The 144,179-nt window shown below is 45.3% G+C and overlaps 1 protein-coding gene across 1 annotated transcript; it reads right to left on the bottom strand.

Moving 5' to 3' along the window:
* Positions 1–50,370: 50,370 nt before the first annotated feature.
* Positions 50,371–127,442, bottom strand: TRMT9B (tRNA methyltransferase 9B (putative)). The gene is made up of 4 exons (XM_075334339.1): positions 126,951–127,442; positions 78,230–78,384; positions 69,038–69,211; positions 50,371–53,663 (listed from the first exon to the last, which is right to left on the bottom strand). The coding sequence occupies exons 2-4, from the start codon at positions 78,381–78,383 to the stop codon at positions 52,669–52,671; spliced, it is 1,323 nt and encodes a 440-aa protein (XP_075190454.1). The 5' UTR covers position 78,384; positions 126,951–127,442; the 3' UTR covers positions 50,371–52,668.
* Between the last annotated feature and the right edge of the window lie 16,737 nt (positions 127,443–144,179).

Here is a 144,179-nt window from a genome sequence, read left to right as displayed (position 1 = left end):
AAAAAAAAAAAGGAATTCTTGAAGCCCGGTGGTAGGTATGGGCATCTGGGTAAGGGTTTTGCTTAGGGAGTCGTGGTGCTCCGGTCTCACGGCACGAAGGTATTTGGTTTGAAGGTGCAGTTGTGCGTTACGGGAAAATAGTGGTACGCCCCTCGGTGGTCGGCTTTGAGCGGATACTATGGTGTGGCCAAGGTTTTAATTTATCTTGTGGTGTAATATGAGAGCTCAAAGGGGGTTGCGTGTCACAAGGTTTTTCCTTGAGATCGAAAGGCCCGGACATGGTGTTTGGTAAAGTTGTGTCTCCTGATGCCAATAGTTGCATATGGAGTCAATCGGGCCAGTGGTGTGGCTGCAATTTTCCGGTGGGCATTGTAGTACAGGGAGCTTGTCATGGTCCGGTTTGTGGAGGCAAACGGACTATGCATTATGGTTGGAGGTGTTGTTGGGGACCTTGGGATCGAAGGTAATGCTTCAATATCTTCGCCTCAGTAAGGGGTACAGGGCGATGATTGCGGTTGTTTTGTTTTTTGAGGCCGTATTAATTTTGGGGTAGAGCATAGTTCCGTTAGGCCGTGTGGGCCTCGTTGAAATTAAGTGGGCCTGATTTCGGATGAAGAAGGTGCATTAGTGTGGTAGTTGAGTATGTGGGAAGATTTTGGGATTTTCTGGGGAAGACAGCTCGAGCCTCTGTTGTTGTCAGAGGGTGTGATGGCGGAATAAATTGGTTAGGGGAGACCGGTAGTGATATTTGGCTCTGGGAAAGCTGCAAGGTCAGCTGTAGGGGAAATTTCAAGGCTATGGATTGCAGTTGTTTTACAGCGGGGTTTCACTTTAGCGGTTTCCTGGGAGAACTAGGTTTGGGGTGCGAAGTGACCCAGTAGCATAAGCAGTGTGAGTGTCATCCTGTTGTTGTATTTCAACCCCAGTGGTGGTTTAATTCGGCTGGAGACAGGAGGAGGACTGACTGTACAGGGTGACTGTACAGTGGTTCTTTGGTCGGTACTGGGGAGGACGATGGTACAGTCGGTACTGCATTTAATTGGTTATAATAAGGCCAGCGCGGCATGGTGTGGATTCCGGTATAGTTTGGGAGCTTGTGGCATGGTGGGCCTGAGTGGCCGTCAGAGGGACCCGGTGGCTCCTGCCACTAAGGATCAGGGGAGTGCGGTGAAGTAGGGTGGACTGGGTACGCTGGCTGGTGCATATATTGGATGCTCAGAGTTTAAGTGATGGATGGAAAGGTTTTAATGGTTGGTTTGGCTTGCAAGTTGGGGGAGCAAGCGTTGGGTGTGTGGGGGTCCAGGCCACGCAAGGTGTCACGTGGCCTGTTCTGTGGCGGGGGTAGGTCTGGTCCAGAGGCGGTTTAACGGATAATGTTGTTTGATTGGAGAGTCACTTGTAGGATATAGTGGCTCCGGTTACAAGGATCTTGCAGGCATGGGTCCTGCAAGGTGGGGGGTATTGATCCGTAGGTGATTCATACCTCATCTCCGGCCCGGTGTGTGTTGCGGCCAGGGATCATGTTTTGGTGGTGGAAGGTGGTTTCTGGACCGGGCCTACCCAGGGTTACGTATTGTATTACGTACTGTATGATTATTATTATTATGGTATTACCTATTGTTAAATGTTGGGGACGCCCGTTGGACGGCGCCCCCTTGTGTTAGTGTGTAAACAATAGGCAATAAAGGGCTGCTGTGGCCATATTTTACCAAGTCACAAGCAGTGTCCGTGTATTATTGATACCGGGTAAGGGTAATTTGGGAATAATATAGGACTCAACGACCGGAAAATCCCTCCTGGAAATGTCATGTGTATACTATACGATCAATGGTATTGGGTGCGGTTGGACTACTTAGCTGCAGGTTTACTAGTCTTCTAATCATAATTTCCTGCTGACGAAACATTGATTTTATTAAAACTACAGAAAGCAGACCAGTAAGGGATACATCGCTAGAATCAAGGTCTCCGTCCCTAAATCATGATGTCAGAATAATGGCAAAAACCTGGTGACAGATTCCATTTAAGCTCTGCTTTAGTGGCTATTACCATTTTCAGTGGTCCTCAATACTCCGGGGTCTGTGCCTCCTTCCCTCTTTATTCCTCTTACCTTTGTCCACTTTTGGGTCCCAACGGCTACTCTAGCCCACCAGGTGAGGCCCTGGACCTCCAGAGGTCACCTCACTAGCCCTAGCACCGAGGCTACATCCTCTCACTTTTGAAACCACTTCTAGACTCCTCTTCTTCTGGAGCTCCCTCTCCTAGCTATCCGCCCTTCCACCTGTCACTCCTCCCTTTCACTACCTTAACCCTATCTTATCTAACATCTCTTCTACAACTTGCTCTACCGCCGGCTAAAGTGACCAAAAGATGGCAGCATTTGGTAACTTGATAAACCTGATAGACAGCCCCAACTCTGCTACATAGGGAACCTGTTCTTCTCTAAAAACTTCAACAGTATACTCTTCAACAGTATACATATAAAGGGTATGCTCACATGAGCGTGAAAATCGGACGAGTGCAATGCGAGAAAATCTCGCATTGCACTCAGATCTATGTTAGTCAATGAGGGAGAGCAGTTAGTCAGCTTCTCCAGATTCTGGATGCGGGAAAAGCGGCAGCATGCTGCGATTTTCTGCTACAGCCGTATCACTCGTACCCATTCAAGTCAATGGGTGCGAGAGATACATCGGACTGCACTCGGATGTTATCCCAGTGCAGTGCAACACGCACAGGCTGACAATGGAGGAGATGGTGGGATTAACCCCTACCTCTCCTCCATAGCGCCCGCCTTCAGCTCCACAGCTGGGACCCGATTGCAGGATCGGGTCACAGTCGCATGACACTCGGCTCACGCTCGCAGCAGAACCTGAGTTGGGGGTCATTAGCATGTCGCATCGGATGCCATACCTTTGTCTGAGTCCAGCCTAAGACATAGCATATTTACATTATTGGGCACTGCCCACCTATTACCCAGAAACAGTTGAAATTGATACTGCCAATCCACCAGGACAACGGGAGTCCGGGAAAGTCTCTCTGGATCCAAGACTGTTGGCTATTCATACTAAAAGGCATTGCTCATAGGAGCCGATTTAGCAATAGCTTAATAGTGCAAGCTCGGGTTATGCCAGTCTTTAGAGAGAACATGGTGCCAAATTCATTAAGAGGTGCTGCCACTTAATGAATTCGGCATCTTTAGTAGTGGAGTAGCATTTCTGGCACAGAAAGCACCAGATTTGATAAATTCGGTGGGTAACATAGCCACTCCCTGATTCTATTTCTTCTTATCGACACCAATTTTGGCAAACCAGATACAATGTGGTGAGAAAACACCAAAGTTGCCAAATTTTTTGTGCAACTCATGCCATTTTTGTGGTGTAAAAGCTTTGATGAATTGAATCCATGGACTCTATCCATAGATTGGGGCTTCCAAGCCGGCTTCATATGGCACCTCACTAGCAAACCTTGATGATGCCTGGGAATCACCCGCTGTCATGCCAGATGGAGACATATGGCGTACCATCAGTGACAATCTGGAGTACCATCTGTGCCGTCAGCATTAATCATTGTGCTCCTACAAAGTCTCTAATCACCTTTTCTGCTTCAAGGAGGAAATGAACTTGTAACATGTCGTTCTTGTGCCGATCTGCATTGAATGTTTTCCTGGATGAATCAGTCTGTGAAAGATCATTTAAGTATATGAGGCCTGTCTGATGTGCAGAGAAGTCATCACGGCACCATTCCTCCTCCTGGATCATTGTGCTGTACAGTACGGAGGATATATGCCGGTATGGTCAGGAGGACGGTGAGCATTAGTGCAGTACAATACCACAGACGACATTCCACATTGATTTTTGTTTGAACTAACTGAATCATATCGATGTCCTGTTCACGTTGTATTGATTACTGAAAATTGCTCATCCATTAGATCTTTTATTGTATTCCCCTTCCTGCTCCTTTAGGATGAGTGAGCTTGCAGTCTCGAATGTCCAGCATCAGACCAGACCCTTTCATCGCCTGTGTGTCCTGATCTCTTCTATCATATACATTTCATCATCCTGATCCATATCTCTTCTCAAGGGATAAATCACAGGTGTGGATCAGGGTTCACTTAACGAACACCATGTACATAATTCTTGCTAAATACCAAGCTGGAATAATAACAAGCATCTCTAATTCAATGGGAAAAAAATTACTGAATCCTCTATGAAATGTGGATTATATTAGGGTGAATTCATACACCGCAGAAACTTTGTAATCCATCTGAATGCGGCTCCTGCCGTTATTCGTAGGTTGCTGTTCATTCATTCATTCATTCTGATCAGAACTGATTTTTAGTCTTAAACATTTCTGTGTGTGTGTGTGTATGTGTGTGTGCGTGTATGTGTGTGTGTGTATGTGTATGTGTGTGTGTGTATGTGTGTGTGTGCGTGTGTGCGTGTGTATGTGTGTGTGTGCGTATGCGTGTGTGTGTATGTGTGTGTGCGTGTATGTGTGTGTGTGTGCGTGTATGTGTGTGTGTATGTGTGTGCGTGTGTGTGTGCGCGTGTGTGTGTGTATGTGTGTGTGTGCGTGTATGTGTATGTGTGTGTGCGTGTGTATGTGTGTGTGTATGTGTGTGTATGTGTGTGCGTGTGCGTGTGTGCGCGTGTGTGCGTGTGTGCGTGTGCGCGTGTGTGTGTATCTTTATATTGTCTTTTTTGCTTGCCCCAAAACAAATACCAACTAGGGAAGGGCAAAATGTGCAAAGGAGTATCACAGCAATGCCGGTCAGGAAAAGTACTCACTTTACAGTCATTCCGCAAGAATATATTCTCATTATGGGCCAATAGACCAGAAATATCTGAACCTCCCATCTGGTGACATCTGCAGCTCTTCTGAGTAGTAGGCTCGACGTTAAGTGATGATGTAGCACCAGCCGGGACTACTAATCGGAAGAGGTGTCGGAGATACTAGAAGGTTTGTAGAGGTCTGGCCCAGTGGCCATGGACTATGTATATGGCCTATGCACTGGGGTCCTCTAATTTTTGGTTATACCGCCATTTTTTTAGCCCATTTATTATACTCTGTAGGCAGAGTAAAGGAGGAATCATCCATATATGCCATAAAGGACAGAATGTTTATTCCAGTTATAGTTTTATTAACAGTATAAGTAAGATGACTATGTGATATATCTTATTAAGTATATCCGCTTCTATCTCCTAGCTTACTGATTAACAAAATTCTAAATTCACGGGTAAAATCTACTTTTAGTCAATACAGACTTTCACATTGCTGTGATAGGTAATAACAGTTGGTGTTCATAAAGTTCTACGGAGAACTGTAACTGGTTTCAGGAGAACTTGCAGAGGAGTGTCTTAATCTGCCTCCAGCTCCTCCTTCCATAGAATTTAGGAGCACCAACTGCCATCTCCTGTCTTAGTAATGGGAAAATCTCTTTTCACTGAATACACATGTTAAAAATGTAACCCATGAATTGAGAATGAATGATCAGTCCAGGAGGAGAAAGAAGCCAATTTCTCTATATAGATATATTATAAAGATGGTTATTTTCACATATATTATTGATTTATTAAATAAAAATTAGAAAAACGGTTACTGTTTAAGATAAACTTAAAAGGAACCTGGCAGGTCCCCCATGGCCTCCAAACACTGAGTATGTGATTATTCCTATTGATTATTATTATTATTATTATTATTATTATCATCATTCCTATGTTATTATTTTTTTTCCTAACAAGCCCGGTCGACTGAATATCAGTGTATGTCAAAAAATAATTTTCAAAATCCATGTGCAATATGCTAATTAGGTTCAGACTAGTCGATGGGGTGTTGGCTTGTCCAGACTAGTCGTCCCACTCACCGCCGTCTCTCTGCAAATCTTGTGTATTCACTACATTTGTCTTTTTATGTCTCTGGAATTGGGTGTATGTTCCCTGGCTTCAGAAGCACACTGTGCATGTCCGGAAACCATGAAGAAATTTTTCATCCATGGAGGAGCCAAAGACCAGTAGCCAAACGGAGAACATTGTGAACACGTCTGTCCTTAAAGGCCAACTCTACCACTACTGAATCCCACACCCCTACCAATAATCACACTTTGTTTCATAGTAACATAATCTAAAAGATTCAACTTTTTCTCGGCATCAATTTAAATGGACTTTTCTGTCTAAGTGTATATACATTTTTACGTGTGTATATATGTATGTATATGAAAACATGGGGAGTGGAACATCTAGTCTGTCAAAACCAAAGCCCCATTGACTAGGCTGAACCTAATTAGTATATTGCAAACAGATTTTAAAAATTGCTTTTTTTACCATACCCTGGAATCAGATATAAAGTAGAAAGGGCTTTTTTGGAAGGGTATTAAAGGGGTTGTCCACTACTGAGACAACCCCTTCTCATTCACCATTTTTGCCTCCATTAAAATAAAAACACATATAGTTGAAACCAGAAGTGTACATACACTATCTAAAAAGACTCATATGCATGTTTATATTATTATCTGGCATGAAACCAGAATAAACCTTTCACCTTTTAGGTCCATTAGGAACCATAATTATGTGGCAATACTGAAGCAACATCTCAAGACATCAGACAGAAACTTAAAGCTTGGGTGGAAATGGGTCTTCCAAATGGACATTGACCAGAAGCATACTGCCAAACTGGTTTAAGGATAACAAAGCCAATATTTTGGAGTGGCCATCACAAACCCCTGATCTTAAACCTATTGAAAATTCATTATGAGCAAAGCTGAAAAGGCCGGTGTGAGCAAGGCAACCTACAAACATGGGTCAGTTACACCAATTCTGTCAGCAACAGTGGGCCCAAATTCTTTCCAACTATTGTCAGAAGCTTGTGAAGGATATCCAAAATGTTTGACCCAAGTCATACAGTTCAAGGTCATTGGTACCAAATACTAATGAAATGTATGCAAACTTTTAGCTTTGCAGAAAGTAATAAAAATGCTTAAAACATTCTCTCTCTCATTATTCAGGGATTTGACAAATATAAATAATTTTGGTTCCTAATTGACCTAAATGGGAAAGGTTTATTCTGATTTCATGTCAGATAGTGAGAAAAACCTGCAGATGTGTCTTTTTAGAGAGCGGAGGGAAACAGCACCATGGTATCAATGGTGCTTTTTAAATAAATATTATTATTATTATTATTATTATTAATAATAACTTCTGGTTTCAACTGTACATCAGTTGCTCTCCAGGAGCTCACGTGATGTCGTTACGTCATGTGAGACCTGTGTACAATCAGCGCAAGCTTCCTTCTCCTCACCTTCAGGCATATCAAAAATCAATAAAAAGTGAGCAGCCAGCCTCAGCTCTGATTTCCTCTTGATGTTCGATTCATCTAAAGGGGGGGAGCATTAAGCCTATGCTGTGTGCAGGACTCGTGTCACCTAACAATGTTATAGGAACCCAGGGAGAGCGAGTGCCCACACTGCTGGAATGGCACGGGACATGAGTGTAAGGGTACGCTCACACAAGTGTATGACACGCATGAGTGCAATGTGAGAAAATCTCACATTGCACTCGGACTAATGTTAGTCAATGAGTTTGAGCAGACAATCAGTTTTTTCTCATCCAGATTCTGGATGAGAAAAAGTTGCAGCATGCTGTGAGTTGATGCTGAAATCGTGCGAGACTCACCAATACAAGTCAATGGGTGCGAGAAAAAAACGGACACCACACAGAAAGCACACGGACCATCCTAGTGGCGTCCGTTTTTATGGATACAAAACTATTTTGTAGCAGAGAACACTATAAATGGTCCTGTAAATGACTGTTAATGAATGATGGTTTCTGATAAAAAAAATGGATTGCACACTGAAAGCACACGGACAGCACACGGACAGCACACTGACAGCACACTGACAGCACATGGACCGCACATGGACAGCACACAGACAGCACGTGGACAGCACACTGATAGCACGCGGACAGCACGCGGACAGCACACTGAAAGCACACTGAAAGCACACTGACTGCACATGGACAGCACGTGGATGACAAGTGAGAAAAAAATCATCCTCTCCTGGATGAGAATGAGGCTGTTTTTTTATACGCTCGTGTGACTCCAGCCTATGCGTTTTTATTTTAACAAGGGCAAACATGGGGAATGAGAAGGGGATTGTCCAAATAGTGGAGAACCCCGTAAACATAAGAATAAACACATGCTGGCGGCTGGGGACATTGGGGAGCTGTCAGGTTCCCTTTGAGAAATCTTCCAAGTTTTGTTACTCCATCTGCTCCTAATACATACCCCAGTCACAATTCTTCATAAATATAAATGACTTTCATGTGATTGGAATGAGAACAATTTATGGAAGTTAGTCTATTTTTGGAGAGCCTCAGCAGGTCAAATATTTTAGCGAGCATTGTAACCATAGTCATAACATGTTATTTCAAGCTGTGATGAAATGTCTATAATGAGGAGCTGTCATATTGTGCACATCACCGCAACTATTCTCCACTAGATCCATTATTATTAGAAATGAGTAAAATGCATTTTAGGTCTTTGCCTTAGGGCTATTAAACAGCAGTTTTTGGTCCATTATTTTTACAGATTGATTAGTGCTCTAATACAATCAGTCTGTATTTTCCTGTGCTCACTTTTTGGGGGACAGATTGTCGACCCCAAAAAATTGAGACTTGTCATATTTTTATGTATGTTACAGATTAGACTCCCCAACGCAAGTCAAAGGTCAAGTGAAAAATAATGTCCTTCTTATGATCTCCGTATTTTACTGAGAAGCCGAGAATTTTTTTTCTTTCTAGAACTATTTTTCTTTTTACGTTAAAACTGATATATGGAAAAATGGGTTCAGTGCACTGAAAACACACATGGACCGTTTTGCTTGCACAAGAAAAAAAAACAACTTAAGAATAAAACCGGCCTTAAAGGGAATCTGTCACCAGGGCTTTGCTATCTCACCTGAGAGCAGCATAATGTAGGAAAAGAGGCTCTGATTGCAGCGATGTATCACGTAGTTTACTTTCTGAACCAATCTGAGTTTTTAGATGTAGCATGAAGTAGAGCTCACTAACCCCACCAACAACACAGCTCTCTGTATACATTGTCTATTGACAGTGAGCTGTTTATCAGAGGAGGGGGTGTGGTTAGACAACTTGGCATGAGGCAGCTAGTCCAAACAATGATAATGTCCTTGTGATAAAACCTTCACTGTATGTATACAACGGCACAAAATTCTGTTTCAGCCCCTATATCCTGCTGGATCTAGATTACATAGCAAAACCTGGTGTGACAGGTTCCCTTTAAGGAGGTATTCCCATTTTTCACCTATGCACCAGATAATGTGAGATCAGTAACTGCTTGAAGCTGACCAACTGGAAAGTCAGGCCCTGGTGATCTTTGTCCAGAAGTTTGCTAACTTGATTTTCATATTTTCTGAACAATTTCAGTATATTCTGAGAAACATAAAACAATGAAAGTACCTAGGAAAGAGATCACAGTAAGCTTCACCCAAAAAAATATCAATGTATTTATTATTTTTTGTTAAAGATAATTTTTGCAGACTATAAAAAAAAATGTACAGATGCCCCATCCATATTATCACGGGCAAATCAATCGAGTTCTAATGGAGCTACAGTCAAGCTTCAGTTCAAATCAATGGAGGTGACAGGAACGTGGGCTGTAATGAGTCGTCCATTCTATCAGGCAGTGGAGTTACCAGACATCCCCAATCTAATATTTATCCACTACCTGACGGAAAGGTGATAAATGTACAGTACGTGGTTGGAATAGCCCCTTAATAACTGATGGCATAATCTTTAGAATTAATAAGGGGCATGCATAGAAATCATGTAGCCCTATAGCAGAAGTTCTAATTTGGCCCCTCCCCCCCAAAAAAATATATTATTCGGCTGGGTCACATAAAAGCATACAAATTAATTTCCCAGCTATTGAAGCCCCTAAATTCCCCTTTCATTGCACCCATAAAATAACACATAATAACTAGAGATGAGCGATATTCGAGGTTCACCAATTTCATGTTCGAGTGATTTTGGGGTGTGTTCGAGTCGTTCGACGAACTCGAGCGATTTGGTAAAAGTTCGGCAGTTCAAGTTACGTTCGAGAACGGTTCGAGCACCAAAAGCGTGGCTTTTCACAGTAAGTATGTGCGCACCTTTCGTATCTGCATGCGTCCTGTGTCCCCAGCACAATCCCTCTCTCTTTCCTACTCACCGATCACTGGCGTCTCGCTGCACGGCTGTCACAAATCTCAAGCGGCATTTCCTCTATTGAAAATGGCTGCCGCTTCATTATTCAATTAGTTATTCCGTGCTTTCCCCACACACCGGCGCCCATGATTGGTTGCAGTCAGACACGCCCCCACGCTGAGTGACAGCTGTCTCACTGCAAGCAATCACAGTTGCCGGTGGGTGGATCTATATCGTGCAGTAAAATAAATAAATAAAATAAAAAAAATAAAAAAAATGTGGTTCCCCCTATATTTGATACCAGCAACGATAAAGCCACATGGCTGGAGGCTGGTATTGTCAGGATGGGGAGCGTCACATTATGCGGAGCCCACCACCCTAACAATATCACCCAGCAGCCGCCCGGAATTGCCGCATCCATTAGATGTGACAGTCCCGGGACTCTACCCAGCTCATCCCGAATTGCCATGGTGTGGTGGCAATCGGTGTAATAAGGAGTTAATCATGCCATACCTTCCATGATTAAACTGTAAGTGAAAGTAAAGAAATACACACAACGAAAAATCCTTTATTTAGAATAAAAGACAAAAAAAACTCATTTACCTTTTTATTAATCCCCAAACAACAATCCAGGTCGAAAGTAATCCACACGACACCATCAGTTCTGCTACATGAAGATTACAGGGAGCGCTCTGTGTCCTCTCCATGTAGCACCTGAAGTGAGCCGCACTGTCACCAGACTTCACTCTGCAATGTAGATGTCAAGATTACCAAATCTGCCTCAATGGATAGAGCTCCCGTCTAAGAAGCAATATTTCATGAGTTCGAGTCCCGGCCGTTCCAGTAAAAAATGTAATTTATTTTTAATTTGAAATTATAATTATTTATTTATAATTATAATTTAATTATGCACTGAGGAGAGGAGCCAGACATCAGCTGTGAGCCGCGGGACACACCTCTAAAATCAGAGCAGTTCACGGAATGAGGCTGCATATCTCTCTCTCTCTTTCTCTCTCTCTTCTCTATCTCTCTTTTTCTCTTTTCCCCCTCTCTCTCTCTTCTCTCTCTCAATCTCTCTCTCTTTTTCTATCTCTTTCTCTCTCTCCCCCTCTCTCTCTCTCGCCTCTCTCTTTTTCTCTCTCTCTTTTTCTCTCTCTCTCTCTTCTCAGTCTCTTTTTCTTTTTCCCTCTCTTTTTTTCTCTTTCTCTCTCTCTCCTCTCTCTTTTCTTTCTCTCTCTTTTTCTCAGTCTCTCTTTTTCTCTTTTTCCTTCTCTCTCTCCCTCTCTCTCTTTTTCTCTCTCTCTTTTTCTCAGTCTTTTTTCTCTTTTTACCTCTCTCTTTCTCTCTCTCTTTTTCTCTCTCTTTTTCTCAGTCTCTCTTTTTCTCTTTTTCCCTCTCTCTCTCCTCTTTCTTCTCTCTCAATCTCTCTCTTTTTATCTCTCTCTTTCTCTCTCTCTCTCTCTCTCTCAGACCTGGCGATGATCAGCTGATGCGGTCACCTGACGGAATCAGCTCACACTATAAGTCGAGCGGTGAGGCAGGCTTTTTACTACCCAGCCCACGTCATTTTTTTTAGGGGGGGGCAAAAAAACTCCTGCATGCAGTCCTGGATGGAGTATGCTGAGCCTTCTAGTTCTGAAGCTGCTGTCTGCTGTCTGTCTGTATGGAGGAGAGCAGACAGCAGCTGCAGAATGACAAGGCTCAGCATGCTCCATTCACTAGTGTATGCAGGAGAGAAGACAGCAGCTGCAGAACTACAAGGCTCAGCATACTCCATCCAGGACTGTATGCAGGAGTTTTTTGCCCCCCAAAAAAATAACGTGGGCTTTGCCATATTTTTGTATGCTAGCCAGGTACAGCTGGCATGTACGGGCTGTCCCCAACAGACAGCTGCCTATTTGTACCCGGCTGGGAACCAAAAATATAGGGAAGCCCTTTTTTTAAGTATTTCATGAATTTCTTGAAATAATTAAAAAACAAATGACGTGGCCTTTGCCATATTTTTGTGTCCAGCCAGGTACAACTAGGCAGCTGGGGATTGGAATCCACAGCACAGGTTGGCCGGAGCTTTATGGGCCCCTCTGCTGCGAATTGCAGTCCGCAGCCGCCCCAGAAAATGGCGCTTTCATAGAAGCGCCATCATCTGGCGCTGTATCCAACTCTTCCAGCAGCCCTGAAGCCGGGTGGCTTGCTGGGTAATAATGAGTTAATACTAGCTTTGCTTTACTAGCTAGTATTAAGCCAGAGATTCTTAATGTCAGGCAAGTTTGACCCGGCCATTAAGAATCTCCAATAAAGGGTTAAAAAAAAGACACCACAGAGAGAAAATATACTTTAATAGAAAGAAATGCACAGACACACTTAGAGACTCCATGTTTAGTACTCCCTGTCAGCCCTCCACATTCCTGCTCTTCTGTCTTCTTTCTCCTTCAACCCATGCAGCTTTGCTACATCAGAAAGCACTGCATGGGAGGAAGACGCTGCTGCTTCCCGTGCAGTCTAATCACTCAGTGAGTGAGCAGAAGCTGTGGGCTGTAAGCGGTGACGTCACCGCTGAAAGGCGGGTTACCATAGCAACGGTGCTCCGATCACGTGATTCCCGGTGCCGCAATTCACCGGCTGTGGCATCTAGTCCTTGAATGTGGGCTGACTCTGTAAAGAGTGCCCACATGCATGGACAGGGAAAGAGATGCTGGAACGAACACCGCGTACCGAAGAGATGCACTGACAGGACCTAGCATGACGTCTAGCCATGTGACCAGTCTGTAGCCAATGAGATAATAGACACGTGACTGGTCACATGCTATTTTGATGTCACGATAGGTCCTATCATCAGTGCTGGTTACCGGGAGGATGCAGTGATTATCGGAAGAAAAAGCGGCGGAAGACAGAGTGCAGGACGCGTCACGGGGACTTGTAAGTGTTATGGCAATGTTTATTAACTGTATGTGTACATGTATAATGTGTTTTTATGTGTTTGTGTTTGCCTCCCATTGTTTTCAATGGTGTTCGAGTGGTTCGTCGAACGTTCCCTCACAAACTCACAGTGAATTCCTTTACTGTACCCTCAACACTCACTGTATGATAACTCTACTGTCCCCCCTTCCCCGCCAACAACCCAAGCAAAGTATGGTGACCCCAACATGGTATGGTCAACAACTGTGAAGCCTACACAACCCTCCATGCAGTATAATGGGCCTACATACAGTATAATGGCTGCAACACCTCTTCACACTGTATAATGGTCCCCATTAGCTCTCCAAACAGCGTACTAGCCCCCATACAGACCTCCGCTCAGTAAGATGGAACCCACACAAACCTTCACACTGTATAATTGCTTGCATACAGTATACTGGCCCTCAAATAGCCCTCCATAAAGTGTAAAGGCTCCCTCATAGCTCTCCAAATATTATAATGGCCCCCACATAGCCTTCCAAATAGTATAATGGCTTCAACAAAAGCCCTCCAAATACTATAATGGTCCCCGCATAGGCTTCCATGTAGTAATATGTTCCCCACATAGTCCTCCACATAGTATAATTCACCCCCTATAGTATAATGAGCCCAAATAGTCCTTTATATAGTATGATACACCCATCATAGTCCTCCATATAGTATAATGGGCCCCACATTACCTCCCATATAATACAGTATAATGCACCCCATTAGTCCTCCATATAGTATAATGGGCCCCATATTGACTTACATATAGCATAATGCATCCTCCATAATCCTCCATATAGTATAATGGACCTACATAGTCCTCCATATAGTATAATGCACACCCCATAGTCCTCTATATAGTATAATACACCCACCCATTGTCCTCTATATAGTATAATACACCTTCCACAGTCCTCCATATAGTATAATGCACACCCCATAGTCCTCCATATAGTATAATAGTATAATGCACCTCATAGTGCTCTATCTAGTCTAATGCACCCCATAGTCCTCCATGTAGAATTCACCCTCCATAGTCCTCCATACATTGATGAGCAAAAAGTTAACAATGCTTTAAACTTTTGACTTTCAGGCTCCATATATCACCATCCACTACAGCATTGTTACCATTTTGCTCCTGGAGGTGGAAAAATCTTTTTCTTCCTGAATACTACAAATTACAATTTGTTTTCACATTCCCTAATAGCTCATTGTGTTATTAGGTTTATTCCCAAGTGAAAAGTCACTGGTTCAAATCAGGAAGGAGGGCAGTATGTTGGTTCATTAGTTAGCACTGCAATCTTGCAGCGCTGGGGTTCTGGGTTCAAATCCCCCCAAGAACAATATCTACAAAATTTGTATGTTCTCCCTGTGTTTGCGTGGGAGTTCTGTGGTTTACTTCCACACTCCAAAGACATACTGATAGGGATCTTAGATTGTGAGCCCCAATGGAGACAGTGATGATCACATCTGTCAAGCCTCGTGGAAGGGATTAATAGTGTATATAAGAGTGTGTAAAATAAATAAATAAGAAGCAGCCATGATGATTTCATAAAAAAAGAAGAAAAGCATCATCCAAGGCAACCATAGTTGTCTCTCGTCTAAGAAAATTGCCATATTGCATAGTCCTATACATAGTATAATGCACCCCATAGTTCTCTATAAAGTATAATGAACCCCATAGTCCTTCATATAGCATAATGTCCTCCCTATATCAAAATGCACCCTCCATATATTTTAATGCACCACCCATACTCCTCCATACAGTATAATGAACACCACATAGTCATCCACATAATTTTGCCACCAGTATACTCACTGATTGATAAAATAAAATAAATACTCCCCTCACCTTGTTCCTCCGGCCTCCATGGTGAGCTTTCTGCAGCTCTTCACATCTCTGCACAGCGGGCACATAGTTGTGACGTTATTGATATCAGATCTCAGATGCTGAGGTGGAATGATGTAGGAGGGAGCAAACAACTGTATCATCAACCACGATTTCGATACAGTTGAAAGTGTGATATCAGGCAGGGTGAGGGCCTGGTGCTGACGCTAAAAACTGGGCCCCTCTGATTCACGGGCTCCATAGCGGCCACATACAGTCATGGCCAAAAGTTTTGAGAATGCTACAAATATTAATTTTTACAAAGTCTACTGCTTAAGTTTTTCTAATGGCAATTTGCATATACTCCAGAATGTCATAAAGAGTGATCAGCATAACAGCAATTACTTGCAAAGTCAATATTGGCTAAGAAAATGAACTTTAACCCCCAAAATACATTTCAACATCATTGCATTCCTGCCTTAAAAGGAGCACCTAACATTGTTTTAGTGATTGTTCCATTAACACAGGTGTGGGTGTTGATGAGGACAGGGCTGGCGATCAATCAGTCATGATTAAGTAAGAATGACACCAGTGGACACTTTAAAAGGAGGCTGGTGCTTGGTATCATTGTTTCTCTTCAGTTAACCATGGTTATCTCTAAAGAAACATGTGCAGCCATCATTGCTCTGCACAAAAATGGCCTAACAGGGAAGAGTATCGCAGCTACAAAGATTGCACCTCAGTCAACAATCTATCGCATCATCAAGAACTTCAAGGAGAGAGCTTCCATTGTTGCCAAAAAGGCTCCAGGGCGCCCAAGAAGGACCAGCAAATGCCAGGACCGTATCTTAAAACTGTTTCAGCTGCGGGATCGGACTACCAGCAGTGCCGAGCTAGCTCAGCAATGGCAGCAGGCTGGTATGAGTGCTTCTGCACGCACTTTGAGGCGGGGACTGCTTGAGCAAGGCCTGGTTTCAAGGAGGGCAGCAAAGAAGCCACTTCTCTCCAGAAAAAACATCAGGGACCGACTGATATTCTGCAAAAGGTACAGGGAGTGGACTGCTGAGGACTGGGGTAAAGTCATTTTCTCAGATGAATCCCCTTTTCGATTGTTTGGGACATCTGGAAAACAGCTTATTAGGAGAAGAAGAGGTGAGCGCTACCACCAGTCTTGTCTCATGCCAACTGTTAAGCATCCTGAAACGATTCATGTGTGGGGTTGCTTCTCAGCCAAGGGAATCGGCTCACTCACAGTCTTGCCTAAAAACACAGCCATGAATAAAGAATGGTACCAGAATGTCCTCCAAGAGCAACTTCTCCCAACTGTCCAAGAGCAGTTTGGCGCCCAACAATGCCTTTTCCAGCATGATGGAGCACCTTGCCATAAAGCAAAGGTGATCACTAAATGGCTCATGGAACAAAACATAGAGATTTTGGGTCCATGGCCTGGAAACTCCCCAGATCTTAATCCCATTGAGAACTTGTGGGCAATCATCAAGAGACGGGTGGACAAACAAAAACCAACAAATTCTGGCAAAATGCAAGCATTGCTTATGCAAGAATGGACAGCTATCAGTCAGGATTTGGTCCAGAAGTTGATTGAGAGCATGCCAGGGAGAATTGCAGAGGTCCTGAAGAAGAAGGGTCAACACTGCAAATATTGACTTGCTGCATTAACTCATTCTAACTGTCAATATAACCTTTTGACTCTTCAAGGGGGACTCTCCTGTCACTTCCTATGTCCCTGATCTTTTTATTAACTAAACTCCTCACTTCAACTCTCCCTTACCCGAGAGCAGGGGCGTAATGACCGCAGCCACAAAGATCGCGACTGCAACCGGGCCCAGCAGGGCTAGGTGCCCAGCACCTGCCCTGCAGAGAAGCAGTTGGCTCCTCCCTGAGAGAAGAGCGGCGCTGTTCAGTGGTAGACCACATGGCCGCTATGGGACCTGTGAGTCAGAGGGGCCCAATGCCAGCAGTGGCACTGGGCCCTCCTCAACCACAGGCCCTCGCCCATCATTGCACACAGCAATGATGAAGGATGGCGTGGTGCGCTGCACTCCAACCTTCATCATTCTCACCCTGTGCCTGAGCTCGACTGTTGTGAATGTTAGTTATGTTTTGGCTGCTGGGAGGCTCCCTCTGGTGGCCAGGAATGGTTTGGACTTGGACCAGGTGTGTTGTGCAGTGGGTGTTTCCTTTGCTAACTCTCTGCTTATTTAAATCCTGGTCTGATTGCAGGCTGTTACCGGATGTCAGTTGTTCTTTGTATCTCCAGCCTGCTTAATCCTGCTCTACACCACATCTTCCCCAGATAAGTGCTTGTTCTTTATTTATTGTCTGGTTCTTTTGTTTATCTGGGTTTGTCATTTGCTGTGGTTGGTTTCAGGTTATTTGCTTGCAGGGATTTTCCCCCTTAGTGGATTGTTGAGGAACTCCCTGCAGTTCTGTGTGGAGTATAGCTCCTTTGGGTCCATGTGTTTGTGGCTTGTTGACTTTGTTATGATTCTTGTTTTCTGTTCATTACTATGACAAGGGCACCTGATATAGGACGGAGTTCAGATCGTGCGATCTGAGAGCCTTTTTGTACTATCAGGAAGTTGGTATTTTGCAGGGTTTTTCTCTGGCCACCATCAGTCCCTTTCCTATTTTAGTCAGCGGGGGCCTCACCTTTTGCTAATCCTGTCATCTACCTGTGTATTGTGTTTTTCCTATATCACCGCAGTCTTTGAATGTGGGAGGCTTGCTATTCTTGTCTATTTTCTGAGGCAGAGAGTTATTCATCTTTCCTACCTTTAGGATAGTTAGTTCTCCGGCTGGGTTCACGGTGCACAGGATGTTAGTTCACCCCTCGGCTACTTCTAGTTGTGATGGTTAGTAAGGGGATGGCGGCCAGATCAGTTGCCAATGCTCTTGTCACCTTTTGCCAATGATTTGTGGTGGTCTTCCATGGTTACGGATCATAACAGTACATCCGGCCAACAAATTTAAAAGGTACCCTTAAGAAGAAAAAAAAAAAAAAGCTGCTGAGAAAACATTTTTTTTTTGGTATTTTTCCTTTTCTTCTTTGGGTTCTGTGGAAGATTTCTTTTTCTAGCATGGATGAATTGGGTGAGCGTGTTGCTCATCTTGATGCTAAGGTTCGTCGTATAGAGTCTTATCTTGCACAGACTCCCCTTGCAGAGCCTAAGATTCCTGTTCCTGAATTTTTTTCGGGAGATAGGTCGAGATTTTTGAGCTTCAAAAATAATTGTAAATTATTTTTTGACCTGCGCCCTAAGTCCTCAGGGAATCCCGTACAGCAGGTTAAGATTGTCATCTCCTTGCTGCGTGGTGACCCTCAGGACTGGGCTTTCTCTTTAGCGTCTGATGATCCGATTCTCAGTGATGTGGACTCCTTTTTTCAGGCCTTGGGTTTATTATATGACAAACCCAATATTGTGGACCAAGCAGAAAAGGTCTTGTTCTCCTTAACTCAGGGTTTGGATTCTGCAGAAACGTTTTGTCAGAAATTTCGAAAGTGGGCGGTCCTTACCAAATGGAATGATGATGCGCTTGCGGCTCTTTTTCGGAAGGGTATTGCTGATGCTGTGAAGGATGTAATGGTAGAATTTCCCGTCCCTTCTGGTCTTGATGCCTCTATGACCTTGGCCATTCAGATTGATAGGCGTTTACGTGAGCGCAGGAAGATACCTGCTGGTTTTGTGCCTGTGAAACAGCCTTTGGAGCCTATGGAGTGTGATAGGATCCTTTCTAATGCTAGTCGGCAGGGGTTCAGATGGAAGAATTGACTGTGCTTCTATTGTAGAGACGCTTCTCATAACATCTCTGTCTGCCCTAAACGTGAAAGGAGATTGGCTACTCCTGTTACTGTGGGTTCTTTGCAACCAAAGTTTCTTTTGTCTGTCACATTGATTTGCTCATTGTCTTCCTTTTCTGCATTTGCCTTTGTGGACTCAGGGGCAGCGCTCAATTTGATGGAATTTGGGTTTGCTAGGGATTGTGGTTTTCCCATGCTTCCTTTGCAAACTCCTATTCCTTTAAGGGGCATTGATGCTACCCCTTTGGCAGAACATAAACCCCAATTTTGGACCCAGGTGCCTATGAGAGTTGCACCAGCGCATCAGGAAACTTGTACATTTTTAGTATTGCATAATCTACAGGATACCTTGGTACTGGGATTTCCGTGGTTGCAGACCCATAATCCGGTTCTTGACTGGAGATCCTTGTCGGTAGCTAGTTGGGGTTGTCAAGGTGTGTATCAGGACCTTTCAGTGTCCTCCACGTCTTCTCAGGCAGTTGATGTTACGGCCTTCTTGTCTGATTTCCGTGATGTATTTAATGACCAGGAATCTGATTCTCTGCCCCCACACCGGGACTGTGACTGTGCCATTGAGTTGGTGCCCGGTTGTAAATTTCCCAAGGGGCGGATTTTCAACTTGTCTGTGCCCGAACATGATGCCATGCGGTCATACATCAGGGAATCATTGGAGAAGGGGCACATTCGGCCCTCATCTTCTCCTTTGGGTGCCGGCTTCTTCTTTGTTGCTAAGAAAGATGGTTCGTTGAGGCCTTGTATTGATTATCGTCTTCTTAATAAAATTACGGTCAAATATCAGTACCCTTTGCCTCTGATGTCTGATCTGTTCTCTAGAGTGAAGAGTGCCAAATGGTTTACGAAACTGGATCTCAAGGGTGCGTATAATCTCATCCGTATTAAGGAGGGTGATGAATGGAAGACGGCTTTTAATACTCCTGGGTGTACATTATAATACATGGAGGCCTATGGAGTGCATTAAATGGTATGGGGGCTGCATACTACAATTTGAAGGACTGTATTAATTGGGGCTGTATTATAAAACATTTAGTATGACGCCCTAGACCCCCAGGGGTCACAGTTCAGTAACACCACACACACACACCCCTTCCCCTGGGTAGGTGACACCAGTCAAACAAAATCCTTGTTGCCAGCCTCCAGGCTTGATGTGCACACCAGGTGGGGCGGAGCAAGGCGGTTGACCTCACCCACCGAGGAGTTCACAGGCCTGGAGGCGGGAAAAGTCAGTTAGTGGAGTGGAGGAGTTGAGAGTGGAAGTGAGAAGAGTAAAAACTGTGTGTGTCTGGGTTGGAGCCCAGGCACGATCAGCAAGGTCGGCAGACGGTGGTGGCCGTCTGCAGGAGTTGGTGGAAGTCTGCAGAACCGTAGGACCGCGGTCTGGCGGTGGCCCGCCGGTACCGAACCGGGGAGCAGATTGAAGACAAGCACCAAGACAGGGTACTCAGACCCCGACCAGGCTCGGAGCCGCCGTAAAGGTCAAATTCTCTGATTGCGGTCTGGACCTCAGGGGTTCATTCCCACCTAAGTCCCGTCAGAAGGCAACAGCCCAACCCGTCCAGATAAGTGCCACCGCCAAGGGCCAGAGATCCAAGGGCCAGCGCCTGCAGGCAAACGGGCTCTCCCGACACGTACACGCTGGGGAGCGAACTACCCGTGGGAAGCCATAGGAGTCAAATACACAGGTGCAGGAAAACGACAGCCACCATCAACCCGTCCGGGGAGAGTGAGAACACCGCAGCCGGCTGTGGGCCCCGTCCATCCAGCCGTTTGGTTTACCAGAGACTCTGTCCTTCTGTGTCTGAGTGAGTACAACAGTGCCATCCGGCACCGCGCTGCACCGCAATGTTGCACCCGCGCCCACGCTGCCTCCCCGCCTCGGCACCTGCACCTATACCTCCTCCCTACTCCCCAACCGGGGCCCCGGGACCAACAGCCCCTACCCATGGAGGGGTCAATACCTTAGCTGTTCTCCGCCATCGCTCCAGGGATTCCCCGTCACCAGCAGCAGTGGTGCTCACCATCACCACAACCCGTGGGTGGCGTCACGACCGACATCCCAAATACTCACCAAAAACCTCCCCCTTTTCACTCGTGGGCGAGGAGCCGCTGCTCGAGCCCCGGGTCCAGCCCCATGCTCGAGCCACCGAGGAGCAGAAGCACCGGACCCGAGCGCCAGCGATTCCAGTCGACCGGCGTTCCCACCCCTCCGCCCGCGACAACTTGGCGTCATGAACAGGATCCTACCCGTCTACTTACCAGTAGAAGTGCGCCTCGCAGTCCCCGTCGGCGGTGTCCGGCTGAAAAATTTGAAAGTCCGCCATCTTGGGCACGAAAAGTTCCCGCTCGAGTCGTCTTCCCCGAGCAGGGAAGGCGCGAAAGTGAAGTCTCATCCCCGAGAAAAGGAGGTGCGAGAGAGAACCAAGGGGGGAGGCAGATGGAAAAACGTCGGCATTCCCGGACGGGAGCGCAGGGGCGCCCGCCGCTGGAGCGGCGGGGCTTGGAAGAAGCAGAGGAGGAGTAGCCTTTGAAGTCTGCGGCCCGGGCGAGCTCCCTGTCGGGACCGCTGCTTGGTTGGAGCGGGAGCTAGGCTGGTCCTGTATGAAGGTGAGGGCACAGAGCCTGCAGGAGCTGCTGGATTGGAAAGCAAAGGTATGCAGGATGGTTGCCGTGGTGTGGGCCCGGCCCTGCAGTGCCGCGATCAAGCCACGCAGGCCCCCGAGCCGGCCCTGATAGAGTGGGAGCCTGGACCCAGCCGCGCCGCAGCAGGTGAGGTCGAGATGGTGCAGCTGATGGAGGAAGGGATCCCGAGTACGCTGCCCCAGCCACCGTTCCCGGTAACAGCCTACAGCCCCAGAACCCGCTGCACCTGGATGGGGAATCCGATTGATTGTCTGACCATCGACCAGTCCGGGTCGCAGCGGTGGTAGCCGCGTTTTCACCTGATTTGCAGCAGAACTGTTGTCCCCGTTGGGACCCTAAGTTATGTGTTTTTCTTAAAAGCCCCTTTTCACATGAGAAATCATGAGCATGGCCGAGAACTCGCAGGCCACCCACGCACTTGTGGGCTTGTAAATAATTCCAGGCTGGAGTTCCGTTAACCACCTCCGGAGAGGCAAGTTGGAGGAAGGACCCGCAGCAGAGCAGGCTAGGGTCCGGTCACCACCAGGACCGGTGACCATCCTCCGGGGTCAGGGGTCCCCCTGGACGTGGGGCCCCCTGAATGACAGCCGGGTGCGAGACACCGTACCCATTCCCGCTTGGGCGACCTGAACCAGGTTCTGTTTTCCGGACTGGGGAAAAGGGATGCTGCCCGCGTCTTAGGGGTAGCATCAAGGTTTAGGTTGTTTGGGTGGGAAAGCGGAAGAACTGGGACCCGTCCGTTGTTATTAAAAATGTTTTTATTACCGTTGGTAACGTTTAAAGTAACAAGCCTCCCGTAAGGGAAGATTTAAAATATGCATACCGTTTGTTTGTTTTTATATTTTTCAGAAAATAAAACCGGTGATGGACGGGCAGCCCATGGACGGTCTGCATTTTACCAAGGGGGAGTGTGATGCCCTGGACCCCCAGGGGTCTCAGTACAGTAACACCACACACACACACCCTTTCCCCTGGGTAGGTGACGCCAGTCAAACAAAATCCTTGTTGCCAGCCTCTAGGCTTGATGTCCAAACCAGGTGGGGCAGAGCCAGGCAGTTGAACCCACCCACTGAGGAGTTCACAGGCCTGGAGGCGGGAAAAGTCAGTTAGTGGAGTGGAGGAGTTGAGAGTGGAAGTGAGGAGTAAAAACTGTGTGTATCTGGGTTGGAGCCCAGGCACGATCAGCAAGGTCGGCAGACGGTGGTGGCCGTCTGCAGGAGTTGATGGACGTCAGTGGAACCGTAGGACCAGGGTCGGGCAGTGGCCCGCCGGTACCGAACCGAGGAGCAGATTGAAGCCAAGCACCAAGGCAGGGTACTCAGACTCCGACCAGGCTCGGAGCCGCCGTAAAGGTCAAATTATCTGATTGCGGTCTGGACCTCAGGGGTTCATTCCCACCTAAGTCCCGTCAGAAGGCAACAGTCCAACCCGTCCGGATAAGTGCCACTGCCAAGGGCCAGAGATCCAAGGGCCAGCGCCTGCAAGCAAGCAGGCTCTCCCGACACGTACACGCCGGGGAGCGGACTACCCGTGGGAAGCCATAGGAGTCAAATACACATACACAGGTGCAGGAAAACGACAACCACCATCAACCCGTCCGGGGAGAGTGAGAACACCGCAGCCGGCTGTGGGCCCCGTCCATCCAGCCGTTTGGTTTACCAGAGACTCTGTCCTTCTGTGTCTGAGTGAGTACAACAGTGCTATCCGACACCGCGCTGCACCGCAACGTTGCACCCGCGCCCACGCTGCCTCCCCACCTCGGCACCTGCACCTATACCTTTTACCTCCTCCCTACTCCCCAACCGGGGCCCCGAGACCAACAGCCCCTACCCACGGAGGGGTCAACACCTTAGCTGCTCTCCGCCATTGCTCCCGGGATTCCCCGTCACCAGCAGCGGTGGTGCTCACCATCACCACAACCCGTGGGTGGCGTCACGACCGACATCCCAAATACCCACCAAAAACCTCCCCCTTTTCACTCGTGGGCGAGGAGGCGCTGCTCGAGCCCCGGGTCCGGCTCCGTGCTCGAGCCACCGAGGAGCAGAAGCACCGGACCCGAGCGCCAGCGATTCCAGGCGAGCGGCGTTCCCACCCCTCCGTCCGCGACATTAGCATTACGGGTTGCATTATAATACATTCAGGACTATAGGGTGCATTATAAAATATGGAGGACTATGGTGGCTGCATCTAGTGGCCGTATGGACACATTACACCGTTATATCAATTTCAAACATGGCACAGTTACATAAGCAAATGGTGGATTGCAGGTCAAGGGCGGCCGAGCCTTACACCCCATTACATACCAGCACTGCAGAACATATAAAAGATTACAATACAGTTACATACAGGGACTTGCATGTGATGCTTGTTCTGTGTGGGGTTTTCACTGTTCCCTTTTTTCCATTTGGTCTGGACATGAGAACTTCTTCCAGACATATTTGAATGCAGAGCTTACAGCAAAAGTACATTTGGCTTTACACATTTCCAGCACTTTCCTTATCTATTCCAAACTTGCACAAACGCCTCCTACTGTTACCACAATGCTGAGCAGCTTCTGCCTTAGGTGTCCTTATTATTGCACCTGCTGTGTGGCACAAAAACAAAATTCCAAGTGCAGTGAAATTGCAAAAAAAGTGCGATTGCACGATTGATTTGGGGGTATTTTATTCACGATGTTCACTATATGGTAAAACTGATGTATTGGCGTGATGCCTCAGGTGGGTATGAGTTTTTAGAAATATGAAATATGAATAGGTTTATGTGACGCCCCTGGACTATTCAGGTCGTCACAGGGTACTGCACAAACTGCCCTCCCCGTGCAGTATTCAAATCCCTCATGGTCCCCATCTTGCAGTACTGCCTCCAACAGCAAATCAAATCCTAGATAGACCCTGCACCACACCCACCTGCACACCAGTGGTCGTCTTAAGTGGAATAGGGCCGCCCACCTAGGGGTCAGGCAGGGAGGTGGAAGGTGTTAGAGAAGTCGAGTAGAGAGAGTCGAGTGGTAGCCCTGAGCTGAGAGGAGCTCAGAGGAAGCTGGGAGTAATGGCTCCCAGGGGAAGCTGACTAGGTTGCAGACGGTCGTCTGGACCTAGAGTAGTCAGAGCCCCGGTCGCAGGGGATTGAGGCTAGGTGCCTGGGACCTGTCAAAGAGGACGGTCAGCAGCCTGGTCCTATCACCGGTCTGGGACCGAATGCACGATGGGGTACACGGACCCTAGGTCGGGGAGAAGCTTCAGGCAACCTGGCAATTAACCTGAGGAGGACAGGGCTTTTATGGACTGTTCCCACCAGCTCAGAGTGCGGGGGAACTAGCGCAACGAGGGGGATAGGGCTTTCCACACAAGCGGCCGACTGAAATCCCAAGCGTGAGCCCCTGAGAGCAGGCTCCCTCACTTAGCCACAGTGGGGAGCGGGGCCTGGCAAGTTTCAAGCTACCAAGCCACTACGGAGAATCTAAACTTTGTGCCAGGAGGCAGGTCATGGATCACCAGGCAGTGCTGCAGGGGACGGAACCCGGACGAGCTCCCCTCTGAGAGACAATGGCAGACAGAGACTTGGTTTACCCGGTTGTCAGCATCTGCTTATTTGCTGATTGAGTACCAGAGTGACCCCTGCACAGCATCCCCTTATCACCCATCCAGTACCCGGGGCCTTCCCCTACCCATGGTGGGGAACGACACCTTGCTGCCCCACTCCATCACCCCGGGGACTCCCAACGACAGCGGCGGTATTCCCTAGTTACCATACACCACAGGTGGCGTCACAAACTATAACTTCCATGGAAATATTCCCCCCTTTTTACATTTGGAGTGTGGCCCCTGGCCCCCGGGTCCGGAGACCCTCGAGCCACGAATAATCAACCCCACGGACCCGAGCGGTTCGATCCGCTGTTGGGGCGGCACACCTCTTTTTATCTAAGGGGTTAAAAATAATAATTCTGAAGTTTATCCAAAAAAAGAATTGTGGTTTTGGTGACATTTTCTGCGACCCATAGTGTTCTCATTTTTCGGGTTTTGGGGCTCAGTGATAGCTTATTTTTGGCGTCTTGAGCTGACATTTTTAATTATTCCATTTTTGTGCAGATGCTACGTTTTGATCTCCTGTTATTGCATTTTTTTTTAAATTGTGACGACCAAAAATAAGTAATTTTGGCATTTGGAGTTTTTTCTCGCCATGCCGTGTACCGATCAGATTAATTGATTTTTTGAATTTGCTAGATTGGGCATTTCTGAAAGCAGTGATCCCAAATATGTGTAAAAAAATATTTATTAACTGTTTTATTTTCAATGGGGCATGATTTTAGGTTTTTTTACTTTATCATTTTTAAGAACTTTATTTTTTTTTATTTTACTATTCCCACTAAGGGACTTTATGGATTAGCTACACAGTTCTGATCAGCAAACTGACATGGGAACGAAGCCAGTATGGATAGACATGGGGCCAGGATGGAGAGGCATGGGGCCAGTATAAAGAGGCATGGGAATGGAGAGACATGGGGCCAGTGTCACAATACTGTTTGCACTCTGCTGTCACAGAGTTGTATTGGTCACCTGATTCTGTTGTCGGCATTTCCCCGTGGGAGGAGCCTATTCTTCTATGCCTCGTTTCCACACCAAAGTTATCAGGACGTTCCTTCCATCATCACGGTGCCAGTTATAGTCCTGCTCTGCAGCGTGCTTGCTCGGTCCCTGTAAGTGCTCTAGATTCTGTTCGTTACATCCCCCGACCATTCCTGACGTCCATTCTGCCCGACCTCGCTGTCTCCTATCTCCTCCATCTTGTCTTACCTTCCGTGCTTTCCTCCCCTGTTTGTTGTCTCATCCCTGTGCCTCCTCTTTCGGATTGTTCTCCCAGTTACCAACTTCTGGCTTGTCTGTGACCCTGACTCCGCCTCCTCACTTGTACTGCGCTCCCTCTCGGCTCTGACCCGGCTAGTACGACTCCCCTTAGCAACCACTTAGTTACCTGGGACGCCATGTGCCTTGGCTCCTTCTAGTGGTTGTTCTCGTTACAGATTGCTATGGTTCCCTCTTGTGGTTGATCTCGTTACACACACTGTGTGCTGACTCCCCCTAGTGGTGACATCACAGACAGGAGAAAGAGACATGGGGCCAGAATGGAGAGACATGGGATCATGATGGATAGAAATTGGTTCAGGATGGCGACACATGGGGCCAGGATGGAGAGAAATGGGGTGAGGATGTGGGACATTATTACAGAAAGAGGCCAGGAAGTATGTACAGAGCTCCTGTGTTTTATGGCACTTATAGTAATATTAGTACTGTATTCTTTTTATTAATGATCATTATTGTATTATTTGGTCACTATGTGGTGATAATATGTGGTCCGGCCATTGTGTAACGTTATTTGTCCCTTGTATGTGGTATTATTGATCATTTTATCTTATTATTATTATTTATCTTATTATTTTATCAAATGTATCTGACACATTTACCTTAAAGAAAAATAAATAAAAATATACCTAAAAAAAGTATTTGCTATTTTATGAAATTTATAAATAGATTAGAGTAGAGTAGGGCCCTACCAAAGGAGTCTACCTTTTCATAGTGGCAGGCTTAAAAAAATTTCTTCGCCAAAACAAAAGCTGATGGCTATGTACTGTATGTGACATGGTGTTCGATGGGAACTTTTAATATCTGATTGGTGCAGAAGTGGAGTTTTTCCAAGAGTGGTTTGTGGGACTGTGAAAGGTTTGAGGGGTGGAGGCAGAGCTGGAGTGGAGCATGTACCTGGTGATGTGGTCAAGACCCATGCAGATCATCTGGAACGCAGACCACACTGATGTAAACTGTTTTGAATGGTCTGATGTGACACTTAAGTGCCTCTTACCTCCGTTAAATGTGCCTGGTGTGTATGGCATTCATCATCCGGTTCTGAAAGGCATTGTTCACAATGAAGCGGTTATTAGTGTGGGATGTGGTCAAAGGACGTCCACTTTTATGCCTTTCTGTGCTTTCCAGTCTCTCTGTATCTCTGTTACAACTTGCTGATGACACTCTGTGACACTTTAAGGTCAGTGGTCACTTCTGTCTGAGAACAACCTGTTTGAAGCCTCACAATGATGAGGTATTGTTGATCAATTTTTAGTCTCATAATGTCAAAATGTGAACAGCATGATGAGGAGGACTGTTTAAATACCAATTCTAATTGAACCCACAAGTTTAGTGGGCGATTTGAGGATCAAACACTTTTTGTGAATGTCACCATTTAGCTCATTCAAAAGTTTAGGGAAGGTCACATTAAGTGCACCTGAAAAGGTTAGAGTGCATTTTAGGATCATCCTGAACTTTCACCCAAAAGCTAAATATCCCAAACTACAGGAAGCAGTCTCACTCGCGCAGTTTGAGAGAGAGGAGTGATATTGCAGCCCGATGTGTCTGTGTGAGAGCGGAGTGATACCGCGATTGTGTGTATGTGAGAGCGGAGTGATACTGCGATTTGATGTATGTGTGTGTCAGAGCGAAGTGATACAGCGATCAAATGTGTGTATAAGAGTGGGGTGATACTGGGACCTGATCTGTGTGTGTGAGAACTGCGAAGTACCTCACAAGGATGCAGATCTCTGTGGGAGAGCCCATACACTGTTGACACTTGCTCACTGGAGCTGTTGGGGTCTGGTGAGTGCATTTTTTGGGGGGGTTGTCTGATTTATTTTGTGGCTGTCTTTTGGGGGTGTCTGCTTTTTTAATAAAGAGTCTTGCTGTATTTAACTTTTTCGCTGCCTGTGCACTTCATCATTGAACAGAACCTAGGGCTTATTTTTGGAGTAGGGCTTATATTTTAAGTATACTCCAAAAAGGCCGAAAATTGCTCTGGAGATAGAAGCCTCTGTGCTCCTGGTGTATCCAGTTTTAGATCTGGAAGACATGGACTGTTGTGTGAGCAGGCTCTTTTTACTTCAGCACCCCTGGTATTTCCAGTATAAAATCAGAAAAACAGGGTGGACCACAGTGTGGGTTGACTTATCTTTCCTCAGCACACCTAGTATTTTCAGTATTAGGGTAAGTTCACACAGTGCGTTTTTCGCGGCATTTTTGCACGTTTTTCGGGTGCGTTTTTGGCCTCAAAACTGCATGACTTTGCTTCCCCAGCAAAGTCTGAGTTTTCATTTTTGCTGTCCGCACACAACTTTTTTTTTAAGCTGCGTTTTTGAGCTTAAAAAAAAAATGGACATGTCAATTCTTTCCTGCGTTTTTCTGCATTTTCCCCCCATGCAATGCATTGGAAAACCGCAGAAAAACGCAGAGATCAAAAACGCAGCAAAACGCAGCCAAAAACGCACCAAATCGTGGTAAAAACGCATGCGTTTTTTGCCGCGGGTGCGTTTTTGTGCGTTTTTAGCGGCCAAAAACGCACAAAAACGCAGCGTCAAAAAAACGCAGTGTGAACTTAGCCTTAGATTAAAACAGTAGGGTGGACAGTAGTGTGAACAGCTAACAGCTTTTCAGCTTTTTCTTATCTCTGCACTCCTAGTATCCTCAGTTTTTGATCAGGAACACATGCACAGTAGTGGTAGCATCCTCTCTGTACCTCAGCACCACTGGTATTTGCAATGTTAAATCAGAGAGACTGGATGGATTGCACTTTGAGTTTACTTTTTTCCTCAACACCCCTAGTAATTTCAGCATTAGATGAAATTAGTAGGGCAGACAATAGTGGAAGCAGCCTTTTCTTACTTCTTCACCCCTGGTATCTCAAGTATTGCATCAGGAAGACAAGACATGGACAGGAGTGTGAGCAGCCTCTTCTTACATCTGTGCTCCTGGCAACACTGCTGTTCATCCAGCTGCTTTGATCCAAGATATAACGGGTGCTGAGATAAGAATAGTTAGATCACTATGTGGTTCACCTTGTCTTTTGGATCTAATACTGAAGATAACAGGGATGCAGAGGTAAGATGAGGCAGTGAACACTACTGTCCACCATGTCTTCTGGATATAATACTGGAGGTACCAGAGGTGCCGAGAAGATAAATGCTAGGATCAAGTGTCTCACAATGCTGTCCATTGAATCTCTTTGATTTAACACAGAAAATACCAATGGTGCTGAAGTATAGAGAGGATGCCATCACTGCTTGCCATGTTTTCCTGATCAAAAACTAGGGACACTAGGAGTGCAAAGATAGGAAGAGGCTGTTCACATTACTGTCCACCCTGCTTTTTTGCTCAAATGCTGAAGATATTAGGGGTGCTGATGAATGATAAGTCAACTGACAATGTGGTCCACCCTGTCTTTATTATTTAATACTGGAAATACCACAGATGCTGAAGTAAAAAGAGACTGCTCATATTGCTATCCATGTCTTCCTGATCTAATACTGGAAATACCAGGAATGCAAAAGGTGAGAAGAGGCTGCTGATGCTTGTTTGCACCCTGTCTTCCTGATTTAATACTGGAATACTGGAGATGGCAGGGGTGCTGAGGTAAGAATAGTCAGCTCCCATTGCTGCCCACCCTGCATATCCAATCTAATTTCTGATTTCAAAATTAGGAGAGCATGTACGCACAGTTGCCAATGTAGCACCCCTGACGTATCAGGTGCCACAAAATGTAACCTGTGGAAACCCAAACCCCGGAATATCTGTGCCAGTCAACACACCAGCACCCTCAGGCCACATACATAACCCCAATTCCAGACTGGGAGACAGCCTAGCAGCAAGTAAAAGGGATGGGCACTTATTGGCTAATTGTCACCCAATCTGTAAAGAGAGAGGCCAGTGGTCAGTTGGGAAGTTGGCGGGAGGAAGTGGAGAGTTAAGAGTTGAGAGTTGGAAGTGAAAGAGTTAGGAGTGAGGAGTGAAGTAAAGGAGGAAAGGTGTAAAGACCTAAAGTAAGAACTGGACACTGTAAAGGAGAAAAGGACTGTGGAGTAAGGAACCGGGACTCCAGGAACCGTGGGTTACCTGTGGAAGTATAATACTCCAGGAACCGCGGAGCGACTGTGGAAGTCTGGAACCAAGGCTCACAGGACTCAGCACAATGCGGGGTGCAGACCCTCGGACAGCGGGACACTTTATGGTCAACTGTTAAATCTGCCAGGTGAGAGGATCTCCAGGGTTCCTCACCACCCAAAGAGTCTGAAGCATCAGCAGCAAAGAGAGGACCTGGGACAAGGGACAGAAGTCAACCCATGAAATAGTCCAGGCTACCTGCAATAGGACCAAGACTGAAACGGAGGGGCTCCCCCAGAAGCTCTAAGCCACAGGAGCCCAATACCAGCAAGTGAAGGATAGCTACCTCAGGTCACAGCTGGCACGGAGAACAAGGGGAGCAGGAACACCTGAAACCGGCACCAGTGGGTCCACGTACCAAGGCAAAGTAAAAAGGTGTGTTGAAACAGCAATACTGGTGTGGACTGTTTCCTTCTTGCCTCCGTACACATACACTGACTGTCCCCTACTATAGCCCCCTCATCATCCACTGCTGGGGCCTAGCCCTGCTTGCAGAGGGCCCAAAACACCTAAGCTGCATTACCCCACCAGCCCCAGCAGGACCCTGCAGCGGGGGCTTCAATAACCTGGCCGCACACCGCAAGTGGCGTAGTCGAAAACTCTTATTTTTTCCCATTTTTCATCTCTTTTTATCGGAGCGACCCCCAGGGTCACGGATACGGGCATCGGCCGCGACCACGACTGTTCCTGCCTGTGCGCCACACACCCAGGACCGAGTACCCCACAGCCCTTGGGCGTCATACCCACCATCTTCCTGATCTAATACTGGGCATAAAAGGAGTGCATTGGTAAGAAGAGGCTGCTCACCCTGCTGTTTTGATCTAATGCTGAAGATATCAGGGGTGTTGAGATAAGAATAGTCAACTCACACTGTTTTTCTGATAGAATACTGGAAATACTAGGACTGCTGATGTACAAATAGGCTGCTCAGACTGCTGTCCATGTGTTGTGTTCCTGATGTAATACTGGACATGCATGTAGTGCAGAGGCAAGAAGAGATTTCTTTATTGCTGTACACCTTGTCTATCTTATCTAACACAGGAGATACCAGGTGTCCTGAGATAAAAAGAGGCTGATCACACTACTGTCCTCCTTAGGCTGCTTTCACACATCCGGCTTGAGCTGTGCGGCTCAATCCGGCTGTGCAAGCTATGCAACGGATGCGGTGAAAACACCGCATCCTTTGCATAAGTTTTTCCTTTGCGGCCAGTCCGGTTTTTGCCGCTTGCGGCATGCTACTGAGCATGCGCAGTGGCAAAAACCGCATGCGGCGGCCGTATGCGGTTATTGCCGCATCGCGCCGCATCCAGCCGCCATAGGCATGCATTGAAAAATGCGCCGCATCGGTCGAATGCGGCGCGATGCGTTTTTTTTTTGCCGCACGAAAAAACGTGCCAGGCAACGTTCCATCCAGCCGCCACATCGGCTAAATCTGCCGCATGCGGCAAAAACTGGACGGAACGCAAGGTCATGCGGCACAATGCGGCACTAATTAAAGTCTATGCAGGAAAATCGCAACCGGCAGCAAAAAAAAACGGTTGCGATTTTCCTGCAAAGTGCCGGATTGTACCGCATTGCAGAAACCAGAGGTGTGAAAGCAGCCTTACTCTCCCTTCTTAAGCACCTCAAGAAGGTGTGGCCTTTGTTGGTAGGAAACACAGATTAGAATGCCTAGGACATCCTTCTATACATGGTTGACAGGACAAGGTTCTGGCCTACAGGTGTAAGCAGGGTAACACTGGATTTCAAATAGGTAAATGACTGCCAGATCCAGATCAGTATTGGCAACCAAAGTCAGGAGGTTAAATACACAATGGATCAGTACAAGGATAGTTGGGTCTATCAAAGTCAACAAGCCAAGCCAAACACTAGAACTAATTAAAAAATGCCACCAGGACAATATCCAGGAAACTCCCCACCGTCCAGGTCTTAAGGTCCAGTCACACACGACTTACCAGCGATCCCGAAAATGATGCGACCTGATAGGGATCGCTGGTAAGTCACTGGGAGGTCGCTGGTGAGATGTCACACAGTCAGATCTTACCAGCGATGCAGGAACAATACAGGTCGCAGTAGCGACCTGTATAACGATCTCAGCAGTCACTGTGACCCTGTCACACAGTGTCAAACACAGCGATGCGTCCTGCCCAGAAGGACATTGCCTTTGAAGAAAATGGTCCAGGACATTCGGCAACAACTAGAGATCTCACAGCAGGGGCCTGATCGCTGGTAGGTGTCACACATAACGAGATCGCTAACGGGATCGCTACTGCGTCACAGAAACCGTGCCTCAGCTGCGATCTCGTTATGTGTGAAGGTACCTTTAGAGAAGTAATGTAAATTGTGCAAAGTTCCGATCCTATGTTTAGATTCAATGCAACATACAGATCTGAGTTAGCAGAGATTCACAACATCCTTTTGTCATAGTGATTCTACAGCTTGTGTTACCCGTGGCAGCTTTTATTAAGCTATGTTTGAAAATTTCAGTCCACAAATAAGTCTGAATCAGATATTAGCAATATTTTGCAGAAAAGTCTGCACTGGTATTGGTAACTAATTATCATGCCTCTTTCAAATCTAGAAATCAATTTTTGTTTGCTGTAACAGTAAACACTGCTGATTTCATGAATAAAACCCCCATGGCGATTAGCATGGGGTTTGCATGGTCGCACAGGCATCTCATTCGTGGAGCTGAGTATTTTGTCTTAACTGCAAGAGTTAACTTTGTTGAATTTTGTCTGTCAAGGTTGGTAACGCGGACAGCTGGATGATCCAGTTTTATCCAGCTGTTGCACGCCTTTTTGACAGCTGTTTCATTGATCCGTTGAAAAAAATGCGGGTAGAGGACTATTTAAATGTGGGGTTCGTGGGTCAGCTGTCAGTTCCAGCTGATCAAGTTTGAAGAAGCATGGAAGGTTTGCTTCAACAGCTATTGCAGAGGACTGGAGAAGAAGACTGGCTGAGATCCTGCTTGTCTGCTGCCTCTAGGGGGAGAGACAAATGACGTAGTGCCGTTGCAAGAAGTCTGCTTGAATGAAGATGTCACCTTCATCGCTGATTCTGCTGCTATTAAGAATCTGTGGAGAAAGAGAAGACGTGAAGCATACTCACTGCCGATGACCTCGTCTCGGAAGAATGCAGTTGGCCAGAAGGTAACGTCGGAGTCAAGTGGAGCAGAGAACCCATCGCGAGAGTGGTGTCATCATCTGAAGGAGACTGACATTGTGACAACAGGAAGTGGCTTCGCATCATCAGAGGGCAGCGTCCAGAAGAAGATGACAGTGGCCAGCGAACGTGGCCATAGCAGACAGCGAGTGTTATGCCGCTGCCTATACAAAAGAGAAATTCTAGGGCATTGCCTTAAGCCTGCTTTACACGGTACGACCGATTGTGCGATTTCACAATCGATCGTACCCGCCCCCGTCCCTTTTGAGTCACGGGCAAATCGCTGCCCGTGTCGCACAAAGTTACTAAACCCCGTCACACATACTTACCTCTCGTGCGACCTCGCTGTGGGCGGCGAACGTCCACTTCCTGGAGTGGGAGGGACGTTCGGCGTCACAGCGACGTCACACGGCCGCCGGCCAATAGAAGCGGAGGGGCGGAGATGAGCAGGATGTAAACATCCCGCCCACCTCCTTCCTTCCACATAGAGCCGGCGGCGGCCGCGGGAGGCAGGTGAGCTGCTCATCGTTCCCGTGGTGTCACACGGAGCGACGTGTGCTACCACGGAAACGATGGGCGACTAAAGTAACCGATATTATGGAACCTAACGAGCAGTACCCGACTCACGATTTGTGAGCGATACTGCGTCGCTAGGAGGAATCACACAGGCCGGCATCGCCAGCGATGCCGGATGTGCGTCACAAAAACCGTGACCCCGACGATCTATCGCACGATAGATTGCCTGGTGTAAAGCAGGCTTTAGGGTCTTGGCAGGTGCTGTCATTGAGGTCGGGCCAGAGGTCAAGCCGGGGGACACCGAACGCATGAAGAGGACCAGAGGCCAGTAGAGACTGGTGCCAGCTGTCACGCTCCCCGGGTCCCGACGTCGTTCCTCACTCACCGCTGCAGTCCCCGGGTCCCCTGCCTCCAGCCACACGTTCTCCTCGGCATCGCTCCCTGCTCTGGCCTCCGGCACCCGGGCGTCGCGCATGTGCATTAGGGCACGCGCGCGGTCACTGACCTCCTCTTAAAGGCCCTGCACTCCCTAACAGGATATTGCATCAGTCAGGGTCAGGTATATTAGGAGCTTCCTGCCTGGAGGGCGTCGCCTGTTCGTCGAGTTCTGCAAGCTAGAAGTCCAGGTCCCTTGTGCCTTACTCGTACTAAAACTTTGTCTCTTCTGTAGAGCCTGCTCTGCCTCCGTAACCGGTCCCTGAATCCAGTATTGCCAAGAGGTTCTCCGGTGTCCGTCGGCGGGGAATCCAACCACCGTTTCGGCAGCCTGTGCCTTTCTGGTATCTCCGACTTCACCCAGCTGCCTTCCCGTCACACCCAGCTAACCCGGATCCCGCCTGAGCTTCCTAACCGGCACCCATACTGGACTCCCGTAATTGTCTCCGAGGACTCTGTGGCTCCAAAGACTCCGTTTTACCCTTTCCCTGTGGGACGCTACCCCGGTTCCGCTAGTACTCCGACTACCGTGTACCTAGGCCCTCTGGTGTGGTGACTGGACAGTCCCTGTATAGGGGTTAGCTCCAGGTTGCTTCACTGGGGGAGTCCGGTACATGGCCCAGAGGATCCACCATCACTCGGACCTAACACCAGCGTGGATTGGACCGAGGACGGCTAGTGCTAGTATGAAAACTGGAGGGGTGAGAAAGCCAAGGTCCCTTTAAATGTGTCTAATGTTGTTTGATTGTAAAAAGCTTAGGGACCTATTGAGCACTACAATGCTTGATGTGCTACAGAACAACACTGTTGGTTCTGTAGCTACATCAGCTGAAGGGTCTGGCTTGCGTAAGGATAGATCTTTAGAGGTGTCAGATTTATGTTTTAAAGAAGCACTTTACTCTCACCTTTAGGGTTTCATTTGAGTGTTTCTTTAAAAGAAAAAATATGAAACAGAGTTTATTGATTTGTTCTCTCTGCTTCTATATAATAAGGAACAACAGCATAAATTGGAGAAGGATAATAGACAGGACAGTTTAGAAGGCAGAAAGGTTTACAAATCTTTTAATAACTGGATTCAAGCCATTTCCATTTATGCTGCTGTTTTGAGTGGAAAAACGACCAGAATTGTGTAGCGGATTATTTCAGCACATTGATATAATATTACAAGCATACCGCAATTTTGTTGGTATGGCGTGGCTGAATTAAGACGAATATTGTAGTCAGAAAATGGCTATTCACCCCAACATTGCCTGGGGTGTAAAGGATATTGGGCTTTGGATCAATTTGATGCTTCCTCAGAGGAATGCCGGGTTGAGACAAACACCAAATCACACAGTTTAAGGCTAGCGCCACACATCCGTGCCTCCGGTACGTGTTTGGCATTTTTTACACGTACCGGCGGCACAGAGACATGTACAGCAATGCTACCCTATGGTAGCAGGCACACACACGTAAAACCACACGGAACGTGTGTCCGTGTGCGTTTGTACGTGTGTGCGATTTTCAAAGCGCTGACATGTCAGTGTTTTCTCCGGCAGCACAGGTGTCACACGGCCCGCACCCGTACCACACGGGTGTAGTGTGGATGCGGTCCCGTGTGACACGCGCTGGAGAAAACACACATGTCAGTGAAAAAAAAACCAAAACATTAACTCACCTTCTCCAGCCCTCCTGTCTCTGCCGCTGCTGCCTCTTGCTGCCGACCGCCGCTCATTATTCTCATTGAATATTCACTTCACTGGCTGGCAGCAGCGGGGAGACAGGAGGGCTGGAGACCGAGGATCAGCACCACGGACAGCAGCGCGGACAGTAGGAAGGACCAGGTGAGTATAATAATTACCGGTTCTACGTGTGCTATCGCGGATAGCACACGTAGAACACACGTGTCACGCACGTACCAGAGACACGTACTTACCTGCACGCAACACGCAGGGAAAATACGAGTCTCTCGGCACGTGCGTGAATTTCACGTGAGTGTGGCAGAAGCCTAAAAAAGGAGTGTGCTTTGCATTCAATGAGTCTGCGTGCAGGTCGTTAAATAACTGCCGTTTTCGGCATGAGTGCTCTCCATGTCCAAATGCTTTAAGAAAAATACACAGTCCAATCAGCAGAAGCCCAACACAAAAGAGTAATTTTTTAAAAGCACTGACACCGGAGAATCTGGAAAAAATGCGGCCCTGGTTAGAACTCTTTCCAAGCAGGGAGAAGCGTTGTGTTGTGTTGGAAGGTTTTAGTTGTGGTTTTTATGTTCCAAGTTTTGAATGTTTGGGTTGCATAGTGTTTGATAATTTAGCATCTGTTAATGATCATGTAGTAGTATTAAGGGAAAAATTGCTTAAGGAATTGGAGGCGGGTAGAGTGGCTGGGCCGTTTAGTTCTTCCCCGTTTGTTAATTTTAGAGTTTCGTCATAAAGGTTTAGTTCCTAAAAAGAAAACTGGTACATTACGGCTTATTCATCATTTATCTTATCCTAAGGGTTATCTATTAAATGATGAAGTAGATTCTTCCAAAGCGTCTGTAAAATATGAGTCGTTTGACATGCTGGTAGAGTTGCTGAGACACTTTGGTAAGGATGCACTTCTTGCAAAGTCAGATGTAAAATCTGCTTTTAGGTTATTGTCGGTTAACCACTTAGGATTCAATTCTCTTGGATTTTGTTTTGAGGATAAATTTTATTTTGATAGAGGTCACTTTAGGGGTTTCTCGCTGTTGTGCTATTACTTTGAGGCCTTTTCCTCTTTTCTTCAATGTGCTTTACAATTTGAGTTACCTGTGGGGGGGGGGGTTACTCATTATCTTTATGATTTTTTTATTTGTAGGTGAGGGTTGTTCTCCTAGTTGTAATTATTTGCTTCTGAAATTGTTTGAGCTAGCTAGAATTTTTGGTATTCCTTTGGCTGAAGAAAAGACGTTTTATCCATGTTAGAGGATTGGAGTGCTTAGGTATTATGATCGACTCCAATAAGATGGAATGTAGTATGCCCGTAGAAAAAGTAGTCAAGTTGAAAGCTTTAGTTATTGATCTGTTGTCAAGGGAGAAAACTACTTTAAAAAGGTTGCTGTTGTTACTAGTCTTATTAAAGTCTAAGGGGTACTTTGCACACTGCGACATCGCTAGCCAATGCTAGCGATGCCGAGCACGATAGTACTCGCCCCCGTCGCACATGTGATATCTTGTAATAGCTGCCGTAGCGAACATTATCGCTACAGCAGCTTCACACGCACTTACCTGCCCTGCGACGTCACTCTGGCCGGCGACCCGCCTCCTTCCTAAGGGGGCGGGTCATGCGGCGTCACACGGCAGGCGGCCAATAGAAGCGGAGGGGCGGAGATGACGGGACGTAAACATCCCGCCCACCTCCTTCCTTCCGCATTGGCGGTGGAGGCAGGTAAGGAGATGTTCCTCGCTCCTGCGGCTTCACACACAGCGATATGTGCTGCCGCAGGAACGAGGAACAACATCGTATCTCCTATTGGTGCGACATTATGAAAATGTCCGACGCTACACAGATCACCGATTTACGACGCTTGTGAGATCGTTTATTGGCGCATCTAGGCTTTACACGTTGCGACGTCGTTACCGGCGCCGGATGTGCGTCACTTTCGATTTGACCCAGACAATATCGCAGTAGCGATGTCGCAACATGCAAAGTACCCCTAAGAATTACTCCGATGGGCAGGGTATTCTCTAGAAGCTTGTATGATGCGACAAAAGGGGTTAATTCTCCTAGATGTCATATTAGAAGGAATATGAATATGAGAGAGGATGTGGAGATTTGGTTGGAATTCTTGGATGGCTTTAATGGTATTATCTATTGGCAAGAGGAATTTAGATCCTCAGATTCATTGTCTTTATTCTCTGATGCAGCGGGTGGTTTAAGTTATGGTGTAATCTTTGAACTTCATTGGTCAGCTGAAGTATGGCCTGATTCTTGGGTGCATAATAGGGTAAAAATGAATATTATTGTGTTACAATTATTTCCAGTGCTGGTATTGATTTGGGGGAAATATTTAGCAAATAAAAGGATAATTCTATTTTCTGACAATCAAGGAGCTGTATTTGGCATCAATACTTTAGCTTCAAAATGTCAGTGGATAGTAAAAATTTTTAGGCAGCTAGTATGCTCCTTAAATTCAATATTTGGCTAAAAGCTAGTTATATTACTGGTAAATCAAATGTAGTAGCTGACTCTCATTGGCATGGAGAGATGTTTCGGCAGTTATGTCCAGAGACCGATCGAGAAAATACACCCTGCCACCCATATCTTTGGGATGTTTTATGGAACTGATTTAAGGGTTTATTAGGATCTCTTTAGCCAATAGGATATGGACTGGTTATTTAGTCGCATGGTATAAATGAAAAAAAAAATGTTTACGCAGTAATTTTAGTCCACATGAAACCCACGCAGAGGCAGCATTGCAATTTGTTAATGAATTGCTCGAGGATGGGGTTGCCTATTCATCATTGGCTAAAACTATTGCCGTAAGTTAGTTTTTTCTGAAACTCCATGGCAGCGAACCCTTGAGTAATTTTTTTCCAATTAAGCAAGTGTTGAAGGGTTAAAAAAAAAAATCAGGCTTCCATCCTGATAATAGGCATCCAATATCTACAGAGTTATGGAAAACTTTTAAACTGATTTGTGTCAACGATTTTCAGTCCTGTTTGTTTTGCACTGCATTTACTTTAAAGGGAACCAATCAACAGGAGTTTTGTATATAACCTAAAGCCAGTGCTATACTGGCACCATCAGGCTGATTCTATACATACCTTTAGTGGTCAGCTCGGATGTGTAGGTTTTGAAATCCAAGAAAGTAAAGTTTATAAAATTATCAGCTTCCTGAATGACAGCAGCTGACGATCAGATAATATCTGGGGGGTATTAATAGTTATCCCCTTCCCCTGTTAGAATTAACATAAGTATTATACAATCAATTTAAATTTTGACTTGCTGGACCTGTGTGAGGTCATACCCATGTGACCAGAAGGGGCGAGGCCTCAGCCAACAGATAAATGTTGCCTCAAGGTAGTTGAGAAAAAAACATCAGGCACTCACCAGTTTGCTTGTGCAGGTTTGCAGTTTATTCGTGCACGTTACATGTGCATGGGGGTGGAGGGGAGGGAGAGGACGCTAAACACGTCCAATGACGACGGCCGTTTCGCACCTGTCTGCTGAAGCACCAGGTAGTTTTTTTCTCAACTACCTTGATGTTTATAAACTCTGCTACATCAATGGCACCACAGAGCATGAGGTTTTTCAGCCTGGAATAAGACGATTTTTTGGTACATGGTGTGGAACAGTGCCCTGGTTGTTCTCTTTTGCACATAAAGATAAATGTTGCCTCCTGGTATCAGCTTTATTGGCTGAGGCTCCGCCCCTTCTGATCACATGGATATGATCTCACACAGGTCCAGCAAATCAAAATTTAAATCAATGGTATACTACTTATGCTAATTCTAACCGGGGGAGGCGATAACTATGAATACACCTCCCGCTATTATCTGATCCTCACCTCAGCTGCTGTCACTCAAGAGGCTGATGATTTTATAAAATTTACTTTCTTGAATTTCAAAACCTAAACATCTGAGCTGACCACTACAGGTATGTATAGAATCAGCCTGATAGTGCCAGTATAGCACTGGCTTTAGGATATACACAAAAATCCTGGTGATTGGTGCGCTTTAATGTTTTTCACTGCATTAAGAGTTAGCGAATTGCTCAGTTTTACTAAAGGCCCCGTTACATGCGTCGATTTATCGGGCGATATGTCGTCGGGGTCACGGATCCTGTGACGCACATCCGGCATCGTTCGCGACGTTGTTGCGTGTGACACCTACGAGCGACTCTGAACGATCGCAAATAGGATGAAAATCGTGGATTGTTGACATGTCGTTCATTTTTTAAAAATTGTTTGCTTTGGGGAAGCAGCCGACATATTGCTCTGTTTGACACCCTGCCAACATCGAACAACAATCAAACGACCGCCTGGGTCAAACAATGTATCGTTGATCGCTGATGTGTCGATTTTGAGATCGTTACGTGTGACAGCAAATAAACGACCTATAAGCGATACCGGCAAATCGTAAATAAGATCTGGGCGTGTCACATCACACATGCGATCACACGATAAATCAACGCGTGTAACGTGGCCTTAAGTTCCGTCCCTCTGGTTTGGCAGTTGATGATGTAATTTTATTGGATCATCAATTGTTAAATCAACCTAAGACAGATCAGCTATATGGAAGATCATTAATAAAATTGCATGCAATACCTGTCTCTTGTATTTGTCCCATTAAAAATGTGCAGGAATAGCTTCAGTCTCGTCCTGGAGGCCAGGGTCCATTTTTGGTGCATGGTAATGGTGATCCGGCAACAATATTTCAATTCAATAGCTTGTTAAAAAATGCTTAGTTAGGTTAAATATGGGTGACTCAAAGATTTCCGCACATTCATTTAGGATAGGCGCGGCTACTGAAGCTGTGAGTTTAGGGTTGGGTGAAGAATAGGCCGTTGGGAATCTAGGAGATTTAATTCATATATCAGACCAAATTTAATAATTTAATCAATGCACATTCTTTCAGGCCCAATGACCGTCTGGATAGTGAGACACTCATTCATTCATTGGGCGCAGAAGAGCTGGTCAGAGGAATTACTCGGATAATTTATCATTCTAGGAGGAATTTTTTCAGGTTTTATGGTTTGGGCATAGAGGAATGAGTTGGTCACATTTGCTTGGAACATTAAGAAAATTGATTTTGATTTCTCCTTCCCCCGATTTGATCATCATACACCTCGGTGGGAACGACATTGGCAAATCTAACACAATATAAATGTTATGGCAAATGCACAGGGATTTACTAGCTATAAAGAACTATTTTCCTAATGCTTGTTTAGTTTTTTCTGAAATAATCCCACGCTTGTTGTGGAGTTTGAGTGGTGTTCATTTTATGAATAAAATTAGGAAAAGGGTCAATAGGGATCTGAGAAAAAAAATTTAAAAACGCTGGGTGGTTTTGCATACAGACATTAAAGGCGGCTTTACACACCTCAATTTATCGTGCGTTCGCATGTGCGATCGCACCCGCCCCCATCGTTTGTGAGTTAAGGGCAATTTGTTGCCCGTGTCGCACAAAGTCGGTAACCCCCTGTCACACGTACTTACCTCCCGAACGACCTCTCTGTGGGCGGCGAACATCCTCTTCCTGAAGGGGGAGGGACATTCGGCGTCACAGTGACTTCACACAGCGGCCGGCCAATAGAAGAGGAAGAGCGGAGATTAGCGGGACATAACATCCCGCCCACCTCCTTCCTTCTGCATTGCCAGCGGGACGCAGGTAAGCCATTTTCGTCGTTCCCGGGGTGTCACACGGAGCGATGTGTGCTGCCTCGGGAACGATGAACAACCGGCGCACAGAAGGACAATCGATTTTTTTAAAATGAGCGACGTGTCAACGAGCAACGATAAGGTGAGTACTGTTGCTCGTTCACAGTCGCTCGTAGCTGTCACACGCTACGATATGTCAAACGATGCCGAATGTGCGTCACTAACGACGTGACCCCGACGTCATATCATTAGATATTTAGTAGCGTGTAATGGGCCCTTTAGACTTGGAAGGCTTCACGCCTGGATAATTCAGGCATTTATCTGAGATAGATTTGGATATTTTCAATCTGGGTTTACAGTTAGTTATTGAAAAATGGCTTGGTGGTTTATTGGGGGAGGGGGGGCATGTCTATTTAGACAAGTCCTTTTGGGGGAAAAAAAAAAATCACCCAGCTTAGACTAGGTGGATTTCAGTTACTTAGGATATATTTTGGAGTATTTGTAATTTTTCTATATTGTTGAAAGGTTTTAATAGCATTATTGATTTAATTTATTGGTTATTTAAGATTAAGTACCTCTTAATAAACCACCATGTCCATTTTGTTCAACCATACTTATTTCCATGTGTCTTTATTTATAATTAATGCTAGTGGTAAAGGTTCTTCAAAAAAGGTTAAGTATGCCATGTGCTACCATGCAGAGGTTGAACCTTATTAATATAATAATAGCAATAATATATAACACACCTTCATATTTCATTTACTTTATATCTGCTCTACAGAAGTCTATGTAAGATTCCACTTGTACTGGAGTCATGCATTCTTATCCCTGTGTTCAGACACATAAAATAATACATGTCTATGACTGTCAATGTCAGACGTGCTATGACCAGTCCTGAGAACCCTCACATCCAGCCAAAAAAAACAAGCGTGGGCAAATTCACGCAGATAAATGTTTCACTGATGACTGAAGAAAACATCTCTGTCATCTGTCTGTCCACAAATATGCTACCATGTCTGTCTGAGGGCAGACTCTTAGGGTACTTTCACACATCCGGATTTTTGCTCTGCGGCACAATACGGCGTTCTGCAGAAAAACCGCAACCGGCTTTTGTAACGCCGGTTGCGTTTTTTTTTTAATAGACTTACATTAGTGCCGTATTGTGCCGCAGGGGCTTGCGTTCGGTCCGGTTTTTGCCGCATGCGGCAAATTTAGCCGATGCCGCGGCCGGATCGAACGTTCCCTGCAACGTTTTTTGCTCCGGCAAAAAACACCGCATCGCGCCGCATCCGGCCGCTGCGACGCATTTTTAAATGCATACCTATGGCGGCCGGATGCGGCGCGATGCGGCAATAACCGCATCCGGCCGCCGCATGCAGTTTTTGCCACTGCGCATGCTCAGTAGCATGCCGCAAGCGGCAAAAACCGGACTGGCCGCAAAGGAAAAACTTATGCAAAGGATGCGGTGTTTTCACCGCATCCGTTGCATAGCTTGCACAGCCGGATTGAGCCGCACAGCTCAAGCCGGATGTGTGAAAGTAGCCTTAGCAGCAATAAAAAGCCATGTAGCACACATTTTGAGCACTTGACGTGATGTCAGCTCCATTCCTTAAAAAATAACAATCAGGAATGAATGCAGAATGGATTGTAAGATTTTGTGGAATGAGAACGTTATTAGTGACAAGCAGCAAAAAGGTCAAGCACTCTGTGATGAGTGGAGCGTCCAAAATTTTGCAGATACCATGACAATCACTTTCAATTACCATGTTTCCCCAAAAAGAAGACACTGTCTTATATTTTTTTTTGCCCTGAAAAAAAGCACTAGGTCTTATTTTTGGGGGAGGGCTTATTTTCGGGGAGAGATGGTTTGGGGTAAGTTTACCCCCCCAAAAAATGCAGATCCCCCTTCCCAGGATCGTCATACTCACCAGACCCTGGGTGTCTGCGTGGCACCCTGGTTCTTCTGTGATCCTTGGCAGGTGCTCCCAGCAGGTATGCTGCACAGTGGTCCTCCCCTGCTTCTGGCCGACACACATCAGATCACACACACACACACACACACGCACACTCAAACATCAGATTGCATACACTCACACATGAGATCACTCACACACACACGAGATCGCACACACGAGATCACACACACGAGATCACACACACTCACCACATCCAGCGATATTGATTGCTTCTGACTGGTATAAGGACATGGGTTGCTGTACAGTGGAGTGACAGGACCTGCAGGTGGAATGGATGGAGGACCCAGTGGTGGAACGCATCATAGAGACAAAAGAGCAGAGAGTCTCCTGCTGGCCAGAAGAAAGTGGTATCACTTTGTGTGTGCCCGCGATTGTATGTGTGATCTCATGAGTATGTGTATGTGTGTGTGTGTGTGTGTGTGTGTGTGTGTGTGTGTGTGTGTGTGTATGTATGAGTGTGTGTGTGCAATTTGATATGCATGTGTCGGCCAGAAGGAAGGGAGGACGGCGTCCAGCATACCTGCTTAGAGCGCCCGCTGAGAATCGCAGAAGAACCTGGGAGCCACGCAGATAACCAGGGTCTGGTAAGTATGACGATCCTGGGAAGAGGGATCTGCATTTTTGGGGGGGTAAACTTTCCCCCAACCATGTTTCCACAAGAATAAGCCCTCCCCCAAAAATAAGCCCTAGCGCTTTTTCGTGGCAAAAAAAAAAATACAAGACAGTGTCTTATTTTTTTGGGAAACAGGGTAGCATAACATTGGTCCTAGTTCTTTACGATGAGACATCACATAGCGCTCGTCCATGATATATGCTCATGGGAGCGAGCCCTTATAGTGGAGGACATGTGACGGCATGTATATTTCAAAATGTGAGTACTACATCTAATTGCCTGCATTTATTCATTCTATCTTTGCATTATACAACACATTATTCCTCACAAACAGGAGTTTCAATTTTAAACAACTGAGCTCCTTGTATACGGTGATCATTATAAATCTAGTGACACACGTACCACGATGAACCAGTTCAGGAATATAATTCACAGAAGTGACATCACTACTTCACAAATATGAACAAGAACAAACTGAAGAGAGCAGCACATTTTATTGCATTGTCCACTGTAATACAAAATACTAACACTGTAATAGTGGTCCGCACTTCACTATGCATTGATGTGTATATTTTTAAAAAATAAATAAACATTTAAGTTTTTTTATGCTCCTTAATGTCTGGAAGGTTGGGTGGAGTCTGGGTCCTAAGACACCCACTGATTTTCCCCAAGATGGCTGAGAAGTGTAAATCTCAGGAGGCAGAACTTTCCGCCTATGACTTTTTTATTAGGCTACTTTCACACAGCCAGTTTTTGCCATCAGGCAAACGGATCCGTATTTTTTTTTGTTTTTTTGTTTTTTTTTTATGCCAAAGGGAGAGAGAGAGAGAGAGAGAGAGAGACCCCATCATCACCGCACACACCGGCACTACCGCCCCCATGATCACCACACACACTGGCACTACCTCCCCCATCATCTCCACACACACACAGGCACTAATGCCCCCATCATCACTGCACACACATAGGCACTACCACCTCCATCACCGCACACACACCGGCACTACCGCCCCCATTATCACCAAGTACACCAGCACTACCGCCCCCATCATCACCGCGTACACCGGCACTACTGCCCCCATCATCACCGCGTACACCGGCACTACCGCCCCCATCATCACCACACACACACACACAGGCACTACCGCCCCCATCATTACTGCGTACACCAGCACTACCGCCCCATCATCACTGCACACAGAGACACTACCACCCCCATCATCACCACACACACACAGGCACTACCGCCCCCATCATCACTGCACACACAGACACTACCTGAGTGACGTCACCGCTGACAGCGCAACTCACTTTAGTTGTTGTGTGGAGCTCACAGTGAACAGCGGTGTTCATCGGCCGCTCCTGTCAGCTTCCGATGTAGCAGAGCCGAAAGCATCGTGGGACCTTGTGTGGACCTGGAGGGGTATTTAGGGATTAATAAAGTGGTGAAAGAGGGTGTTTTTATGTATTTTATTTCAAATAAAGGATTTTTCGGTGTTTGTGTTTATTTACTTTCACTACAGTTTTGTGATGGGGGGGGTGTCTCATAGACACCTGCCATCACTAACCTAGGACTTAGTGGCAGCTATGGGCTGCCGTTAACTCCTTACTACCCCGATTGCCACCGCATCAAGGCAATCGGGATGAGCTGGGTAGAGCCCCAGGACCGTCGCATCTAATTGATGCGGCAATTCCAGGTGGCTGCTGGCTGATATTTTTAGGTTGGAGGCTCCTCATAACATGGGGCTCCCCATCCTGAGAACACTAGCCATCAGCCGTGTGGCTTTACGTTGGCTGGTATCAAAATTGGGGGGGACCGCACACTGTTTTTTTTTTATTATTTATTTATTTTACTGCAAGATATAGACCCGTCCACCGGCAGCTGTGATTGGTTGAAGTGACACAGCTGTCACTCAGCGTGGGGGCGTGTCTGACTGAAACCAAGAGAGACCGACAGAGAGAGACGTTTTCTGTGACCAGAAGTGAATTTACACAACGTTTAGGCATGCCCAGAAACAAAAACCGGATCCATCGTTGGTTTACAGCATATGCCGGATGACACTGGATCCCGCACCCATAGGCTTCAATTATACAACATGCCATATGGCGCCGGATTCGGCGTGATCCGTTTTTTTTGCTATTGTCAAAAAATGTTCCATGCTGCATCCTTTCTGGCAGCCGGACAAAGAAATTTCGCCGGATCCAGCGGACGCCGCATGCAACGCAAGGCCATCCGGTACAATGCAGCGCTAATACAAGTCAATAAGGAATAAAAGGGATCAGTTTTATCCACATTTCGCCAGATTGTGCCTGACGGCAAAAAACGGATGTGTGAAAGCAGCCTTAGGCTAGTTTCACACATCATGCATTTCGCCGGATTGCCGGAGCCGGCACACTGCAGTACAGTGTTAATACTGTGAAATGGCATCGCGGCAAGCTCCGGTCACATGCTGTCATGTGACCGGAGCATGTCCACGGAGGTGCCGCGATGCCATTGTACTGTATTACACTGTACTGGAGTGTGCCGGATACGGCAATCCGGCGAAATGCTGGATGTGTGAAACTAGCCTTAGTGAGAACTCTCGGTAAGAGCCGTCCGCTCCTGCTTCCCGAGCAGCACATTCGAAGCCATCCTTTTGAAAATCAACGGGGAGTCTCAAGACTCATACCGACATTGATCTGCTGCCAATTAAATATAAAAAATATTAAAAAAACTATTAAATGTTATTTAGTTGCTCTTTATATTTATAGATTTATTTGAATACGGAAATCCATTTCAAATACTCTGGGTTTCCCTTCCATCTATTTGCTGAAGTAGAAAGCTCATATTTCACTCTGAATAACTTGGCACATCATGCCAAAGACTTTATATCAACAGTAGAGCCCATTGATTTAAAGGGAATCTGTCACCAGATTTTTATGTATTCTGAGAACAGTATTATGCAGGGGCTGAGACCCTGATTACAGTCACTATACTTACTATGAAAAAATTCTTTCGGTCTAATATAGCGCAATAAGGATATATGCTGATATTAGTTATTTAAACTTTATTAATTAGGCGCTCCTATTATTACAACGTGTTTCAGCGGAATTGCTTTCATCAGGTAAAATAGGAGCTGCTCCTATTTTACCTGATGAAAGCAATTCCGCTGAAACGCGTTGTAATAATAGGAGCGCCTAATTAATAAAGTTTAAATAACTAATATCAGCATATATCCTTATTGCACTATATTAGACCGAAAGAATTTTTCATATACCCCCTCCCTATTGGGAATCGGTAATAGCTGCAAAGGACCTGCTGACATATCAAAAAATCCAGCTGGTAGCTGGAGGATTGAAGGAAAAAAAACCTGAATTCCATGGTGCCGGTGGAAATCAGTAGCCGACAACGTTACCCCAAATCTGGACTCCTGAGCCTGGATACAGGATCTGCTCGGAGGAACTCCAGACTGATAAGCTTACACTGAAGTTGTGCGGGGGCGCACAACCAACAAAGGTGAGCAATTCTAATATTTTAAACGCTAAAAGGATTCCACGGGTGCTTCTCATAGTGCGCTTGTTTTATCTATCTATTTAACTATACTTACTATGTCACTTACTGAGATGTTTGGTTTTGATACAATCCCTGTTTTCTCTGCTCAGAATGTGGAATTCCATAACCCCGCCTATACCACTGATTGGCAGCTGTGTACACTTTATACTGACAGAAATCTGCTAATCAGTGTGAGGGGCGGGGATAACACAGAGCAGTTGACAAGGAGGCACAAGACATTTAGTCCTGTTATGATAATCTTCTGCTGATATAACACTGATTTTATTGTAAAAGCAACACACAGACTAGTAAGCGACACATCACTGGATTCAGCTTCCCGTCCCTACATCATGCCAGATTACATAGCCAAAACCTGCTGACAGATTCCCTTTGCCTTGAGTAATACCTGCTTTTCCCTGTGGCGGTGCTGCAGTGACATTTGAAACTTTTTGAAGGGTAATTATCTTTGAGAATATACCTAGAACACAAGCGGTACTGTAAAATAGGGCATGAAAACGCAATTCCAACAATACCTAGTCAGCTGTCAGCCCTAATATATCACATATTAGTCCCATTCAAATTAAGCTTGCAAGTGCACTGGTGGGTGCATCAGGGCAATTGCAGTCTTTTTCCAGTGCCGCCAACACTTCTTGACAGAGGAGAGAAGAGGTGACATCATGCAGGAGAGAAACTATGATCCCTGCTTAAGGCCGTCGTCACACGGTACGATCTATCGTGCGATCACATGAGCGATCATACCCGTCCCCGTCGTTTGTGCGTCACGGGCAATTAGTTGCTCGTGTCACACAAAGTCGTTAACCCCCTGTCACACGTATTTACCTCCCGGACGACCTCGCTGTGGGTGGCGAACATCCTCTTCCTGAAGGGGGAGGGACGTTCGGCGTCACAGCACAACATCCTGCCCACCTCCTCCCTTCCGCATCGCCAGCAGGACGCAGGTAAACTGTGTTCGTCGTTCCAGGGGTGTCACACGGAGCGATGTGTGCTGCCTCGGGAACTGGTCAGCAGCACTGCCCCATTGAATAACATTGGCACGAGGGCTATCAAATAAAACCTCCAATAGCACCCATCTGATTTATATGCTCTTGTGAGCCAGTTCTGATGGTGGGAAACTGGCTTCAAAAAGATAAGGATAAGGCTGGTTAAATTTGAACACTGGATCCTTTTGTCCACTCAGTATATGGAAACGACTTATTCACCAAACCCCTTTGAAAACCCAAACACTAAAGAAACCAGAGCGATTATGTGTGTGGGGGGGTCAGGAGAGAACTATCCACTAAACAGAGTCTTGGGATGCATAGGTAACATTAAGCTGAATTCACACTTGCAGTTTTGTGGTAATTTTTGATGCAGCTTTTTGAGCCAAAGCCAGAAGTGGGTTCAAAGAATTAAGAAATATAAGGAGAAGACTTTTACTTCTTATCCACTTTGGCAACTAAAACTACATTGGATATGGATGTTTTCCTGCCTCATCTTTTTGGCTCTTTAAAGGGAACCTGTCAGCAGAAGTTTCGCAATAAACCTAAAAGATTCCCCTCTGCAGCTCCTGGGCTGCATTCTAGCAAGATTCCTGTTGCTATTGTGCCCCCTTTGAGACCTAAATAAATACTTTATAAATTGTTACCTTTTTGTATGCAAATTTTTTTTATGGTCACGGGGGCGGGCTGTCTTGCGTCCGTTATTCGCCTCCTGCCGCTTTACGCCATCCCCCATTGCTCATTTCCATACATGAGGACACCGCCCAGTGCTCCCGAGGTCTCGCGCATGCCCAGTGGCATTGAGCACTGTGTAAAGTGTGACCGCTGGTGAGGTGATTGCGCAGGCGCGAGATTATGGGCGGCGCGGTGACTGTCATCAGCAGCATCATCCAAGTACCCGCCCATAATCTCGTGCCCGCGCTTTTCCTTCTGCATCCACCGTTATGCGCAAGCGCTGCCCATATGAACCTACGTCACCTATTACCGCAGGAGCGAGATTATGGGCGGGTACTTGGATGACGCTGCTGATGACAATCACAGCGCTGCCCATAATCTCGCGCCTGCGCAATCACCTCACCAGCGGTCACGCTTTACACAGTACTATCCCGCGATAGTGCCACTGGGCGTGGCGGAGACCTTGGGAGCACTGGGCGGTGTCCTCATGTATGGAAATGAGCAATGGGGGACGGTGTAAAGCGGCAGGAGGCGAATAACAGACGCAAGACAGCCCGCCCCCGTGACCATAAAAAAACATTTGCATATAAAAAGGTAAGAATTTATAAAGTATTTATTTAGGTCTCAAAGGGGGCACAATAGCAACAGGAACCTTTCTAGAATGTAGCCCAGGAGCTGCAGAAGGGGAATCTTTTAGGTTTATTGCGAAATTTCTGCTGACAGGTTCCCTTTAACTCATGATAAAAATGAGTGCTGAGAAACTCCTGAAGGCTGAATGTGAGGGACTATAAATTGACTACTTTTTAACTCTTTATAAGGAATGGATCTGGATTATTTGCGTTTTCAAACCTTACATTTTGCTATACAGTAATTATTTGATCCCTTGCTGATTTTGTTAGTTTGCCCACTGACAAAGGCATGAACAGTCTATAGTTTTAAGGGTAGGTAAATTTTAACAGTGAGAAACAGAATATCCAAAATAAAATCCGGAAAATCATATTGTAGAAATGATATAAATTTATTTGCATTTTGAAGAGAGAAATAAGTATTTGATTCCTCTGGCAAACAAGATAATATTTGGTGGCAAACCCTTGTTGGCAAGCACAGCAGTCAGACGTTTGTAGTTGATGATGAGGTTTGCGCACATGTAAGGAGGAATTTTGGTCCACTCCTCTTTGCAGATCATCTCTAAATCATTAAGATTTTGATGCTGTCGCTTTGCAACTCGGAGCTTCAACCCCCTCCATAAGTTTTCTAAGGGATTAAGGTCTGGAGACTGGCTAGGCCACGCCATGACCTTAATGTGCTTCTTTTTGAGCCACTCCTTTGTTGTCTTGGCTGTATGTTTTGGGTCATTGTTATGCTGGAAGACCCAGCCATGACCCATTTTTAATGTCCTGGTGGAGGGAAGGAGGTGGTCACTAAGGATTTTACGGTACATGTCTCCATCCATTGTCCCATTGATGCGGTGAAGTAGTCCTGTGCCCTTAGTAGAGAAACACTCCCAATACATAATGTTTCCACCTCCATGCTTGACAGTGGGGACGGTGTTTTTTGGCTGATAGGCAGAATTTCTGTTCCTCCAAACAGCGAGTTGAATTAAGGCCAAAGAGCTCAATTTTTGTCTAATCTGACCAGAGCACCATCTTCCAATCACTCTCAGGATCATCGAGTTGTTGACTGGCAAACTTCAGATGGGCCTGCACATATGCCTTCTTGAGCAGAGGGACTTTGTGGGCACTGCAGGATTTTAAGCCATTGTTACCAATGGTTTTCTTGGTGACAGTGGTCCCAGCTGCCTTGAGATCATTAACAGGTTCCCCATGTGTAGTTTTAGGCTGATCTCTCACCTTCCTCATGATCACGGATACCCCACGAGGTGAGATTTTGCATGGTGCCTCAGATCGATGTCGATTGACAGTCATTTTGTATTTCTTACATTTTCTTACTATTGCACCAACAGTTGTCTTCTTCTCACCAAGCATCTTACTTATAGTTTTGTAGCCCATTCCAGCCTTGTGCAGGTCTATAATCTTGTCACTGACATCCTTAGAAAGCTCCTTGGTCTTGCCCATGTTGTAGACGTTAGAGTCTGACTGATTAATTTGGTCTGTGGGCAGAAATCTTTTATACAGGTGATAATTTAAGACAGGTGTCTTTAATGCAAGTAACAAGTTGATTAGGAGGGTCTAAGTGGTCTGTACGAGCCAGAACTCTTAATGGTTGGTAGGGGACCAAATACTTATTTCTCTGTCAAGATGCAAATAAATTTATATAGTTTATAGAAAATTATTTACTGGATTTTATTTTGGATATTCTATCTCTCACTGTTAAAATTAACCTCCTCTTAAATATATAGACTGTTCATGTCTTTGTCATTGGGCAAACTTATAAAATCAGCAAGGGATCAAATACCGTAATTATTACCTTTACTGTAGACTTAGTAACTAACATCTGTCTATAGAGTATTGCAAAAAGACACCAGAATAACACAGCAAAAATACTGTAAAAATATAGCTAATTTCTATGTGGAAGGCGCCCTGAAATACAATGTTTATTTGCTATATACAATGTGCAGTATTTTAGTGGTACGTCTTCAGTACATTTCAATAGTAAAATAATAATAATAACAATAAATAATAATAATGTAAAAATCTCTATCCTGTTCATACTATCGGACCGATACAGATAAATTACCACTAATGATGGGTGGCCTTTATGAAATGATGTCTTTTCTCCACAATTAGTATTGCTTGGTTATCCATTTCTTGTTAAAAAAAGGAATGAAAGAAAATTGGTAATAGGAAACAAGAATAGCAAAAATACCCAATAATCAGCTCATGGCTAATCTGTATAAAACATTATTTTCAAGTATTGCTATTTGAACATTTAAAAAATAAATAAATAACAAAAAGTATTATTTCTGCAGTACAAAAAGTAAATACAATAAAACGTAATAGCACAAATTAACCATGACTTCATTTTAAAATGGAAATTCTTATAGGACGGCATTACTTTTTTTCCGCAATTATACACCAGTTACCATGGTCAAAAGAAGAACTTCTAACTATAAGTTCTGGAACATCATTTTCCAAGAGATTACGTAGTTCTCCCTCGCGGAAAACGTGATAATATCGCATGTATGCCTTAGTGTCAAATACATCTGCATCTGCTTCTTGGTCACTAGCTGCCACGGTTTCATCCAAGACCGAGTCGCTGGACTCTGTGGTTGAAGTTCTCTTTAAGACTCTGTTTTGGGTACCTGCATCACCTTCACTGCTACAAATACAGCTACAGTATTTGGCATCTGGCTTTATATCATTCTGAACCAAACCAACATGTCTTCTATTTTTTGAGGGATCTAAAGCTAGAAACCATTGATGCTTTTTGACCGTTTCACTTCTAATAAAGACATCATCATCGTCAAAACTGTGGTCCTTCAGTAGGAGCTTCTGGCATCCAAGGTCAAGACTACAGTGTCGTGATGGTTGCACAGACACAGCGTTATTCACCCACCCACTGACAGGGCTGAGCGACTTCATCTTATCAATCTGCCTCCTCAAGGTGGACTCATCAAGAGATCTGGAGAAGAACCACGAGCGAATAGATTTTCCGATAGCACTGTAGAGTCTACTGTCATCATTAGGAAACTTCATGCAGCATGTTTCGCTTGCTCTACAGTTGCTAGTGTTGTGTAATTGCTTAGAATCAAAACTCTGCTTCAGGTTATGTAAGTTGATGCTCTCTGACTGTTGAACCAACTTTGAGCTCATGTCGTGTGATTTAGTACTGGGGTCTTCTTTATCTTCACAATGGTTTGACTCTGGGGTCCGTCGAGGCAGTAATGCTTTGTTCCATGGCACAAATACATCTTGCTTTTCAAACCGACGGCTTTTTTGTTCCATTGCCCAAACATACAGCATTATCTGACCACCAGGATGCAAAATTCTTGCCATTTCTTTTATTGCCCGAATTCTTCTTTGCTTAGTGGAAAAATGATGAATCACTAAGAAAAAAAGAAACACATAAATTATTATAGATTATTTTCAGAAAGTTATTGAAATATATGACTAGCTCTAAAATTAGATTAAAGGGTTTTAACCACAATTGCATTATTTTTCACAGAGCACAGTAAATGCATAAGTATTGTTGTTGGACAGATTAAACCCTACATATAGTTTCTTTTCTTTTACTTTTGTATACTTTTCACCATTATCTGCCCCTCTTTGCATTCATCTTCCTATAGCTGAATGGGTCGTCCTATACTTAGCTAGTAAAACTACATTTTCAGCCGCACTTGCTTATCTTCATTGCTAAAGATCTCTCCAATAGAGATGAGCAAACTTAAGGCTCAGAGCTCGGGGTTCGAACTCAGAAAATTCCGTGAAAATCAGCCAGGTGAGTATCGCGCTGTGCCCATGTCTGCGTGATGCCCTGCATTGTGCGAGCTGCGGGTACTGTTTCTTCGGCTCAAATTAGGCTTACCTTCAGCGTACTAAGATGTCTAGCTCACGGAGAATAAATATATATATATATATATATATATATATATATAAAAACACCACCCACCCACCTCCGGTAGTATTTTGCTTTTGGCCCCTAGCAAAACAGTTCTGAAGGTGTGTGGGCTGTGTTGTTTTTTTTTTTTAAATTTTCCATGAACTACACATATTAGTACGCTGAATGTAAACCTAATTTGAGTTGAGGAAATAGTACCCGCAGCTTGCACAATGTAGGGCATCACACAGACGCCAGCACAGCACAGTACTCAATTGGCTGATTTTCACAGTATTTTCCGAGCCCAAACCCCGAGCTCCGAGCCTAAGGTTCGCTCATCTCTACTCTCCTCTACCCTTTGTGCTTCTAACTAGCCCCAATTCTCTAAATCATCATCAAGCTAATCTAAGCATTAGAATTCACCATATGCTTCTGCGCACTCTACACTCTTAATGTTTTTATCTGCTGTCATCTATATTAGTATGGCTGCCTGTGTGGTTTTACAACATTGTTAGGTGGTTTCTCTCTAAGCTCAACTCTACTGCACTCTTCCACAATAACACTCATAATAACTAGGCAGGGCAGAGCTGTGATTGTTTTCTGCTACTCAAAGATCAGTGATTGGAAACTGCAAATGCTGCTTTGTTGATGCTTATGGCAGTGGTTTATCTTTTGAGTCATGCATCAACAGAGCAGTTTCACTCAATTGATCTTTCAGCAGCAGGCAATTCACACAGCTCAACTCCTTCTAGCTCCTCTATATACAGCTGGATCCTGTATTATATCATTCCTCTCACCTCCTGAGCCTACGATCAGACCCTCTATATACAGGCATGGCTTGACTCCGGGGCTCGATCCTTTGGACCACAACATGATTTGCATCAGTTTAACTGCTGTTAGTTTTGTTGTCTTTCCTTTGCCTTTCTGTTTCATTTCCACTCCAGTATTTTCACTTCCTTCTTTTGTTTGCCCTATCACATTTTGGGATAGGCTTTTTACACTCGCCCTATACCTGTGTACACATCTATGTTTATAGGTGTTTTGTGTTACATCTGGTTTATAGTTCAAGGTGCAGTTAAAGATACTCAGGGTCAGCTGGCATTGAGTGGGGGCGCCATTACGTAAAGATGTCAGATTGCTTCGATGGTGACCAAAGTTTTCTGTTTTCTCGGCTTCATGTAAATTATACTTCCATTTATGTCAGGTATATCGTTTACTCCATTGAGATCCACAGTCATGGGCTCTTTCTTTGCCTGATGATTCTCCAGAATTGGCATTTCTCTCAGCTCTTGGCCTCATTTATGACGGCCCTGATAATGTCACCCTAGCTGAATCTTGATTCAGGGAGGTCATAGAGTGGAGGACTACTGCTCAGAGTTTAGACATTGGGCTGTACAGCCCTTATGAAATTATCCTGCTCTTCTGAGTCAGTTCTGCCAGGGACTGTTAGATCAGATTAAGGACTGAATGACTTACAATTCCTGTACGCAGTGTTTGGAGGAGGCCATGATCCTTGCTATTCAGCTAGACAAGCATCTGAGGGTTTGAGACATGTTTAAGGATATTTTGGTAGCGCCTTTTTAATCAGTTGAGATTGGTGACCCCATGCAAATTGCTGCTTGTAGGGATCACAGAGAGGGTTACAGAACATGGTACCCCAACTCATTTTTGCTTGTACTGTGGTCATTCTGGTCACATTATGGATCAACGTTTTGGGTATATTAATGGTTTTCTAAAGGAGAAAAGAAAACCCTTAAAGTGTAAAGACACCAGTTCCAAGAGTTTGAGATTATCTCTGGTACAAGCTTTAGGTTTTGGTTTTTTTTACAGGTGTTCTTGAAGACTAAAACAGGTTTGTTTTTATATCTGCATATGTGGATTCAGATTCTGCTTTGAATCTTACTGATCATGACATTGCTACTTTTAAAGTTTCTACTCTCAGTCTTCCCATTCAATTTTTAGCAATTGATTACTGTCCTCCTTCTCAAAGCCACGTGACCACGAAGGTTGAGAATGTATGTAAGATGGCAGGGGTCTTACACCCTGAATCCATTACATTCATGTTGTTTGTTTCTTTAACTGCAAAATTAGTGTTAGGTTAGTTAAGCACAATACTACTATCAATTGTGAGACTCAGAGGGTTAAGTCTTGGGGCGACTTTCGTTTTTCCTAGTTGCTTATCTAGACCTTTGGCTTCTGTGAGGTCTCACCTTCCAGAATTCATCGATGACTTAGATGATGTGAGGGTCATTTTGAAAATCTGATTATGCTGTTTGGGTTTTCCAACGCTCCAGCTGTTTTTAAGAATTTCATAAATTATATTTTTTGCACTCTGGTGGGTAGATTTGTGGTGAACTATCTGGATGACATACTAATTTACTCATGTTTACAGGATGAACACCGGGAGCATGTCCAGCAGGTCCTTCAGATTCTTTGTAACAATGATTTATTTGCTAAGCTGGATAAATGTAAATTTTGAAGTGCAGCAGCTCTAATTCATTGGTATTCTCGTTTTTGCTTCAGTGTTTCAGATGAATCCCATTAAGGTACAGTCAGTCATTGATTGGGTGAAATTGAGTAACCTTAAAGCATTGCAGAGATTTCTAGGCTTTGCTAAGTATTACCGGAAGTTCATTAAGAACTTCTCGGTCATAACCAAGCTTTTAACTGACATGACCAAGAATGGAACAGTTAAGCTTCAGCTCCTTGTAGATTGGAAATTCAACAACTCATTCCATTCTTCCCTTTTACAAAGATTTGAAGGGACGTCAGGTCCTCAAGACATTATTGATGGATCTGGAGAAAGATCAATAGTATGAAGTTGAACGAGTCCTGAAGTCAAGCGCCATCTGCAGTATCTGGTCCAGTGGAAAGGTTACAGTCCTGAGGATAACTCATGGATAAATGAGGAGGATCTTCACACAGATCGTCTGATAAGAAAGTTTCATCAGCGTCATCAGAGGATGAGGTTATCAGAGGGTTCAGTAGCCAATCGTGGAAGGGGGGTACTGTCATGACTCGATCTGGGGCTAGATCTGGTGACCTCTAGTTGTGTGGTCGGTTTCCCTCTCCGTTGGACCACAGCTTGTTTTGTATTGGTCCACCTGCTGTTAGTTCATTTGTCTTCCTTTTGTCTTGCCTTTCTGTTCTATTTCTACTCAGAAGTGTTTACTTACTTCTTTTATTTGCCCTATCACATTTTGGAGGTGTTATTTATACTTGCCATGCACATGCCTCATTGCTGGTTATATTCAAAGGTTGGTGGTTTGGAGTCTCAGCTCCTCAGCTTAGACTAATCTTACCAAGTTATCACTTTTGCTTTTCCTTGCGGTTTGCTTGTGTATCTCCCATCCCAGCATTCTCCCATTCTGTTTCATTTGGGATTTGGAGGGGTTCCACCTTATCATTTAATCTTTTTGAGTTTGTTTCAATTTCTTCCATCTTCCCTGTATGACTGTGTGAACATGATTTTAGCCCGGTGTCTCACTCTCTGCCCGTGTGCACTTACTTTATGTTTACTGGTGTTCTGTGTTACACTTGGGTTATAGTTTAGGGTACAGTTAAGGACACTCATGGTCAGCTGAAATTAAGTGGGGGTGCCATTGTGTCATTTTAGGGTGCCAACTTTCACGGTAAGGCAGTGATAAAAACAGGGTCAGATTTAAAGTACTCTTAGGGGCACTTTGCACAATATGACATCGCAGGTGCGATGTCGTTGGGGTCAAATCGAAAGTGACGCACATCCGGCCTCGCTGTCGATATCATAGTGTGTAAAGCCTTTTTGATACGATTAATGAGCGCAAAAGCGTCGTAATCGTATCATTGGTGTAGCGTTGGTCATTTCCATGATTTGGAAATGACCGATGTTGCGATGTTGTTCCTTGTTCCAGCGGCAGCACACATCGCTGTGTGTGAAGCCGCAAGAGCGAGGAACATCTGCTACCTGCGTCACGGCCGCCAATGCGGAAGGAAGGAGGTGGGTGGGATGTTTACGTCCCTCCAACGACTCTCCCCCTTAATAAGGAGGTGGGTCGCCGGCCAGAGCGACGTCGCAGGGCAGGTGAATGCATGTGAAGCTGGCGTAGCAATAATATTCGCTACGCCAGCTATCACCATGATATCGCAGCTGCGACGGGGGCGGGGACTATCGCTCACGGCATCGCAGCATCGGCTTGCGATGTCGTAGTGTGCAAAGGGCCCCTTAGTCTGTATAGGGACCTTTGTTGGAACCCTCCGCTAGTTTGTTCGTCCTCGTGTGAGTGGAAGGGCTCAGTCATAACAGTTCCATGCTGAGGTATATCTCTCCTTTCAGCCCCATTATGAAGTATATCGCTCCTTCCTGCCTGTTTATAAGCAACACTTTCTGCAATATATAGTGCTCCATCAGCGCCTTTTACACTGATTGAGTGCTATATCTGCCAAGGCCAATCTAAATTGCTTTTACAAGCCCCGCCTCCATCCAAACGAAATCCATGTGTCCGATATACATAAAAATAATTGTTAGCGAAAAATGAAACAATCTTAAAATATATTTTAATGGCTCTTTGTGGTCATAAAAAAAAATTAATGTGTAAAACAGACATGCATTTACTTTATTTTTAAGCCAATATCACCTTACATCAGCAAAAAAATGAAAAAAAGAGAGAATTAAAATAAAAATTAGGCCCCATGTCTCACATGCAAAAATTACTTGAATATCCGCGCAAAGAAAAAATGTCACACCTCATCAAAAAGCATGTATGAAAAAACCCGACAATGTCCCTGGTTGGGAACAGGGAGGGGAAGAAGGGGGTAAATGTCTTGGTCTTGAACTAGTTAAGTATTACATATGTGGAAAAGGTTTTTTATATGCAAAAATAAGCATGGCCTTAGTATGTTAATGGAAAATGGAGAGAAAGAATTAACAAGTTTCAATTCTTTCATATCATATGTACAGTATACTGTCTAACCAAGGTCATCAGGCTTGCCACGGCTGTAAGCTGGATAGTGCATGCAAGACATTGTGAATACTAAAGCATTACATAAAGATCAAACTAATGCAATTAAAAACGTTTACTACCGGACCTAAAAAAACTAAATTGCAATCAACTTTATTTACAGCTTAAAAAAAATCCTTAAAGGATACCTGTCAAGTCCAATATGCACCCAGAACCATGACCAGTTCTGGGTGCACATTGCTGATCCCTGCCTAACCGTCCCTGTGTATACTAGCATAGATAAAGGGATCTTTAGAAAAAGTATTTCTAAAGATCTTTTATCATATGCTAATGAGCGTGGGGACTAGTCCACTGGGCGTTAGTTCCCCTGACTAGTCGCCCCCATTAATATGTTAGCATGCCCCTGTGGGTGTGCTAACATGCTAATGAATATGCAACGTCAGAGGATGATCTCCTGGACTTCAGTATGCATGATTCTGGAGTTTTGGTCAGGCGCACTACATGAGTTTGAAGCCAGGATGCATACACCCGGCTTCATAGTGCACATGGCCGAAACTTCGGGATCATGCACACTGAGCAGAAATCCAGTGTCTGGCAGCGATGGCAGTGGAGACATGAGTGAGATCATCCTCTAACGCTGCACATTCATTAGCATGTTAGCACACCCACAGGGACCCACAGGGGTGTACTAACATGCTAATAAAGTCAACTAGCCAGGGGAACTAATGCCCAGGGGACTAGTCCCCTCGCTCATTAGCATACAATAAAAGATCTTTAGAAATACTTTTTCTAAAGATCTCTTTATCTATGCTAGTGCATACAGGGACGGTTAGGCAGGGATTAGCAATATGCACCCAGAACTGCTCGTGGTTCTCGGTGCATATTGGATCTGACAGGTTCATTTGAAAGCGCAGCAATCACCAGGATTTTCCTATATAACCTAAGGCCAGTGCTATACTGGCACTATCATGCTGATTCTATACATACCTGTAGTTGTTAGCTTGGATGTAATGTTTTAGAGACACAAGCAAGTAAAGTTTGCAAAATGAGCAGCTTTTTGATTAGCAGGAGCTGCCGAGCAGCTAATAGCTGGGGTGGGTTTTGATAGTGATTCCCGCCCCCCTGCTTGTGATTGTTGCTCTTTAAAGCTTTTTTTTTTTTTTTTTAAACATGTTTTTGTTTTTTTTGTTTTTTAAATTATATATTTTTTCATTTTTCCTCTCCTTCCAAGAGCATAACATTTTTATTTTCTTGCCAATAGGGACGAGTTGTACTTTTGAATGGTACCATTAATTCTGCCGCATTGTGTACTGGAAAGTGGAAAAAAAAATTCCAGATGCAGTGAAATTGCAAAAAAATTGCAATTCCAGAATGGTTTTTAGGGTTTTTTATTTACAATGTTCACTATTTTGTAAAAATGTACTGGCAATGTGATTCTGCAGGTCAGTGTGTGTACGTAAATACCAACGATAGTCTTTTTTTTTTTTATTTAGCTGGTGAAAATAATTTTAAAAATGTGTCCAAAAAATAAAAAAAAAAAAAGAATTTTGCGTGTATCGCCATTTTCCAAAACCCACAACTGTTTCATTTTTTGGGCTATGGGGCCATGGGAGGGCTTATTTTTAGATATCTGAGCTGATGTCTTTACTGATACCATTTCTGACTAGATCGGATGTTTTGATCGCCTTTTATTGCATGTTATTGCAATGTTGCGGCAACAAAAAAACTGTAATTTTGGTGTTTTGATTTTTTTTCTTGTTAAACTGTTTACCGATTAGATTAATTTATTTGAGATTTTGGTAGATCGGACACTTCTGAAAGCGACAATACCAAACATCTATTTTTTTGTTTTTGCTTTATTTTTAATGGAGCAAAATAAGGTGATTTGAACTTTTGTGGTGTTTTTTGAAAACTTTTTTTTTCTTCACTTTTTACTATATTCGATATATTTAAGAATCCGATCACTTGTGCTATACAGAGCTATGAATAGCAGAAATCATTATCTCTTATGAATGCCGGCTCACTGTTATGACAACCCAATGTGCAATCACATGACAGGGGCATCGATGGGCAGGATTAGTGATGTGCTTCCTGTCATCGCGTGATAAATGCAGTTGTTAGAGACTGACAGCAGCAATTAACTGGTTAACAGCCGTAGGTGGATCGAAGATTGGATTGTTAAGAGGCATTTGATGACTGCTGTGACTGCTGTCAAGTGCCTGGAAAGAAGCAGGCTCAGCGTGTAAGCCCGCATCAAAGGCAGAGACATGTCTAATGACGTACATCTATGTCATTGGTAGAGATGAGTGAACCTTAGGCTCGAGGCTTGGCGATCGGGTTCGGAAAATGACAAGAAAATCACCAAGGTGAGTATAGCGCTGTGCTTGTATATGAGAGATGCCCAGCATTGTGCGAGCTGCAGTAAAGGGTACTTTACACGCTGCGATATCGGTACCGATATTTCTAGCGAGCTTACCCGCCCCCGTCAGTTGTGCGTCACGGGCAAATCGCTGCTCGTGGCGCACAACATCGCTAACACCCATCACACGGACTTGCCTTCCCTGCGACGTCGCTCTGGCCGGCGAACCGCCTCCTTTCTAAGGGCGCAGTTTGTGCGGCGTCACAGCGACGTCACACGGCAGCCGTTTAATAGCAGGGGAGGGGCAGAGATGAGCGGCCGGAACATGCCGCCCACCTCCTTCCTTCCTCATTGCCGGTGGACGCAAGTAACGATTTTTCACATTTTTGCGCTCGTTGATCGTCGCTCATTGGTGTCACACGCTGCGATGTCACTAACGGTGCCGGATGTGCGTTACTAACGTCGTGACCCCGACGATATATCGTTAGCGATGTCGCAGCGTGTAAAGCACCCTTAAGCGTTTGATCGGCTCAAATTTGGCTTAAATTCTGCGTTATCAGATGTATTGTTCACGGCGAAAAAAAAAAAAATAACACCGCCCACCCACCTCCGGAAGTGTTTTGCTTATCGGCCAATAGCAAGACACTTCCAGAGGTGGGTGGGCGGTGTTTTCTTTTTTTTTTTCTTCGACATGAACAATATATCTGATAACATTGAATGTAAGCCACATCTGAGACGATCAAACACATCGCGTAGCTCGCACAATGCTGGGCATCTCTCCTATACAAGCACAGCGCTATACTCAGCTTGGTGATTTTCTCGTCAATTTCCGAACCCGAACCTCGAGCCTTGAGCCTAACGTTTGCTCATCTCTAGTTATTGGTCATGAAGGAGTTAAAGCATGATATACCAACAAGAGACAAAAACGTGATAAAATCGCCTGTAAAGAAACGCAAAGGAGAAAAACGCAATCAACCTAATTTACATAATAGGTGCAGAAATTCTCACAAAAAAAAACCCATTGTGGGAATCTAGCCTAATGCCGGCGTCACACGGTACGATATATCGGGCGATATGTCGTCGGGGTCACGTCGTTAGTGACGCACATCCGGCATCGTTAGACATATCATATCGTGTGACACCTAGGAACGACTGTGATCGAGCAAAAACACTCACCTTATCGTTGCTTGTTGACACGTCGTTCATTTTCATAAAGTCGTTCCTCCTTCTGTGCTCCGGTTGTTCATCGTTCCCGTGACAGCACACATCGCTCCGTGTGACACCAAGGGAACGACGAACACAGCTTACCTGCGTCCCGCCAACAATGCGGAAGGAAGGAGGTAGGCGGGATGTTACGTCCCACTCATCTCCGCCCCTCTGCTTCTATTGGCCGGCTGCCGTGTGATGTCGCTGTGACGCCGAACGTCCCTCCCCCTTCAGGAAGAGGATGGTCGCCGCACACAGCAACGTCGCCCGGGAAGCAAGTGCGTGTGACAGGAGGTTAACGACTTTGTGTGCGACGGGCAACTAATTGCCTGTGACTCACAAACGACGGGGGCGGGTACGATCGCTCGTGCGATCGCACGATAGATCGTCCCGTGTGACGCCGGCATAAGGGTATGTTCACACTGCATTTATTTTATGAGTATTTGGAGTCAAAACTCTCCAAATCTACAATCAAAACTTGCGGTATTTGAAGAGTTTCTGCTCTGAAAAATTCTTGAAAAAACACACCCTACTAAGCCCTGCACCCACGTATTCATTACATTACCAGGACAGACTAGTTTGTAAGTCCTGGAAATAAACAATGAGGTTTACGATTATATGACCGCAAGCAAGTAACTTAAAAACTGTGAGGAATTAATACTAAGAAGACACAAGAATTGTATAACCTCCTCCTTGATGTGCTGTGGATGTAATGCTATATTAAGTGTCTGTAGAGTAAGCCATGGATGACTCAGTATGGGGAGACAAATGCAGCAATTGAGGATGACGACGTGCGATGTTCGTCAAGTTAAGTGATCGTATTTTTAGAAAGATTACATGGAGAATAAAAGCCCTAATAATAAGCAGGTACATCTTAGTCATCACTATACTCGTCATTGTCTCTCCGATGACATTGTCATGCCCCATAACATAATCACCACGGAAATAAGAAAAGTTTTATAAGTGTTATCATCTCCATTCATTTATATTTCAGAGATGGATCCGCAATGAAAAAGCTGAGAGGTGCTTGTGATTGATACCAGTTAAAGGAGTATTCCCATCTCCAAGATCCTATTCGAATATGTAGTGAGTGTAATAGTAAAAATAATAACAAATACCTCCAATTAAAAAGGTAGTGTAATTCTTCTGATTCATTATGTCACTTACCTCATGTGCGGGGTACTGCAGGACCTTAGGTAGCTATGGTTACGACCACGCATATAGTGACAGTTAAGAAAAATGAGATATTTAGCATATAGAAATGGCCATTTGTATATCTGCCCAGTTGCCCCTTCACGGCATATCTCGTAACTGGGTACCTAACGCTATTCTGAAGCCTATCTCTGGGTTAAAAACTTCCTGTGTATGGGCACGTAGGCACATATGCCGTGAAGGGGCAACTGGGCAGATATACAAATGGCCATTTCTTTATGCTAAATATCTCATTTTTCTTAGATTTTCCTTAGCAGTAATGCAGGTCGATGTTCACACATTCATGGTTTCCATACTTTAGCATTATCAGAGCGCAAACTGTCTTTTTTTGTATTTTATGTCGTGTTCAGCTATGCGCTTGTTCACACGTCAGGTCGATGAGGCTGAGTGCAGGCAGTCTTTTTTGTCTATATCAAGAGGGTCATACCTTCTGACCGTGCACCCCTCCCCCAGTTGCCACAGGTAATCTCATTCTATATAGCAGGTTCCTACGTGCCCATACACAGGAGGTTTTTAACCCAGAGAGAGGCTTCAGAATAGCGTTAGGTACCCAGTTACGAGATATGCCGTGAAGGGACAACTGGGCAAATATACAAATGGCCATTTCTATATGCTAAATATCTCATTTTTCTTAGATTTTCCTTAGCAGTAATGCAGGTCCATGTTCACACATTCATGGTTTCCATACTTTAGCATTATCAGAGCGCAAACTGTCTTTTTTTTGTATTTTATATAGTGACAGTTAGTTGCTAGTGGTCGTAACAATGGATACCTAAGGTCCTGTAATGCCCTGCACATGAGGTAAGCGACATCATGAATTAGGAGAACTATATCACATGTACACATACTATAAGATTATTATTATTATTATAATATATAATAATATTTATTCATTTATATAGCACTATTAATTCCACAGCGCTTTACAAACATTGGTAACACTGTCCCCATTGGGGCTCACAATCTAGAGTTTCTATCAGTATGTCTTGTGTCATGAGATGTGTCATCTCTGGTGTGTGGGAGGAAACCGGAGAAAACCCACACAAACACGGGGAGAACATACAAACTCCTTGCAGATGTTGTCCTTCATGAGATTTGAACCCAGGACCCCAGCGCTGCAAGACTGCAGTGCTAACCACTGAGACTCACGTGACTTCCGGTGGGGGCGGCGGTAAGTAAAAAACATGGCCGCGCGCATATAGATCTCGCTGCCAGACTTTGGCAGCGAGATTTAAGGGGTTAAATGTTGCGAGTGGAAGCAATTCCACTCGCAACATGCAGGCACAAATGTCAGCTGTTGAAAACAGCTGATATGTGTGCCGACCGCCGCCGCCTGCCCGCGGCAGGGGGCGGGGCTTAACGGGACACGATCCTTGACGGATAGATCCGTCCAAGGTCGTGAAGGGGTTAAATAAATCCACAATTCCTGCTGGGCCCAGACTTTTAGGTTTACGAGTCTACAGATTAATACGTTTTATGGTAAAGAAGCCTTGTTCTCTCCAGAGATTGAACTTGTTTTACTTTAGGTGGAGAATCAGGTTGTGACAATACCTTTTGTATGGATCATTTATGTACTTTATTTCTTTTATCTTAAGGCTAAAAAAATGTTTTTTTAAGTATTTCCTTATAACTGGGATCAGACACGCCCTTTTTCAGTTTTCGGTCTCTTCTATGTACTTTTTCTTACTTTTTCTTACTCCAGCGCTTCCATCCTATGAACTGGTGCTTAGAACTTAACTGCATATTCCAGATGTATGTAAAGTGGTAGCATTACTTCCCTGACCTGAAGGTCCATGCGTCTGGTAATACATGAACATATGCTGCTAGGCTCAGAAGCTGTTGATTGATATTGCATGCTGTTAATTAATCTGTGATCTTTAAGTATACCCAGATCCTGCTCTACAAATGACTCTCCTGGTATTTTCCTCCAAGACCATATGATGGTGCATATTATTAGTGCCCATGTGTGGAGATGAGCGAACCCGAGGTTTGGTGTTTGTACCAAGTACAGACTTTCCCCCTCAAAAAAACAAAAGTTTGGGTTCGTAGTTCGGGCGATTCCTCATATGCAAAGTAGTCACATGAGCATCGCGGTGCTCGGATACGCTCGGTGCTCTGCCCAGTGCGAGTCGCTTGCAGTGCTTGAACAACAGCATGATTGGATCAGGTGTGCACTCTTCCAAATAAAATGGAAAAACTCCGCCCACCTGCCCTCAGAAGTGATCTGTTTATGGCTGGCTGCATGTGGACGGAGAGCCGGACTGCCCAATTACTGACTTCTAATGGAGTTCAGGTCAAGTCCAGGGCCCGAACTGAACTTTATCTAAAGTCTGACTGCACCCGCCGAACCGAATGTCCAGGAGTCTGCTCATATCTGTCTACGTGCCTAACTTTACATTTTTCCACATTAACCTCATCGTAGTTAGTGCCCAAAAACTCAACCTATAAGACTAGTTTCACACATCCGACATTTAGCCGGATTGCCGGATCCGGCACACTCCACTACAGTTTTAATACTGTACAATGGCATCGCGGCAAGCTCCGGTCACATGCTGTCATGTGACCAAAGCATGTGACTGGAGCTTGCCGCAATGCCATTGTACTGTATTACACTGTACTGGAGTGTCCCGGATCCAGCGAAATGCCAGATGTGTGAAACTAGCCTAACTTATGAACATCAATCACAGACTGCATAGCTTGGTGTCATCTGCAAAAATAGAGACAAGACTATCAATCTCATCTTTTATAGTATTATTAAATAAGCTGAATAATAGTAAAACCAGTATTGATCCTTGGGGTGATGCACTGACAACTGGAGAGCATTCAGAGTAACAGTCATTCTCCACAACTCCATGGCAATCTTTGAGCCAGTTTTCGATCCAATTACAAACCTTACTTTTAGGCCCCTTTCACACGTCAGTGATTCTGGTACGTTTTGTGCTTGTTTTTAAACGTACCAGAATCACTGACATACGCAGACCCATTATAATGAATGGGTCTGCTCACACGTCAGTGATTTTTCACTGCACGTGTCTCCGTGCGGCGTACCCGCGTGTGCATGATTGCCGCACGGAGACATGTCCATTTTTTTCTGGCATCACTGATGTCCCACGGACCACGCAGTGGTGTAGTCCGTGAAACACGTGCCAGAAAAAAACGTGCTTTTAAAATAAAAAACATTTTAACTCACCCGTCGTCCAGCGATGTCCTCTGCAGCCCGTGCAGCTTGCTGCTTCTGAGCCGGCTCATTATTGTCGCGCATATTCATGATGCGCGACACAGCCGACCCGGAAGCAGCTGCTGCGGGGGTCAGCGCCGGCCGGATGCTGCACCGCGGGAGCGATCAGCACCATGGAGAGCGGGAGTGCGCACAGGTGAGTTAATCTCTAAGTGCAATCACGGGCTACGGAGAACGGAGCCCGGATTGCACTTAGACAACCCATGTGTGCCGTGATTCACGGCACACGCAGGGACATGTGCGTGTTTTACACGCCAGTGAAAAACGTCAGTGTTTTTCACTGACGTGTGAAACGGGCCTTAAGCCTATAGACCTTAATTTCAGGCATCAACGTGGCACAGTGTCAAATGCCTTTGCAAAAATCAAAAGTATGACAACTTCTGACTTTCATAAAAACCAAGCTGGTAATCACTTTTAAAGGGAACCTGTCAGGTGCAATATTCACCCAGAACCAAGAGCAGTTCTGGGTGCATATTGCTAATTCCTGCCTAATCATCCCTGTATCTGGTAGCATAGATAAAGAGATCTTGAGAAAAAGTATTTCTAAAGATCTTTTACCGTATGCTAATGAGCGAGGGGACTAGTCCCCTGGGCGTTATATCCCCCAACTAGCCAGCCTCTTAGCATCTTAGTACACCCACAGGGTTGTGATAACATGCTATTCAATTCAGCATCACCAGCGGTGACGCGCGTACCTGTGTTAGCTGTGACCGCGCTTCTGAATGACGGACACTTCCGGTCATGCGCAGTATGTGTGTACACACTCCGGCTTCAGAGAGGTCTATTTCGCATGACTGGAAGTGCGTGGCATTCAGAGGCGCGGTCACAGTGAACACTGGTGATGCTGAATTGAATAGCATGTTAGCACCCCCCGTGGGCGTGCGAACATTCTATGAGGGCGGCTAGTTGGGGATATAACACCCTTGGGACTAGTCCCTGCGCTCATTAGCATAAGATAAAAGGTCTTTAGAAATACTTTTTCTAAAGATCCCTTTATCTATGCTACTAGATACAGGCACTGCTAGGCAGGGATTAGCAATATGCACCCAGAACTGCTTGTGGTTCTGGGTGCATATTGCACCTAACAGGTTCACTTTAATATTATTTTCTATCACATATTTTTCCAGTACAATATGGGGCAGAATGAATGGTGTCATGCAAAAGTACAACTCATACAATGGGAAAATAAAAATGTTATGGCTCTAGGAAGAAAGAAAAAAACGAAAAATGGAAAGTCACCAGGTGATGAAGGGGTTATGGGCCCTGGGATTAACCACATCTGTCGCGCTCTCCTATATGGCATATACAGAGCTGAAGAAGCCATTTAATATATCTGCCTTCTCTTGATCTTCAGTCACAAATAGCCACTACTATCTTTTATGGGACTCACCTTTGGGGGCTTTGTTTTTGTAGTTATAGATTTAAAGAATTTCTTGAGTTTAAAACTTAAAGAATCCATTGAAAAGCCCTCTTTAATTATAGTAAAATACATGGTTGTCTAAGCTCTTTGTGTTCAGATGACTGTATTACATGGTCTATATATGGACCGCAATGCCCAGAATCCCCTGACTTGATTTTACAGCCTCAAATGTACCTACCATGTTGTTAGTTATCGGGTCAGAAGACCTGCGTTCAGGTCAAGTATTGCGGTCCATATACCGACCATGAAGTGCAACCGCCTAAACCCAGCCTTATTGAGGACATTACCTAAACTTCTCTGCTTTATCTATGAATGCCACACTAACATAATATTCCATACTTACGGCTATTTTTGTCTTGTGCTGCATTATTCTGACTAAAAGGTACCAGAAATGAAAATGTATCCTATATTGATAGATATGGATTTTGGATTTGCCAGATCTTATTGCACAACCTTTAATCATCAGTAATACACAGTAATTGCTCAACCCAGAAACAAATATCAGACTTACCTCCAATAGAGATGACCGTGTCAAAACACTTATCCCTAAAAGGCAGATTCAGATTGTCACACACCATGACCTCGAGGTTGTTATTTCTACCAATTTCCACCAAAGGTTCACAGTAATCGCAACCAAGATTGTACGTGTTACAGTTCACACTGAGATACTTTCCTGTGCCACAACCTGCAATGTAAACATGAGAATTTTTCATGATTTTGCCAATATACAGAGAGGAAATTGATACAGGCAATTACCAAATGTGAGGTTTATACAAATATAATGACGTCAATCAGACATTTCAATTAACAGATATCATCAATATAACCTGACATTGAATAATCTATGCTGCGTGCACAATTATTAGGCAATTTGTATGTTTGATGATTAATGTTTTTATCGAATAACTACAGGGCTGTCAGACATCCAAAAAGTTAAGAAACCTGAAATCTGAATATGTAAAGAGGCAAACGTGAGGTTTTGTCTTTCTTAGAATACTGGATCTCTGTGTGCAGAATTCTTATACAACTAATCAAAAAAAAATGTTCTCATCTCAGTTGTTCAATTTCATCTGTTAAAAGTGGGAATAATAACCAAACAACTCAAAATGTGCAAAAATAAACTTCGGATATGTCACAAAACATATCAGTGACCAATATGGCCACCCTTCTTTTCAATGACAGTCATAGGTCATCCATCCATGGAGTCTGTCAGCTTCTTAATCTGTTGATGTTTTTAGACAGCACCAACCACAACCTCACAGACACTGCTCAGAGAGGTGACTGTTTTCCTTTGTAAGAGGGTGTCCAGTGCCCTGCCGACCCTGAAGATGTTTTGATTTGAATGTATACATTTTAGAGTAATGTATTTTTAAGTGTGTTTTTCCTGTGTAATTTGGCCGGCCGACACTGTCACTGGGTCCCTGGTCACTCAGTGTAATGGAATGTAGAGGGAGTGACAGGACGGCAAGGGTTAAAAGCGGGAGGATAGTCCCCAGCACAGGAGGAGATATAGGAAAAGGAGCTTCCTAGTACAATGCAGATAGTAACAAGTAGAGAAAGGACCTGCAGGGTCAGATGTAGCAGAGTGGTGTCGTGGTGTGGAGGAGTCAGGCATAGAGAGAAAAGACAGAGGAGAAAACGTCAAGGAGACTGAATTGAAGTGTGAGCCCCCTCAGCTACAGAGCGTAATTCCAGTAAAACAGAGGAAAAGAGGAGAGTATCTCTTTCTTAGGCCGGCAGCTGTAAGTGGTACAGACAGATGGCTTGCGGGGTCACTAGCGCAGCGGGAGCATAGTAAGAAGGAGTCCTCTCATTGCTAAAGAGCCGAGCTGTCAAACCAGCCATCGTGAAAGGATAATCGCCAAACCCTCCAGTCCTTGTTGGCCGTAGCTAAAGAGCCAGGTTCAGTAAGGAATGAAATGCCTGTGAAAGACATTGTGTTAAAACTGCCTTAAAGAAGTAGAAGCTATGTGTTAAAAGATGTTACAGTAAAGTTGTTACAGTTTTAACTGGTGGTGGACTTGTTACTGACAGCGCGGCGTGTGATGCCAGTCAGAGTGAACGGGATCCAGAGAAGCCGGGTGAAGACCCAGATGACCATCTTCAAGCAGGTACCACATCCACATCCACTCCATACACCACTCTGCCCCCCGTGTCTGTAGCGTGAGGGGGTGGGTTGACGACTGCAACCCTCGCCCATGTCTGCCCCTTCCTGGTACGTTACACCTTCACCATAAATTTCCAATTTAGGAAGGATCCACAAGTTCTCAGTCAGGTTTAGATCCGGTGAGGAAGGGGTCGTGTCCTTATTCTTTCATCTTTACTGGAAGACGAGCAGTGGAGACTTTGATATATGCTATGGAGCGTTGTACTGCATAAAAATCATGGTTTTCTTGAAAGATGAAGACTTTTTACAGGACCAGTGTTTGAAGGAACCATATTGTAAAAACTGGCAGTAAGCTTTGGAGTTGATTTTGAGTCTATCTGCAACCTGAAAGCTAATCACTTTTTTTTAACATGGGGTGCAGCTGGGCCTCTTAATACGGCCGTGCATAGTGGAGTCTCTGTCCCTTGTGTGCTGCAGCGAGTAGTGTCCGGGTAACCCGCCTAACCTAATAGTAAGGGCGTGATAATAGGTTGCTGGCTGGATACCATGCGCATACGAGTGTGAACAGTGCCCTATGCGCGCCACTAGTGTGCAATTTACCTTGCACCTGTGAAGTGTCCATCATGTTGAGAGGTTTGTCTGCATCCTGTTGGTGCATTAGATGTGTTGGCTTGGGCTAACTGGACTGGTTGCCCTCTTTTTTGCTGTGAGCACAGAGCAGTATTCCAACATGATAATGACCCCACACACACACCTCCAAGACGACCGCTATCTTGCTAAAGAGGGTAAAGATGCTGGATTGGCCAAGAATGTTTCCAGACCTAAACCCCATTGAGCATCTGTGGGGCCTCCTCAAAGGTGGAGGAGCGCAAGATCTCTAACATCCACCAGCTCCGTGATGTCGTCATGGAGGAGGGAAGAAAATTCCAGTGGCTCCTGTGAAGCTCTAGTGAACTCAATACCCAAGAGAGTTAAGGCAGTGAAAATAATGGTGGCCACACAACATATTGCCATTGAGGGCACAATTTTGCCATTTTCACTTAGGGGTGTACTCACTTTTGTTGCCAGCAGTTTCGACATAAATAGCTATGTGCTGAGTTATTTGTAATGTCTGTACTTTTTTTTGTTCTTCCCAGCCCAGGAGATGTGGTATGATCAGACCATGTCCCTGTACGGTCAGACACACCCATTACACAGCACACAGCAGGGACACATGTATAAGATTATCTCAGCACAGGAACATTATTTTTAAACATATCTAATTGTGGAAATTATTATTATTCCAAGATCTATTGATTAAAATCAACTTTAAAATTTACTTTTTTGGTGGGAAAAACTCTTTAAGGCTTGAAACACACATCCGTGAAACACGTGCGTGTTTGGTCCGTTTCCGTGTATACTGGAGACACGGCCAAACGTGCACCAATGTTACTATATCTCAGCGGTTACACTTGCGTTTTTGGTTATGTCCGTTAGTCCGTCTCCGTGATGCGTTTTGTGGGCCGTGTCTCACGCCAGCATGTCCGTTTTATTCACGCAACACGCAGCACGGACCCAATGAAAGTCAATGGGTCTGTGCGCACGTCCGAGTGACACGGACGCATCTCTGTTTGTTCCCTGTATGTTTTGTGCATTTTTCATGTCATGTCAGTCTTTTTTCTTTTTATGTTTCGTTCTCTCCCTCAGTCCGTCGGTCGGTCTCTATGTCTGTCTGTCCCTCTATCTGTCTGTCGGTCAGTTCCCCCCTCTCTCATACTTACCATTCACCGATCTCCAGCGCGGCGCTGCACGGCTGTTATAAAAACTCCGGCGGCTTTTCCTCTTTTGAAAAAGCCGGCCGCCCATTAATCAATCTCGTATTCCCTGCTTTACCCGCCCACCGGCGGCTGTGATTGGTTGCAGTGAGACACGCCCACCACGCTGAGTGACAGGTGTCACACTGCACCCAATCACAGCAGCCGGTGGGCGTGTCTATACTGTGCAGTAAAATAAATAAATAAATAATTAAAAAAAAACGGCGTGCGGTCCCCCCCCATTTTAATACCAGCCAGATAAAGCCATACGGCTGAAGGCTGGTATTCTCAGGATGGGGAGCTCCACGTTATGGGGGGCCCCCCACCCTAACAATATCAGTCAGCAGCCGCCCAGAATTGCCGCATACATTATATGCGACAGTTCTGGGGCTGTACCCGGCTCTTCCCGATTTACCCTGGTGCGTTGGCAAAACGGGGTAATAAGGAGTTATTGGCAGCCCATAGCTGCCAATAAGTCCTAGATTAATCATGTCAGGAGTCTAGGAGACACCTTCCATGATTAATCTGTAAGTTACAGTAAAAAAACACACACACCCGAAAAAAATCCTTTATTAGAAATTAAAAACACAAACAAATTCCCTCATTACCAATTTATTAACCCCGACAAACCCTCCATGTCCGGCGTACTCCACGGACCTCCAGCGTCGCGTCCAGCTCTGCTGCATGCAGGTGACAGGAGCAGCAGAAGACACCGCCGCTCCGGTCACCTCCACGCAGCTAATGAGATGAGTGCAAAGTGTGGGTATCTGATCTGGCTTATGAGAAGCTATGTGGGGACCACGGAAAAAGACTATACTCCTTATGAAGACATGACAAACCAGTCTGGCTATCAGTAAGGGAACTTATTGCTGCAATGCCCCCCTGGGAATTATTCAAATTGTCCCTCCAGTGAGGAAGGAGACAAACTCTAGCGCCACCTATTGGAAGTAGCAATCCTAAACGTCATATTTACTCAGTGGTTTATGCTTGTAAAGAACAGCCTGATACAGTTCTGGATCTTTCCTACAGCGGTTACCATTAGTTCCCAAAGGACAGCAGGGACTTGTATAAGGTTGTGCCAGATATTTGCGTGCCGATGTTTTGCCCCTCACACTAGTATGTAACTCAGACGAGTGCAATGTAAGAAGAACAAATAAAAAAGATTGTATTCGGACCCTTGAGGCAGCGCAGCTCTCTGATTCTTTTTCTCAGCTGTATTCAACATGAAAAAAAAAAAATCGTAATATGATGCGAGTGGACACGTAAATGTGTAAATACGTTGTGAACTTGTGACGTAACTTGTAACTTCTGACCAGTAAGAAGTTATGGGCACAAAATGGCGCCGTGGGACTGGAGCGGCGCCAAAAAACGATGAAGATGGCGGCAGGTGAGTAAATCTCTGGGGGAAGGGGGTTTACATTTAAAGCACCACTCCAGTACTGAAAAAAAAAAACCGCTGGAGTTCTGCTTTGAAAAAGACTAAGGCTATGTGCCCACGTTGCGGAAAATGCGCGGAATTTGCCGCGGTTTGCTCGCGGAAATTCCGTGGATTTTTCAAAAATCTGCAGCACAGCTACTCCCCATGGCATTTGGGAACTGCTGTGCCCACGCTACGGATTTTTCTGCAGCGGAAATAATGCGGATTTCCCTGCGGAAAAATCAGCAGCATGTCAATTATTGCAGAAAAAAGAGGATGTCCAGCTGTTTGAGCTGGACATCCTCTTTTTTCTGCATTTCATTGGGCTGTGGCAGTGCCTGTCGGTGCTCCAGGACGGAAATGGGATTGAGCCTTACACGGTGAGCTGATTCATATAAATTGGATGTCAATTATTCCTGCGGATTTCTCCGCAGGGTCCCATATACTTACCTGCCTCACCGGAGTCACTTTCTCCGTCCGGTGTACAGGAGCGCGGTGAATCCAGGTACAGGAAGGAAGAGGTAGGCGGGGCCTGCACGAGCTCCGGTCATGTGACAGCCGGAGCTAGTTCAGGCCCGCCCACCTTCTCCTGCAGACGCTGACAAAGCGACACGGCCGCCGGAAAGCAAGGTGCTGCATGATGGAGGTAAGTATGAACACTCGATCACTACAGCACTTGTTCTGCATTGAGGATGCAGTGCCGAAGCCATGGTACTGTATCCTCAATGCAGAATGCCCACACCATATCCGCACGACATTCCGCAGCATGGAAACAGACAGAAGTTGTGGTGCGGTTTCCTGGGAGCTCCTGCGGAATGTCCTGCGGATATATCCGCAGGACACTGTCCCCGTGGGCACATAGCCTAAGACCAACGTTTTTAAGAGCCTGATTCGGGTCCCAATAGACTTACTTGGGGATCAGTGTCTGGCTAGATAATTAAAGGAAGCAAATGCAGTCATGAATCTGTCACAATATAACAGTCAATAAATTGGATGTTATAAATTTATACGTTTGATAAAATCATGTCACTTTTGATAATTGTGAGCTTATATGTCTACCTACAGGTGCATCTCAATAAATTAGAATATCATCAAAGTTACTTTATTTCAGTAATTCAATACAAAAAGGAAACACATATATTACACAAAGTCATTACACACACAGGGATCTATTTCAAGTGTTAATGCTGTTTATTAGGGCTTACAGCCAATGAAAACCCAAAAGTAATTATCTCAGAAAATTAGAATAATTACTACAAAACACGTGCAAAGGCTTCCTAAGCATTTAAAATGGTACTTAAGTCTGGTTCAATAGGCTACACAATCATGGGGAAGACTGTTGAGTTGACAGATGTCCAGAAGGCAGTCATTGACACACTCCACAAGGAGGGTAAGCCACAAAAGGTCATTGCTAAAGAAGCTGGCTGTTCACAGAGTGCTGTATCCAAGCATATTAATGGAGAGGTGAGTGGAAGGAGAAAGTGTGGTAGAAAAAGGTGCACAAACAACCGGGATAACTGCATCCTTGAAAGGATTGTTAAGAAAAGGTTATTCAAATATTTGGGGGAGATTCACAAGGAGTGGACTGCTGCTGGAGTCAGTGCTTCAAGAATCACCACACCCAGATGTATCCAGGACATGGGCTACAACTGTCGCATTCCTTGTGTCAAGTCCACTCATGACCAATAAACAATGCCAGAAGCGTCTTACCTGGGCCAAGGAGAAAAAGAACTGGGCTGTTACTCACTGGTCCAAGGCGTTGTTTTCAGATGAAAGTAAATTTTGTATTTCATTTGGAAATCAAGGTCCCAGAGTCTGGAGGAAGAGTGGAGAGGCCACAATCCAAGCTGTTTGAGATGTAGTGTGAAGTTTCCAGGATCAGTGATGGTTTGGGCAGCCATGTCATCTGCTGGTGTAGGTCCACTGTGTTTTATCAAGACCAAAGTTAGCGCAGTCATCTACCAGGAAATTTTAGAGCACTTCATGCTTCCCTCTGGCGACAAGCTTTTTAGAGATGGAAATTTCATTTTCCAGTACCTGGTTTAATAACCACAGTATCACTGTGCTTGATTGGCCAGCAAACACGCCTGACCTAAACCCCATAGAGATATATGGGGTATTGTCAAGAGGAAGATGTAAGACACCAGACCCAACAATGCACACGAACTGAAGGCTGCTATCAAAGCAACCTGGGCTTCCATAAAACCTCAGCAGTGCCACAGGCTGATCGCCTCCATGCCATGCTGCAGTGATACAGTAATTCATGCAAAAGGAGCCCCAACCAAGTATTGAGGCATTTACTCTACAGACTTTTCAGTATGTGCCAACATTTCTGAGTTTAAAATCATTTTTTCAGTTGGTCTTATATAATATTCTAATTTTCTGAGATAATAACTTTTGGGTTTTCATTGGCTGTAAGCCATAATCATCAACATTAACAGAAATAAACACTTGTAATAGATCACTCTGTAATAACTCTATACATTATATGCGTTTCCCATTTTGTATTGAATTACTGAAATATATTCTAATTTATTGAGATACACCTGTATATATTCTGCAGCCAGCACATTGTATATGCACATACAGCTCTGCAGTATGGACATTATTCACACACAGTTGTGGATAACGCATATTAAATCAACACAGGTCTGCACCACACACATTAAACACATGGAGCTTTGCAGTATGCAATATATATACACATATGCACACGGCTCGGGAACTCTTACATTATAAATACACAGCACTGATACATGCACAGTACATACAGCAGCATATAGTGTTTAGCTTCCGCTTCTTCCCTTCTCCAATGAGACAGATCAGTGTTGGGTAGGGAGAGAGAGAGAGAAACTTGCAGCTTCACAGTTCCCACAGTAATCTTTCTCAATAATTGAGCACAACACTGTATAAACTCTTTTTCACAATCAATAAGGTCAGGGGGTCCTATAGTTTAAAAATTACAGGACATATTTAAAAAAAAAAAAAAAAAACATTTTTTTTTTACAAAAGTAGCCTGAGTAACAGAGTTTTCAAATGCACAGCAGGCACAGGGCGAAAAAATGACTACCATTGAAGAATGTTGTAGGCATACTCTGTGACCTATGCAGAGGTCATTGCGCAGGCAGGAGAAGGCTTCCACCATTCATTGTAATTCTGGACGCTCAGAAACAATAATTATTATTCTGCGCTCAGCTATTCTTTAACACTTACTGAGTTCACATACATTGGAAGCATACAAGGCTTAAGCATGTTAATTAAAATTCTCTTCCTGAGACTATATCTCTACTTTACAGGCTATTAGAAGCATTGTAGACATCTCTTGCTCCCCTTTTCCCCCATTTCACCCCTCCTTTCATTCCCCAACCTCTCCCCCACTTTTCCCCCACCCTTCCCTCCTCACCTTTCCCACCTTCCTTACCTTCCCCTTCTGACCACAGTTCCCCCTCCACCACCTCCCCACCTTTCCACCCCCTCCCAACCCCTCCTCCCTACCTTTCCACCCCTCTACACCTTTGTCTCCCCACCCCCTTCTCCACCCTCCATCCTTCCCCATCCCCCCTCCACCTTTGCCCCTCCCCCTCCACCGTTCCCCTTCCCCCTTCCCCCCTTCCCCCTCCAGCTCTCACCCTCCACCTTTCCCCTTCCCCCTCCACTTTTCCTCCCCTCCACCTTTCCTCCTTCCCCTTCACATTTCCTCCCCTCCACCTTTCCCCCTTCCCCCTCCACCTTTCCCCCTCCCCCCTTCACCTTTCCTCCCCTCCACCTTTCCTCCCCTCCACCTTTTCCTCTTCCCCCTCCACCTTTCCTCCCCTCCACCTTTCCCTCTTCCTCCCTTCACCTTTCCCTCTTCCTCCCTCCACCTTTCCCTCTTCCCCCCTCCACCTTTCCCTCTTCCCCCCTCCACCTATCTCCCTCCCCCTTCACCTTCTCCCCCATATAACCCTTCTCCTTGTTCTCGCTCTCTTTTATTCTACTCCCTTTCTTTCTTCCTTTTTCTCCTTTTTCTTCTCTCTCTCCTCTTTTCCTCTCTGTAAATCTAATTAATGCGTAGGCTTGGTATATATTGTCTGTATGTAGCATTCACTGGCAGAAGAAAGGATGATGTTTATGCGATAATGACTGTTCATTTGAAATGTGAATTGAGTTTCGGAGTTTTCACAAACTGTAATATGCCTCTTTGTGTTCATCATGATGTACAAGGTTTTACAATCCTTTATCAATAAAACGGTTTATGAAAAAAATTCTAAGATAAATTAAATATATATAGTAGAAATAAAATGACTGAATTTGTAAAAGAAGATAGCAAATTCCTTACCCCAGCTGTCTTGTGACAAATAAGGGGCCTAAATTATTATATATAGTGTTAAAATAAACAATGCTTACCTATATCAACAACGAGACTGCCTGGCTCTTGCTCCAACAGAAACTGTCGAACCTTTGGCCATGCTTTACTCTGCACTTCGTTGAAGTATGGGGCTGTGCTTTCATACACGCTGTGCACATGTTGATTCTCCAGCTGGGCGGCTTCATAGTCCATGCTGGAAAAGAAGACACATTTAGTCATGTTCATCTATCTCCCTCTTTCCAGATATGTCAAATGTTTGCTGGGACCAGAAGAGAGTTCTTAGCTATATCAAAGACTCTGCAATCACAGTTATCGGTATCTTACGAGCATTTTGCCACCAAAAAGCTTTAGAAAAAGACCTCCGTATGGTAGAAATAACTGGATGCTCCACTAAGACGGAACCATGTATCTTCTTAAATGGAACCTGTCAGGTGTAATATGTACCCCAAACCACATGCAGTTCTGGGTGCATATTGCTGATCCCTGCCTAACGGTCCCTGTATACACTAGCATAGATAAAGGGATCTTTGGAAAGCGTATTTCTAAAGATCTTTTATTGTATGCTAATGAGGCAAGGGACAAGTCGCAGGGGCGTGATTTCACCTGGCTAGTCGGCCCCTTAGCATGTTAGTATGACTCTGTGGGCGTGTTACCATGCTAATGAATGTACAGCATTAGAGGATGGTCGTGCTCACCTCTCCGCTGCCATTGCATCTGAGTCCAGGATTTTGGCTCAGTGCGCATGATCCCGGACTTTCGGTCATGCGCACTACATGGTTTTCAAGCCAGGATCATACAGTGTGAATGACAGCAGGATGTACGAGTCCGGGCTTCAAAACCCATGTAGTGTGCATGACCGAAAGTCCAGGATCATGCGCACGGAGCTGAAATCCAGGACTCGGACGCGATGAACAGATTGTGTTTAAGTAACCATGGCTGACCCAGCACCAATTTTGCAGGTAGAGAAGGCAGCACCATAAATTAAATGGATTCCCTGTGTAATCATCCTACCTTCATCCATGCATTTTCAACCTTCATAGTAACGTGATTTTGTGAGAAAGAGAGAAGAGTTATCAATAGCAGAGACTTGATTGCGTAGATTGAGAGAGAAGAAATCATAACCACAATCTACAGATTCAAGGTAGTACCTGAATCAACAAGTGCAGGCGTGCAAAGAAAACCAGACTTAAAGGCCCCGTTACACGCAACGACGTATCTAACGATATATCACCGGGGTCACGGATTCCGTGACGCACATCCGGCATTGTTAGCGACGTCGTTGCGTGTGACACCAATGAGCGGGCGTTAATGATGGAAAATACTCACCAAATTGTCTATCGTTGACATGTCGTTCATTTTCAAAAAAATCGCTGGTTGTTGAGGACGCAGGTTGTTCGTCGTTCCCGAGGCAGCACACATCGCTACGTTTGACACCCCAGGAATGACGAACTACAGCTTACCTGTGTCCTCAACGAGCACCGAGGCGGGAGTGACGGAGATGCGGCTGCTCTCCGCCCCTCCGCTTTTATTGGCGGCCCGCTCTGTGACGCCGAACGAACCTCCCCCTTTCAGGTGAGCTTGTTCACTGCCCACAGCGACGTCGTTAGGGAGGGCTGTACGTGTGACACAGACAAGCGAGATTGTGTGCCACGGGCAGCGATTTGCCCGTGACACACCAACGACGGGGGTGGGTGCCATCACTAGCGACATCATTATAGATGTCGCGCCAAGTGAAATGTGACGCTCTGGACTAGTCAGGTCATCCCAGGTAGTCACACACAACACCACACCCCCTCCCGAATAGGTGACATCAGTCAAACTAAAAACCTTGTCACCACCCTCCAAGTTTGATGTCCACACCAGGGGGGTGGGGCCAGGCAGTTGGCTCCGCCCACCGAGGAGTTCACAGGCCTGGAGGCGGGAAAACACAGAGTCAGGTTCAAGTTGCCAGAGAGAGTAGTCTAGAGGAGGTAGAGAGCAGTCAAGTTCACGGGCAGTCCTGTGTCCAGGCCTGCCATGAGACTACCAGGTGGCTGGGTCGGAGACAAAGTCGCAATTGGCAAGGAGGCAGACGGTGGTGGCCGCCTGCAGGAGCGGGGATTACAGCCGGTGGAACCGTAGGGACCGGGGTCGGGCAGTGGCCCGCCGGTACCGAACCGGGGAACCGATTGGAAACCGGAGCACCAGGAGGGGTACTCAGACCCAGTACAAAGCCCTGAACCGACAGGGCCGAGTCGAATCAACTGATTGCGGACTGGACTTAAGGACCTATCCCACACAAGCCCCGTTAGAAGACAACAGCCCAACCATACAGGGTAAAGCCACTGCCAAGGCATAGAGACCTAAAGGGCCAGCGTCTGCGGGCAAACGGGCTCCTACAGCATATACAAGTCAGGGAGCGGACTACCAGTGTCTAGGCATAGGAGTCAAACATTTACACACAGAGGTGCAGGAGAAAGGCGGAAACCACCAACCTATACCGGGAGAAGCTGCAGCCGGCTGCGGGCCCCGTTCATCACTCCGTTTGGTTACCAGAGACTCCACTGTGTTGTGTCAGAGTGAGTACAACAGTGCCATCAGGCACCGCACCGCAACACTTCACCCTGCACCCCGGCCCTCGCCAACCGGGCCCCGGGACCAACACCCCCTACACACGGAGGGGTCAACACATAGCTGCGCCATTACACCGCTCCCGGGAGCCCCCATACCTTCACCGCAGCTGTGGTGTCTACAATCACCACAACGCGTGGGTGGCATCACGAACTTACATCCCAAACCAAACCACCGCGGCCCCGGCCGTGGAGCTCCTCACCCAAGTCCCTGCGTGTAACACCAACTCCCTTGCAGAGCGATGTGACCCCCGGGTCCATGAGAGGCTCGAGCCACCACCCGCAGTACGAGCACGGATCCGAGCGGCTCGGCGGTCGCAGCTGAGCCCGCGGGGCGGTACAAAAGCCCCCTTTAGTGTCAAGGGATACAACAGTTCAGACTATACCCGGGCTTAAAGTGGACTAGGCTAGATTACACTGTGTATAATTCATGCTGCTCATGGTTCAGGCAGTATGAATCAGCTGGCAGGACCCCTTTAAACAATAAGTACAGTACTGTATTAAGTCATAGAAAACAACGCGCTGCCAGGCAAAATTCCAGCTTATGTTAGCAAGCTTTTACATTCAGAGTGGCCAATATCTGACATCAAGGGGGATGTAGTTTACGTAACTGGTAAAATGAAAGGACGATTATCATTTCCTTTTCATCACAATTGCTATTTAGCTTTAAGGGCCCTAACTCTGTAGATCTCATTTCTTAACATCCTGCGGAGAGTGGAATGCCGGAAAACTAGTGCTTTTCAATCTTTCCATGTTTGATAAGATTTCATGGCGACGGTTCTATTTCAGAAATGGTTTTCATATCTATTCCTCACAGAAGATAATTGGACCAACCTGGAGAAAAGGATTTAGATTTTCATTTTATCTCATAAGGAGGTTTATAAGTACTGTACATACAAATATTAAGGGCAAAAAAGGTTTTGCTGATCCTCAAATATCTGGGGGGTGAAGGTTCTCGTCGGAAAAATATTTAACCTTTTAATGGCCTGGGAATTTTTCAAATTTGCACTTCGGTTGATTGCTTATTTTTATCCAAGAGCCATACACTAGTTCGTTGTTTTGAATGATAATATTAATGTAACCAAACAATTTACTGGAATATAGGGAAAAGAATTGTGAGTGCAGTGAAACTGCAAAACCAAGGCACATTTCTACCATTGTTTTTTCCAGGATTGTTTTTACAGTGTTCATTGTATGGTAAAAATGACCGGGCAATAGGATTCTCCATGTCAGTCACATTGTAGTGGTAACAACATTGTCCTTTTTTATTGTTATTTAGTGGTGAAAAACAATTCTAAATTGTGAAAAGAAAAAAGTGTTTGTGTTGCAGTTTTCTGAAATCCATATTTTTTTTTTATTTCCCATAATACTTGGTGTGCTGCCCCCATTTATTATTTATGTGAATGGTTTGTTTTTTGCCAGGGAGGCTTTGCACCCACCCTGCCCTGGTGCTGCTCCTACTTTTTCTATCAGTATATTAGTTACACACAGCCATCAGCCTGTATCCTCTATATTATACATACAAAGCCTGTATCCTCTATATTAAATATAAACAGCCTGTTTCCTCTATATTATACATACAAAGCCTGTATCATCTATATTATACATACAAAGCCTGTATCCTCTATATTAAATATAAACAGCCTGTTTCCTCTATATTATACATACAAAGCCTGTATCCTCTATATTAAATATAAACAGCCTGTTTCCTCTATATTATACATACAAAGCCTGTATCCTCTATATTATACATACAAAGCCTGTATCCTCTATATTATACATACAAAGCCTGTATCCTCTATATTAAATATAAACAGCCTGTTTCCTCTATATTATACATACAAAGCCTGTATCATCTATATTATACATACAAAGCCTGTATCCTCTATATTAAATATAAACAGCCTGTTTCCTCTATATTATACATACAAAGCCTGTATCCTCTATATTAAATATAAACAGCCTGTTTCCTCTATATTATACATACAAAGCCTGTATCCTCTATATTATACATACAAAGCCTGTATCCTCTATATTATACATACAAAGCCTGTATCCTCTATATTAAATATAAACAGCCTGTTTCCTCTATATTATACATACAAAGCCTGTATCCTCTATATTATACATACAAAGCCTGTATCCTCTATATTAAATATAAACAGCCTGTTTCCTCTATACTGCATATATGCTGCCTGTTTCCTCTATATTATACATACGCAGCAAGCAGTCTCTATCCTCTGTATTATATATACACAGCCAGCAGCCTATATCCTCTATATTATAAAATACAAAACAAGCAGCCTGTATCCTCTATAGTGTGTATACATAGCCATCAGCCTGTATCCTCTGTTTGTATTAACAACTTATTGAGAATTTCACAAGAAAAACAATGGTGTGCTTGGTTTTAATGTAACTTTATTCATTCATTAGTTATCAATTTTATGACCACTTATAAAATGTGTTCAAAGTGCTGCTCATTGTGTTGGATTGTCAATGCAACTCTCTTCTCCCACTCTTGACACACTGATGGCAACATCGCACTAGAAATGCTAGCACAGACTTCCAGTATCCCTTGTTTCAGATGCTGCATATCTTGTATCTTCACAGCATAGACAATTGCCTTCAGATGACCCCAAAGATAAAAGTCTAAGGGGGTCAGATTGGGAGACCTTGGTAGCCATTCAACTGGCCCACGATAACCAATCCACTTTCCAGGACACTGTTCATATAGGAATGCTCGGACCTGTAGTGGTGCACCATCACATTATGGGTGTCAGATTCACTAGAGCTTCACAGGAGCCACTGGATCCTCTTCTATCCTCCATGTCGACATCGAGGAGTTAGTGGATGTTAAAAGACCTTGAGCTCCCCCACCTCCCATTTGAGGAGGCCCCACAGATGCTCAATAGGGGTTTAGATCTGGAAACATGCTTGGCCAGTAATCTTTACCCTCAGTTGGCAGTGGTCGTCTTGGAGGTGTGTTTGGGGTCGTTATGTTGGAATACTGCCCTGTGCCGAAGATTCCGAAGTGTCACAGTACATGTTGGCATTCATAGTTCTCTCAATGAACTGTAGCTCCCCACAGCCGGTAGAAGTCATGCAACCCCAAACCATGACACTTCCACCACTAAACTTGACTGTAGGCAGGACACACTTGTCTTTATACTCCTCACCTGGTTGCCGCCACACACACTTGAAACAACCTGAACAAAATAAATTTAACTTGGTCTCAGACCACAGGACATGGTTTCAATAATCCATGTCCTTAGTTTACATGTCTTCAGTAAACTGTTCGCTAATTTCTTGTGCATCATCTTTAGAGGAGCTTTCTTTCTGGGACATGGTGTATGGTCTGAGCACTGACAGGCTGACCCCCCACAACCCCTTCCCCACACCACTTTTTACCTCTGAAGCAACGCTGGAGCACTCATACGTCTATTTTGAAGAGACAACCTTTGGATAAGACGCAGAGCACTCAACTACTTTGGTCAACCATAGTGAGGCTTGTTCTGAGTGGAACCTGTCCTGTTAAAGCAATGTATGGTCTTAACCCTCATGCTGCAGCTCAGTTTCAGGGTGCTGTCAATCTTCTTATAGCCTAGACCAGGAGTCTCAAACTCGGCTGGGTGTATGGGCCGCACAGAGGAAAAAAAATAATTTGGGGGGCCGCATTCTTTGCAGGACAAAGTGACATTTTTATTGGTACCTTTTTATTTATTTTTTTTACACACCTTTGGATCACTGATTTGGAACATTTTTCACTTGTTTATTATAACAAATGTGAACACTCTTTGTTTAAATATATATATTTATATATATATATATATATATATATATATATATAATTGCCTTATTCTGTCTGTCTGTCTTGCTCTAAAATTGTGTCCTTACGGTGACACAAAGCTGATTGGCCGCTGGGCTCACCATGGCCCCGCCCCCCCGCACGGATTGGTCGCTCGCCCAGGCTCCGCCCGCACACGGATTGGCCGGCCGCTCGCCCAGGCTCCGCCCCCCACACGGATTGGCCTCTCGCCCCGGCACCCTGCACGCATTGGCAACTCGGCCACGCCCCGCCCCCCTCACGCAATGCACGCTCGCTCTGGCCCCGCCCCCCGCACGCATTCCCCGAACCGACATGGAGCCACGACTCCCAGGTGAGTACTGTACCCCCGGGAGCCCACATCAGCGTACGCCGCCAACCCAGCCGACACATACCCTCGCATTGCTGGGGTTGCCGCCGTATGCTGGTGTGGGCTCCCGTGCGAGCAGGGGACGGGATACGCTGGTAACCATGGTAGCATAGTTACCAGCGCATCAAGGTCCTGCAGCGGCGGAACATACACACGCACACACATAACAACACACACACACACATCAGATCACACTCACTCTCACACACACATCACATCGCATCCACACACTCACAACATCCTGGGATATCGCTTGCTTCTCGGCGGCGATACTGTGGAGTGACCTTCCAGGACCTGCCGGAGGATCACATGGCCAGAAGGCCAGAAGCATGTGGTATCTCCGGATGTTGTGAGTGTGAGCGCGTATGTGCGATATTCTCAGTGTGTGTGAGTGTATGCGATCGGATGTGTGTGAGTGTGTTCTGATGTGTGAGTGTGTGTGTGTGAGTGTATGCGATCGGATCTGTGAGTGTCGGCAGAGGAGCATGGCATACTGGGGGAGGCTGGGAGGAGAGAGGCTGATCCTGGGGAAGGCTGGGAGGGGGAGGCTGATGCTGGGGGAGGCTGGGAGGAGAGAGGCTGATGCTGGGGTAGGCTGATGCTGGGGGAGGCTGATGCTGGGGGAGGCTGGGAGGGTGTAGGCTGATGCTGGGGGAGGCTGAGAGGAGAGAGGCTGATGCTGGGGGAGGCTGGGAGGAGAGAGGCTGATGCTGGTGGAGGCTGGGAGGGGGAGGCTGATGCTGGGGGAGGCTGGGAGGAGAGAGGCTGATGCTGGAGGAGGCTGGGAGGAGAGAGGCTGATGCTGGGGGAGGCTGATGCTGGGGGAGGCTGGGAGGGGGAGGCTGATGCTGGAGGAGGCTGGGAGGAGGGAGGCTGAGAGAAGAGAGGCTGATGCTGGGGGAGGCTGAGGCTGGGAGGAGAGAGGCTGATGCTAGGGACAGAGAGGCTGATGCTGGGAGGAGAGAGGCTGATGCTGGGAGGAGAGAGGCTGATGCTGGGAGGAGAGAGGCTGATGCTGGGGGCAGAGAGGCTGATGCTGGGGGCAGAGCAGCTGATGCTGGGGGCAGACAGGCTGATGCTGGTGCAGCATGGGGGATGGAGCACGATGGGGGGTGCGCAGCATGGTGGATGGAGCACGATGGGGAGTGTGCAGCATGGGGGATGGAGCACGTGTGGGAGTGCGCAGCATGGCGGATGGAGCACGTTTGGGAGTGCGCAGCATGGCGGATGGAGTATGTTTGGGAGTGCGCAGCATGGCGGATGGAGCACGTTTGGGAGTGCGCAGCATGGTGGATGGACCACGTTTGGGAGTGCGCAGCATGGCGGATGGACCACGTTTGGGAGTGCGCAGCATGGCGGATGGACCACGTTTGGGAGTGCGCAGCATGGCGGATGGAGCACGTTTGGGAGTGCGCAGCATGGCGGATGGAGCACGATGGGGGGTGCGCAGCATGGCGGATGGAGCACGATGGGAGGTGCACACCTCCCCCCAACACACACACACACAACACACCACACACACACTGGGAACCACAAACACCGCCCTACACAGACACCCACACACACAGAGAACGCTGCACACACACACACAACACCCAACACACAAACACCGCGGCATACATAAATATACGCACATACCACGCAACACACACACATTGCACAAAACAAACCTCCCCCCAAAACACACCACACCCACACAAACCGCGCAACACACACACACAACGCTACAGACACACAGCGCTCCACAAACAACGCAACACACGCAACACACATACAACACCGCTCTCACCCCCCGCCACACCCAGACAACAAGAAAAACCAAAAAGAAAAAATACTCCTAAGAACAATATCTATTAGGGTAAAATATTAAAAATGCTCAGAAATACAGAGCAAAGTAACTCTTATATTATAAACAGTCTTTAATTAGTCACGTGAAGTGAGTGGGAGGACAAGAAGTGTACAAACCAGCTAGTGAGGGAAGGGGCTATTATAATCTCAGCGTTTTATAGGTAAGCCCTAGGTAGCATGGCTCCAAATCTTTGTTAAAAATAAATAAATTGATAGCCTATTGTCCTTAGGGATATATCGGATTGGTCTCTCCCTCCCTTATAGCTACCTACCAGCGGAGGTGCACTTTAAAGTATTGGGTACCCCCCGCTCCTCGTCGGCTTTCCCTAAGCTGTCCCTTTGACCCGCAAGTCAAGAAAAATAGTCAAATAATTTTACTAGGTTTCTTTGTTTTGGTCTTTTCAGGTTGCTTCAGTCTTTGCTACATTCCTGAGAGGTGTATTACCATTATAGTCAGGTTCTAGTTCTGCGCTTTTGGAGTATTTACTCTATTAAGCTTATTTCTCTTGTTCACATATAATCAAACATGCATTCTCATCTTTATTTGACTATTTTTCTTTCATTCATTCATTGTGACTATGGCGTTAATCAGGCTTTTGTTATTATCTGTTCTTCTTCTCAAGCCCCATATTCTAATACCATTATTATGGTGGTGTGAGACACCTTTTTAGGTATTCTCTGTCTATTATTATTCATAATCAATGATTATGTGTCTATAATACTTTTTTTCGCTTTAGGCCATTTTTGGGGGTTTTTTAGCCAATAAGAACCATTTGCATGTTGACAGGCTAAAGTATTGGCTTGCCCTTGCGATCTGTGGCCCTGCTTACTATGGCATAGTTTGCGGTATTTACCGCGTAAATAGAAGGATCGGTTTTCTCTCTATACAGGAGCGGAAGTGACGTTTGGAAGCTCCGACGTCACTTCCGGTTTGGCCGAGGCTCTTTGCGCAGAAACGGAAGTGGCGTCTAATGACTCTGATGCCGCTTCCGTTTTGACTTACGTTCTTCCGCGCAGGAGCGGAAGTGACGTCCTATAGTGATAACGTTTTTCCGCGCAGGAGCGGAAGTGACGTCCTATAGTGATAACGTCACTTCCTGTTTTGCCGCGCGGTCCGCCTATTATAGGTTAGATAGCGGGATTGACCGCGCTATTACTGGCATCAGTCCGCCTTTACCTCCCTGCGCAGGAGCGGAAGTGATGTCACACGCTATCTGTCCTCACTTCCGGTCTGACCACGTGGCTCCTGTATGCTGCCACGTGGACAGGAAGTACCGCTGAAGTGGCAGCTGGCCTTCACACATAAATAGACACTATAGAGATGGCTGCATTGCTTTGCGTCTCAGTCACCTGGGTCATTGTACCTAGAGGATGAACTGGGAATTCCTACCAGACGACTTGCCTTCCATCTTTGGCCACTGATGTCGGTCTGCTTATGTCACGAAAGCCAATTCTATTAAGGTATTTAAAATAATATATTACTGTATCTACCCCTTGATTGAGAATGCATGTTTTTTCGTTTCTCTTTTTTTTTTTCGTTTCTTATTTCTTGGATGTTATTGTATGTCCTAACTTATGGGAAATCAATCTCTATTTCTGTTTAGATACAAAAACTTATGGATACTATGAAATCCTTGGTTCTTCTTTTCCCCTGATGAACCCCTAAGATAAGATTTTTGGGGGGGAAACGAGTCGGGATTCTGGACTGTTACCAGTGACCTCAGCAGATAAGTTCCCTGCTGGGATTATATTTCGTATTTCTATGCATCCTTGGTACATTGGTATCTTTATATCATCCTATTGGGATTTTTGACTGCTACCAGTTACTCCAGCAGATTAATTCCCTGCTGGGTGTATATGTTGTTATCTCTATACATCACTGGTATGCTGGTATCTCAACATTATCTTGCTTAACTGTGCCTAAAAATATATATGTGCAGTGAAAATTGGCTATTATAGCATTTAAGAGCATAGGAAAAAACTGTGTATGGATTCCCATTTTTTTGAGGCAATAACATATCATATATTAGTTCGTATTGCCTTTCTGTCCTTATTTTAGGATAAGTTGTATTATGGTCACTAAATCCCTTGGTGACCAATTTTTGACAATGACCTATTGACTACTGTGCACTTATATTCTTGGTGGTGGGTCTTATGCGACTTGCGGGTCAAAGGGACAGCTTAGGGAAAGCCGACGAGGAGCGGGGGGTACCCAATACTTTAAGGTGCACCTCCGCTGGTAGGTAGCTATAAGGGAGGGAGAGACCAATCCGATATATCCCTAAGGACAATAGGCTATCAATTTATTTATTTTTAACAAAGATTTGGAGCCATGCTACCTAGGGCTTACCTATAAAACGCTGAGATTATAATAGCCCCTTCCCTCACTAGCTGGTTTGTACACTTCTTGTCCTCCCACTCACTTCACGTGACTAATTAAAGACTGTTTATAATATAAGAGTTACTTTGCTCTGTATTTCTGAGCATTTTTAATATTTTACCCTAATAAATATTGTTCTTAGGAGTATTTTTTCTTTTTGGTTTTTCTTCATGAACACTCCTTGTATACATTTGTTTTGGTTGTAAATTGATATGGCTGGCTTCCTCTCAGGGGCTCCCAATAGCAACCATTGGCTCAGCGACGCTGAGGAGGTTTTTCCGATAAAAACCTCGAGATATCAGACTCAACAAAAAGAACCTTAGAACTGTTTTTTCGGACTTACAAACAGCTTATATTGACAACGCCAAAAGCTGGTGGGAAGTGCAGTCCCTGGAGCACTATATTAAAAACAGTATAGTGCCCAGAGGACTGAGAATTAAACTTGTCCCAGCAGAAAGAGTGAGAACAACCCTGCTCCTCAAGAGGTGGGAAGAGGAGTCACTAGCCTCTTCACTCCGTTTCATGAATATTCTTCTGGAAGAGGAGAGAAAGAGATTTGAGGATACTAGCAAGCACCTCAATACCCTAAGAGAGGAAGCCCTCAGCTTTAAGACTGAATCTGACTTCCAGATTAAAGAATTGGCATTACAAGGTGCAGTTGAAAAATACCAACTTAATTTAAAAAGTCGCAACACAAGCACTTTATTAGAGATCTGGAAGATTTTAAGCAGAAAAGGGCTTCAGCATTACAGAAAGGGTAGAGGATATTTCCTCCTCTGACATCTCTGATTCTGAAAGTCGATCGAGGGAGCGAAGCGCCAATAGAGGCAGGGGTGGTACTTACTCTATCGGACGGGGAATAGAGGATGTGGTACCTCAGGGGACAGACCCCACTATGGAAATCAAGATTTGCCAAGGGGGGGACAGGCCTCATTCTTGGAATAACCTATCTCCTCTGCTCCGTCATCCTCTTCTGCACAGCAGAACAATTTTTTAGGCTCAAGGGACCCCTACCCAGTTCGGAAAAGATACAACAGAAAACCAAAGAAATGGTAACTAGGGGTCAGACAGAGGGTCAGCAGATTGTCAATCTTTCTAGCTATAAGCTATCGGCTATGGAGGAAAGAGTTTTGAGCTATGGTTTATCCTTTGTCCCGACTACACGCTTTGACGCGTTTGTGTGGGTCAAGGACCTTGAATTATTTTTGAGGAAGCTCCGTTGGAGAAAACATTTTAGACACAATGACCTTGATGAATGTCACCGATTGGGGATCCCCCTTAACATTCTCCCAGACGTTAGACTTCTGGCTGGTTTAGCAGAGACTGATAGTAGCTATACTGGCAAGGGCCCGTTTACCGGTCTGAGACCAAAAAACAGGAAGATGCCACCGCCAACTGAATGTACTAGCATTGACATCTTCTCTACATTGGTAACTAAGGAAATTCGTAAGATCAACCCAGGCTTCAACAGTATTAGAGACAACCTTACACAAACTGAGAGAGAAGCATTACTAACACTTGATGCAAATCAATCCATAACGATAAAGCCCTCCGACAAGGGGGGCAACATTGTTATCATGGACACAGAAAAATATCGTTGTTTATGTCTCCAGCTACTATCAGATAAAGACACCTATGCTGTCTTACCAGCAGACCCGACCCCTAAATTCAAGGCTGCTCTGCTTGAGATTGTACATGAGGGTTTTGAGAAGGGCCTTATATCTAAGGATGAGATGGATTTCCTTTCTCCCAAGGAGTTTACAATCGCTACCTTTTACTCCACACCTAAGATCCACAAGGGCCTTGACCCGCTTAAGGGTCGCCCTATAGTATCAGGCATTGATGCTATGGGGCAGAATCCAAGTATTTACTTGGACAAGGTCCTTAGGAATTTTGTCAACACACAGCCATCCTTCATAAGGGACACATCAGATCTCCTCAGCAAACTCGACGGTATACAGGTGGATGATGACACGATTCTTACATCCATCGACGTCGAGCAGCTCTATAGCTGTATACCGCATGAGATAGGTCTAAGGGCTGTAAGTTATTACTTGGAGACGAGGGGGATACAATATAGGGAGCACAACTCCTTTATCCTTAAACTCCTCATGTATATACTTACTCACAACTATTTCATCTTCCATAACAAATTCTACCACCAGCTCAGGGGCACTGCAATGGGGAGCCCCTGTGCTCCCACCTATGCAAACATGTACCTGGGCTGGTGGGAGGATGTAGTAGTTTTTGGGGACGAGGATGTCATCTGGAACCCCCAGATATTGTTCTGGGGTCGTTATATAGATGACATCCTCGTCCTATGGAGAGGGGGAGCAGACTCTTTCCTTGATTTTGTGGCACACCTCAATGACAATAACCTTGGACTTAGGTTCACATGTGAGGTGGGGGGTGACAGATTGCCCTTTCTCGATATCCTTCTTACGAAAAATAGGGATGGTACTTTGAGCACTACGATCTATCGTAAGCCGACAGCGACTAACAGCCTGCTAAGGTGGGAGAGCTACCACCCTGCTGCCTTACGGAGAGGTATCCCTAAAGGGCAGTTCCTCCGTCTTAGGAGAAACTGTTCATCACTTCAGGACTTCCACAAAAAATCTGGGAGCCTAGGGAACAACTTTCGGGATAGAGGATACCCTGACTCCGTCATTAGATCAGCATATGAGTCTGCTCGGGATCAAAGGAGAGCTACACTGTTGGTCACAAAACCTAAACGAGAACAGGAACAAATCACCAGGTTGATTGGGTCATATGATGATCAAAATACCAAAATTATGCATATTCTTAGAAAACACTGGGGAATATTAACATCTGACCCTGACCTGAGTGATTTCATTACCTCCTACCCCAGTGTCACTTACAGGAGAGGTAAGACGATCAAAGACCATCTGGTACACAGCCTTTTTGTGCCAGAAAAATCGTCTGGCACATGGCTTGATAGGAAACCATGTGGCACCTTTAAATGTGGTTCCTGCAAATTTTGCGCATTTATCGATCAAAGCAAAACATTTACTAACTTGGAATCAGGAAGGGTTTTCTATATTAGGAACTTTGTGAACTGCCGTACGGAGGGTCTAGTTTATAGGTGTACATGTAAATGCCCACTTAGTTACATCGGGAAGACTAGACGCCAATTTCGCGTCCGTATTGGGGAGCATTTAGGCAATATTGCCCATAAACGTGATACACCTATAGCTAGACACCTAAACAACTGTCACCAGGGGGATCCTAAAAGCATTCGTTTTCAGGGAATTGAGGCCGTTCCGATGCCAATCAGGAGGGGCAATTGGGACAATAAAATACTTCAGAGGGAAGCCCGATGGACCTTTCTTCTTGACACGGTGCATCCGAAGGGCCTCAATGAGGTTTTGAGTTATACTAGCTTTATTTAGGACACTTGGCTAGTCCCACTCTTGATCGTGTTTTTTGTTATTCCCATTCTTCTTCCACACCCCTTCCTCTTTAGGTTTTTATTATGTTTTTACTAGGTTTCTTTGTTTTGGTCTTTTCAGGTTGCTTCAGTCTTTGCTACATTCCTGAGAGGTGTATTACCATTATAGTCAGGTTCTAGTTCTGCGCTTTTGGAGTATTTACTCTATTAAGCTTATTTCTCTTGTTCACATATAATCAAACATGCATTCTCATCTTTATTTGACTATTTTTCTTTCATTCATTCATTGTGACTATGGCGTTAATCAGGCTTTTGTTATTATCTGTTCTTCTTCTCAAGCCCCATATTCTAATACCATTATTATGGTGGTGTGAGACACCTTTTTAGGTATTCTCTGTCTATTATTATTCATAATCAATGATTATGTGTCTATAATACTTTTTTTCGCTTTAGGCCATTTTTGGGGGTTTTTTAGCCAATAAGAACCATTTGCATGTTGACAGGCTAAAGTATTGGCTTGCCCTTGCGATCTGTGGCCCTGCTTACTATGGCATAGTTTGCGGTATTTACCGCGTAAATAGAAGGATCGGTTTTCTCTCTATACAGGAGCGGAAGTGACGTTTGGAAGCTCCGACGTCACTTCCGGTTTGGCCGAGGCTCTTTGCGCAGAAACGGAAGTGGCGTCTAATGACTCTGATGCCGCTTCCGTTTTGACTTACGTTCTTCCGCGCAGGAGCGGAAGTGAGGTCCTATAGTGATAACGTTTTTCCGCGCAGGAGCGGAAGTGACGTCCTATAGTGATAACGTCACTTCCTGTTTTGCCGCGCGGTCCGCCTATTATAGGTTAGATAGCGGGATTGACCGCGCTATTACTGGCATCAGTCCGCCTTTACCTCCCTGCGCAGGAGCAGAAGTGATGTCACACGCTATCTGTCCTCACTTCCGGTCTGACCACGTGGCTCCTGTATGCTGCCACGTGGACAGGAAGTACCGCTGAAGTGGCAGCTGGCCTTCACACATAAATAGACACTATAGAGATGGCTGCATTGCTTTGCGTCTCAGTCAACTGGGTCATTGTACCTAGAGGATGAACTGGGAATTCCTACCAGACGACTTGCCTTCCATCTTTGGCCACTGATGTCGGTCTGCTTATGTCACGAAAGCCAATTCTATTAAGGTATTTAAAATAATATATTACTGTATCTACCCCTTGATTGAGAATGCATGTTTTTTCGTTTCTTTTTTTTTTTTCGTTTCTTATTTCTTGGATGTTATTGTATGTCCTAACTTATGGGAAATCAATCTCTATTTCTGTTTAGATACAAAAACTTATGGATACTATGAAATCCTTGGTTCTTCTTTTCCCCTGATGAACCCCTAAGATAAGATTTTTGGGGGGGAAACGAGTCGGGATTCTGGACTGTTACCAGTGACCTCAGCAGATAAGTTCCCTGCTGGGATTATATTTCGTATTTCTATGCATCCTTGGTACATTGGTATCTTTATATCATCCTATTGGGATTTTTGACTGCTACCAGTTACTCCAGCAGATTAATTCCCTGCTGGGTGTATATGTTGTTATCTCTATACATCACTGGTATGCTGGTATCTCAACATTATCTTGCTTAACTGTGCCTAAAAATATATATGTGCAGTGAAAATTGGCTATTATAGCATTTAAGAGCATAGGAAAAAACTGTGTATGGATTCCCATTTTTTTGAGGCAATAACATATCATATATTAGTTCGTATTGCCTTTCTGTCCTTATTTTAGGATAAGTTGTATTATGGTCACTAAATCCCTTGGTGACCAATTTTTGACAATGACCTATTGACTACTGTGCACTTATATTCTTGGTGGTGGGTCTTATGCGACTTGCGGGTCAAAGGGACAGCTTAGGGAAAGCCGACGAGGAGCGGGGGGTACCCAATACTTTAAGGTGCACCTCCGCTGGTAGGTAGCTATAAGGGAGGGAGAGACCAATCCGATATATCCCTAAGGACAATAGGCTATCAATTTATTTATTTTTAACAAAGATTTGGAGCCATGCTACCTAGGGCTTACCTATAAAACGCTGAGATTATAATAGCCCCTTCCCTCACTAGCTGGTTTGTACACTTCTTGTCCTCCCACTCACTTCACGTGACTAATTAAAGACTGTTTATAATATAAGAGTTACTTTGCTCTGTATTTCTGAGCATTTTTAATATTTTACCCTAATAAATATTGTTCTTAGGAGTATTTTTTCTTTTTGTTTTTTCTTCATGAACACTCCTTGTATACATTTGTTTTGGTTGTAAACACCCAGACAACACCCAGAACATGTACAGCGCCCTACACAAACACTTGGTAACTACAGACAACAACATCTATATATATATATATATTATATATATATATATACATATAACAAAAATCATACGGGCCACCTTCTAGTATATATATATATATACATATATATAATTTAAAAAAAAAATTTTGATGGTAGAAAAAATGTCATGCCTTATTTTGAGTTTGTTTTTTTTTTTACATTTTATCCCTTTCTTGTAACTAATAGTTTTACAATTAGCACTATATATAAATTTTGGCCAACATCTTTTAGTAATGTTCCCCATCTTGTTGTAATGTGCCCATCCTTGAAAAAATTCTTCTCACCTGTGCCCCATTCCCTCGGCTGCCTCATCTCTGCTTCTTGCTGTCTGCAGGTCTGTGCCCCCGTTGACTATCGCGGCCGGTGCAGGGGCCGCAGCCCCTGTCAGCGATTTATGTCAGATGAATGTTTTGCCGACGCTGCGCACAGAGTTAAGCTCTCTGTGCACAAAGTTTCCAATGCAGCTGTAGCCGTCCGCCGATCAGAGGTAAGCAGCTGAGGCTGAGGTCAGGCAGTTTCCACTGGAGGAATAGTTGTGCACAGAGCGCTGGACTCGGAGAGCGCAGCGCCGGCAAAACATTCATCTGACATAAAGCGCAGACAGTGGCTGCGGGCGGCCCCTGCACGAGCCATGATAGTCATCAGGGGCATGGGCCTGGGGGCCACACGAAGCAGCCGCATGCGGTCCGCGGACCGCGTGTTTGAGACCTCTGACCTAGACCATCTTTATGTATAATAACAATTCTTTTTTTTCAGATCTTGAGAGAATTCTTTGCAATGAGGTGCCATGTTGAACTTCCAGTGACCAGTATGAGAGAGTGTGTGAGTGATAACATCAAATGTAACATACCTGCTCCCTATACACACCAGAAACCTTGTAACACTAATGAGTGACATGACACCGGGGAGGGAAATTGGCTAATTGGACACAATGTGGTAATTTTCACTTAGAGGTGTACCCAGTTTTGTTGTCAGTGATATATGTATTAATGACTGTGTTGAGTTATTTAAAGGGCACTAAATTTACACAGTTATACAGGCTGTACACGGACTACTGTACATTATATAAAAGGGTCATATCCTCAGTGTTGTCCCATGAAAAGATATAAAACTATTTACAAAAATATACTGTATATGTACACAGCACAGCACCATTTCTGTACTGTATGCTGCATGTAATTCTCAGTAATTGTATGATTCTGTATAGATATACATGTGTTGTATTAGTTTGACATCCAAGTGTGTATAGTTACATCAGTGGGTGGTTTATCAAGGAGTATGGCAAAAATCTGTAAAACATTTGGACTTTCCATGAAGTTTGGTCCATTTTTCCAGGAAAAATTGAATAGTAGGTTGGCAACCCTGCCACAAGGATGCGGACAGTGGCAGGGGACTTATATGTGAAGTACTACTCCAGCTCTGAAATATAATTAAAAAATAAAACAAAACATCTCATATGGTGTAAAGTAATAACCCATAGAATAAATATAAAATGTTATTAACATCATAATAAATAAAAAAAAAAATGGTTCCCCATTCCACCAACAAAATTTTAAAACCTAATAAAGAAAAATAAAACAAGACTTTATACGATTAGGCCTAAGCCACATGGCATGAAAATTGGTGGCGTGCGATCCAGGTTTCTCTCGCACCCATTCAAGTCTATGGGGCGAGAGAAAAATCGCACTGCACTCGCGGTACACCGGTGTACCACGAGTGCAGGGCGAAAATGGCAATAGCCGGCTACGGAGGAGAGAGGGAGACAAATCCCTCCGGCCCCTCCTCAGTGCCAGCCGCCCCCCGCAGTTGAGATCCGCTCGCATGATCGGACCTCAGTTGAAGGGACACTCGCATGACACTCGGCTCTGCTGTACTGCCAGCGTGAGCCGAGTGTCATGCGAGGGGATCACAGTAATCCTCGTGTGGTCCCAGCCTAAAGGGTGCTTTACACGCTGCAACACCGCTATGTGTGACGCCGCAGTAACGACGAACATCTCCTTACCTGCGTCCACCGGCAATGAGGAAGGAAGGAGGTCGTCAGCATGTTCCAGCCGCTCATCTCCGCCCCTCCTCTGCTATTGGGCGGCCGCTTAGTGACTCCGCAGTGACATCACTATGACGCCGAACGCATCTCCCCCTTGAAGGAGGGATTGTTTGGCGGTCACAGCGACATTGCTGAAAAGGTATGTGCGTGTGACGCTGCCATAGCAATAATGTTTGCTACGGCAGCGATCACCAAATGTCGCACGAACGACGGGGGCGGGTGCTATCGCGCACGACATCGCTAGCTATCGCTAGCGATGTCGCAGCGTGTAAAGCACCCTTTACTGTGATGGAAAAGTAGTAACTCTTGGCCTTATGGGGTCTTCAAGGACACGTCAAGGCCTCAGGGGCCACAGATCATAAGAACTCCATCACAAAAGCTGTCATCACATTTTGCCCTTAGCCATAGTTTTATTTTCAGTGAAACCGTTTTTGCAGTGGCCACTGCGCATCAGTATTGAAAAACTTCTACAATACATCTGAAGTTACATTAATCCAGCTTTTGAGAGCCATAGCAATAACTTATTTTAAAGGATAACCCCATTAAAATTATCATCTGTCCTTTGGATAGGTGATAACTTGCTGTTCAGTTAGGTGTCTCAACGCTGGGACCCACACTGATCAGCAGATCAGGGAATTTTTTTCCCCATCACAAAAAGGCATGGCAGGTCTGGCACTCAACCGCTGCTCTATTCCTTGTCTATGGGGTTGTATTGAAAAAAAGGAAAGCATGGCGCTTGGCAGACCCATAGGGAGTGAAAGGAGCACAAGATGGTCGTGCTCAATTGCAGGTCCAGCGGTTGGATTGCAGCAGTCGGTTCTCCACCGATCAATAAGTCATTGTAGAAAAATGGTTGCAATTCCTCCTCATTTCAGGGACTCAAAACTAATTGGACAAATTTACTTTACCATAAATAAAATGTTAATTTCTAATAGTTTGTAGAAAATTGTTTGCATGCAACGTCTGCCTGAAGTGTAAAAGCCATGGACGTCATCAAATGCTGGGTTTCTTCCTTTGTGATGCTTTGCTGGCCTTTACTGCAGCTGACTTAAGGTGTTGTTTTTTGGTGGGTCTTTCTGCCTTCAGTTTTGTCTTAGGTGAAATGCAGCTTGATGTGGTTGAGATCTGGTGATTGACTTGGTCATTGCAGAATATTCCACTTCTTTGCCTTAAACTTCTGGATTGCTTTCACAGCATATTTTGGGTCATTCTCCATCTGTACTGTGATGCACCATCCAATCCACCTTGCTGCGTTTGGATGAATCTGCGCAGAAAGCATCACCCTGTATATTTCAGAATTCATCCGGCTGCTTCTGTCTTCAGTCACATCAGCAATAAACACTAGTGACCCAGTGCCATTGGAAGCAAGGGCAGACATAACATTGATGCAGCCTGTGTGGCCACACAGAGGCTCAAGTGGTAAGGGAGTTCATTTTTACGTTCATAGCAGATAGAATTGTACATTTTGAAGTGTTATTGGACTGAAAAGGGCCCATATACTGTTTTTGCACACACTGCCTCCACCATGTGTTAGAGGATGTGCTGTTCTTTGGATCATAAGCTATTCCAAGCCTTTTCCATACTTTCTCCTTCCCATGATTCTGGTACAGGTTGATCTTCATTTCATCTGTACATACAATGTTTTTCCAGAACTGGGCGGCTTCTTTAGATTTTTTGGGGCAAAGTCTAATCTGGCATTTAGATTTATGAGGCTGATTAATGGTTTGCACCTTGTGGTGAACCCTCTGTATTTGCTCTCATGAAGTCTCCTCTTTATGGTAGACTTAGATACCGAAACATCTACTTCCTGGAAAGTGTTCTTCACTTGGGTGGATGTTGTGAAGGGGTTTTTCTTCACTATGGAAAGGATTCTGCAAACATCCACCATTGTTATCTTCCATCGACATGCTGGCCTTTTTGAGATCCCAAGCTCACTTGTGTGCTCTTTTTTTCACAGAATTTAGCACATTGGTTAATTGGCCAAAATAAAAAAAGGAAGAAGTCCAAGTCCTCCATAAATAAAACATTGTTGCTTTATTTAATCCATAAAACTTGAGTTAGGGCGGAATAAAATTCTGCCCTAACTCAAGTTTTATGGATTAAATAAAGCAACAATGTTTTATTTATGGAGGACCTGGACTTCTTCCTTTTGTTCTTTTTGCTACATTACCGCCGGTCTGCGGTGAAGACGTAGGCTCCGTCTATTATATTACCATTAGAAAGACATTATCTGCACTTGGTAGCATACATAATTTTCCTTTACTTAACTAGTTGAATTGGCCACTCAACATTTCTGTTATATATCTGATGGATTTCTTCTTTATTTCAATCTAAGGATGGTCTGTTTCTCTTCCATTGAGACTTCCTTTGACCGCATTTTATGGGTTCACAGCACACCTTTGAAATGCAAATACCAAACCTGGAATCAGCTCCAGACCTTTTATCTGCTTAACTGATGATAGATTAACGAGGAAGTAGCCCAACCTGGCCATTATAGAGCTTTTGAGATAACGCCAATTACTTTTGGTTCCTTGAAAAAGAGGCAGCTACATAGAGCTGTAATTGTTCAACCATTAAGGCCACGTCTCACTAAGCGTCATCGCTAGCAACATCGCTGCTGAGTCATGTTTTTTGTGACGCAACAGCGATCTTGTTAGCGATGTCACTGTGTGTGACATCCAGCAACGACCTGGCCCCTGCTGTGAGGTCGACGGTCGTTGCTGAATGTCCTCGACCATTGTTTGGTCGTTGCTCTCCCGCTGTCAAGCACACATCGCTGTGTTTGACAGCGGGAGCCAATGATCTGAATGTGCAGAGAGCAGGGAGCCGGCTTCTGGCAGCCTGCAGTAAGCTGGTAACCAAGGTACATATCGGGAATCCAAGCAAGGCGCTTTCCTTAGTAACCCGATGTGTACCATGGTTACGAAGCACAGCATCGTTACACAGGTCGCTGCTGGCTGATCTCTGATCGCTGTGGAGATCTGCCTGATTGACAGCTCACCAGCGACCTGGTAGCGACGCACCAACGATCCCTGCCAGGTCAGATCGCTGGTGGGATCTCTGGTTGCGTCTCTAAAGCCTGCTTTACACGTTACGATTAAGCATACGATATCGCATGCGATCGTAACCGCCCCCATCGTATGTTCGGCACGTTCAATTTGTTGAACGTGTTGCACAAACGATTATCTGCTGTCACACGTACTTACCCTTCCATACGACCTCGATGTGGGCGGCGAGCATCCACTTCCTGGAGTGGAAGGGACGTTCGGCATCACATCGACGTCACGCGGCAGCCGGCCAATAGAATCGGAGGGGCGGAGATGAGCGGGACGTAAATATACCGCCCACCTCCTTCCTTCCGCATTGCCGGTGGTAGCCGCAGGACGCAGGTAAGATCTTTTCATCGTTCAAGGGGTGTCACACACTGCGATGTGTGGTAACTCGCGAACATTGAACAACCTCACGTTTAATTTTTAGCAATTGAACGACGTGTATGCGATGAACGTTTTAACGTTCAATCGCAATCGCACGTAGCTGTCACACGCTACAATATAATTTACAATGCCGGATGTGCGTCACTTACGACGTGACCCCGCCGACACATTGTAAGATATATTGTAGCGTGTAAAGCCCGCTTTAGTGTGATGGTACCCTTACTCCAATTAGGAAGTGAATGCCCTCAAATTAAAGCTGAGAGTCTGCCTTATAACCCCATAATGATCATATAACTGTATCTTGAATTATGTTTTAGTAAACAGTTAAAATGCTAAAACTTGTGTCACTGTCCAAATATTTCTGGACCTATCTGATAATGTGTGATCACCTGACAACCCCTTTAACCACGATGAACTGTCTTTGGCAGAAGCACCCAGCTCATTCTTGTAGACCCTTCACAGAAATGTAGCATTTAAATCTTTTATAATCCTGCACAAACACAGAAATATCGATTTCTCTTTTCCTAACACATCTACGTATTTGCAAGATAAATGCGTTCATGCCCTGGGGAATATATCACTGTTACGTGACACAACTCTACAAGGTTGACCTTGTGGCTTAGACGTCTCCAAAACAACATTAAGTGACAGCATCAGTGAGGCAATGGAGCACACCAACACTTCAGCACGAATCCGGGTACAAAATACTATTTTCCCTAAATGTTACATGTAATTCATTAATGCATCAGTGACATCGGCTGAATGAATTCATGTTCAGTCATTTATGCTTTTAGCCGATTAATTGGTTCAGTCCAAGTAAGTATTTAATTAAGTGAATGAAAACTCATTACAAGTTGGCTGAAAGGCCTGTTCCACAAGCAAAACCTCTTTCCACAATGTAATAGGATGCCATGTGTTCAGTTATTACATTGTCCTTGTGCGCTGCTGTTCACACTATTCTGACTTGCACATGGCTCCATTATAATGGACCACGGTCGATCTGCAGCTTTTCGCCCTCTTTAAGTGTGGATTTTGCACTTTCCAATGCAAAAGATTAAATCTGCTCTGATTCTGCATAAATTGATCTTGCAAATTAAAAAAAATAATTTCTGTATGAACTGCACAAAAAAAAGGGTAAAGCTCATCTATTTTTCTGGTATTGTAAAATACGATGCATGAAAAATGCACCATATAGGCATTTAGGTTTATACATTGAAACTAGCCGCTACTAGTGAATGTATGTTTAAAGGGGTATTACCATCTAAAAGATCCTATCCCAATATGTAGTAGGTGCAATAATAAGAATACAGTGGAACCTTGGATTAAGAAGAGTATCTTGGTTTGAGAGCGTTTTGCAAAACAAACAAAGCTTTTTGAAAATGTGTAACTTGGTTTAAGAGTAATGCTTTGCAATAAGAGCAAATTCCCACCGTGCACACTTCCGGTTCCATCCTTTCACCACGCTCTGACCCGCTCTGGAGGAAACTTTCTGTACATTTGTACTTTATAATGTATACATTATACCATTGTACAGTACAGTATATACTATATAGCATGTCTCAATTTGCATTTGTGGATACAGTACTGTACTTTCTTTCTGATAATCAGTGCAGCACATTGCTTGTAGCTCTGCCCTTATTTTGGAGAGAATTGATTTAGGGTGCGTCTTTTGTGGTAGAATAAAGATTGTCATATTTATACATCATTTTTTCCCTCTATAGTGCACTTCCTGCACAACAACAATTCTATTGTAAGCTAATGTGCAGTTTAATTTGCTTTGTTTTTTACTGTACAGTATTTTGTATTAGTGTACTGTAATAATTTTATATGAATACAGAACATTATTTTGTATTACTGTAATAAGTTTGTATAAATATAGTAATATTGTTGGGTTGTGGAACGAATTGTCTGCAATTTAATTTTTTCCTATGGGAAAATTCGCTTTGATATAAGAGTAACTTGATTTAAGAACACACTCCCGAAACCAATTATACTCGTATTCCAAGGTTCCACTGTATTAGCAAATACCTCCAATTAGAAATGTAGTATAGTTCTCCTGAAAAGCCATGTCACTTACCTCATGTCCAGGGCATTACAGTAGCTTAGGTTACAGCTGCTCATATAGGGATAGTTAGCAGCTAGTGGTCGTAACCATGGATACCTAAGCTACTGCCATGCCCTGCACATGAAGTAAGTGACATTTCTAATTGGAGGGGTTTGCTAATATTATTATTACTATACATCCTACATATTGGGATAAGATCTTGGAGATGGGAATACATACCCCTTTGATATAAAGTTCTAATGATAAGCATCTGCATTACAGTGTTATGGCTGATTATTTCTGATCACACAGAAAGAAACCTGTCAATCAAAGCTGAGGGGAGGGTGGTGAGAGAAGGGGGGCATTGGACGCAAACTATGGGGGTCTTCATTAGCTTATAAAACTTCAACCTTTTCATAGATGAATGAATGTAAATATTTTTAGAAAGTGCGATAAAACATCACATTCCCCTCGGACCAACTCTAGCCTGTGTGACAGCACACATGAGCGATTATTTTCTCAGCCCTAATCGCATGCTGCGATTGTAAGGTGAGACTCTTTTCTCTCGCACCCATTCAAGTGAATGGGGCGAGAAAAAAATCGCACTGCACTCGCGGTACACCGGTGTACCGCGCGTGCAGAGCGAGAATCACAATAGCCGGCTACGGAGGAGAGAGGGAGAAAAATCCCTCCCACCCCTCCTCCACAGCGCTGGTCCACCCCTCCGCATCGTCGGCCCGCCCCCCGCAGCTGAGGTCCACTCGCAGGGTCAGACCTCAGACGCAGGCACACTCGCATGACACTCGGTTCCTGCTGTGCTGCCAGCGCGAGCAGAGTCTCATGCGAGCATCGCAGTAGTGCCCCGTGTGGCCCCGGCCTTATAGTGATAATCAATATCAGCTTATACCAGGTACTGGGGTGGGAAATCCCCAAAAAAGCCGTTTTCCTTTTATTTACACCAAAATTGGTCGCACATTAGCAGATATACATTTCAATTTTACTCAAAGACACAATTTATTTAGAAGAAGTCAGAGTGTCTCCTAATACATCGGACGCATTTTACACCAACATACTATAAGACTGACATATGGTAACCTTAAAGGGTTATTTCCATCTATAAGATCCTATAACAATATGTTGTAGGTGTAGTAATAATAATAATAATAATAATAGCAGCAAATACCAACAATTAGAAATGTAGTATAGTTCTGATAGGCTATGTCACTTACCTCATATGTAGGGCATTACAGCTTAGGTATCCGTGGTTAAGGCTACTCAAATAGTGACAGTCAGTTAGTTGCTAGTGGTCAAAACCATGGATACCTAAGGTCCTGAAATGTCCTGCACATAAGGTAAGAGACATAGCTAAATCAGAACTATACTACATCTCTAATTGGAGGTTTTTGCCAATATATATATTTTTTATTATTATTATTATTATTATTATTATGATTATACCTACTAGATATTGAGATAGGATCTGGGAGATTGGATTACCCCTGTAAATATTGCCCAAATATTTCAAATTCTGCTGCACATATAGCCAAGGGTGCAGAATATTTTTAGAAAGGCAAAGCATGCGCAAGTGTCAGAAGAATGGAAAAATGTATTTACTACTTGTTTTGCTTGTGTACTCTTCTGTCCCTCCTGACTGTTGTTGTCTGGCCTTCCTGATTCTGCTGCAGACCCCTGGCTAGAGTGATTAGCTTACATCTATTCTATGGTACGGGCAGGGTCTCCAACTTGACTTAATCTTTTCTAAACAAGTTATCAAAAAAATCACAGACAGACAATATTTTTTACGGACACATTGAGAAACCATAATAAATCATTATGATTATAAGTGATCCATGTCTACAGCCCAAAATTCTGCTATGAAGACATCACATATTCACTGCAAACTATAAAATAATGATAGTTACTGTCAAAATAATCTGTATAAGTTCCTTCAGCTTAAAAAAAAATAAATTCACATACACCTTAAAAAAAAAAAATTGTACGGATAGGGCAAAAAAGTGCCTTATTTTTATGGACTGTCCTGGACGGTTAGCAATCCAGGGTGCGTCATGGTTGTTCTTCTTGTCTATGCTCCAGTATCCGCAGTTTATCGCCCTACCCTCACATGTACTTTATGATGTTGTCTGGTTTTGCTGCCCATAAAAACCTATTTCACCGTACTTGGTTTTTTACAATTTTAAAGTACATTGAATGGTAAAATAAATGGGGTTACTCAAAATTCCAATTCACCTTGCCAAAAACAAACCCTCATATGGCTATGTGGATGGAGAGATAAAAAAAAATGATGGCGTTTGGAAGAAGAGGAGGAAATTTTATTGATCACACTGAGGTAAAGACCATGAAAAGCATCGGCGCATGTGCAGGATTTTTCTTTTTTACATCACCGATGCTTCTCATGGTCTTCACCGCAGTGTCTTCAATAAAATGGTGTTGGGAGATCTCAGTATATGCATACGCGGACTCCAGCGCCATTTTATTAAAGACCTGAGTACTGTGGCACTGTGGACACGCAACAACAGCAATGGGGACTTGGCACGATATTCAAATAAGGAAAAGGGGGGCAAGTCAGGAGGATGCCAGGGGAGGAGGTATATACGCCAAGGGCCTGATCCACAAAGACCCACCCCTGTTGCACACATCAATCAAAGTACGGTGTTTTTCTGCAACTTTGATTAAGGATATTTAACCAACCAAACATCAGATCTTTCTATAACAGGTATGCCTGGATTCAGCATCTTACTGCCTCCATGGCACTACCTTTACCTCATATAGCAAAATCCTGATGGTTGGTCTTCTTTAACCTTCCATTGCACAGGTCATTGTTCATGGAGGTGGAGGAGGTGAGCTGTGATTATCACCTGTTGTGAACATGAATCCTGTGATATCTATATAAAGGGGATACCTTTCATTGTAATCCATCCTTTGATGGTACTAAAAATGCTCAGAGGTTGCAGTTAAAACCCCAAGACGTTTTTATTTAATGCATATATTGGGATTGAAAATGAAAATAAAAATCACCAAAAATTATTGTTACCCATAAAAACAATAATCCATTTTTTGATGACACGTGCCCTTTAAGCGACTAACCCCATTGATGCCACATTCGCAGAACAGAAGAAAAGTACAATTAGACTTTCAGGACAGGTTTTAATTAAAAGCTCCAAGATGTAGGTCTTTGTGTCACTAGCGAGGTGAAAAGGTTGCCGGTATAAGCGATCACGTCTTCCCTGGTGTCATCTTCTATGGTGCCTCGCCGGAGTCTAAAGTAAAAGCTTTGTTTGCACTCATTATTTCTATCTCATCCAGAACATTGCTGAGAGCTAAACAATAAATCAATGGATAGCATGAATGAGAAAGGCACAGCAACGCCTACAGGTCCAGCGCAGGCATTTTACTGAGCTTGTCTGGGGCAATGAGGAAACACAAAAGGAGCAATGTATTTATAGCAAACATTCATGAAAGATTTATTGCTACACACTGCACAGGAGCCATCACTACCCATAATCAGAGGCCGCTAACACAGACATTTCATGATACAGATCATCCTGGACCTCAGTTCATTTGGTAATTTCACAGATGAAAAGCATGATTAATAAAAAAAAAAAAATAATAGATACTAATCTATAATATCATTCCAAGATTCACTCCAGGTACAGCAATGCTGCACATGATGATAAAAGCTGCCGAAACCGTGCGGGAACAACATGTTGTATAGGTCTTCAATATGAGATCGGTGAAGGTAACAGGCATCAGACCCCCAACAGATCTGATGTTGATGACCTATTGACACGGACTTTCCCCTATTGCGGAGTTTTGTGACAGGTTCTAGGTCAGAATCTCACTTTGTCTTGTTGGACTCTGCAGATTAAATGAATTGCCTTTCCTTTGGGGAGGAGAGGGTTAATTCCAGCAGCTCCTGACTCTTGGTCAGGTATTGCCGGTTGGGACCACGCCCGGGTTCTTTAAATACCCTCTACATCTACCATAGGGTGTTGGTTATTTTGATCATTTGGTAGCTTGGCCAGGAGGTGGAAGGAGCTGTGGAACGCACAATATTTTGTGCTGTGGGCTGCAGCATAGGTGTTTGCTGCAGCATTTCCAGGTGTGTCTGTTTATTGTATGATAGTTTCCCAGTAGTTTTTCTTCTCCCCCCTTTTATGTTGTTTCACCTCGTGCACTTTCAGTAGGTGCGCCTTTCTGTGTGGTTGCCATGTGTACGAGTAGGTTTTGTTATCGTTATTAATCCTGTCCGTCCATATTTGTTGGTGGGGTGTAGGCTCCTGTTCTTGCCAATTCCCCCCGTGTGGTGGGTTGTGGAGGGAGGGTAATTACCTCAGGGATGAGGACAAGAGATAGGGCCTAGGCTGGTGACCTGGACCTCCCTATCATCAAGGGTACCTCCAGGGTTAGGGTGAGTGCATGGGCCCCAGCTTTAGGGCCAGTATAGACTCCCCTGGGTTCAACTAAGTCACTCTGTGACACCTATCATATGGATAGCAACATAAAACACTCCGTACACCAATGAGTGGAAGCAAAGAAGACAAAGTTTATTTGTGCAAAAACAGTTTTTGAATGTTTCGGTCTTGTATCCAGATCTTCATCAGAATGGTTTGCGAATTGCTGGGAGATTGGGTGAGAATAGAAGCGCTCCAAGGTATGAGACACAGCTCATTCAGTCCAAATGTAAGATCAAAGCATCAAAAAATTGTTTTTGCACAAGCTTTGTCTTTTTTTGCTTTCACACCTTGGATTGCTGAGTTTTTCATGTTGTTATACTTAAAGAGGTTTTCCCAAGAACAAAGTTAATTTGAATCAATAAATCTTGGAATTTGATGTGTTTAAAAAAACAAACAAAACAAAAACATGTTCCTGTGCTGAGAATCTTTTATATGTGCCCCTGCTGTACTGTGTTATTGCCGTGTTTGACCGTACAGAGACATGGTCTGATCATACCACAGCTCCTGGGTCGGGGAGGAAGCAAGAGAGAGTATACAGATGTACTGCCCCGTGCTCGGCTGCAGCCGAGCCGCTCGGATCCGAGCTTGTTGGTGGGTGGCTCGAGCACCTCCGGACCCGGGGTCACTTCGCTCTGAAAGGGATTGCTGGTGCTTTTGGTGGGACTTAGGTAGGTGCACGGCCGGAGCCGCGCTTGAGTTCTTGACACCACCCACGGGATGTAGTGAAGGTGTAGACACCATCACTGCTGTTACGGGGCACCTGGGGGAGATGGTAGTGCAGCAAGATGTTAACCCCTCCGTGGGCAGGGGTGATGGCCCCCGGGACCCGTTGGGGGGTAGCTGGGCGGTGCAGGGCGGTGCGCGGCCGGGTGGAACTGTTGTACTCACTGTTATTGACACACACAAGTCTCTGTAAACAAATTTGATGGTGGTTGGTGCCCGCAGCCGGCTGCGTCTGGTCCCCCACCCGGTTTGGTGGTCTTTGCCTTTCTCCTGCACAGTGTAGTGTATGTGTAGACTGCCTGCGCTTCAGCGACGGGATGCTGTGTGTATGTCGGGAGAGCCCGTTTGCCCGCAGACGCTGGCCCGTGGGATCTCTCTGCCTGTACGGTGGATTTCTATCCCCCTCGGTGGGCTGTTGTCTTCAGTCGGGACTTGGGTGGGAAAGGACCTATAGTCCAGACCACAATCAGTTAATTAACTCAGTCCAGTGGATTCTGGACCTCGTTTCAGGGTCTGAGCACCCCCCTGCGTGCTCCGGTTTCCAGTCGGCTCCCCGGGTCGGCATCGGCGGGTCACTCCCCCTTCCCGGTCCACCACGGTTCCACCGAGCCATCTTCCTGACTCCTGCAGGCTAAGGCCACCGTTTGCCTCCTAGCCAAAGGTGCCCGGGCTCCAACCCCGGCACTTGACAGACTCATTCACTCCTCACTCCACTGAACTCAACTCCTCATCTGCCCTGACTGAACTGAACTCTTTTCCTGCCTCAGGCCCTCTGAACTCCTCGGTTGGCGTGGCCAACCGCCTGACTCTGCCCCCTGGTGTGTTCATTAAGCACTGAGGGAGGTGACTAGGTTTTTATGGTTGGCTGATGTTACCTTATTGGCGAACAGGTGTAGTGCGGGGGTCTATCTGTGACTACCTGGCTAGTCCAGGGCGTCACACAGATAGCACAGCACAGATTCACAGCTGATTCTTTTTGTGAGATAAAACATTTCTTTGCCTGTTTTTAAGAAATGTTTTACCTCAGAGAATAAATTTAGAGTCCTGTGCTGTAATGTCTTTATACTTTTTTACTTCCTTACAGGAGATGTGGTATGATCAGACCATGTCCCTGTACGGTCAGACACGGCCATTACACAGTACACAGCAGGGACACATATATAAGGTTATCTCCGCACAGGAACATTTTTATTAAGAAATCCAATTGTGGAACTTTTTATTATTCCAAGATCTATTGATTAAAAATAACTTTGTTATCGGGAAAACCCTTTAAGGATTGGAAATCTTCTTGTGCATCACCCCACACAGTCTCACGTATATCATCTGATGTTATCCTATGGATAGGTTATTAATATATTGTGCCTAGATAGCAAGGTTCTGTAGAAAAGGAGCTATTATTTTGCCTGTAACTAAATCCGTTGTCAAATTTTTCTGTGTGTGACTATTGGGGAGAGTCAGGAGACCCCCAATCACATCACAGGGTTGACCGATTCGTGGAGTCTGCCAATATTCACCTAATGTGTACGGACTTTTATTTAGACAGGGCATCGGGGGGGGGGGGTCATCAAGATTATGCAGGGCACTGGAAACGTATCCGATGCAATATACCGTATATCAGAAACGTTTGCCCACCCATGCCAAAGGTCCATGAACACCACCCAAAGCCCTGTAATGTCCATAGTGAAAGATTTCACATTAGCCATAAAGGAAAAAAAAATACCCCATTATCAAGGCTGCAGGGAACGAAACAAAGTTCAATTTCAGCCCATGTCTGAACGCCAATATGTAGTGTATGTCCTTAGTGAATGTGACATAACCAACCGAAACACGAGTCCAGCAATGCTCTTAGGTACTACTCTTTTATCTAATAAATCAAATGGACATTAATGTTACTGCTTCTCTGGGAGGCCAGACATTTCTACAATGGTCTATTTGTTTACACGTGGCTGCCATAGTGGGTAACAGGGTGGATAAAAATCAATGTTTTTTTTAAAAAAAAAATTAAAAAAAAATCGGATTTTTTTTTATTTAAATCGGATTTTTTTCAATAAACTGCTTTTTGAGGAAAATATTTTACCATCCAAAGGTTCTTCCATCATGAGATAAAGCTGAGCTGTTTAACTCAGTAGAATAAAGGCTGTATATGTGTAACATTCACAATGCCATGCTCTTCCAGAGGTTTCTGTAGGATTAGTGGGCAGTTTCTCTTCTATATTATCACAGACGCTCGCTTTACTTACGCAGTTCTCAAAACTGAATTTGACTCCGCAGAGGTCCCAGCCTCTTCTTCACGGCAAAAATATTACAACATGAACAGAGTTGAGAAAAAGACCTTAATCCTATTGTTCTACAAACCTATGAATACAGAATCAACCCCTTCAGTGCCAAGTCCAAGAAGTTAGACAATATGTTTCTGATTGTTTGGAGTGGAATAGATCTGCACAACACAAGAAGAATGTGAATCTAAGTGTGAGGAGGAGGAAGGGCAAGCAGACAAGAAAATGAAAGTGAAACTTTGAGCACAATACTGCAGCATAGCCACAGACAGACAAGTCTGGATCTGTTTGTGTGTACGATCTGAGGTTTATTACATTCTTTCCTTATAATGGCAGCAGGCCGTAAAAGAGACCCAGTTTGGGAATATTTTAATGAAGCTCCTTCGCCTATCGGTAAGGCAGGCATGCGTGCAAAATGCAAACGATGCAACAAAGAGATGCAAGGCCTGGTGGCGCGAATGAGGCAACATCATGAGAAGTGCGGTGATGAAGATGACCAAAGAAACACTTCTGAACAGGCAGGATCTTCAGGTTGGTAAACATTTTTATTGAATCCTATTTCTAAAGACTGAACTGTCATGTGTGAGAAAAATTATATTTCTTATTATTACTGCATGTTACTGTCATTTGGTACAGTTATGAAGAAAAACAAATATTCCTTTTGGGGCAGGGGCAGTGATGTGTTGTGTACAATAAGCAGAAATTGTATAATAAACAATAAAATAACAGCATTGACTTTTTTTGTTTTGGTGAATTCATGGATTCTGGAAACTATTCACCTCCAAGATCACCATCATCCTGTTCTACAGTTTCAGAGTTATCCATCCAGGATAGTGCTTCATTAGCAGCAGCATCATCATCATCAGACACCCACAGCCACATATCACCATCACCCAAAAGGAAGAAAAAACCTTTACCTCCTGGAACCACCATAGATAGGTTTGTGATAAGAACTAGCAGATTAGAAAAAGAGTTGATTGATGAAAAAATTGCCCAGTTTATTTATGCAACGAACTCTTCTTTCCGTCTGACTGAGAACCCACATTTCATTAATATGGTTCAGTCACTGAGACCAGGATACAGTCCACCCAGCAGAGCTGATGTTGCAGGGAAACTGCTGGATCAAGTGTATGACAGAGAAATGGAGCAATGTGCAACAGCTCTGGAGGGTAAAATTGTTAACCTAAGTATTGATGGGTGGAGTAATGTCCGCAATGATCCTATTGTATGTGCTTGTATAACAACAGAAGAAGGTAAAGTCTTGCTTGCACAAACAACTGATACGTCAGGAAATGCACACACAGCAGAATACTTACAAGAAGTGGCAGTAAAAGCTATAACGACATGTGAACAAAAATTCAAATGTCTAGTACGCAGTTTGGTCACTGACAATGCTGCAAACGTATCCAATATGAGAAGAGATTTAGAAGAGCAGGGAGGGAATACAAAGCTGCTAATAACATATGGTTGCAGTGCTCATTTGCTGCACCTCTTAGCCAAAGACTTAAGTGTTCCAGAAATAAAGGCTAATGTTGAAATTGCTAAATACTTCCGGAATAATCATTTTGCTGCAGCAGCTCTGAAAAGGATGGATGGAACCAAGCTAACGCTCCCACAAGATGTTAGATGGAACTCTGTGGTGAACTGTTTTGAGCAGTATATTAAAAACTGGCCTATTCTGATGACACTTTGTGAAGAAAATCGAGATAAAATAGATGGCACTGTAACGGCCAAAATCCTCAACATTGGGCTTAAGAGAAATGTTGAACATATGCTGAGCTTCCTGAAACCCATCTCTCAAGCTTTAAACAAAATACAGAAAAATAGCTGTTTTATTGCGGATGCTGTTGAAATTTGGAAGGAACGGAGTGAACACTTAAAAACAGAACTACACATGGACAGAATTAAATTACAAGCAGTAAACAAACGAATGGGACAAGCACTGACTCCAGCTCATTTTTTGGCAAATATTGTCAATATCCAATATCAGGGTCAAAACCTAAGTGCTGAGGAAGAGGAGTTAGCTATGACATGGGTATCCAGCAATCATCCATCTTTAATGCCAACTATAATAAACTTCAGCGCTAAGGGGGAACCATTCAAGAAATATATGTTTGCTGAAGATATTTTAAGGAAGGTCACACCAGTAAACTGGTGGAAGTCACTTAAGCGCTTGGATTTAGAGACTGTTCAAGTAATGATTTCACTTTTAACAGCAGTAGCTTCTTCTGCAGGCGTTGAAAGAATATTCTCTTCCTTTGGACTCATTCATTCTAAATCGAGAAATCGGTTGGGACCCAATAAAGCAGGAAAGCTTGTTTTTCTTTTCCAGATTATGAATAGGAACAAAGAAGAAGATGATGATGAAGATGACGACAAGTGAGCTACAGAGGACAGCAGGGACAGTAGTATTTAAGTTTTTCATGTGTCGGCTGGGCTGACAGTCTAAGTTTCTTAAAATATATATATATTTTGTTTAGCCAAATTAGTTAACAAACATGGATGTTTGTTTAACCCCATAGCGACGGCCTAACGTCTCAAGACGTCGGAAAAACAGGGTACTTATTCTGTTCCGACGTCTTGAGACGTCAGGCCGGAAAAACCCTGTAGCGCCCCCCAGTGACGAAAAATCTCGGGGGTTTCAGCTACCGGGGGTAGCTGAGACCCCCCAGATTATGAATCGGGGTGTTTTGTATGCACCCCGTTAATGCGATCGCCGGTATACACCGTATACCGGCGACAACATAAAAAAAAAAAAATGGCTGGTAAAATTTATTTATTTCTCATCTGACGTGATCAAACATGTCAGATGAGAAATAAATGTGAGCCCTTAGTGCCCCCAAAGCCCCCGGTACCGGAGAAATCCATGCAACCCCCCCCCCCCCTCCGGAAAATCCAAGATGGCGCCGACGCGCGCTGAAAACTCCCGCCGCCGCCGCCTCTGCATTCATTTCCCTCCGATCTGAAATGATCAAACATTTCAGATCGGAGGGAAATGTCCCCCTCCTGACCTTTCCTCCGGTACACCGGAGCTCTTTGGTCCCTGGAGCCCCCTCCAGTTCTTCAGAGCCCCCCTCCGGAGCGTGCAAGATGGCGCCGACGCGCGCTGAAAACTGCCGCCGCCGGCTCTGCATTCATTTCCCTCCGATCTGAAATGATCAAACATTTCAGATCGGAGGGAAATGTCCTCCCCCTGACCCCTCCTCCGGTCCACCGGAGCCCTCTGGTCACCGGAGCCCCCTCCGGGTCTCCAGAGCCACCCCCCCTCCCCCGCATTCATTCTGCTCTTTCTGCCGCATGTGACACGTCACATGCGGCAGAAAGGTGTCCCCAGGTCCCCCCAGGTCCCACTAGGTCACCCCCCAGCCCCCGAGCCCCCGGTCATACGTTACCTGTCTGGTGATCCGTCCCGCGATCACGCCGCCTCCTTCTTGAATGCTGACGGCGCATGCGCAGACAGCGGCTGTCAGCTGGATTCCTCCCCCGGTCCACAGTGGAGCAGCCTGTGCATCAGCGACGTCAGTCTTGCAGGGACGCTGACGTCGCTGATGCACAGGCTGCTCCACTGTGGACCGGGGGAGAGTGAGTGCAGTAATCAGCAGTCTCTCCATGTGAGGAGTGTGGTCCTCACATGGAGAGACTGCTGTTCCAGAAAATGGGGGGTACGTTCTGTGAGCGTGCCCCTCATATTCTGGAATGAGGTTACTGCAGGTCACTCTGCCCTAAGTTGGACCGGGGCAGTGTGAGTGCAGTATTCTCAGATTACTGCACCCACACTGCTCATGGAGAGCTTGCTCTTCCAGAAAATGGGGGATACGTTCCCTGAACGTGCCCCCCATATTCTAGAAGATCCAGAGTCGGCGTGGGACCTCACGGATTACAGCGGATTACAGCGACCGTAATTTCTTTATTTTCAATAAATTGGGGAAAGAGGAATGTTTCGGGGAGTTTTTTTTTCAAATAAATTTTTTTTTTGTCTTTTTTTTTTGTCTATTACTTGACTGGGTTTAATGATGTCGGGTATCTGTTTAGATGCCGTGACATCACTAACCCCAGGGCTTGATGCCAGGTGACATTACAGCTGGTATCAACCCCATATATTACCCCGTCTGCCACCGCACCAGGGCGCGGGATGAGCTGGAGCGAAGCGCCAGGATTGGCGCATCTAATGGATGCGCCACTTCTGGGGCGGCTGCGGCCTGCTATTTTTAGGCTGGGAAGAGTCCAATAACCATGGCTCTTCCCACCCTGAGAATACCAGACCCCAGCTGTCCGCTTCACCTTGGCTGGTGATCTAATTTGAGGGGGACCCCACTTTTTTTTTTTTAAAAAAAAACGCCTGGGGAGCCCTCCAAATTGATCACCAGACAAGGTGAAGCTGTCAGCTGTGGTTTGCAGGCTACAGCTGTCTGCTTTACCCTAGCTGGCTATCAAAAATGGGGGGGACCCCACGTCGTTTATTTTAATTATTATTTTTTTGGGGGGCTAAATACAAGGCTAGGCACCCTTTAGTGCCACATGAAAGGCACTAAAGGGCGCCAGCTTAGAATATGCAGGGGGTGGGACGTTATATATGTTTGACATGTATTCATTCATCCATTGTAGCATTTTAGGCTGTGCGCCCACAATCGGGATTTGCAGCGTTTTGGGCGCAGAGTGTTTTCCCTGCGTCCATAACGCTGCATTGTGCAGTAGAAGCACAGTGGAAGGATTTTTAGAAATCCCATGCCCAATGTGCTTGCCCAATGTGCTTCTTTTCTCCGCCACATAAACTGACCTGTGGCGCAGCTTCCCGAGCCTCAGCATGTCAATTTATGCTGCGGAGATGAGTGTTCTCTGCAGGTAGCATAGAGCTCCACAGCGGCCTGAACCCAAATCCTGGGCATGGGCAGCTGCGTTCTCCCGTGGACAACACTCACATCTCTGCAGGAGGCTGACACTGTGTACTAGACGCCGTGTCGCTGGCTCATGGCCACATAGCCTAAAAGTGAGACATTTGTTGCTACAGCAACATTTTTGTGAAGTACCTGTGGATTCAAAATGCTTATTATACTCCTGAATAAAATCCAGTTTCCAAAATGGGGTCACTTGTGGGGGTTTCTAATGTATAGGTACCCAAGGGGCCCTGCAAATGTGACATGGTGCCCGCAATTTATTTCAACTTTTCCAGAATTCAAATGGTGCTGCTTCCATTCCAAGCCCTCCCATTTATCCAAACAGAGGTTTTTGGCCACATGTGGGGTATCCCTGTGCTCATAAGACATTGGATAACAACCTGTTGGGTCCACGGTTTGTTGTTGTCTCTTGAAAAAGTGAGAAATTTGATGCTGAAGCAACATTTTTGTGAAAAAAATGAAAATTTTCAATATGGCAACCTAAGCTTATCAAATTCTGTGAAGTATTCATGGATTCATACTGCTCACTATACACCTAGATAAAAGCCTTGAGGTGTCTTGTTTCCAGAATGGAGTCACTTGTGGGGGACCTCCACTGTTTAGGCACCTCAGGGGCTCTCCAAATGCAACCTGGCGTCCGCTATTGATTCCAGCCAATTTTGCAGTCAAATGGCACTCCTTCCCTTCCGAGCCCTGCCATGCGCCCAAACAGTTGATTTCCACCACATATAAGGTATCGCCAAACTCAGGAGAAATTGCACAATAAATGTTATGCTGAATTTTTTCCTTTTACTCTTGTAAAAAAAAAAGCTACCTGGTTGAAATAACAATTTTGTGGTAAAATTTTTTTTTTTTTTTTCATGGCTCAACGTTATAAAATTCTGTGAAGCACCTGGGGGTTCAGGGTACTCACCAAACATCTAGATAAATTCCTTGAGGGGCCTAGTTTCCAAAATGGGGTCACTTGTGTGGGGTTTCTGCTGTTTAGGTACCTTAGGGGTCCTCCAAATGTGACATGGTGCCCGCATTCTTTTTCAGCCAAATTTCCTTTCCAAAATTCAAATATTGCTCCTTTCGTTCCAAGCCCTCCCATTTGTCCAAACAAAGGTTTCAGACCACATGTGAGGTATCACCGCGCTCATAAAAAAGTGGTTAACAAAGCTTGAGGTCAAATTTTTGGAATTACCTCTTGAAAAAGTGAGAAAATTGATGCTAAAGCAACATTTTTGAGAAAATTATTAAAATTTTCAATATGACAACGTAACGTTAACAAAATCTGTGAAGTACCTGTGGATCTAAAATGCTCACTATACCCCTAGATAGAAGCCTTGAGGGGTCTAGTTTCCAAAATGGTGTCACTTGTGAGGGGTTTCTTCTGTTTAGGTACCTTAGCGGACCTGTAAATGCAACATGGTGCCCGCAATCTATTTCAGCCAAATTTGCTTTCCAAAATTCAAATATTGCTCCTTCTGTTCCGAGCCCTCCCATTTGTCCAAACAGAGGTTTCTGACCACATGTGGGGTATCGGCGCACTCATAAGAAAGTGGGGAACAAGTTTTGGGGTCAATTTTGTTGTGTTAGTTCTTCTAAAAGTGAATAAATTTGGGTTAGAGCAACATTTTTAGGTAAAATTTAATTTTTGCTTTTTTTCATTCCACATTGCTTTTGTTCATGTGAAGCACCTGAAGGGTTAATAAACTTCTTGAATGTGGTTTTGAGTACTTTGGGGGGTGCAGTTTTTATAATGGTGTCACTTTTGGGTATTTTCTGTCATCTAGGCCTATTGAAGTCACTTCAAATGTGATGTGGTCCCTAAAAAAATGGTTTTGTAAATTTTGATGTAAAAATGAGAAATCGCTGATAAACTTTGAACCCCTCTAACTTCCTAACAAAAAAAAATTTTGTTTCCAAAATTGTGCTGATGTAAAGTAGACATGTGGGAAATGTTATTTATTAACTATTTTGTGTCACAGAAATCTCTGGTTTAACGGTATAAAAATTCAAAAGTTGAAAATTGCTAAATTTTCAAAATTTTTGCCAATATTCAATTTTTTTCTTCAATAAACGCAAAAAATATTGTCCTAAATTTGGTACTAACATGAAGTCCAATATGTGACGAAAAAACAATCTCAGAATCACCGGGATCCGTTGAAGCGTTCCAGAGTTATAACCTCATGAAGTGACACTGGTCAGAATTGCAAAATTTGGTCTGGTCATTAAGGTGAAAATTAGCTCCGTCACTAAGGGGTTAAGCAAATAACTTATGCTGTAATGTTGTTATTGTTTCAGTTGAATAAATCTATTTAAATTGTTATTAAGGTCAGGATTATTTTTCTCCTTCCCAAGTACAACAGAACAGTGGTGTCCAAATATGAATGATTAACCCATTAAACTAGGGAGAAAAAAGTAATATAAAAACTGATTCTAAAAATCTTCATCTACTTGCATGTTAAAGTAGCAAGAACTAGTTTAGGTAGAAACTTTGATTTAAATCACTGATTTAAATCAAGCCTTACTGACTAGTGATTTAAATCGTGATTTAAATCAGTTAGATTTAAATCAAATCCACCCTGGTGGGTAACGCTACTAGTTATTAATTATTCTCACTTACATAGCGCCATTAATTTCACAGACATCATCATCACTGTCCCCATTGGGGCTCACAATCTAAATTCCATATCTGTATATCTTTGGAGTGTGGGAAGAAAGTCACACAAACCTGGGAAGGACATGCAAACTTCTTGCAGATGTTGTCTTTGGTGGGATTTCAATCGAGGACCCCAACACCGTTGCTAACCGCAGAGCCACCGTTGCTAACCGCAGAGCCACTGTTGCTAACTGCAGAGCCACTGTTGCTAACTGCAGAGCCAAGGTTGCTAACCGCAGAGCCACCGTTGCTAACCGCAGAGCCACCGTTGCTAACCGATGAGCCACCGTTGCTAACCGCAGAGCCACCGTTGCTAACCGCAGAGCCACCGTTGCTAACCGCAGAGCCACCGTTGCTAACCGCAGAGCCACCGTTGCTAACCGCAGAGCCACCGTTGCTAACCGCTGAGCCACCGTTGCTAACCGCTGAGCCACCGTTGCTAACCGCTGAGCCACCGTTGCTAACCGCTGAGCCACCGTTGCTAACCGCTGAGCCACCGTTGCTAACCGCTGAGCCACCATGCTAACCGCTGAGCCACCGTGCTAACCGCTGAGCCACCATGCTAACCGCTGAGCCACTGTGCTGCCCAGGCCACATGTATACTGCCATATTTTATCTCCATGTTATGCGGCACAGCATCAGGTCATCCATGAAGGAATGTCAAAGAAATCGAAGGATTACTAGCTACTCAATACTCAGGACTCAGAGGGATCTCATGGTTCACTGTGCTGACTTCTGCATGAGGCCTCATCCAAAAACACAGTAAAACAAAATCGTATATTGTGCTTTGAAATGACATGATTAGAGGATCTGATGCCAGACTAGCCCTGGCTAATTTGCACATATAAAATTTGGCTTTTACGGGATAAAAATGCTTGTTGAGAACATAAAGAACATATATCTGTAATGCAGAAATAAGCCAATTTTACACATCATTTCAGGTAACTCTTCAGAATGGGCTGTCCTGTGTTTGTATAAGTGGAATAGTCCCATTTCTGACCATTAAATGACTTGTAAACTGTATTTTTGCATTACAAAAGCCACAATATGTAGGGCATTATAGAGCAGCATTGAGCAGTGTAGCTGTGAATCCAGCTCTGCTGCAGTGCTATCTGCCTGTCCCTGCCTCTGCTTGTTTTCTCACTCTGCTCCTCATCCGTCTTCTCTTGAACAAGACACAGCTGAACTATTTTTGAGAGTGGATGGTGATTTCAAAGGGTGGGGGAGGGGATGATGGCACTGATAAGTAGAGAAGGAAGCAGAATTCTCAGATAAGATATACTGTATAAGATTCTTCCATTACATCCTACTAGTGATTTATGCAAAATCTGTTGTAATGACAGGGACCATTTAATGTAATAATGGAAGGTATCAGACTCGTGAGCTGGACAGGTTACGTCTAAACAGAATCTAAATTGTCTGACACCAGTGATATAAATGGAGTCTAATAACCTCTGACAGTCCTGACACACATTGTCTTGTCTCGGAGCGGTTGCTGCACCTTTTATCCTAATCCCCGTCTAATCCTTGCAGGTCATGTTGTCTAGAAACACCTGGATCTTCACATTTTCTCCTTGAATAAAGCAGAATATATTTTTAGCTACATGATGCTGGAGGGCAGACACACGAATAGAACGGCAGGCACTGTACGGCTGAAGGATTTCCCAAATGTGACCGGCCAGGAACACACATCTGCCGCCAGTGTCATACGTAACCAGCCAGGAACACGCATCTGCCGCCAGTGTCATATGTGACCAGCCAGGAACACGCATCTGCCGCCAATGTCATACATAACCAGCCAGGAACATGCATCTGCCGCCAGTGTCATATGTGACCAGCCAGGAACACGCATCTGCCACCAGTGTCATACATAACCAGCCAGGAACACGCATCTGCCGCCAGTGTCATACGTAACCAGCCAGGAACACGCATCTGCCGCCAGTGTCATACGTAACCAGCCAGGAACATGCATCTGCCGCCAGTGTCATATGTGACCAGCCAGGAACACGCATCTGCCGCCAGTGTCATACATAACCAGCCAGGAACACGCATCTGCCGCCAGTGTCATACGTAACCAGCCAGGAACACGCATCTGCCGCCAGTGTCATATGTGACCAGCCAGGAACACGCATCTGCCGCCAGTGTCATATGTGACCAGCCAGGAACACGCATCTGCCGCCAGTGTCATACATAACCAGCCAGGAACACGCATCTGCCGCCAGTGTCATATGTGACCGGCCAGGAACACACATCTGCCGCCAGTGTCATATGTGACCGGCCAGGAACACACATCTGCCGCCAGTGTCATATGTGACCAGCCAGGAACACACATCTGCCGCCAGTGTCATATGTGACCAGCCAGGAACACGCATCTGCCGCCAGTGTCATACATAACCAGCCAGGAACACGCATCTGCCGTCAGTGTCATATGTGACCAGCCAGGAACACACATCTGCCGCCAGTGTCATATGTGACCAGCCTGGAATACACATCTGCCGCCAGTGTCATATGTGACCGGCCTGGAATACACATCTGCCGCCAGTGTCATATGTGACCAGCCTGGAATACACATCTGCCGCCAGTGTCATATGTGACCAGCCTGGAATACACATCTGCCGCCAGTGTCATATGTGACCGGTCAGGAACACACATCTGCCGCCAGTGTCACATGTGACCGGTCAGGAACACACATCTGCCGCCAGTGTCACATGTGACCGGTCAGGAACACACATCTGCCGCCAGTGTCACATGTGACCGGCCAGGAACATGCATCTGCCGCCAGTGTCATATGTGACCAGCCAGGAACACGCATCTGCCGCCAATGTCATACATAACCAGCCAGGAACACGCATCTGCCGCCAATGTCATACATAACCAGCCAGGAACACGCATCTGCCGCCAGTGTCATATGTGACCGGCCAGGAACACACATCTGCCGCCAGTGTCATATGTGACCAGCCAGGAACACACATCTGCCGTCAGTGTCATATGTGACCGGCCAGGAACACACATCTGCCACCAGTGTCACAGCGCAATAGTCTTATGTCATTTACCAAATGTCCAAACACTCGGAATGAATTGGACAGGTTCCCTATTAATTATATATTTCCACTATTAAATTATCTCCTCATTTCCAGACTATTACATGGTCGTGCCCTGCACGGATACCATCCTCTGTGCCAGATAAATGCTGAGACATCACTTAACAGCTGCTGGGGATTTTAAAGCTTCAGTTCATGGTAAATAAATCATCATTTTTCTACTATTAGAATGACCTTTGTGTATCTCCCTAGAGGTCATCTGTACCTTATAATAAGATATACAATGCTTCAGAAGTCCCATCTCCCAGCCTGACCAGACATTGGCTCACACACAAAAATACTGCCACTGAGTTGCCAAAACGTACATATAGAGGCTGTCACTATTCACACTGCCACTGAGCTGACACAACATCCATGCAGAGGCTGTCACTATTCACACTGCCACTGAGCTGACACAACGTCCATGCAGAGGCTGTCACTATTCCCACTGCTACTGAGCTGACACAACGCCCATGCAGAGGCTGTCACTATTCACACTGCCACTGAGCTGACACATTGTTCATGCAGAGGCTGTCACTATTCACACTGTCACTGAGCTGACACAACATCCATACGGAGGCTGTCACTATTCACACTGCCAATGACCTGACACAACATCCATGCGAAGGCTGTCACTATTCACACTGCCACTGAGCTGACACAACATCCATACGGAGGCTGTCACTATTCACACTGCCAATGACCTGACACAACATCCATGCGGAGGCTGTCACTATTCACACTGCCACTGAGCTGACACAACATCCATGCAGAGGCTGTCACTATTCACACTGCCACTGAGCTGACACAACATATATACAGAGGCTGTCACTATTCACACTGCCACTGAGTTTACACAATGTCCATGCAGAGGCTGTCACTATTAACACTGCCCCTGAGCTGACACAACGTCCATGCAGAGGCTGTCACTATTCACAATGCCACTGAGCTGACACAACGTCCATACAGAGGCTGTCACTATTCACACTGCCACTGAGCTAACACAACGTCCATGCAGAGGCTGTCACTATTCACACTGCCACTGAGCTGACACAACATCCATGCATAAGGCTGTCACTATTCACACTGCCACTGAGCTGACACAACATCCATACAGAGACAGTCACTATTCACACTGCCACTGAGCTGACACAACGTCCATGCATGAGGCTGTCACTATTCACACTGCCACTGAGCTGACAGGTCATCCATGAATAAGGCTGTCACTATTCACACTTCCAGTGAGCTGACACAACGTCCATACAGAGACTGTCACTATTCACACTTCCAGTGAGCTGACACAACGTCCATACAGAGGCTGTCACTATTCACACTGCCACTGAGCTGACACAACGTACATGCAGATGTCACTATTCACCCTACATGCATGGCCACTATACGTACTGTACACCCCATACAGTTCTGCACTCACTGCATTCATGCCCGAAACATACAGCAATTATCACTGCACCCCATACAGTCACATCTACGCATTCATTTTATATAATTTGACACTTATAGCCGGGATATTAACATACAATAACCTACACTCCATATCCAGAACATGCAATGGACCACAAACTGCCATATTGCAACCGTTATCTGACGTGGATTGTCACTGCACTATACTCATACCAGCAAACTGTCACAATAAATATAGAATTTTCCAATCCCTTCTCTGCACCCATACCCAAGGTAGCACCAAAAGTAACACCTACCGAAATATGCACAGGGTGTCACTCAATTCTTCACACCCAAGAAACATGCTAAATCTACATTAACAGCAAATATCTACAGTGGAGGTCGCAGCTCTCTGAGGCTACGTTCCCTCCATCAGTGATTGTGGAGTTTTTGATGCTGCAGAATTTTTCCACCTTAATTTATGGGGTGGGGGGGTTATTGTGTTTTAGGGTTTTTTTTAACATGTATTTTTATTGCATTTTTTACTCTGTTTTCTTGTCTGTCTGACATTCTTAGGCTCAGATTACGTGTGTTATTGATGCAGAAACACTAAAAAACGCATGTGGTATATTTCACCTGTGGATTTTCTGCCTCTAATGCAAGTCCATGGGGAATTTCCACACAGAAAACTCAGCGAATCCGCAAGAGAAATTGACATGCTGCGGATTGTAAAAACGCTCCGCAGATCAGTTTACGCAGAGTAAAAAAAGGAGCACAGCGGACGAGAGATTTCTATTAATCCCATCCACTTTGCTTCTACTGTAAAACGCTGCGTTTTTTATGCAGTGGAAATACGCAACAACAAAGACGGGATAAAACTCATCGTGGGCACGAACCTTTACAGTCACAGTCAAAGCATAGGAAATCTAAGTGGGTCGGGTTATCACTGACTCCATACACATAAATAATCGGGTACCACTGCACCACAGACAGACATGGGATATTACTCACCCTCTATGACAAAGCCCATGACATGCAGGAATCATTAATACCTTCTCGCTGTTCATTCTTAGCTATGCATGGGATATTACAAATTTTTTAGACTTGTACCAAACATACATGGAATATTCCTGCCTCCTCTACCATAGATATGGATATCCCCGTAACCTCTGGTCTCTGCCCATACCCAAGACATACACAAGATATTACGGCAGCCTCATACCAGTGGTCTTCAACAACTGGCTCCTCAAGTGTCACAAAGCTACAACCTCTACCTTCCGCAGCAAATATCAAGTATCCAGGACAACACTTATGCCAAAGACAAGTGTGTGATATTACGTAACCTTATGGTCATATCCCAGACATACATGGGACATCACTGCATACTGGACATGTACCGCCCCGCGGGCTCAGCTGCGACCGCCGAGCCGCTCGGATCCGTGCTCGTCCGGTGGGTGGCTCGAGCTCTCACGGACCCGGAGGTCACGTCGCTCTGCAAGGGGGTTGGCGCTACACGCAGGGACTTCAGTGGGGAGTTCCACGGCCGGGGCCGCGGTGGTTTGGAATGGGATGTAAGTTCGTGACGCCACCCACGGGTTATGGACACCACCGCTGCCGTTAAATAGGCCTCCCGGGGACGGTGTTGCGCAGCTTGGTGTTGACCCCTCCGTGGGTAGGGGAGTGATGGTCCCGGGGGCCCGAGGGAGGTACTGAGGCGTGGGGACAGGTGCGTGCTGGATGCTGGTGCGGTGCGGTGCGCGGCCCGAAGGCACTGGTGTACTCACTATGACACAATACACTGGAGTCTCTGGTAAACCAAACGGGATGATGAACGGTGCCCGCAGCCGGCTGCAGCTTTTCCCTTAACAGGTTGGTGGTTTCCGCCTTTCTCCTGCACCTCTTTGTGTGAATGTTTGACTCCTATGCCTAAGCAACGGTAGTCCGCTCCCCGGCTTGCTTGGTGTCGGAAGAGCCCTGTTTGCCCGCAGACACTGGCCCCTTGGGTCTCTATGCCTTGGCGGTGGCTTTACCCTGTATGGTTGGGCTGTTGTCTTCTAACGGGTCTTGTGTGGGAAAGGTCCTTAAGTCCAGTCCTCAATCAGTTGATTTGACTCGGCCCTGTCGGTTCGGGGCTTCGTACTGGGTCTGAGTACCCCTCCTGGTGCTCCGGTTTCCAATCGGTTCCCCGGTTCGGTACCGGCGGGCCACCGCTCGACCCCGGTCCCTACGGTTCCACCAGCTGTAATCCCAGCTCCTGCAGGCGGCCACCACCGTCTGCCTCCTTGCCAGAGGTGACTGGGCTCCGACCCAGACACCTGAGTAGACTATTGGCAGGCCTGGTCACAGGTCTGCCCTTGAACTCGACCTCTCTCCTCCACTGTCAAGACTAGACTACTATACACTGAACTTGTGTCTTTTTCCCGCCTCCAGGCCTGTGAACTCCTCGGTGGGCGGAGCCAACCACCTGGCTCCGCCCCCTGGTGTGGACATCAAACCTGGAGGGTGGTGACAAGGTTTTGAAGTTTGGCTGCTGTCACCTTTTTTTGGGGGGGGTGGGTGTGCATGGGACTACCTGGGACGACCTGACTAGTCCAGGGCGTCACAGACACACTGCAAAGACATGCATGGGACATCACTGCATCCTGGACACACTGCAAAGACATGCATGGGACATCACTGCATCCTGGACACACTGCAAAGACATGCATGGGACATCACTGCATCCTGGACACACTGCAAAGACATGCATGGAACATCACTGCATCCTGGACAAACTGCAAAGACATGCATGGAACATCACTGCATCCTGGACAAACTGCAAAGACATGCATGGAACATCACTGCATCCTAGACAAACTGAAAAGACATGCATGGGACATCACTGCATCCTGGACTCACTGCAAAGACATGCATGGGACATCACTGCATCCTGGACTCACTGCAAAGACATGCATGGGACATCACTGCATCCTGGACTCACTGCAAAGACATGCATGGGACATCCCTGGATTCTCTACATCACAGCGATACCAGTGCACTCACTACACTTACACTGGGGACATGCATAGAATACCATTACTCTCCATGAAAATGTGGACATACTCAAAATCTTATATCTCATATATGAATTGGGGCTGGATATAGGAGCTATCATTGCAGTCTCCACACTCATAAGGCTACTTTACACACTGCGATATCGGTCCCGATATCGCTAGTGTGCGTACCCGCCCCCATCTGTTGCGCGACATGGGCATATCGCTGCCCGTGCCGCACAACATCGCCCAGAGCCGTCACACACACTTACCTGTCCGGCGACGTCGCTGTGACCGGCGAACCGCCTCCTTTCTAAGGGGGCGGTCCGTGCGGCGTCACAGCGACGTCACTGAACCGCCGCCCAATCGCAGCGGAGGGGCGGAGATGAGCGGGACGTAACATCCCGCCCACCTCCTTCCTTCCGCATAGCGGCCGGGAGGCAGGTAGGGAGACGTTCCTCGCTCCTGCGGCGTCACACGCAGCGATGTGTGATGCCGCAGGAACGAGGAACAACCTCGTTACTGCTGAAGTAACGATTTTTGGGAATTAGGACCCGTGTAGCCGATCAGCGATAAATCACGCTTTTGCGACGATTTTACATCGCTGAACGCTGTTACACAAAGCTATATCGCTAACGATTGCGGAAGTGCGTCACCAAAACCGTGACCCCAACGACAAAATTCGGGCGATATCGCAGTGTGTAAAGCCCGCTATACTCAAGGCAATGGGTGTGATTTTACTGCACTCACCATACTCATAGTATATAGTGTATGAGTGCACCCTATATCTACACACAAGGTATAGGCTATTACTACACCCTCTAAACTCATACTTAATCCCTACATCACAGATTACACTGTATACTGACATGCGTACAGAGGATAGTACTGCACTCTCTTTATTCATACATATACCCTATATAATAGATGACTTATATATTGTACAAGCATTGAATATTACTGAGCCTTCTATAGCCATGCCTTAACCTCTACATCTACATCACAAATCCCTGCACACTGTATACTCACATGCATACATTGGGTTTTACTGCCCCTATATACTGGTATCTACACCCTACATATCCCTGCACACATTATACATGTATATATACAACATACTGTATATGCATGAGCCATTACTGTCCCTAATACCCATATCCATGCCCACCGTATACTCTCACACATATACTGGGTATTACTGCATTTTATATATATATATATATATATATATATATATATATACACACACATGCTGTATGTATATGTATATATATATATATATATGTATACACACTTATGACCTTCATATCACTGTACACACCTCTATACACGAGCTAGTGCTGCCCTTTATACCCATGTCATACATCACATATCCCTGCACACTGTATACTCACATGCATACATAAGCTATTACTGCCCATATAAATATATATATATATACATACAGACACGTCCACACTAATACCTATACCGTACATATAACCGTACACATACTTTCATACACAAGCCAGTGCTGCCCTTTATACCCATATCACATATACCTGCTCACTGTATACTCACACACATGCACTGGGTATTACTGCCCATATATATATATATATATATATATATATATATATATATATACACACACACACACACACACACACTCATGCCTATACCCTACATATAACTGTACACATTAATACTTCTATACAGGAGCCAGTGCTGCCCTTTATACCCATGCCCTGCACACTATATATACCAGGGGCATCACTACATCCTCCACTGATACTGAACACATAGATGGGATACAATGCCCACTTCCACCACCTATATACAGTTTTATTTCATCTTCTACATCCTTGGTACATACAAACACAAAACTAAGCCCAGCTTTCTGCCATGCATCAATTACCTGTCGCCGATGCCAGCCGTGTTTTGCAGTCAGTGCACAGCATTGTGGCCATGGAAGCTCAAACTGCACAGATTGGCATGATGTGCCCCCTCCATACCCTCCTGCTGCAGCTGACTGAGCAAACTGACAGCGAGCCCGGGATGCAGCTCCTGCTGGAGGGTCGGGGGCAGCAGTGGTGCCAGTGCAGACCCGACAGGGGGGCAGGAGGGCAGTGATGCCAGTCCAGAGCCAGCAGGGGGGGCAGGAGGGCAGTAGTGCCAGTCCAGAGCCAGCAGGGGGGGCAGGAGGGCAGTAGTGCCAGTCCAGAGCCAGCAGGAGGGGGAGAGGGCAGTCGTGCCAGTCCAGAGCCAGAGGGGGAAGTCGTGCCAGTCCAGGGGCAGCAGGGCAGTGGTGCCTGTCCAGAGGCAGCCGGAGGGGGCAGGACTTGCTCCCTGGAGTAATCCTCAGCACTGGCAGCTCAGAGAGTGAGGCATGATGAGCCGGGGACAGAGGAGGGGGTGGGGGCTGCTGCTGCTGCTCATGTGACCTTGCTTCTCTTTTCCTGCCTCTGCTCACATAAGAAGAAGCTCTGCAAGGTGCATGGAAATCAGGATCAGGTTCCTATTCACACTAAGAACACCACGACTTGTCCTATCTACTGCATGTGTGTAGGTCAGGAGCTGGGCATTGTCTGGAAGTTCCCATCCTCATTCATATAGATACATCTCATGTCCTTGCACCCAAAAGTCTCTATTGCCTAATAAGTACAATGAATTATATGTCTGTATCTAGAATTGATTGTGTAAGAGAATCTGCTACTCATTGAGGCATCAATATTACTAACAGAAATGTGTTACAGTGCTCATTGTAAATATTTACACAATTATTGATAAACACTCATTTTTAGTAGATTGTACAGTATACCGTCATCTTGTTACTACAGTCACAAAGATAATTGTCAGGGTCTCAGATTGGATAAACACCGCAGATTTTAGTGCACATAATCTGTTGACTTTAACAGTGAATATGATTTCATGAAAAGTAGATATTTAAAGACAATGCAAAACTACATATTTTTGTTTTTTTTTCTTATTAGGCTTCTGCAAGGAGTCTGCACAAATGCAAATCTTAAGTATGCGGGAGAACGCTGGTCTGGTGTCCCAAAGAACGTTTCGCCCTGCTTTTTCATGGGACATTCCGGGTGTTTATAAATTAACCAGTACAGATAATGAGAAAATATATCCAAAAAGAGAAAAAGCTGGATCAGCATGTAGATAAAAATTCCAAAACTTTATTCCAAAATTTTAAAATAGGATATCCACAGCAAAAATTGTTAAATATGGTACAGCTGATGTGTTTCTGGCACACAGGCCTTCATCATATGGTTCAAGTTCTATGACTAGATATAAGGGAGAGACAGGAAATAGAAGTAGTGGAGAGCTTTTGGGACTGAGAAGATGTAGAAAGGCTGTCCCCATACCCTGAGGGTCACCCCTATGGCTGTGGCGTGCGCATTCTGGAATGGATGGCAGAACCGCGTCCACCATGGAGAGGGGTTGAGCCTGACAGTCGGGAGCTTAGCCACGGTGCCTGCTGGTGTTAACAGAAGGAGACCCTCACCCCGCTGGATAAGGTCAGTGCCCCCCCCCCCGGAGAGTGAGGAGGGTATGGCTGGATGACCTGTCACCTAGGGGAGATCATGCACAGAAGCGGATCCCGGGTGACCCTGTAGCGGAGTGAGGGAAAGGAAGGGCCCTAAATGGAATATGGAGTGCCCTGGTGCCAGAGGACCAATGGCTGCAATGGTGTCGAGTGGAGAGAAGATGTGTCAGAAATAAAGTTGATCTGTTTATGAAAAGAATGTAGACTGGACTTTATTATCTGAAGTGAGAGTATGGATGTCGCCTGCGACTTTAACAGAGTCTGTCCTGTGTGAGGTGCCGCGACAGGGAGGTGAGGGGTTAACAACAGGTTGTACTGTCACCTCTTGTTCCCCTAGCTGCCACGAGTACATCTGATGCCTGCCTTCTGCCTACCACCCCTCCACCACAGCGGGTGCTTAGTCAAGCCCCTTCCCTGAAGGGTAAGCCTGTGTTCTCCCTGTGGTCCAGTGGGTCCACCCCCCCCTCGCCGTCCTCACCAACGGTGAGCATGAGAATATCCTATTTTAAAATGATGGAATAAAGTTTGGGATTTTTTATCTATATGCTGATTCAGCTTTTTCTCTTATTTGATTAATTATAATTGTAATTACCATTGATCAGTGGTTTTGGATTAACACATTTAAAGATGGGAGCAAACATATTTTCTACTACAGTAAAACTTTTTCGTTTTTTTTCTTTGTATGAGCTGAAAAAGTGTAGTATGAAGTGGACCCAAGGTACTCGACCAATAATGAGAGGAGACATACTGTATGTCATATGTCTGTGTGATGCCGTGACATCAGCGCATACACTCTCAGGAGAAGCTTCCCCTTATAGGGGTTTTCCCAAGAAAATAGTTGATTTTAATGAATACATCTTGGAATAATAATTTCCACAATTGGATGTTATATAAAATGTTCCTGTGCTGAGATAATCTTATATATGTGTCCCTGCTGTGTACTGTGTAATGGCCGTGTCTGACCGTACAGGGACATGGACTGATCATACCACAGCTTCTGGCCCGGGGAGGAAGCAAAAGAATATATCAACATTACAGCACGGGATCAAAAAATTCTTTCTTCGATGTAAAACATATTTTAAAAACAGACAGAGAAATGTTTTACCTCACAAAAAGAATCATATATGGTCCCCTGCTGTAATGACTGTATACTCTATTTCGTCCTCCTTTGCCCAGGAGATGTAGTATGATCAGACCATGGTCCCTGTACAGTCAGAGACTGTCATTACACAGTACATAGCAGGGACACATATAAGATTATCTCAGCACAGGAACATTTTATAACCCCTTCACCCCACCCCTCAGTCTTTTTTTCCATTTTCACCTTAATAACCAGGTCAATTTTTTCAATTCTGACCAGTGTCATTTTATGAGGTACCGTATTTTTCGGACTATAAGATGCACTTTTTTTCCCCCAAATGTTGGGGGAAAGTGGGGGGTACTTCTTATAGTCTGAATGTTGGGCTGCGGGGAATGAGGGTGCTGCGGTGGAGCGGGTCATCGGCAGCACCAGCAGGCTGTAGTGTGCCGCCCCCGTGCCAGCAGCCTGCCGCTGCTCGGGTCCGGACCTTCTGGTGGGTGGCTCGAGGGTCTCCGGACCCGGGGGATCCCGCGGACACTCCGAATGAAAAGGGTCGGGGGTTGGTGGACGTATATGTACGGGCTGGGCCGTACTAGGTTCGTGTCGCCACCCACGGTATGTGGTGATATTGGACACCACTGCTGCAGTTACGGGGCACCCAGGGGAGATGTTGTGCAGCAACTTGTTAACCCCTCCGTGGGCAGGGATGGTGGCCCCGGGACCCGTTGGGGTTTGGTGGTGCAGGGAGATGGGCGACCGCAGGGTGCTGGTGTACTCACTATTAAGAAAACACACGAGTCTCTGGTAAACCAAGGTGATGGTGGTCGGTGCCCGCAGCCGGCTGCGTTCTGGTTCCCCCACCCGGCTGGTGGTCTCTGTCTTTCTCCTGCACCTGTTTTAGAATGGTGGACTGCCTGTGCTTGCAACTCCAGGAGTCCGCTCCCGGCTGGATGTGGCCTAAGGAGCCCTTTCCCGCAGACACTGGCCCGTAGGATCTCTGAGCCATGGCGGTGGCTTTTTATCCCCCTCGGTGTTCTGTTGCCTCCAATCGGGACTTTGGGTGGGACAGGACCTCTAGTCATGGCCGCAATAAGTTAATTAACCAGTTCCAGTCACTTCTGGACCTAGCTTCAGGGTCTGAGTACCCCCCTGTGTGCTCCGGTTTCCGAGTCGGTTCCCTGGGTTGGTACCGGCGGGCTACAATCCTGTCCCGGTCCACCTCGGTTCCACCTAGCTGTCTTCCCGGCTCCTGCAGACGGAGACCGCCGTCTGCCTCCTAGCCAAAGGCACCAGGGCTCTTACCCTGGTACCTGTCAGTTTGCCTTCAGACCTGAGACACAGGCCTGACCTCCACTCTCCTTGGACTCTAGAACTGAACTGTCTGAACTATCTGACTGTTTCCCCGCCCTCGGGCTGCCTAAAACTCCTAGGTGGGCTTCTTCCTACCACCTGGTTCCGCCACCTGGTGTGTCTATCAAGCCCCGAGGGAGGTGACTAGGGTTTTAAGGTTTGCTAATGTCAGCTGTGAGGGAAGGGTCTAGTGTGGGGGCTCTATTTGTGACTACCTGGCCCGGCCATGGCGTCACACTAGCAACCGTGACCACGTGGGCCCACTCATTTCATATACACGCCCATCCTCCCACCCATCATCTCTCAGTGCTGAAGCCGGCGCTGACAGGTGGGCGGGGGATGCGCACATAATTAACAGCCGGCCCGCGTGATCACCCCTGGCAACTACAGCCTAGAGTGATCATGTGCAGCTGTATTCACTGCCCCCCGTGTATCATCATCAGCGTGGGGGGTAGTGAATAAGTACAGTATACTCGCCGGTCCCCTGCAGCATCGCGATGTCCTCCTGTCTGCCGGCCAGCTGATCTGTTTAGAGAGTGGTGAGCACAGCGATGACATCAACCCTGTGGGCACCGCTAGTCTCCACACACATCAGCGGGCAGCAGGCCGGAGGACATCGCGATGCTGCAGGGAACGGTGACTGGCTCCACACAAGTCAGTGGCGCTGCTGCTGACACAGACAGAAAGATGATCAATGCTGCAGGGAGTGAGGAAAGGTGAGTATAAACGTTTATTTTTTTTCTGTGCCATAGGATACAGGCCATATACCAGGATGGGAGTATATTATGAGCGGGATGGGGGTATATAGCAGGATGGGGGTATATTATGAGCTGGATGGGGGTATATAGCTGGATGGGGGTATATGAGCAGGATGGGGGTATATGAGCAGGATGGGGTATATGATCAGGATGGGGCTATATAGTAGGATGGGGGTATATAGCAGGATGGGGTTATATAAGCAGGATGGGGGTATTTATCAGGATGGGGGTATATTGCAGGAAGGGGGCACATATCACGATGTGGGCATATACCTGGATGGGGGCATATACCAGGATGAGGGACATATATACAAGGATGGGGATCATATAGAAGGCAGGAGGATCATTACCAGGATGGGGTACCTTAGTAGAGAATTTGGGGACATTACCCCCATAACAGTGTCAGCAGCAGATCCTTGCCCCATAACAGTGTGTCATGACCACATTTTTTGTTTAAAATTTTATTTTCCTCCTCTAAAACCAGGGTGCGTCTTATGGTCCGGTGCGTCTTATAGTCCGAAAAATACGGTAATAACTCTGGAGCGCTTCAACGGATCCCGGTGATGCTGGGATTGGGGTTTTTTTTGTGACATATTGAACTTCGTGATAGTGATGAATTTAGGATATTTTCCTGGTTTATTTGTGAAATGATTCAAACTTTGAATTTTTATGACCTTAAACCAGGGGATTCTGTCACATAAAATAGTTGCGAAATAACATTTCCCACGTGTCTACTTTACATAAGTAACCATTTTTGAAACATTTTTTTTTTTTTTTTTTAGGAAGTTAGAAGGATTAAAAGTCTATTAGCAATTTCTCATTTTTCCAACAAAATCATCTTTTTTTAGGGACCACATCACATTTGAAGTGAATTTGAGGGGCCTAGGACAAGGTGACAGCAAATTGCCAAAAGTGACACTTGTCTAAAAATTAAACCCCTCAAGCTGCTTAAAGGCAACCTGTCACCAGTTTTTTTACTGTATGAGCTAATACCACTAAATTTCTTAGCCCCTATGCTGCATTCTGAAAAGTGGTATATTATGCCCTGACTCCGCTGCATATCCTCAAAAAAAAATCTTATGAAGACCTACCGCCCTATATGCAAATGCGACTTATCCGGTCCGATGGGCATCATTGCTGCCGTTATTCCTCTCCACTGGTAATTGCCATACTCCCAATGTGATTGGTGTTGACGACACATCCTGTGTCATCTACATAGCCGGACAAAATCTTGCGCCTGCGCAGGGAGATCTCAGTTCACGCGAGCGCACTTTGCTTTGCCCTGCTGTGTGCCAAGCCTGAAACCTAACTGCGCATGCGTCGGCAACAGCACACAGCAGGGCAGAGCAAATTGCACCTGTGCGAACCACAATCTCCAGGCACAGGCGCGATATTATGTTCAGCAATATGGATAACGCAGGACACGTCATCCACACCAACCACATCGGGAGGACAGCGATTAGCATTGTAGAGGAGGGACAGGGGCCACTACAATGATTCCCATCGGACCAGACCAGTCACATTTGCATACAGCGTGGGAGCTATTCAAACAGTTTTTTGGGGGCCATGCAGAGGGTTCAGGGAATAATAGACTACTTTCTAGAATGCAGCATAGGTGCTAAGGAAGGTGGTGGTATTAGCTCATACTCTAAAAAACTGGTGTCAGGTTCCCTTTAAAACCACATTCAAAAAGCAAATTAGCCCTCTAGGAGTCTAGGTGCTTCACAGGAAATAAAGCAATATGAAAGGAGAAGTTAATTTAGCCCAAATTTTGCATTTTCACATTGTTAACCAATGAAAATGCACCATAGAATTTGTTGTGCAATTTCTCCTAACTGCGCCGATACCCCATGTGGTGGACAACTACTGTTTGAGCACATGGCAGGGCTCGGATAGGAAGGACTTTTTGAAAGCAAAATTGTCTGGTATCGTTAGCAGACGCCATGTCGCATTTGGAGAGCTGATGTGCCCCCCACAAGTGACCCCAGTTTGGAAACTAGACCCCCTCAAGGAATTTATCCGGATGTTTTGTGAGCACCTTGAACCTCCAGGTGCTTCATAGAAAACTGTAACGTTGAGCTGTAAAAATGAAAAACTAAATTTTTATCCCAAAAATGTTGCTTTAATCCCAAATCTTTCTTTTTCACAAGGGAAACAAGAGAAAATGCATTATAAAATTTTTTGTGCAATTTCTACTGAGTTCTCTAATGAAGGAGCACCATTTGCACTAGAGCACAACATTGGTTGGAGTCAATAGCAGATACTATGTTGCATTTGCACAACCCATGAGGTGCCTAAACAGTGGAAACCCACCACAAGTGACCCCATTTTAGAAACTAGACCTCTCGAGGAATTTATCTAGATGTATGATGAGCACCTTGAACCCCCAGATGCTTCATAAAAATTTATAACATTGAGTTGTGAAAATGAAAAAATACATTTTTACCACAGAAATATTTCTTTTACCCCCAAATCTTTGTTTTTACATGGGTAACGGGAGAAAACACACTGTACAATTTGTTGTGCAATTTTTCCTAAGTATGCCAATACCCCATATGTGTTGGAAAGTACTTTTTGGGCGCACGGCAGGGCTGAAAAGGGAAAGTGTGCAAAATGACTTTTTGAACTCAAAATTGGAATCGTTAGTGGCCCCATGACTCGTTTTGAGAACCCACTAATGTGCCTTATCAGTGGAGCTCCTCCACAAGTGACCCCATTTTGGAAACTAGATGCCTCAAGGAATTTGTTTAGATGTGTGGTGAGCATCTTAAATCCCCAAGTGCTTCAAAGATTTTTATAATGTTGAGCCATGTAAAAAAAAAATATTGCTCTAACCCTAAATCTTTCATTTTCACAAGGGTAACAGGAGAAAGTGCACCATACAATTTGTTGTGCAATTTCTCCTGAGTACTCTGATACCCCATATGCAGTGGGAAACTACTGTGTGAGCGCACGGCATGGCTCAGAAGGGAAGGAGTGCATTTGAACTTTTCGAACCCAAACTTGGAATCGTTAGTGATCTCCATGTCGCATTTGCAGTGCTCCTGATGTACCTAAAAAGTGGAAACCCCCCACACAAGTGACCCCATTTTGGAAACTAGATAACTCAAGTAAATTATTCAGATGTTTGATGAGCATTTTGAAATCCCAAGTGTTTCACATAATTTTATAACGTTGAGCCATGAAAATTAAAAACTACATTTTTGCCACAAAAATGTTACTTTAACCCCAAATGTTTAATTTTCACAAAACTAAAAGAAGAAAATAGGTCATACAATTTGTTGTGCAATTTTTCCTGAGTTTGGAAAACTACGTTTAAGGCCCGTTTCACACATCAGTGAAAAACACAGACGTTTTTCACTGGCGTGTAAAACACGCACATGTCCCTGCGTGTGCCGAAAATCACGGCACACGTGGGTTGTCTAAGTGCAATCTGGGCTCCGTTTTCCGTGGCCCATGATTGCACTTAGAGATTCACTCACCTGCGCCCGCTCCCGCTGTCCATGGTGCTGATCGCTCCCGCGACGCAGCACCCGGCCAGCGGTGACCCCCGCAGCAGCTGCTTCCGGGTCGGCTGTGTCGCGTATAATGAATATGCGGGACAGTAATCAGCCGGCACAGAAGGATCAGGGAGAACGGGCTGCAGAGGACATCGCTGGATGCCGGGTGAGTTAAAATGTTTTTTATTTTAAAAGCACGTACGTTTCACGGACCACACCACTGCGTGGTCCGTGGAACATCAGTGATGCCAGAAAAAAATGGACATGTCTCCGTGCAGCAATCACGCACACGCGGGTACGCTGCACGGAGACATGTGCAGTGACAAATCACTGACGTGTGAGCAGACCCATTCATTATAATGGGTCTGCGTATGTCAGTGATTCTGGTACGTTTAAAAAAAAGCACAAACGTACCAGAATCACTGACGTGTGAAAGGGGCCTAAGGCACAGTACAAAGGGAAGAAGGGAAGAAGCACAATATTTGTGTTTAGATTTAGTTAGAATGGTTTGCTCCTGAGGTGCCAAAACAGCAGAAATTGCCCACAAGTGACCCTATTTTACAAACTGCACCCCTTAATAAATTCATCCAAAGGTGCAGAGCGCAAATTTGCACCACAGGTGTGTCACAAAATTTTATACTATTCGGCAGTAAAGAAAAAATAATTTCATATTTACCACTAAAATGTTGTTTTATCACTGGATTTACAATTTTCTCAAGTGGAATAGGTAAAAAAGGCCCCATAATGTGTTACGCAATTTCTTCTTAACGTGGCAATATCCCACAAGGGAAGAAGTGCCATTTAACTTTTGGAGCACAAATTTTCCTAGAATAGTTTGCGGATTTCATTTGTAGAGCCTCTAAGTCCCAGAACAGCAGAAATCCCCTCAAGTGACCACATTTTGAAAATTACACACTCCCCGTAGATTAAGCGAGCTCTCCTCACTACAACAATGGCAAATATGTAGACGTTAATTGTGATTTATGCACATTGTGGGGTTCTGAAAAGAGGCGGATATTTGCATTTCGGAGTGTATATTTTGCTGAATTTCTATTTGGAGGTGTTATAGTTCTTCTCCATAGTCTGTGTGCTACCAGTAACGTGGAAGCCCCCTATATTTCCATTAACAGATGTCGGACTGGGGACTTTTGTTTTTGTGGGTTTAGTTGAATGCTATTTGGTGACTATTTGGGGTACAGAACATTTTGGATCAGTTCACATTTATCCTGTGCTCTATACTGAGCGCTTGCATCAGGGTTTCCATCTACATTGGAAACATTCACTAATTAGGCAGCAGAGTTACTCCAGACTCCACTTGGCTTCTGTTCAGTGGTGTCCGTCATTTTAAAGGTGAACAAAACCATTGTTGACTACGCTTTCTGCATGCCTAAACAGATGGACACCACCGGACCACAGGCCAGACGTGAGGTCAAAATGACTCCATATGCTTTGCAATAAGGAATTTTCCATTAAGAATTTTGTCTGAATCAAATTTTTTTAGAGATTTACTGAAGAATTGGCTTTATTGCAATTTTTACGCTGCTTATGACGCACCCACAGGATCTGAAGGGTTACTCGTCACCAGGACGATGTAGGGGGTGGACACACCTATTCATGCAGTGCTTTTTCTTGTTCTTATTGTAATGTGCACATCATAGATTAATTCTGAAGGCAGCGATATAATGAAGGAACAAATGAGTAAGCAAACACATGTAAAATAAACCAAAATATTTGTGAAACTTGAGATTCCTCACAGTACCCCCGTTTTATTCTGATGTTGGCTTTACTTCCCCTTGGCATTGTCTCAAGCAGCTTTATAAGGTAGTCACATGGAATTGCTTCCAACAGTCTTGCAGGAGATCTCAGAGGTGCTGGACACTTGCTGGATGCTTTGCTTTCACTCTGTGGTCCAACTCATCTAAAACCTTCTCAATAGAATTAAAAAGGTGGTCCACTACACAGCATAGTGGCCACGCATCAATGTAAAGCTCATAAAGAAGGCTTTTCTCAATTACCTTGTGTAGTCAATTGTGCCTCTGAGCGGCACTATTGCGGTCTGCTCATCCCCATCATATGACCCCGGGTTTCCGTGACCGCTGAGATCCGGTGATGTCGCGTCAAAATCCAGCTCACCTGACATCAACAAGGCCGGCCCCAGTCTCCCTGAGTGACTGGGTTGATGGCTGAGTTTCACCGCTCGTCACAACCCAGAATCTCGTTCTCTCTCTCCGCTGCACAGCATCGAAAGCAGGAGTAATGCTGGCCTGTTACAAATGGTGAGACTCCATCCACAGCCCAGTCACTCAGGGAGACTGGGGTCTGCCTCAGTGATGTCGAGTCAACTAGTAGTTGACGTGACATCACTAGATCTCAGAGGTCACGGAGCCTGGGGGTCACGTGATGGGGATGAGCGGACCACAATAGCACTGCTCAGAGGCACAATATGAGAATATGGGAGCTGCATAATACTATATGGGGCCTGCATAATATTATATGGGGGCTGCATAATACTATATGAAAGAGTATGGGGGCTACATAATAGTATATGGTGGCTGCTTAATATATATTGAGCAATATGAAGGCTGCATAATACAATATGGGGTGTTGTGAATGTCAGTTATGCTTTGGCTGCTGGGAGGCTCCCTCTTGTGGCCAGGAATGGTTTGGACAGAGACCAGGTGTGTTGAGCAATGGGCGTTTCCATTTCTAATTCTCTGCTTATTTAAATCCTGGTCTGATAGCAGGCTATGCCGGATGTCAGTTGTTCTTTGTTCACCAGCCTGCTTCATCCTGCTCCATACCACATCTACCCCAAATAAGTGCTTTGCTCTTTGTTTGTTGTTTGGTTCTTTTACTCTTATCTGAGTTTGTCATTTGCTGTGTTTGTTTTCAGTTTATTTGCATGCAGGGATCTTCCCTCTCAGTTGCTTAGCTGGGAAACTCCCTGCAGTTATGTTTGGAGTATTGCTCCTATTAGTCCATGTGTTTGTGGCTTTTTGAATTTGTAATGATTCCTGTTTTCTGTTCATTGGTATGATAAGAGCGCCTGCTATAGGATGGAGTGCAGATCGTGCAATCTGAGGGCCTTTTTGTACTATCAGGAATTTGGAATTTTGAAGGGTTTTTCTCTGGCCACCATCAGCCCCTTTCCTGTTCTTTCCTATTTTAGTCAGTGGGGGCCTCATCTTTGCTAATCTTATCATCTATCTGTGTATTGTGTTTTCCTATATCACCGCAGTCTTTGAATGTGGGGGGCTTGCTATTCTTTATCTATTTTCTGAAGTAGAGAGTTATTCATCTTTCCTTCCTTTAGGATAACTAGTTCTCCTGCTGGGTTCGCGGTGCACAGGATGTTAGTTCACCCCTCGGCTACTTCTAGTTGTGATGGTTAGTAAGGGGATGGCGGCCAGATTAGTTGCCAATGCTCTTGTCACCTGTTACCAATGATTTATGGTGGTCTTCCATGGTTCCGGATCATAACAGTACATCCGACCAACAGTACATCCGGCCAACAAATTTAAAGGGTACTCTTAAGAAGGAAAAAAAAAAAAAAGGTCTGCTGAATTTTTTTTTTTTTTTGGTGTTTTTCCTCTTTTTCTTTGGGTTCCGTGGAAGATTTCTTTTTGTTTCTAGCATGGATGAATTGGGTGAGCATGTTGCTCATCTTGATGCTAAGGTTCGTCATATAGAGTCTTATCTTGCACAGACTCCCCTTGCAGATCCTAAGATTCCCGTTCCTGAATTTTTTTCGGGAGATAGGTCAAGATTTTTGAGCTTCAAAAATAATTGTAAATTATTTTTTGACCTGCGCCCTAAGTCCTCAGGGAATCCATTACAGCAGGTTAAGATTGTCATCTCCTTACTGTGTGGTGACCAGGGCCGCCATCAGGGCATTACTGGTGGAATTCCTGTAGGGGGCCCGGTGAGCAGCAGGCAGGAGGGGGGCCTGGACACGCTGACAGGCCTCTCCCCTTTCATTCCTCTGATCACCGGGCGGGGTGATCCTGGGGCCCGGGTGATCAGAGGATGAAAGGGGAGGGGCCCAGGCAGTCGGCATGTCCGTCCGGGCCCCCCCTCCTGCTCAGCTCACTGTTCACTGCAAGGCCGGGCCAGCCCTGCGAAATGTAGTGTGACATGTGTCTGGCCTGGAGACGCTGACAGGCCTCTCCCCTTTCATTCCTCTGATCACCGGGTGGGCCCCAGGGGCAGGGGGCGTGCACGTTGACACGTCACACTACATTTGTCAACGTCCACGCCCCCTGTCCCTTCCTAGGGCCCGCCCGGTGATCAGAGGATGAAAGGGGAGGGGCCCGGGCAGTCAGCGTGTCCGTCCTCCAGGCCCCCCCTCCCTTCAAAGCTCACTACTCACTGCACAGTCCGTTAACGCACTGCGCTATTCTCCATAGACTTGTATGGACAACGCACTGTAAAGCAAGTGTCAGTGTTGCATCCGCTGCACGACGCAGCGACGTTATTTTGATGCTGCATCAGGCGGAAAGAACGCTGCATGTAACGTTTTTTGAGCGATGGAAACCTTTATTTTTCACTGCGCATGTTTTTTTTTTTTTTAAATCACAGAAACTTTATTTTGTTTCTCGGTGGCTGAACGTTCAGCTGAGCACCCGGCCGCCGGCATGTGAGAGCGCTCAGCTGATCGTTCACTATAGTCTGCTGCCGGTAAAACTGTAAAGAAGAAAAAAAAATATATATATAAAAAAAAAACGTTGTTTTGTACGATCCGTAGCATCCGTTGTGCCACTATATGCAACGCATCCGTTGCATCCATCACACAACGCAATGCTACGGAAGCCGTCCAACGCAAGTGTGAAAGTAGCCTCAGGCTGCTTTCACACATCCGTTTTTTGCTGAGCGGCACAATCCAGCTCAAAAACCTATGCAACGAATGTGGCGAAAAAACCGGATCCGTTGCATAAGTTTTTACATGCGGCCCGTCCGTTTTTTGATGGATGCGGCTTGATACTGAGCATTCTCAGTTAAAAAAAAACGCATGCGGCAGCTGGATGTGGTTTTTGCCACAGGACGCCGCATCCGGCGTCCATAGGTATGCATCCGGTGCAATGTGTTTTTTTCGCCGCAGAGAAAAACGTGTCATGCGACATTCCATCCGGCCGCCGCATCGGCTAAGGCTGCTTTCACACATCCGTTTTTTGCTGAGCGGCCCAATCGGGCTCTAAAACCTATGCAACCGATGCAGCGAAAAAAACGCATCCTTTGCATAAGTTTTTACATGCGGCCCGTCCGGTTTTTGATGGTTGCGGCTGGATACTGAGCATGCTCAGTTCAAAAAAACGCATGCAGAGACCGGATTCTTTTTTTGCCGCAGGACGCCGCATCCAGCGTCCATAGGCATGCATTGGAAATCGCGCCGGATGCGGTGCGATGCGTTTTTTTCACCTCACAAAAAAACGTGCCAGGCAACGTTCCATCCGGCCGCCGCATGGGCTAAATATGCCGCATCCGGCAAAAACCGGACCGAACGCAAGGCCATGCGGCACAATACGGTGCTAATGCTAGTCTATGCGGAAAAAACGCAACCAGTTGCATTTTTTCTGCAAAGCGCCGTATTGTGCCGCACAGCAAAATCTGGCTGTGTGTGTGATACGATGTTCAATGTGAATGGTTAATGTGTGATTGGTGAGGTTGTAGTGCAGAAGTGAAGTTTTTCCAAGAGTGGTGGTGAGACTATGGAAGATTCGTGGGGCGGAGCTGGGGCGGAGGCGGAGCTGGGGCGGAGGCGGAGCTGGGGTGGAGGCGGAGCTGGGGCGGAGCCTCAAGGGGGGCTTTTGCCAGTATGGGGCCCTGAAATTCCTAGTGGCAGCCCTGGTGGTGACCCTCAGGACTGGGCCTTCTCTTTAGCGTCTGATGATCCGATTCTCAGTGATGTGGACTCCTTTTTCAGGGTTTGGGTTTATTATATGACGAACCCAATATTGTGGACCAAGCAGAAAAGGCCTTGTTGTCCTTAACTGAGGGTTTGGATTCTGCTGAAACTTTTTGTCAGAAGTTTCGAAAGTGGGCGGTCTTTACCAAATGGAATGATGATGCGCTTGAGGCTCTTTTTCGGAAGGGTATTGCTGATACAGTGAAGGATGTAATGGTGGGATTCCCCGTCCCTTCCGGTCTTGATGCCTCTATGACCTTGGCCATTCAGATTGATAGGCGATTGCGTGAGCGCAGGAAGATACCTACTGGTTTTGTGCCTATGGAACAGTCTTTGGAGCCTATGGAGTGTGATAGGTTCCTCTCTAATGCTAGTCGGCAGGGGTTCAGACGGAAGAATAGACTGTGCTTCTATTGTGGAGACGCTTCTCATAATATCTCTGTCTGCCCTAAACGTGAAAGAAGATTGGCTACTTCTGTTACTGTGGGTTCTTTGCAACCAAAGTTTCTTTTGTCTGTCACATTGCTTTGCTCATTGTCTTCCATTTACGCATTTGCCTTTGTGGATTCAATTTGATGGATTTTGGGTTTGCTAGGGATTGTGGTTTCCCCATGGTTCCTTTGCAAACTCCTATTCCTTTAAGGGGCATTGATGCTACCCCTTTGGCAGAAAATAAACCCCAATTTTGGACCCAGGTGCCTATGAGAGTTGCACCAGCGCATCAGGAAACTTGTACATTTTTAGTATTGCATAATCTACAGGATACCTTGGTACTGGGATTTCCGTGGTTGCAGACCCATAATCCAGTTCTTGACTGGAGATCCTTGTCGGTAGCTAGTTGGGGTTGTCAAGGTGTGCATCAGGACCTTTCCGTGTTGTCCATGTCAGCTCAGGCAGTTGATGTTCCGGCATTCCTGTCTGATTTCCGTGATGTATTTAATGACCAGGAGTCTGATTCTCTGCCCCCACACCGGGACTGTGCCTGTGCCATTGAGCTGGTGCCGAATTGTAAATTTCCCAAGGGGCGGATTTTCAACTTGTCTGTGCCCGAACATGATGCCATGCGGTCATACATCAGGGAATCCTTGGAGAAGGGGCACATTCGGCCCTCTTCTTCTCCTTTGGGTGCTGGCTTTTTCTTTGTTGCTAAGAAAGATGGGTCGTTGAGGCCTTGTATTGATTACCGTCTTCTTAATAAAATTACTCTCAAATATCAGTACCCTTTGCCTCTGATGTCTGATCTTTTCTCTAGAGTGAAGAGCGCCAAAAGGTTTACGAAACTGGATCTCAAGGGTGCGTATAATCTCATCCGTATTAAGGAGGGTGATGAATGGAAGACGGCTTTTAATACTCCTGAGGGGCATTTTGAGTACCTAGTGATGCCTTTTGGGCTCACTAATGCACCCTCCATCTTCCAGGCCTTTATGAATGATATTTTTCGGGACCTTATTGGTAAATTTTTGATTGTGTATTTGGATGACATCTTGATTTTTTCTGATGATTAGGACTCTCATGTTGGGCAAGTACGGGCGGTTTTTCAGATACTTAAGGATCATGCACTGTACGTTAAGGGGTCAAAGTGCCTCTTTAGGGTGCAAAGGATTTCCTTTTTGGGCTTCATCTTGTCTCCCTCCGCTATCGAAATGGACCCGGTTAAGGTTCAGGCTATTTACGACTGGGTGCAACCGACTTCTCTAAAATCCGTGCAGCGGTTTTTGGGGTTTGCTAATTTTTACCGTAAATTTATAGCCAATTTTTCTGCCATTGTCAAACCTCTGACAGATTTGACCAAGAAGGGAGCTGATGCTGAGCATTGGACCACAGAGGCGATTGTGGCCTTCCAGGAGCTTAAAAGGCGATTCACTTCTGCCCCAGTCCTGCAGCAACCTGATGTGTCTCGCCCATTTCAAGTTGAGATCAATGCCTCAGAGATCAGAGCTGGAGTTGTTCTGTCTCAACGAGACGCTACTTCAAGTAAACTCTCGGAAGTTTGCTCCTTCTGAACGGAATTATGATGTGGGGAACCGGGAATTATTGGCTATGAAGTGGGCATTTGAAGAGTGGAGGCATTGGTTGGAGGGGGCTAAGCATCAAGTTGTGGTGCTTACGGACCACAAGAATCTCATCTATCTGTAATCGTCCAAGAGGTTGAACCCTCGGCAGGCCAGGTGGGCTTTGTTTTTTACCCGGTTTAATTTTGTGGTCTCTTTTTTGCCGGGCACCAAGAATGTTAAGGCCGATGCCCTTTCCAGGAGTTTCTGCGCTGACTCTTTGGAGGTTGTCGAACCATCTACTATCCTGAATGATGGTGTAGTTTTCTCGGCTATTTCACCTGATCTGCGGTTGGCACTGGCAGAATTTCAGGGGGATAAACCTCAGGGTGGGTAGAGAAAGTCGGGTTGAATGCTGCGCTAGAAACCACAAATCCAGGAGATATAATGAATTCTTTCCTTTATTAACACAGGTCAACGCGTTTCAAAGGCATCTCCGGCCGGCGGCGCCGGCGGAGATGCCTTTGAAACGCGTTGACCTGTGTTAATAATGGAAAGAATTCATTATATCTCCTGGATTTGTGGTTTCTAGCGCAGCATTCAACCCGACTTTCTCTACCCACCCTGCGTTTTTTACTGCATCATCGGGGCTGCGGCTGACCATTCTCTGCATTTATTTTGCTTTATGCCATTCAAAGGAGTTGTGCCTGTCACAACTCAAACAGGTGAGTACCTGTCTTACTTCTTACACCCATCTGTATACCAGATAAGACCCTATTTGCGCTTCTTTTTTCCACAGTTTTGTTTGATAGGGGGATAAACCTTAGAGATGTCCTACAGGGAAACTGTTCGTCCCAGACCAATGGAGAGACCGAGTTGTCTCTGAGGTTCATTGCTCTGTTTTGGCGGGTCATCCTGGCATTTTTGGTACTCGGGATCTTGTGAGACGCTCTTTTTGGTGGCCTTCCCTGTCCCGAGATGTCCGTCATTTTGTGCAGTCGTGTGG

Source organism: Anomaloglossus baeobatrachus, chromosome 1 (assembly GCF_048569485.1).
Source record: "Anomaloglossus baeobatrachus isolate aAnoBae1 chromosome 1, aAnoBae1.hap1, whole genome shotgun sequence".
Taxonomy (NCBI): Eukaryota; Metazoa; Chordata; class Amphibia; order Anura; family Aromobatidae; genus Anomaloglossus; species Anomaloglossus baeobatrachus.
This window is presented reverse-complemented; position numbering and strand designations above follow the sequence as displayed.

Excerpts from the sequence above, each read along its gene's own strand:
- TRMT9B (XM_075334339.1), bottom strand. The coding sequence starts at position 78,383 with ATGGACTATGAAGCCGCCCAGCTGGAGAATCAACATGTGCACAGCGTG. Across the intron at positions 69,212-78,229 it reads CAGTCTCGTTGTTGATATAG|GTTGTGGCACAGGAAAGTAT; the intron begins GTAAGCATTGTT and ends TTTACATTGCAG. Across the intron at positions 53,664-69,037 it reads CACGGTCATCTCTATTGGAG|TGATTCATCATTTTTCCACT; the intron begins GTAAGTCTGATA and ends TTTTTTTCTTAG.